The sequence below is a fragment of the Ascaphus truei genome, chromosome 15, assembly GCF_040206685.1.
Source record: "Ascaphus truei isolate aAscTru1 chromosome 15, aAscTru1.hap1, whole genome shotgun sequence".
NCBI lineage: Eukaryota > Metazoa > Chordata > Amphibia > Anura > Ascaphidae > Ascaphus > Ascaphus truei.
Genome location: NC_134497.1, coordinates 4,388,820 through 4,507,472, shown reverse-complemented (window position 1 = coordinate 4,507,472; position 118,653 = coordinate 4,388,820). Strand labels below are relative to the sequence as shown.

General features: G+C 50.0%; 2 protein-coding genes across 2 annotated transcripts; one reads left to right on the top strand and one right to left on the bottom strand.

Moving 5' to 3' along the window:
- Window positions 1–5,049: 5,049 nt before the first annotated feature.
- Window positions 5,050–67,433, top strand: LOC142466424 (adenosine deaminase-like). Its single transcript, XM_075571320.1, has 11 exons — window positions 5,050–5,174; window positions 31,199–31,260; window positions 31,653–31,775; window positions 34,845–34,988; window positions 44,505–44,620; window positions 49,587–49,711; window positions 53,590–53,661; window positions 56,136–56,237; window positions 57,564–57,631; window positions 61,584–61,713; window positions 63,485–67,433. Exons 1-11 carry the CDS (start codon window positions 5,139–5,141, stop codon window positions 63,587–63,589), a joined length of 1,083 nt encoding a protein of 360 aa, XP_075427435.1. The 5' UTR covers window positions 5,050–5,138; the 3' UTR covers window positions 63,590–67,433.
- Window positions 67,434–82,541: 15,108 nt separating this feature from the next.
- Window positions 82,542–90,851, bottom strand: PKIG (cAMP-dependent protein kinase inhibitor gamma). The gene is made up of 3 exons (XM_075571319.1): window positions 90,721–90,851; window positions 85,594–85,773; window positions 82,542–84,240 (listed from the first exon to the last, which is right to left on the bottom strand). Exons 2-3 carry the CDS (start codon window positions 85,754–85,756, stop codon window positions 84,161–84,163), a joined length of 243 nt encoding a protein of 80 aa, XP_075427434.1. The 5' UTR covers window positions 85,757–85,773; window positions 90,721–90,851; the 3' UTR covers window positions 82,542–84,160.
- Window positions 90,852–118,653: the final 27,802 nt, after the last annotated feature.

The window sequence follows — 118,653 nt, the reverse complement described above, 5'->3', positions numbered from 1 at the left end:
CTTATCTTGCAAAAGCTTGTTTTTCTAAGTGAAGCAAGAGAGGGGGTCTCGTACAAAGGTGGGGGCTGTTCTGCCAGAAGCGAATGCATATTCATTCTTATGGCACACTGTAGAGGGAGAAAGGGGGTGGCCCGGTATTAAAGGGGTTGCACCCCATTTGGCCATCCCCTGACCTCACCAGGGAGACAAGGGGTTAACTGGGCTGCGGTCCAGAAAGGTGATTTAACCCTTGTTATAACATGAAAATGTATATTCCCCTGTCCCCATGCTTTATTGTGATATCTGGTTATATCAGTGTCTGCATCACACATACACTGGGATCCATCCGGGAGTGCAAGGGTTAAAAGTTCTTTAGTGATTATAGCCCTTTGTGTAATTTTCCCGCCTTTTCAGGCACCATTTTGCAGGGTCCCATAGGCCGCCATTAGAGCTCAATGCATTTCAATGGCGGATCTTGCTGTTTTGGACCTGTTTCCCGTGAAGACCAGCAGGTGGCGTCCGAGAGGAAGAGCGGCAGTTTCCCATTGTAAGTCAATGGGCCCATTGACTTCAATGGAGATTCCTCGACGGCGCTTTCCAGGAACGAGTTGGCTGCCGTCCAAACCGCAAAACCGCAAAGCGGATACTTTTTCTGAAAGAGAGCTTTGATCACTGTTAGTCAAGTTCAACGTTAAGTGGCGTGGGAATAAACAGTTCTAGGACACCCAGGAATAAAATTCTTTTTGCCCCTAGTTCCTAGACCTCCCTCCACTCGACCACCACCGGGTCCCCGAATCCTGGACCCCCGAGAAGGGTCGTGCCGAGAGAGCGGGTCGCGCCATAGGTTCCAATGGCGGCGGCAGAAACAGCTCAGGAAATTGACCAAGTGTAAAAAGCTGAAAACCATGAATCCATATCTCCGGTTCCAGAGGGTCCAGAGGGCCAGGGTTTGGGGTACCTGCAGTCACTGCTTCGGCATGGCTGCAGAACCATCCTTGACCCTCTCGGACCAACCCCACGGAGTATGGGCCCCCTTGAAGGTACGGGACTTTTCCCATAGACTCCAATGGCGGCCAATTTTCATTGACCGGCTATGGCGGAAAAACCCCATAGACTTCAACGGCGGCGCTGCCCCATTAAAAGTCTATGGTGGCGGATTCCCATAGACGCCAACGGCGGCGGTTTGCCATTGAAAGTCTATGGCGGCGGAGCCTGTTGTTTTCAATGGGGATTTTGTGAAAAAACGTGATTTAATTTACAGCGGAGATTTTTGTATTAAAATAGGAAATGGTTTAAGTTGTTTTTGTGTAACTCCGGTTCCGAAGGTCGTAGCGGGCTGAATGTTGGACCACATGGTGTCCCAGTTCCGGCATTGAGAACTGGGAAGTTTGGACCCGCTAGACCCAACGGAACCGGACATTCTAATATGTTTGTAGTTTATCTTTAATACTGTGTCCCAAGGCACGGACAGAAACCAGAGGAAATTCCTTTGGACAAAGGGCAGCAGATGGCCGGAGAAGCGTCCCAATGTCTAGAATTTAAGTGCTGTTCAAAGGATTTTATCACCCCCACTGTTTACCTGAGGGTGGAGACGACTCAAACCAGAGCCGTCTGTGAGTGTCACATTTGACACCTTCCAACAAAGAGTATCCTGCCAGAACTCCCATCTGGTAGACTGGCTGGCATTCCTGATGCAAATCTGGGGCTACAGAAATGAGACCCCAGAGTCCTAGTGCGCATGAGCCAACTAGCTGGGGGGCTTGGATTAAAATGTGTTCCCACGTTAAAGATTGGCTATAGGTAATTGCTATCCAATCACCTGTACTTAATGTTAAGGATAGGGTTACAAAAGGTATATAAACTGTGGTAACCCCTATGCCCATTGTCTTCTGTACCATCTTGATTGTACCTGATTGCTGGAGAATTGCTATTCGATATACTTCTCATTCCCCACCCCCAAGTAAGTGTTACCTCTTGTCTGTTACTGTACTATATTGCTGTGTTCACCTATTTAAGGAATACATATACTTTATTATATCTAAGCCTCGTTCAGTTCAACCCAGTTATTTGGTGTATTATTATAGCCTGTCACAAAGCTCCCGTCACACACACAGACATTCATACAGAATGGAGACAGCAGTCAAATGGAGTGTCACCCTGCCAGGGTAACCCTTCTCCACAGGTGCCTCAAATCCATTCTTCACAGTCCAAATGTATATTAGTAATATATTGATGATATGTATTGAGATGTTTGGTATATTCCGTGTCTTAATCCGAACTTCTTTCTTTTTTTCATTTTAATATTCTTTTCATTTGGAAGCTTTATTCATTCTGCATCGTCTGTTAAAGTACATGACAGATTCTTTAAGCTTTAAATTACATATTATGATGGAATGTATCTATATATATAAAACTGAAAGTGTTGTGTGTGCGTCCCTGTAGACAATTTGTTTGGTCTGTCGGTCCGCCCGCCCTCCCATGGCTCTCATTGGCCGGTGTGTCTCGCCCCTCCGTGTGTGGGGGGACCTTTCCTGTTTTGTATACCACCCTGCAATGTTCTAACGAAGCCTTTTTCAGGTTCTCACTCTCTGGGCACCCTGCTTTATAGTTCTTGATTTTTTTGGATTTCTTCGCGAGCGCCCTAAAACATTGCCACCGTGCTATCTGCTGCCCCTCTCCAACAAGTCAGGTTTTCAGGACATCCCAGCTTCAGCACAGGTGGCCCAATCAGTCCCTGCTTCAGCACAGGTGGCTCAGTATTCGAATGAGCCACAGACTGAGCTACCTGTATAGGAGCTGGGATATTCTTAAAACCTGACCTGTTTGTGGTTGGGGGGATGAGGGGGGTGTGTTTTGAGGACTGGAGTTGTGGAACCCCTGACTTACACCATCACCCCGCAGCTGTGGCAGTTTTGAGTTTACAAACATGTGTTCAAACCCCCCCCCCCCCCCCCCGCTCCTCCCCCGGCCAATCCCCACTCCCCACTGATTCAAATAATCCCCCTTTCCTTAAAGGTCTTTTTTTTAGGTCTGTTCTCCCAAACGTAACCTCCAGAGGTTCTGTGTCTTGTCTGGTGAATCGCATGGTTTTTTTGGGCAGGAGATTTATGTCAGAGAGAAGGTATCCCCCTAATCTCCGCTTGGGTTTGACAAAGCTTGCGGCTACGCCTTTCCACATGTTCCCCCAGAGACTAAGGCACGTTGTATAGTGCCGGGCGCGTGCTTCGCCGTGCGCGCGCGCGGATTTTTAGATGGCTGCCGTTAGTCAGCCTTTCTATAGATGTGCCGGACGCGCGCGCGCGGCAGGGAGAGGGGAGCCGACAGACTGCGGCGAAGATGAGGAAATTCATCTTTTCGCGCCGCTGCCTGCGCTCAAATGTATGTATTGGTGTGTATGTGTGTATGCGTGTATGCGTGTTTGTATGGATGTGTGTGTATGTATGTATGCGTGTATGTGTGTTTGTATGGATGTGTGTGTATGCATGTATGCGTGTATGTGTGTTTGTATGGATGTGTGTGTGTATGCATGTATGCGTGTATGCGTGTTTGTATGGATGTGTGTGTGTGTATGCATGTATGCGTGTATGCGTGTTTGTATGGATGTGTGTGTGTATGTATGTATGCGTGTATGCGTGTTTGTATGGATGTGTGTGTGTGTATGTATGTATGCGTGTATGCGTGTTTGTATGGATGTGTGTGTGTGTATGTATGTATGCGTGTATGCGTGTTTGTATGGATGTGTGTGTGTGTGTGGGGGGGGGGTAAATAAATGCACACACACAAAAAAAATTATTAAACATTTTTTTAATTTAAAAAAATCTTACTTACACTCACACTCACACAACATATACGCGCACATACGCGCACATACTTACCTGCAGCTCCCGGCTCTATATACACGGAAAGCCTGCGGCATAGGAACGCGTGTCCGCACGCTCTATAGAACGGCCCTTATTGACCGGCAGTGTATGTGCTTGAAATAAAGCTTCTCTGCAGCTCTTCACCACTTGATGAATATCTTCCTTTGTTAAGCAGTTGATAAGGGGGGAGGGAGGGTTTCTCTGCTTCAGCGGCTTCTACCAGGGACGCTGGGCTCGCTGCCCCTTTGATGAATTGGGTCATTCTTTTGGGTTCCCCGTGGGCTCCCTGTACGGGGGGCTGAGTGAGTTCAGGAAATAGCTTCCATCTTTAGAGTTTCCAGGAATTCAAAGGAAAAGGGCAATGTGCAGGAAAAGGAAATAAGGGTGCGGAAATGAGGCCCGCGTCGCCTCGTAGGCGCGCACTTTCTCCACTGGCGCCAGAGCTGAACGCCCAGGTTTTCTTTCTTATGGATGAAGATAGCCGCGACCTGGCTGCACCGTTCTGCGGGTTCTCTCATTCTCCCGCAGCTCCCCATGGATGTTAGCAGTTATTCCATATTTTGGGGATTTTTGCTCACTTTTGCTTATTCTATTGGGAGGGTGTGAGGTTCATCGCGGCGGCGGCTTCTTCTCGCTCCCCAGCTGCTTGCTTTGTGCAGAGACGCAATGTACAGCACTTATTCCCTCACCTGCTGTCTCTGTAAGTCTCCCAATTTACCTGTTAGAGTGTAAGCTCTCCAGGGCAGGGATTTCCGTTCCTATTGTCTGATCTGGTACGTTGCACTGATTGCATTATAATTCCCTGCACCGTATTGCATCTTTTTGTAAAGCAGTGACTACACTGGATGCTATATAAATAAAGAAATATATATATATATTTCTTGCACTATACATTCCTCACCACCCCACCCAAAAAAAGACCTTCTGCACTCCTGTGTATATTGCATAAGATATATGTATATATCCATACCCACATTCTTTCCCCCCTTCATATACCAGAGCCTGGTATTTTTAATTGTGAGAGAATTGCTGTTAGAAATCCCTTCCCATTAGTAATTAGGGGGGTGGGCAGAGGGGGCCTTCATACCCTCCATACTTATTGCTGAGCACAATGAGTGTGAGCTCATGCTATGACCTCAGAGCAGGGTGAGTCTCCCCTGCGTGACGTAGCCAGGGCAGGGGGTGTGCCTAATGCAGGGGGAGGCGGGGCTGGCCGGGGCAGGGTGCAACATGAGCTGGGTATAAAGAGCCACGCAGGCTGGCATCTAAAAGCACAAGGGGAAGGCTGCAAACTGCAACATGGACAGCAAGTGTTGTGCTTTTAACAAGCCAAAGGTAACCCTCTTTCCATGAATATTCCAACAGGCAGAGGAGCAGGGAGCTAGGGGGGGGGGGGTCTGTTCTGCATGGGATCAAGCAAGCTTAAATAATGTAGGATTTGGGTATGGGATGATAGCATTGGGGTTTCTTACCGTTAGGAACTGGGTCATTGTGGTAACATGAAAAGATGCAGAATAATGTATGCATGCATGTATGTGTGTATGTATGCATGCATGTATGTGTGTATGCATGTATGTATGAATGTATGTGTGTATGCATGCATGTATGTGTGTATGAATGTATGTGTGTATGTGTGTATGCATGTATGTATGTATGTATGCATGCATGTATGTGTGTCTTTATACATGCAGTGAGAAGTTGCAGGGATGCACAGAGAAGAGAGCAGTTAGTCTGTTCACTTTGCAGCTGTGTGATATTCTGCAACTGTATGATATTCTGCAGCTGTGTGATATTCTGCAGCTGTGTGATATCCTGCAGCGGTGTGGTATTCTGCAACTGTATGATATTCTGCAGCGGTGTGATATTCTGCAGCGGTGTGATATTCTGCAGCGGTGTGATATTCTGCAGCGGTGTGATATTCTGCAGCGGTGTGATATCCTGCAGCGGTGTGATATTCTGCAGCGGTGTGATATCCTGCAGCGGTGTGATATTCTGCAGCGGTGTGATATTCTGCAGCGGTGTGATATTCTGCAGCTGTGTGATATCCTGCAGCGGTGTGATATTCTGCAGCTGTGTGATATCCTGCAGCGGTGTGATATTCTGCAGCGGTGTGATATTCTGCAGCTGTGTGATATCCTGCAGCGGTGTGATATTCTGCAGCTGTGTGATATCCTGCAGCGGTGTGATATTCTGCAGCGGTGTGATATCCTGCAGCGGTGTGATATTCTGCAGCGGTGTGAGTACACTGGAGATCTCCCTTTTATTCAGTGATACTGTAATTATCTGCAGATGATAACAGAAGTTCTTCATACTGACCTGAGTGTACATGGGAAGCTGCTGTTTAGATTTGGACTATAATATTTTATTAAGATATTATTAGAATGTTATTTCCACATCTAAATGACAGTGTTTATCCCACACAAAGCTTTGTGCAGGAAATGAAATTGCTCTATAGTATATGTCCTAACATTAACTGCTGCACGGATGGCTTTTCATGTTCATATTAAAGCTGCAGTTCAGTCTTTTTTTTTTTTTTTTTTTTTTATTTTTATTTTTACTTCAATAGTTTCATGTGGGCAATCTCTAATTACCTAAAGAACTGCATAGCTGCCGGTCAATTCGTTCTCCGTCTATTGATCGGCAAAGTTTGGCGACATCTTTAAATATGGGGAATGTAAATCGTTGCTATAGGAACAAGCATGCTTGTTACAATAGAATACAAGAAAATTGGTCTTTCAAAGTTGTTTTTTTAAAAACAGAAAATGCTAAAAGTATTTTTTCTTACTACAGAACTGATTTATTAAAAAAAACACACATGCAGGATATTGCCTGAACTGCAGCTTTAAAGGGCTGAGATGCATATTGCTGCAGAATATCACACAGCTAGAAGTTGTATGGAATTATTGCAGGGCAGGTTTTTTTTAATCTAATTTTTCAGCAATATTATAACAGCTACAGTATTGAGATCACAATAAGCCTGCTTTGTACAGGCATACCCCGGTTTAAGGACACTCACTTTAAGTACACTCGCGAGTAAGTACATATCGCCCAATAGGCAAACGGCAGCTCGCGCATGCGCCTGTCAGCACGTCCTGAACAGCAATACCGGCCCCCTAACTGTACCGAAGCTGTGCGCAAGCGGGGAGACTATAGAGCCTGTTACAAATGCGTTATTTACATCAGTTATGCACGTATGTGACGATTGCAGTACAGTACGTGCATCAATACGTGGGAAAAAGGGAGTGCTTCACTTTAAGTACATTTTCGCTTTACATACATGCTCCGGTCCCATTGCGTACGTTAAAGCGGGGTGTGTATGTATATATGCGTACGTTAATGCGGGTATGTATGTATATATGCGTACGTTAACGCGGGGTATGTATGTATATATGCGTACGTTAATGCGGGTATGTATGTATATATGCGTACGTTAATGCGGGGTATGTATGTATATATGTGTACGTTAACGCGGGGTATGTATATATATATGCGTACGTTAATGCGGGGTCTGTATGTATATATGCGTACGTTAATGCGGGGTATGTATATATATATGCGTACGTTAATGCGGGGTCTGTATGTATATATGTGTACGTTAACGCGGGGTATGTATATATATATATGCGTACGTTAATGCGGGGTCTGTATGTATATATGCGTACGTTAATGCGGGGTGTGCCTGTACACATGCGGACTATTCATTTAGTAACATTTCCAGAGATTGATGATGATGTTGGCAGATATTATAGCAGCATCTGTTCCCCACCCAAAGCTTTCCCAGGAAATAATGCAAATGACCAAAAGTATGAGACACAATGTCTGATACTCTCCTGGCAGCACAATGTGACATTATTATTACATCACAGCTGTGCTGCAGTAATTAATAGTGCTTTATAGCACACATTTAAAAGTGATCTTGGCTAAGAAAGGTTAATTACCGTCTCACATTATTATTAAATATTACATAGTCCATTAATATGGTAAATATGAAAATGTTAATTAAATGTGTGTGTGTGTACACACTACACACACACACACACACACACACACACACACACACACACACACACACACACACACACACACACACACACACACACACACACACACACACACACACACACAATCATGCAAGTAAAAGTGCACATGCTTTTATAATTTCTGATCATTAATGTTGTCGGTTGAACTGCACCAGTGTGTATGTGTGTGTACCTGTGTGTCTCTGTATGTGCACCCGTGTGTCTGTGTGTACCTGTGTGTCTCTGTCTGTGTGTATACTTGTGTGTATGTGTGTGTCTCTCTGTATGTGCACCATGTGTCTGTGTGTGTTTCTGTATGTGCACCCGTGTGTCAGTGTGTCTTTGTATGTGCACCCGTGTGTCTGTGTGTCTGTATGTGCACCCGTGTATATGTGTGTGTGTCTGTATGTGCACCCGTGTATATGTATGTGTGTCTGTGTGTGTCTGTATGTGCACCCGTGTATATGTATTTGTGTCTGTATGTGCACCCGTGTATATGTATTTGTGTCTGTATGTGCACCCGTGTATATGTGGGTGTGTCTGTGTGTGTCTGTATGTGCACCCGTGTATATGTATGTGTGTCTGTGTGTGTCTCTGTATGTGCACCCATGTATCTGTGTGTGTGTCTCTGTATGTGCACCCATGTATCTGTGTGTGTGTCTCTGTATGTGCACCCATGTATCTGTGTGTGTGTCTCTGTATGTGCACCCGTGTATATGTGTGTGTGTGTGTACCTGCGTGTGTCTGTATGTGCACCCGTGTATATGTGTGTGTACCTGCGTGTGATAGTACATTTGTGCAGCAGTTTCAGAGAGCATCAGATGCTGGCGTGAGCAGAGTCCGCAGGTATACACGGCAGTGGGCGGTATCAAAATATATACTACAGAATACTTACTCTATCTGACCCCCCCTGTATCATAAATATTGCAGATTGTTATGAACGGATTGGCACCCGTGTGTCTGTGTGTATGCGTGTGTGTGGCGGTAGGGAGGGTTTGGCCCGGGATTAACGGGGTTACCCCCCAAGGGCCCCCCCCTCTAACCTCGCCAGGGAGACAAGGGGTTAACTGGGCTGAGGCCCAGAACTGTGACTTAACCCTTGCAAAATAACATGAAAATGCTTATTCCCCTGTGTAAATGATGTTGTTGCTGGATCAGGGTCTGCATAACCCACCCACTGGGACTTAAGGGGTTAATGAGCTACAGTTTAAGGAAATCCCACTGTATTATGTCCTTTAAGGAAATCTGGACTTCAAAGGGTTAATTGAAGTTGAATGTGAACAGAGAAGGTTTTAGAACCCCACATGATAGATGCAGATGGGGGAATGCAAGCTTTTGCCTAAATATTGGTTCTCTGTGTTTTAAAACTGCCCTGCAGTTGATTTTGTCCTGGGATTTAAACCCAGGTTGGTGACAAAAGGCAGAATGCCTGTCTTTGTAATGCATGAGGAGCCAAATGGTGCCTCATATGAGTATTCACTGGAAGTGTATATCAACAGAGAGGTGTGATACATCGCCCTGATCAATAGGTAACTGACCTAATTGGTTATGCGAAAAGCAAAAGCCCACTTCAAAAGGTTTATTGACGTGGCCAGTAGGATGCTAAATAGGATATTCTGCTAGATTTGAGCCTGGCTTCCCAGGGGAATTGTTTATGCGGGAAGCAGGCAAAAGGAAGGGAAGGGTTTGTTATTCACACCTTCCAGCAAAAGGTATTCCCCAACAGGATATCGAAAGTGAGTAACTTTATTAAATATAAGGATACTATGAGATGTCCTTGGCTGAACCGGCTAAGAATTACATAAGTGTAATGGCGAGAGTAAGCCAATCTTGGGAAGTCTAAACATTGAATATGTAACTGCTGCTAAATGCCAGATATTAATATCTCTATTAATGTTCATATTACAATGTAATTTTTGGTCTTCCTACGAGCGTCAGGTGTCCCAGAATGCAGTAATATATCTCACCTGACTGTATGTATTACGGAGCGGAAGTTATGCAATGATTTGCAGTAAATATGAACTTTTGGTTAAGTCTGAGACCCCCCAGAGTTCTACTGCAGATGTGCCAGCTAGCAGGGGGGCCTGTCCTAAAATGTGTTCCCCCACCAAAGATTGGCTGGAGATAATTGCAAACCAATCCCAGGGTCTTAATGTTACAGATAGAGGGACAAAGGGTTTTTAACCTGCTGTTTCCCATCTATCCTTTGTCTTCATTTTTGGTCGCCATGCAATGTCTTGGGCTGATTGCTGGATGAAACTGCCAGTTCAGATGGGACTGTTTTCATTATTTTCATCTTTTACGTAAGTGTCTATATTTTGCCTGTTATTGTATAAACTGTTGTGTTCACCTTTATCAAGGAATAAATTCTATTTATCATATCTAAGTCTCGTCCCAGTTCAAACCCAGGTATATATATATATATATTTATATATATAGTTTTTGGTGTACAATTACAGCCTGTCGCAAGCTCTCGTGACAGGCTTGTAATTAACTGGTGGCAGCTGGCGGGACCGAACAGGACCTGGATTACAGTATTCTGCGGGGTACTGTGATCCAGTGGGAACTTGATGGTAATTGCAAGTTCCTGGGACTAAAGATATTGAACACACAGTGTACAACATATAACACAAGATATGGCACCTCCTCACTGTTCCCCTACTTGTGAGAAGCATTTCCTCCAGAACCAAAGTGCCGGCCATCCGTCTGACTGGAGCCGGGCACTGAGACCGGAGGAGTGCATCAAGTCGGCGCGGGGAGCAGCAGCCAGCAAGGCTGAGAGAGAGACAGCAATGGGTGAGCATGAAACCCGGCAGGCTGAGCAAAGATCCACAGCTGCAGCTGCTGTAACCATCACACCGCCCGGAGAGCAGGGAAGGGACCCAGCTCCGGGACGGCAGAGACTTGTGGAGGGAGCGGGTGGTCTTGCACCAGGAGAGGTATTGGCCGTTGCGGCGGCCAGTCCATTTTACCCAGAATTGCTGGCCCTGATGTTTGCGCAGGGAGAGATGTCCCCGGCTGAGCGGCTCGAGCAGCTGAAGCTGGCGATGATCCGACCCACTTATCCCCTCTCAGAGCCCGGCGCTCAAGCCTCTCCGCTCTGGACTCCGTTGCCCCTTGCTGGGGTTAGTCCACCGGCGGCGGAGAAGCTCTGGAATGAGCCCGGCGCTCAGGCAACTCCGCTCTGGACTCCGTTGCCCCTTGCTGGGGTTAGTCCACCGGTGGCGGAGAAGCACCGGCAGCTGCTGCGGCACTGCCAACAAATGGGCCACAATAATGCCCAGTGCCCTGACCGTGCGCGGTCAGGCGAAGAAGCCCCTCAGGGCCAACGCTCACGAGCTGCGGAAAAGATGACCCAGTTAGCGGCATCCTCTGATGGCTCCCGCCCAGCCGGGGCGACAACCCTCCTCGGGACGTCTCCTGGAGAACCTGGAAGGGCTGCATCAGCAACAGTGGCGGAGAGCAGCGGCCATCCACCTGATCCCGGTGGAGAACCAGCGGCGGCGGCAGAGAAGACGCCGCCACTCCGGCATCCTGCCGGCGGCAGTTTTATTCGGGGGGAGGGACAGGGGTTGCGGGAGGGGGTTATTTTACCAAGTTTGCATGGAGCTGAGTTCCTCCACAAAGACCTGGGACCCTTGTCCTGCACCGTTTTACCTGTACCCAACCCGGGTGCTGTTGCGGCAGCGGCCCGGCGCTGCCCAGCCCAGATGGGGCCGGCGGCGGCCGCTCCAGTCCCCCTGCAATTGGGACCAACGAAGGCGGCGGTCTCTGCGGGGACCAGCAAGGTAAGCCAGACCAAGTCGCAGACTGACTCTGACTTATGTTTCCCTATGACTGTACCCGGTTGTTTCACTCTAGGGGTGACTGGGGGGTGGCAGGAGATAGGGGTACCAGGGGAGGGGAAGGAAGGGCAGCAAGTGAGCCAGCCAGATTTCCCCATTACCTTGGCGGAGCGGCAAGGGGACCCTCAGTTAAGAGTCCCACTGTTGCAGCCTTGCTCTGGGCTGGAGGTATCAGGGGTTGTGGCAAAGTTAGACCACCCCCAGATTACCTGCCAGCCAGGAGCTAAGGTGGGTGCATCTGCACCAGCAACCCTGAGCTCACCTCCGGTAATGGGGGCACAGCTTCAGGGAGAGGGGCTCGCCCCGTTAGCACCCAGCTCTAGGGTAGGATTGCCTGGGAGAGGGTTGGGTGGGCCAGTGGGAACCGGGGAGGGAAGGCAGCAAGTGAGCCAGCCAGATTTCCCCATTACCTTGGCGGAGCAGCAAGGGGACTCTCAGTTAAGAGCCCCACTGTTGCAGCCTTGCTATGGGCTGGAGGTACCAGGGGTTGTGGCACAGTTAGACCACCCCCAGATTACCTTCCAGCCAAGAGCTAAGGCGGTTGCATCTGGAGAGATGCCCCTGGGCTCATCCCCGGTAATGGGGAGACAGTGTCAGGGAGATGGCCTCACTCAGGTGTCCCTAGGGTCCAGGCTAGGATTAGCTAGGGAGAAGCGGAGTGAGGGGAGGCTGCAGGTAGGTAGCCAGCAGCAGATCTCAGTGAGAGAAGGAGGGCTAGTGGTAGCCAGGGAGGGAAAGCATCAGGTATTGCAGCTAGAGTTTCCCGTTACCCTGGCAGAGCCCCAGGGGGTTTCTCAGATCAGCAACCCCCTGTTGCAGCCTAGCTATGGGCTGGGGGTATCCGGGGCAGTGGCAGGCTTGTGCCACCCCAGGGATACCTGCCAGCCAAGCGCTAAGGCGGTTGCATCTGGGGAGATGCCCCTGAGCTCATCCCTGGTAAGGGGGAGACAAGGTCAGGGAGGTAGGTGCACTCAGGTAGTTCCAGGGTCTGGGTTAGGATTGCCCAGGGAGGAGAGGAGTGCAGGTGGGCTGCAGGGAGGTAAGCAGCAGGCTGAGGTGCTGGGCCTAGGGGAGGCTAGGCAGGGAGGCACCGTGGAGCAGGGGGAGATAGGAGATCAGTGGGGTGTGAGGCAGCTGGCAGAAGCTAGGGATGGGCTAGGTAGGCAGAAGGTCCCTTGTTCTGACTGGCCAGGAGTGACCCCTCTGACAGAAACCCCTGGGTTCCCAAAGGAGAGGCTGTGGGTAGATAGGCAGCCAGGGAGGAGAGTCATGAGTATCGCGGAGCAGCTACAGGGTGGCACAGAGCCAGGGCAGGTAGAGTCCCTACAGAATAGTGACATAACCCTGTCCCAGACTTGGTTGACAGGAAAGCGACGGTCTGTGCTGGATAGCTGGTCTACTGCAGATGCAGAGACATGCCAGTCTCTGGGCAGTGTGCAGCCTGGACTGCACCGGGGCCCCTTCACCACGGACTTGGTTCCCAAGGCACTGGGTGGGGGGCAGAGGGAGGCAAAGGAGAATGCCCGGCTTTGCAGGAACTGGACTTTACAATCCACTGTGTACTGGTCAATGCCGGAGGACAATTTTGCCAGGCCAATCCCTCAGGACGTATTGAGTGCGTCAAGAGCGCCAGTGGTATCCCAGGGCCATGGGGAGGCCGCTGGGGTACCAGGGGCCCTTGAGCAGGGGAGGTGTGGCGGTAGGGAGGGTTTGGCCCGGGATTAACGGGGTTACCCCCCAAGGGCCCCCCCCTCTAACCTCGCCAGGGAGACAAGGGGTTAACTGGGCTGAGGCCCAGAACTGTGACTTAACCCTTGCAAAATAACATGAAAATGCTTATTCCCCTGTGTAAATGATGTTGTTGCTGGATCAGGGTCTGCATAACCCACCCACTGGGACTTAAGGGGTTAATGAGCTACAGTTTAAGGAAATCCCACTGTATTATGTCCTTTAAGGAAATCTGGACTTCAAAGGGTTAATTGAAGTTGAATGTGAACAGAGAAGGTTTTAGAACCCCACATGATAGATGCAGATGGGGGAATGCAAGCTTTTGCCTAAATATTGGTTCTCTGTGTTTTAAAACTGCCCTGCAGTTGATTTTGTCCTGGGATTTAAACCCAGGTTGGTGACAAAAGGCAGAATGCCTGTCTTTGTAATGCATGAGGAGCCAAATGGTGCCTCATATGAGTATTCACTGGAAGTGTATATCAACAGAGAGGTGTGATACATCGCCCTGATCAATAGGTAACTGACCTAATTGGTTATGCGAAAAGCAAAAGCCCACTTCAAAAGGTTTATTGACGTGGCCAGTAGGATGCTAAATAGGATATTCTGCTAGATTTGAGCCTGGCTTCCCAGGGGAATTGTTTATGCGGGAAGCAGGCAAAAGGAAGGGAAGGGTTTGTTATTCACACCTTCCAGCAAAAGGTATTCCCCAACAGGATATCGAAAGTGAGTAACTTTATTAAATATAAGGATACTATGAGATGTCCTTGGCTGAACCGGCTAAGAATTACATAAGTGTAATGGCGAGAGTAAGCCAATCTTGGGAAGTCTAAACATTGAATATGTAACTGCTGCTAAATGCCAGATATTAATATCTCTATTAATGTTCATATTACAATGTAATTTTTGGTCTTCCTACGAGCGTCAGGTGTCCCAGAATGCAGTAATATATCTCACCTGACTGTATGTATTACGGAGCGGAAGTTATGCAATGATTTGCAGTAAATATGAACTTTTGGTTAAGTCTGAGACCCCCCAGAGTTCTACTGCAGATGTGCCAGCTAGCAGGGGGGCCTGTCCTAAAATGTGTTCCCCCACCAAAGATTGGCTGGAGATAATTGCAAACCAATCCCAGGGTCTTAATGTTACAGATAGAGGGACAAAGGGTTTTTAACCTGCTGTTTCCCATCTATCCTTTGTCTTCATTTTTGGTCGCCATGCAATGTCTTGGGCTGATTGCTGGATGAAACTGCCAGTTCAGATGGGACTGTTTTCATTATTTTCATCTTTTACGTAAGTGTCTATATTTTGCCTGTTATTGTATAAACTGTTGTGTTCACCTTTATCAAGGAATAAATTCTATTTATCATATCTAAGTCTCGTCCCAGTTCAAACCCAGGTATATATATATATATATTTATATATATAGTTTTTGGTGTACAATTACAGCCTGTCGCAAGCTCTCGTGACAGTGTGTACCTGTGTGCGCTTGGCACCCGTGTGTCTGTGTGTATGCGTGTGTACCTGTGTGCGCTTGGCACCCGTGTGTCTGTGTGTATGCGTGTGTACCTGTGTGCGCTTGGCACCCGTGTGTCTGTGTGTATGCGTGTGTACCTGTGTGCGCTTGGCACCCGTGTGTCTGTGTGTATGCGTGTGTACCTGTGTGCGCTTGGCACCCGTGTGTCTGTGTGTATGCATGTGTACCTGTGTGTACTTGGTAGCCGTTAATAGAAGCAGAACAGGAGTGGATACCAACATTCACAAGTAAATGGCATGTACATGTGGGCTCTTATACACGGCAGGGATACCCCCCAGCTACTAAGGGGTGAGGGGTGGGGTGAGGATGTGTCAACTTTAGGACCTTCCCTACCCGGGCCGCCGCCATCTTTCCTGCGGCCCAGGACGCTAATGCCCGCCCCCTCCCAGGGGCGGATTTCCCGTAGGGCTGAGAACGCTGTAGCCTAGAACCTCAGTATTTTTGGGAGGCAATTTGTGCGTGTGTGTCTCACCTTTTCCGTAGCAGGCCCCCTCCTGTAGTAACGCCAAGTCACATGATGCCGTACAACGTATGTTGCCATGACAACGCGACATCGTACACCGAGGAACAGGGCCGCTCCCGCAGCCGGCAAAAATCCTAAATCCGCCACTGTACCCCACACCCCCCCCGTGTTGGCGCTCCTTATCCCCACTTATAACATGTTAGTGTTGTCGCTGCTTTAGAAACTCTTAGAGTCTGAGGTACTCAGGCCGCGTCCAGGGTGGGCGCGTGCAACCGTGCTCGTGACGTCACGCGCGCACCTGCAGCTGGAGAGATTTGTGGCCTGGGGTTAGATGCGACCGGGAGGCGTGGCCGTGACATCACGGAGCTGGTTCGCCCTCATTGGGCGACGTCACACGACAGAAACAAATTTATTTGTCTGCTCACGGATTGCGAGCACCGGCGCTTCTCATTGTGCGCTCACAGAGGCGCGGCATTTTAATCGCGCCGCGCGTTCCGTTGCGCTCGCCATGGACCCGGCCTCAGGAAGTCATTCCATGAGACCCGCAGTATAACAGGCGCTATCAATTTTTTTTCACGTGCATCTTCTTATTTCTTCCCCGCTGCATCGTCTGAGTAATGGGTCTGCGTTAGATTGCAGATACTTGATTCATACGTATATTAAAGCTCTTGGTATTATACCATCGTACATTTTTCCCACCATTTCTTTTGACGTAATTCGGATCAGCGGGCTCTCCGGAGTTGAAACTGACTATTTTGTTAGTTGAGGGGATTCCCCGGTTTTTGTCTCGGCCTTGATCTGGGAGGTAAAAATGGCCGTCAAATCCCGCGGGCCAATAGGGAAGCCGCCACATCGTTGTGAGGATGACGTCGCGGCTTCCATGATTGACGTGTCGGGCAGCGCAATGCCGCATAATCTTGTGTGTGGGGGAGTAAGAGGGGGGAGCGGAGCATGTGTAGGAGCGAGGAGAGGGGGAGGGGAGTAGGACTGTGCGGTGGGGAGAGGGGGAGGGGAAGGGAGTAGGACTGTGTGGTGGGGGGAGGATAGGAGGAGGGGAAGGGAGTAGGACTGTGTGGTGGGGGGAGGAGAGGAGGAGGGGAAGGGAGTAGGACTGTGTGGTGGGGGGAGGAGAGGAGGACGGGAAGGGAGTAGGACTGTGTGGTGGGGGGAGGAGAGGAGGACGGGAAGGGAGTAGGACTGTGTGGTGGGGGGGAGGTAGAGGAGGAGAGTGTGTAGGAGAGGGGGAGGGGAAGGGAGTAGGACTGTGTGGTGGGGGGAAGGAGAGGAGGAGAGTGTGTAGGAGCGAGGAGAGGGGGAGGGGAAGGGAGTAGGACTGTGTGGTGGGGGGAAGGAGAGGAGGAGAGTGTGTAGGAGTGGGGAGGGGGAGGGTAAGGGAGTAGGACTGTGTGGTGGGGGGAAGGAGAGGAGGAGAGTGTGTAGGAGTGAGGAGGGGGAGGGGAAGGGAGTAGGACTGTGTCGTGGGGGGAAGGAGAGGAGGAGAGTGTGTAGGAGCGGGGGAGGGGGAGGGGAAGGGAGTAGGACTGTGTGGTGGGGGGGGAAGGAGAGGAGGAGAGTGTGTAGGAGAGGGGGAGGGGAAGGGAGTAGGACTGTGTGGTGGGGGGGAAGGAGAGGAGGAGAGTGTGTAGGAGAGGGGGAGGGGAAGGGAGTAGGACTGTGTGGTGGGGGGGGAGGAGAGTGTGTAGGAGAGGGGGAGGGGAAGGGAGTAGGACTGTGTGGTGGGGGGGAAGGAGAGGAGGAGAGTGTGTAGGAGCGAGGAGGGGGGGAGGGGAAGGGAGTAGGGCTGTGTGGTGGGGGGGAAGGAGAGGGGGAGGGGAGGCAGTTGTTTGAAATCGGCTGATCAGTAGAAAGTTGCCATCGTGTCCAATATTGGGACTGCCAATTGATGCACTGTATATGAACACACGGCATTTAAGGCGGAGTCCCCGCTGGCGCTGAGCGCGCTCATGCTAGGAGAGCGCTCCAAGCATGAGCGCCGGGTGTCCAGTCGTTTACGCGCAGGGGGGGGGGGGCATTGAGCACGCTGGAAAGTTAGATTTGTTTTGTTTACATGAGCGCCGTGAGCGTGTGTGAGCGCGCACCGCGTGAGCGGGGACTTACATATATCTATATATGTAAGTGACCGCAGCAAGCGCCGCCCGCTCAGCGCTAGCGGGAAGCAGCCTAAGGAGCGGCTCAGTGAGTAAAGACGATACTGAGTGTGGTTCAATTCCCGGTGTCGGCTCCTTGCGACCTTTGACACGTCACTTGATCTCCCTGTGCCTCATGCACCAAACACCTAGATTGTAAGCTCTGCGGGGCAGTGTCTGTAACATTCCTAGGCTCTGCGTACCGCGCGCTATGCTGCAATTGTGACGCGCTTTGTGTCCGTTTTGGAGAGAAGCGCTACATGAAATAAAGTTATTATTCTTCACGCTGCGACGTTTGGAATGGTATAGCAGCATTATCATTGTTTATTTGTATAGTAACACACAGAAAGGAGCAGGGATTATAACAGGAACAATACGGCCTATTGACTATCAAACATTAAGCGGGATGCTCTGCCAATACCTTTCCCGAACTCGGGCAGGCTCACTCCTGTAAAACAGATTGTCAGCCCAGGGAACGGGGGTCACAGAGTTGCTAACTCACCTGCAGTCGCTCCTCTTCACTCACAATTTGTGTTACGATGCGCTAAAAAAAAGTGTGTGTCTGCAGAGCCATTTCATGTTCTGACCGTCAGACCCCACAACACTTTGTATATTGATCTAGCGCCCGCGTAAGTGTTAATGAGCCCCCCGAATATACCCGGTAAAGTTAAAATACACAAAAAAAAGCTTGTTAACGGGATTGTGTTGCTTGAAATGTTTGTTTTTCTCGCCCTTGTCTGCTGGCATCAGCCCCGAGGAGGCAGAATCAATTAGGCGTTTAGTGTAAGGTCACTGTAACCCTGACTGGACCTTTATGTCCAGTGAACCATCCAAGTGAGAAATGACCAACAGGTGTACAGGAAATTAGGCCACACACGGTGTTCCTGACACACTTATGCATACTGTACATAGTGTGTAGAAAGGGGAAACACTGATCCTTGATGATGATGACGGTGATGATGATGGTGATGATAGTGATGAGTTACCACTAATGTTGTTTCTTTTACCCTATATTAAGGTCTTGAATTGTGAGGTCGTCAAAGGTTACCGAGGCAAGGAGACATAGTTAAGACATAGTTAATGATGTGTTAGATTTCATTTACTTCAACGGAATCCATGTTAAAATGGATTTGAAGTAAATTAAAGGTGACACTGTGTGCTCGTTTGCATGCTATTACCCAGAATCCCTTGCTGTAGTGGAAGCACTGTATGCTAAGGCTGCGCTTATAGTGCCTGGCGACGCGACGTCGCGCCAAAACAAATGAATTGACTCCGTCGCAAGCGCTTACAGTAAGCGCGATGGAGCGTCTAAAAATTTTGAAGCCGGGTAAATTTGATTTTTTTTTTAGAGACAGTCGCCACATGTGACTATCTAAACCAATGAAATTGCGCGGCCCGCCCCTTTTAGTGACGTCACTGGCCTTGTCGCCCCTGCCATGGCGGATAACGGGATAAGCGGAAAGGAAACGCGTGACGGACACAAACGTCCCCAATCAGGAGGTCCCTGAGACATTCGGCTGTGTGGGGTGGCGCGTTTAAACCCCGATCACCTTCCTGATACCGCGGCTTTGTTCACCGGACAATGCGGAGGAAGTTACAAGCGTTTCCTCTGATACAAGGGCCGTTACCTGAGGGGATTCAGGTGTCTACATCGGGTGTTTTTCATCTAGTAATAGATGAGACCAGGGGGGCTCAAATCCAGTCCTCAAGCCCCCCCCCCTTCCAACAGGTCAGGTTTTCAGGATATCCCTGCTTCAGCACAGATGGCCCAATCAGTCCCAGCTTCAGCACTGGTGGCTCAATCAGTCCTTGCTTCAGCACAGCTGGCTCATTCAGTGGCTCAGCCTTTGACAATTAGATTGTAAGCTCCTCGGAGCAGGGACTCCTCTTCCTAAATGTTACTTATTCCCATGATCTGTTATTTATGTGATTGTTGCGTATTACCGCTGTGAAGCGCTGTGTACACTAATGGCGCTATATAAATAAAGCCATACAATACATTGAGCCACCTGTGCTGAAGCAGCGATATCCTTAAAACTTGACAATGTTGGGGGGTGGTCTTGAGGAGCGGAATTGAGCCCCCCTGTTCTAAAATACCTTTAATTTTATTTTCTCTTAACCGCGCGCGTACATCTATTTCCGGATGGAAAATCTTTACGCGCGGCGGTTCTTAGGGGATCCCGTCCCACAGATACACCGCACCGTGAGATATATACCTTTGAAAATCCAAAGACATTGTAATGGGCGTGCGAGGCTGGGATATAACGTCCCACGTCACGCGCGCCTAATAATGCGCGTAATCAACGTTCCTTTAACGCCCTTCTTCTGCAATCCGCTGTCTATTTTAGAATAGGTTCGGCATTTTTTCTGTCCTAATCCGAGTTAAATCCCACGTACGTCACAACTTTTTGTAAACAATTGAGCAATCCAGTTGGCTTCCTTAAACTAAGGTAACCATGCTAAAAACAAAAACTCAAGTGTTACTGGAAATGATTTACAAATTCTTAAGAGCCATTGTATGGTGGAAAAAGTTTGTCAATCAGGTATTTTTCTTGATTGTCCCACCATGTCAAGATAATAAAGATAGGGGGGGAGAGAGAGGAGAGCTTTGCCTGTGCAAGCTCTTGTTGACCCACAGTGACAGCTCTTACAGCTGCTGTCCCACCCCCCCCGCCCCCTTTAATATGTGCATCAATACAATCTGCACAAGCTGTTCTCCTGTGACCGATCGGCGAAGATTCGGCTCTGGGGGTTCACTAAATGGCTGTCAGTGCAGCAGAAGAGGACCAAAGATGCAAAGTTATGTGGGGAAGATCATGTGACCAGGCAGTCACTAGATACAATTGGTTAGAGAGGGGGCAGGGCTCAAAAAGGGGTGTGCCAGAGGAAGGGGATGTGACTTTGTAAATGGTTGCTATAGAAACAGAAAATGCTTGTTACATTATAATACATTAAAAATGTAATTCAGAGTTGGTTTAAAAAAGCAAAAAATGCTACAAGTATTTTCTCATAGTACAGAACTGATTTATTTAAAAAAAAAAACACATGTAGGATATTGCTTGGCCTGCTGCTTTAAAAAGGGAGCAGCCAGAGGTATGCAGACCCCCTCAAGTCTCATCTCACCCTACTTACATAATACCGTAAACGCAAACCAGTGACCCACGTGTGGTCCCTCGCGCGTCACTGCTATTAGTACACTGTGGTCTTGGAAGGGATTGCCCTTAAACATTGTTCGTTGATGCAAACAGGAAAGAACCAGCCCAGTGACAGCGTCCTGTTATTGTGCGCAGGTAATACACAGCATCAACCCCCGCCCCTCCTAACGTATGTCGGCGCCCGGCTGCGCACGCGTGTAACACTGGCGTCGCATAATGTTATTGTTTTTCTTGTCTGTAGCCTGCACGGACATATCATTTTTGCAGTCACTGTCCCAAAGAACTTACAATCTAATGCTGCTGCCCGAGGCACAGGGTCATACGCTGACCTGCTCAAGCTCCACAGGAGATCCGACACTGGTTTCACCCACGTCAAAGGCAGTGTTCCCTGCCGCTAAGCTAGCGCATGGTATATTGTGTATAAGTTTGCATTGTACTGCGCTGCAGCACATGTCAGCAATATAAATACATGGTCATAATCGGCACATGGTATATAGTAGCTGCGCATGTTGGGCCATTGGTGTATAGTGCGTGCTCGGCGTGATCACTTATTCACTATTAGGACGCCTGCGTCCCGTCCTGCAGGGACCGCTCCTCTGAACACACGGATTTATCCTTTTATATAAAACGTCACTTTGGATTCTTTGGCATTAAGAACGTTATTTAATCTGCGAGGAACCTGAGCAGCAGAACGTATCATCGCGCTGTTTCAGTAAGGCCGGTGGCGCTGAAACATGGCCATTTATTTTATTTTTTAACTATGGACCCTGTGAAATTTACTTGTACTAGAGAGTTTTGCCCGGATCCACAGAAGGGTGATATGATCGGTTTTAGTGCGGGGTGTGCAAACTGGGGGACGAAGATTTTCTGGGGGGAGGGGGTCCTCGGGAGTTTATCCCTGGCTATCCTGGAGGTGTCCGAGTGTCTTCCGGAAGCCAAAGGGTTAAACCGGTCACTCCGTATCAGCTCACTTTCTTCCAAACAGGGAGTACACGTTTAAGGTTTGAAGGGCACTGGAAACATAGCTCGGGCATATCCCTTACCTGGCCTCACTGTGCCAATGGATTACCTCCAAGTGGGGAGATCGAGATTTCAGGCTGGGTTAGGGAAGCTCACGTAATGTTTGGAGTCTCCCCCTGGCATGAAATGACCCATTGCTTGACCGGTGAGCACATGCCCTGGACACTGGTCACTTTTAAGGCTTTCCCTATTTCCTTAACGCTGCTGTCTGGCAAGAGCCCGCAGAGACCGTGCGCTAAAAATATCGGTGGCAGGAAATGCAGCTGTGCAGATCACAGGACCCAATTCTGCAGAACTCCGCAGCTGGCCGCGTCACCCACTTTGCTGCATGTCGGTTACCTTAAGGAGCCAGTCCTAGCTGCACTTAAAAAAATTATATATATATATTTAATATATTTAGGCTTTGGTTACCTTTTATTGAAAACTAATTATCTAAGCTGCCGAAAGATTGGTTCTCCCGTGATCGATCAGCAACGATCCTGCTTCCCCGGGTTCACTAAATGGCCGCCTTTCAGTTTCAATCAATCCTTCAGTCTGTGTAACTCAGCAGCTACAATGTATTCTTATATTACTAATGTAACATCATCTATTGCTACCGTTTGCAGCTCAAACTGCTGGGAACAATGGCAGCAAATGATCACAAACAGGAAAGTGTTACAAAAATCTTGCACTGCTGGGGAGGTGATCAAAGGATGCTCAGTATATTAAACTCATTAATAATGGCATTAACAGTTGAATTTAAAAATAAAGGTAATAAGTATTATCTAATACTGCAGAGCTAATTTATTTGGAAAAACAAGCGTAGGATTTTGCACAGTTTGCTCCTTTAAAGTGGCGATCCAAGCTAGCAATTAATTTTTTTACAGAGGATTAAAGCCGGGGGGTCTCCAACCTTGAACCCCATGAATCTCAGCTCTGGGAACCCCCTGCTTCCCCGAGATACCTCCTCCGTAGGGGGTGTTGTTAGCCGCTCCCGCTGGGCAGCAGGGATCACACAATGGCCGCTTTCCAAACCGCCCACGCCCTGCGGGGCAACAGGAAGCTGTGACATCACCCGGTGCGCTTCCTAGGCTTCCTATTGGCCCATGCGACGCAGAGCTTTTAAAAGCAGAGAAATACCGGTACCCACTACGAAGGCCAGTATCTCTGGAAGCAGGGGTCCTCGGAGCTGGAATGAATCGATCTTCTGTAAAAAAAAAAAAGGAAATAAATAAACTTTGCAAAAATAAATCCCTGGCTTGGAACGCTGCTCTAAATCTTATTAGTTTTCCGGGAGTCTCGCTCATATTGATGCGACCATTTGGTGGATTATTTGTTAAGCTGTGATAGTGCTGGTCGGGGCACTACCGCTCGGAAATTCCCATTGGAGGTCATCTCTGTCCCATGAAAGGGGGCGCAGACTCATCAGTGTGGTCAACCAGGAGCTTGGCGTTCCAGTTCTGGTTTTCCAAATGTCCACTTTCCATATATATACACCAGGCTATATCCAACCGCAGGAACCGGACTGGCGTTGGATTACAAACTGTGGACCCAACTCTCGATGATGTCGGACTGAAATATTATTAACGGGGCAGGTTTAATAGGCTAAATATGGGCAATTGGGACCTTTTAAATAATCAAACCGGTTTTTTTTTTAATTAAAAGAGATTCATTTTCACAAAGTTGGCTTAAAGTTAGTTGGAAGATGTAGCTTTTAATAAGATGTGTAATCTTAATAAAGCCTTTTGCTGTTTTTTGCAACTGGAAGATGTCAATACATGGTTCCCAGGACACCGCTTTGTGTGCAGAGTTTGTTGACTTTAAGACCATCTGTTTTCTACCCAAAGCCATAATTGATGTGTAATCTTTACTTTTTCTCTGACTGACCTCTGTTTCTAGTAATATGAGCCGGGTAAGCGAAAGTGGTTGGATATTATAGATCCGATAATTAAAATGCTGAGATATGCATGTCCTAACGGCAGCTTATCACGTGTACTGATACCAAAAGTATTACCTCTTTTACCCTGCTCTGAAAGAGGAACCCAGATGTACAGATTCAGCACGACTTCAGCTTCCCAGCGCTTTGATTACAGAAAACAGCCGCCCCTAACCAAAACCGCGGCTACTTCAGGGACGGGGAAAAGCCACGGCAGGAAGATTTCCACACTGTTTCTAGATGTACCCTTATGTCTATTCTCAGATCTCGATACAGGGTCACCTGCTCCAACGGATACCTTCTCCCCAAAGACCATATCCAATTGGTTCATGATTACATTGTTTTTAGAGCATCAACCAATAAGGACTTTGACTCTCGAGCACAGATGTCAAGGTTGGAAAATCTATCATCATTTTTTTTTATCAAGAACCAGTGCAGGTGTCTCCGTGGTACATAGCGGTGACAGGGGCGTAGGAAGGGGCCTCAGGTATAAATAACTTGAGCCCTTCTACCAAGTATCTTATCTGCAGACTGAAAGATTGTGGTGAGACATTCCAGAGCTGTGTACACATGTTCTTCGCCGATTCTAATCATGTTGAGTGGACTAAAGAGATTTCTTAGTAATTGCAGCTTATACACTAGCTTCCAAAGCGTCAATGTTGATTATGTAGTCGTGATCTTCCACAAGACATCTTCTAACCACGTATGGTCCATCCACTTGAATTCACACAGAAAAAAATGGGGGCACAAATTTCAATGTGGACACACCTGTGTGTGTGTCGCAAACACAACAAGTAAATAAACAATAGTAAACAGGAATCCCCCCTCCACAAGTGCAACGTACAGTAGAGGTCTACGTACAAAAGTCTTTTGCAGTCATTTCCATTTATTTAGGATTGGGGAGAGTGCAACGTTTCAGGATCGACACTGATGAAAGGTCCGTGTTGGACCTTAAACGTTGCGCTCCCCACTGATCCATTCACTTGGATGGAATGGGCCGTGAGGGGTCTTCTGGTGTTGAAAGGTGTCTTGTAGAATACCAACACTTATTACAATCTTATAGGACATCGCATGATGTCAACCTTTACACGATTTATCTCTAAGGCAACACATCACGTCCTCGCCTTAGCTACAGATGTTTTATACGTCTTCAGATATTCTTGATTGAGAATATAATAGTTATTTAGTCCTGGCCTTATCTGTGCTTTGGTGTCTGAGGTCTACTTCTTGTTGGTTGATATCTGAGGAAGAGCTGGTGACGTCTCAAAAACTCATGTACAACTATGAGGAATTCTCATGTTAATCCATTAACGGTTATCACCACACAACAACAAAAAGATTAAGGTCTTTCGTTCATTCGATTTGCAGTATTGAAAGTGTTAAATGAACTATTTAAGCTTGGGAGGAGTGGTCCGCCATCCAGACCCTCTCAGGTGACGTCACTCCATCAATAAGATTAGACTGTAATATCCTTATCCTGTATATATACTATACTGTCCCTGTAATATCCTTATCCTGTATATATACTATACTGCCCCTGTAATATCTTTATCCTGTATATATACTATACCGTCCCTGTAATATCCTTATCCTGTATATATACTATACTGTCCCTGTAATATCCTTATCCTGTATATATATACTATACTGTCCCTGTAATATCCTTATCCTCTATATATATACTATACTGTCCCTGTAATATCCTTATCCTGTGTATATATACTATACTGTCCCTGTAATATCCTTATCCTGTGTATATATACTATACTGTCCCTGTAATATCCTTATCCTGTATATATACTATACTGTCCCTGTAATATCCTTATCCTGTATATATACTATACTGTCCCTGTAATATCCTTATCCTGTATATATATACTATACTGTCCCTGTAATATCCTTATCCTCTATATATATATATATATACTATACTGTCCCTGTAATATCCTTATCCTGTGTATATGCTATACTGTCCCTGTAATATCCTTATCCTGTATATATACTATACTGTCCCTGTAATATCCTTATCCTGTATATATACTGTCCCTGTAATATCTTTATCCTGTATATATACTGTCCCTGTAATATCCTTATCCTGTATATATACTGTCCCTGTAATATCTTTATCCTGTATATATACTGTCCCTGTAATATCCTTATCCTGTATATATACTGTCCCTGTAATATCCTTATCCTGTATATATACTGTCCCTGTAATATCCTTATCCTGTATATATACTGTCCCTGTAATATCCTTATCCTGTATATATACTGTCCCTGTAATATCTTTATCCTGTATATATACTATACTGTCCCTGTAATATCCTTATCCTGTATATAAGACGGAAAGAGTGACACACAGTGCTCATTTGCATGTCATTACCCAGACTCCCCGGCTGGAGTGGAAGCGTTGTACGCTAAGGTTGCGCCCCGGTACCTGCGCAGCCAAATTCTCCGGTCTGCAGAGAGCTGCAAGGGGAAAGACAGGGGGGGAGGGGCGTGACGGGGCGTGACCATGACCTCACCCGGCAGGTTCGCCCTCATTGGCTGAACAGCCAGGGGGCTTGTGGCCTAGCGCTCCGCCGCGACTCCTGATCTCAAGAAAATTGAGATAAGTAGAAACTGTCGGCGCAGCGCGGCGCCCTCCCCCCCGCCCCCTCGCAGCAGCCCCGGCCCCATTGTGCCATTGTGGGGCGGTTCTTGTCCCTGTGCGGATGCTGCAGTAGCCAGCGGGGACCTGGCCTTAGCCAGCGGGGACCTGGCCTTAGCCAGCGGGGACCTGGCCTTAGCCAGGGGAGCTCAACTCCACTCCTCAAGCCCATCCCCCACAGGTCAGATTTTTAGGATATCCCTGCTTCAGCAGTGGTGGCTCACTCAGTCACTGCTTCAGCATATGTGGCTTACTCAGAGGCTCAGTCTTTGACTTAGCCACCTTTGCTGAAGCTGGGATATCCTGAAAACCTGACCTGTTGGGGGTTCTTGAGGAGAGAAGTTGAGCCCTCCCTGCATTAGGGGCCTGTAAATGGGGTGCCTGTTTCGCGGTGACCCGCCCTGTCCTTATCACACGGCCGGTGAAGATAAAGGGAGAGCAAAGGTTTATTTTGCCGATCCAAATACATCCGTAGGGGGCGCCAGTATCTCCTTCCGGATTAAATGTCCAGGTCATGCGGGCCAATAGGAAGCGGCAAGGGATGACATCACAGCTTCCTATTGGCCGGCATGACGCAGGACATTTATACACCGCCATTTCATTAGGCACACGGTAACCTGGCCGCAGGTATACCGGCCGAGGCATGGAGGTGAGTATCTGGAAGCGGGGGGTCCCCGGGGCTGCATGTTCTGATCGCTCAGCGTGCGGACGCGTCTGCGCGGTCTGCCCCTGTACGGACGCAGCCTTAGGCAGAAATACCTCCTTTAGTTCAGTGAAAAATCCCAGAAGCGAAACTTATCAGTAAAGTGGAGTGACACGGCAGTAACACATCGATGGACGCCTTCATTTCGTCACGGGGTTATCGCGGTTACCCTAACCACTAATATCTTCTGCATCCATGTTCTCCTGAGTCAAAGCGATAAGAATAAGCTGAGCTAAGTTCTCCCGTCCCGCAGCTGTGTACTCTGCCCCGGAGAACGGGCTATGAAAAGCACGGGTGTGCAAAAAACTGTGTGTCTGTGTGTGTGTGTCTCTGTGTGTGTTTGTCTCTGTGTGTGTGTGTCTGTCTGTGTCTTTGTGTGTGTCTCTGTGTGTGTGTGTGTGTGTCTCTGTGTGTGTGTGTGTCTGTCTGTGTCTTTGTGTGTGTCTCTGTGTGTGTGTGTCTTTGTGTGTATCTCTGTGTGTGTGTGTGTGTGTGTCTCTGTGTGTGTGTGTGTGTCTGTCTGTGTGTGTGTGTGTGTCTCTGTGTGTGTGTCTTTGTGTGTGTCTCTGTGTGTGTGTCTCTGTGTGTGTGTGTGTCTGTTTGTCTGTGTGTCTGTCTGTGTCTTTGTGTGTGTGCGTGTGTCTGTGTCTTTGTGTGTGTCTCTGTGTGTGTGTGTCTGTGTCTCTGTGTGTGTATGTGTGTGTCTCTGTGTGTGTGTGTGTGTCTGTCTGTGTGTCTGTGTCTTTGTGTGTGTCTCTGTGTGTGTGTGTGTCTGTCTGTCTGTCTGTGTCCCTGTGTGTGTGTCTCTGTGCACTTTCTGACTTAAAGCCGCAATCTGCTTGTTTTTTTTATTTGAGAGAGAGAGACACTGAGACTGAGAGAGAGAGACACTGAGACTGAGAGAGAGAGACACTGAGACTGAGAGAGAGAGACACTGAGACTGAGAGAGAGAGACACTGAGACTGAGAGAGAGAGAGACACAGAGAGAGAGAGAGAGAGAGAGTCCGAGACAGAGAGAGAGAGAGTCTGAGACATTGAGACTGAGAGAGAGAGTCTGAGAGACTGAGAGAGAGAGTCCGAGACAGAGAGAGAGAGAGTCTGAGACATTGAGACTGAGAGAGAGAGAGTCTGAGACACTGAGACTGAGAGAGAGAGTCTGAGACATTGAGACTGAGAGAGAGACACTGAGACTGAGAGAGAGAGTCTGAGACACTGAGACTGAGAGAGAGACACTGAGACTGAGAGAGAGAGTCTGAGACACTGAGACTGAGAGAGAGACACTGAGACTGAGAGAGAGACACTGAGACTGAGAGAGAGACACTGAGACTGAGAGAGAGAGTCTGAGACACTGAGACTGAGAGAGAGACACTGAGACTGAGAGAGAGAGTCTGAGACACTGAGACTGAGAGAGAGAGTCTGAGACACTGAGACTGAGAGATAGACTCTGAGACACTGAGACTGAGAGAGAGAGTCTGAGACTGAGAGAGAGAGTCTGAGACACTGAGACTGAGAGAGAGACACTGAGACTGAGAGAGAGAGTCTGAGACTGAGAGAGAGAGTCTGAGACACTGAGACTGAGAGAGAGAGTCTGAGACACTGAGACTGAGAGAGAGAGTCTGAGACACTGAGACTGAGAGAGAGAGAGAGTCTGAGACACTGAGACTGAGAGAGAGAGTCTGAGACACTGAGACTGAGAGAGTCTGAGATGGAGAGAGAGAGAGACTGAGAGAGAGAAAGTCTGAAACTGAGAGTGTCTGAGACTGAGAGTGTCTGAGACTGAGAGTGTCTGAGACTGAGAGTGTCTGAGACTGAGAGTGTCTGAGAGTGACTGAGACTGAGAGAGAGAGAGTCTGAGACTGAGAGAGTGTCTGAGACTGAGAGAGTCTGAGACTGAGAGAGAGAGAGTCTGAGACTGAGAGAGAGAGAGTCTGAGACTGAGAGAGTGTCTGAGACTGAGAGAGAGAGTCTGAGAGAGAGAGAGTCTGAGACTGAGAGAGAGTCTGAGACTGAGAGTCTCAGGATCCGTAGAGATCCAATATACCGGCACCATACAAGTGAAAATCACAAAAAATGGTTTATTGGGTCCAAAATGCCCACACACGGCGGGATACATACACACTTTGCCCTCCAACCCTCAATGCCTATTTGTCATCTTTACCTCCCTTCTCTGCCCAGCTGCCCGTCTGTCCCCCTCCGCCCTCACGGCCCGAGACCTCCCTACCTACTTCACAGACAAGATTAAGTCTATCAGATATGACATCTCTCCCTCCTATCTCCCCCCCCCTCACACCTAAATCTCCTTCTCCTATCTTCCCTTCTCTCTCACGGAACGCCCTCCGTGGGGCTCACACTGTGGCCCCCGTGGCCGGCCCCCATTGAAGTCACGCGTACGAAAGCGCCACACTCGCTGGCGTTCTTGCCTTTCGTTCTTGCCTGCCCGAGATGTCCGAACATAGCACTGGAATTTGAAACGGCCCCAGCAGCACCTCTGGAAGAGCCACACTTCTGTACATGTGGCCTAGCATTTTCCCCGAGGTCACGAGGGTCAGTGCGCTGGTGACCTGTGTGACATCCAGTGGACATTATGGCATTTTAGTGTCTGGGGCAGACCTCATCCATGGGCAGTGGACAGTTGGAATGGAAGAGGGGGCTCAGCTCTCTCACATCAGGGGACTATCCAACCCTCCCTATTCCTGTCCCCCCCACTCCTCTCCCCACAACAGGTCAGGTTTTAAGGATATCTTTGCTTCAGCACAGGTGGCTGTCAAAGACTGAGCCACTAATTGAGCCACCTGTGCTGAAGCAGGGACTGATTGAGCCACCTGTGTTGAAGCAGGGATATCCTGAAAACCTGCCCTGTTGAGGGGGGCTTGAGGACCGGAGCCGAGCCCCGTTACTTTGTTTCTCGCTGTTTCGTTAAGGGCGTGGGAAACACGCATAACACGCCTGCTCGCGTTATCCTTTCTCTCCTTCTATACTGTAACTGCGTAAAGAGATCTGCCTGGCAGTGTGGAGACAATGAAACTATCCGTCATCTTCATCCCGCACGGCAGGGTACCCCGAACCCTCTCCGGGAAACCGCAGGGGGTGCTCATTGGCATGTCATTACCCAGAATCCCTAGCTGCAGGGGAAGCACTGAATGCTAAGGCTGGGGCCATGGTGGCGTTACCCGCGCGGAGGCGAGCGGACGGCTGGGAGGTAAGCGGGTGCTTTCCCTGGACATGGTGGGCGGGCCGTGGGGGCGTTCGTAGGGGCGTCACGGAGCTGGTCCGCCCTCATTGGGTGATCCGCTCACGTGACCGGCCTGTCGCGCCAAGAAATCAGTTTGAACTGATGGACGCGAACACTGCCTTAAGGCAGTCTGTTCGCTCAGCGTACGGACGCGTCAGCGCGGTCTGCAATACCATGGCCCCAGCCTAAGAGATAATGGGGAAGGGCAGCTTGCAGACCTGGCTGAGACGTGTGAATGGGCGCACAATGTGGGATTATTATTTGCTGTACGGTGGAGGGTTTTTGCGACTTTTTTTACCCGCCACCACTTAATGTCGGGTTATGTCCCTATAAGAAGCCCTGGCTGGGGGTCCTGAGTACAGGACTGCGCTGAAGGAAATACAGTCGGAATAATACCAGTCTGATTAATTACCTGTTTATTGTTAAATAATTAATGACACGGTGTAATATGTCATGTGTACACACACACACACACACACACACACACACACACGGTGTAATATGTCATGTGTACACACACACACACACGCACACACACACACACGGTGTAATATGTCATGTGTACACACACACACACACACGGGGGGGGGTAATATGTCATGTGTACACACACACACACACACACGGTGTAATATGTCATGTGTTGTGGTTCATCTGAGGTTGTATTTACCTAATTTTGAGACCTGCTAAGGAACAGATGATTGTTATTATGTCCTGATATGTAAAACCATAGAATTCAAAGAGGGTGTACTTTCTTTTTCACACAATTGTATGTGTATGTATATATATATAGCAAATGGAAATATTACTGTGTGTATATATATATATATATATAGTGAATGAGGATAACATGTGAAGATATCCATTTCTTCATTATTTCACAGTGGAGATTTTGTGCAAAATGGTAGATTTAAAATAAATAAATAAAAATCATATTTTTTCTTGTAGGTTGAACTTCACGTCCATTTGGATGGAAGCATCAAGCCGGAAACAATTCTATATTTCGCTAAGTAAGTACAGAATTAGTTTTTCATGAAAGCTTCAGGCCCATGTTTTCTAAGCGGTGCTATACCATCGGATCCTTTCCATGAGCCAAGAAGTTGTCCCGTGTAGAGATGCTCAACTTTTGTCCTCATCCCCCCCCCCCCCAAACAGATTATGTTTTCAGGATATCCCAGCTTCAGTACGGGTGGCTCAATGACTCCCTGCTTCAGCACAGGTGAGCCACCTGTGCTGAAGCAGGGATATCCTGCAAACATGACCATGTCTAACGGAATTGCACCGCTTAGAAAACATGGGCTGCCGTCCCCACTACCCTTTATTAGCGCTCTGACCTTTTGGAAGAGTTTATTTCTATCGCAGGCTTCTCCTAAACTGCATTTTTTTTGGGGTGGGGATCTAGGAAAAGACAAATTAAGCTCCCCGCGGACACCGTTGAAGGACTTCTAAAGTATATTTCTTACCACGAACCTCTCAGTCTCACGGAATTCCTCGCCAAATTCGATCACTATATGCCGGCAATCGCGTAAGTAACACCGAGGGTCTTTGCCACGGCGCAATCCCTTCTATTACTGCATTCATTGGGTCTCCTTGGGACAGACGCCCCCCCCCCCCCCCCAAGTTCAATCCCCGCGGTCAGCCGTCCAGGTTAGGTTTTCAGAGCAGCACTTACCTAGCCAAGTGGTCCAAGCGATACTTACATCTGGGGGGTCAGTGGTTAATTAGAGACATGTTGAAAGCCTGGCCTGGGTGGGATGTTCTTAAGGGCTGAACTTGGGAGCTTGGGGGCAGAGGTCAGTTCAGTTAAAAAGTAGTGGTACTGCACGGGAACGCTGGAGAGCTCATCTCTTTCATTTGTTGCATTCAAACTGCGGGGAGGGGGACCTCCAGGGCTGAAACACGCTATTCTTAGCTCCAGGTACCCTTCCTCCTCCCTCCTCGGTTCCCCTTCCTCCCCCCTCCTCAGTTCTCCTTCTCTCCCCCCCCCCTCAGTTCCCCTTCCTCCCCCCCCTCAGTTCCCCTTCCTCCCCTCTCCCCGGTTCCCCTTCCTCCCCCCTCCTCAGTTCTCCTTCTCTCCCCCCCCTCAGTTCCCCTTCCTCTCCCCCCCTCAGTTCCCCTTCGTCCCCTCTCCTCAGTTCCCCTTCCTCCCCCCTCCTCAGTTCCCTTCCTCCCCCCTCCTCAGTTCTCCTTCTCTCCCCCCCCCCCTCTGTTCCCCTTCCTCCCCCCCCCCCTCAGTTCCCCTTCCTCCTCTCTCCTCGGTTCCCCTTCCTCCCCCCTCCTCAGTTCTCCTTCTCTCCCCCCCCTCAGTTCCCCTTCCTCTCCCCCCCCCTCAGTTCCCCTTCCTCTCCCCCCCTCAGTTCCCCTTCCTCCCCTCTCCTCAGTTCCCCTTCCTCCCCCCTCCTCAGTTCTCCTTCTCTCCCCCCCCCCTCGCTTCCCCTTCCCCCCCCCCAAGTTCCCCTTCCTCCCCTCTCTTCGGTTCTCCTTCCCCCCCCTCCTCCTCAGTTCCCCTTCCTCCCCTCTCCTCGGTTCCCCTTCCCCCCCTCCTCAGTTCTCCTTCTCTCCCCCCCCCCCTCTGTTCCCCTTCCTCCCCCCCCCCCTCAGTTCCCCTTCCTCCTCTCTCCTCGGTTCCCCTTCCTCCCCCCTCCTCAGTTCTCCTTCTCTCCCCCCCCTCAGTTCCCCTTCCTCTCCCCCCCCCTCAGTTCCCCTTCCTCTCCCCCCCTCAGTTCCCCTTCCTCCCCTCTCCTCAGTTCCCCTTCCTCCCCCCTCCTCAGTTCTCCTTCTCTCCCCCCCCCCTCGCTTCCCCTTCCCCCCCCCCCAAGTTCCCCTTCCTCCCCTCTCTTCGGTTCTCCTTCCCCCTCCTCCTCCTCAGTTCCCCTTCCTCCCCTCTCCTCGGTTCCCCTTCCCCCCCTCCTCAGTTCTCCTTCTCTCCCCCCCCCTCTGTTCCCCTTCCTCCCCCCCCCCCTCAGTTCCCCTTCCTCCTCTCTCCTCGGTTCCCCTTCCTCCCCCCTCCTCAGTTCTCCTTCTCTCCCCCCCCTCAGTTCCCCTTCCTCTCCCCCCCCCTCAGTTCCCCTTCCTCTCCCCCCCTCAGTTCCCCTTCCTCCTCTCTCCTCGGTTCCCCTTCCTCCCCCCTCCTCAGTTCTCCTTCTCTCCCCCCCCTCAGTTCCCCTTCCTCTCCCCCCCCCTCAGTTCCCCTTCCTCTCCCCCCCTCAGTTCCCCTTCCTCCCCTCTCCTCAGTTCCCCTTCCTCCCCCCTCCTCAGTTCTCCTTCTCTCCCCCCCCCTCGCTTCCCCTTCCCCCCCCCCAAGTTCCCCTTCCTCCCCTCTCTTCGGTTCTCCTTCCCCCCCCTCCTCCTCAGTTCCCCTTCCTCCCCTCTCCTCGGTTCCCCTTCCCCCCCTCCTCAGTTCTCCTTCTCTCCCCCCCCCTCTGTTCCCCTTCCTCCCCCCCCCCCTCAGTTCCCCTTCCTCCTCTCTCCTCGGTTCCCCTTCCTCCCCCCTCCTCAGTTCTCCTTCTCTCCCCCCCCTCAGTTCCCCTTCCTCTCCCCCCCCTCAGTTCCCCTTCCTCTCCCCCCCTCAGTTCCCCTTCCTCCCCTCTCCTCAGTTCCCCTTCCTCCCCCCTCCTCAGTTCTCCTTCTCTCCCCCCCCCTCGCTTCCCCTTCCCCCCCCCCCCAAGTTCCCCTTCCTCCCCTCTCTTCGGTTCTCCTTCCCCCCCCCTCCTCCTCAGTTCCCCTTCCTCCCCTCTCCTCGGTTCCCCTTCCCCCCCTCCTCCTCACTTCCCCTCCCCCCCCTCCTCCTCAGTTCCCCTTCCCCCCCCCCCTCCTCCTCAGATCCCCTTCCCCCCCCCATCTCAGTTCCCCTTCCTCCCCCCTCCTCAGTTCTCCTTCTCTTTCCCCCCCCCCTCAGTGGGCGATATTTACACCCTAACAGGGGCGGCCAACTCCAGTCCTCAAAGGTCACCAACAGGCCAGGTATAGGGATAGCCCTGCTTCAGCACAGGTGGCTCAATCAGTCCCAGCTTCAGGAGAGGCGGCTCAATCAGTCCCTGCTTCAGCACAGGTGGCTAAGTCTTTGACTGAGCCTCTGATTGAGCCACCTGCGCTGAAGCTGGGGTATCCCGAAAACCTGACCTGTTGGGGGGGCTTAAGGCCTGGAGTTGCCCCCCTGTGATAGGGTCTTGATCAGCCCATTTGGATGAATTCCCCCTAATAGCCACGATATATTATAACTATTAGAAAAATGTACAGAAACATTTTGTTTTAATGCATTGAATCATTTTTGTGGGGGGGGCTTGGGTGTCCCCTCCCCCCCCCCCTGTTGGCGTTCTTGGCTAAAGAGGTCATGCTCTAAAGCTGGAGCGTGCACCTCACTTAAAGGGTGGTGAATTCATGGAAGAGCCAACCAGCGGAGGTGGTAGGGGCTAATACAATACTTCACCCACGCTTGGGACAGGCATACGGGGCAAACGCCTAAATATGAAAGTAAGCCCCAAGGACCCGATAGGGCGTGTGGTTTTCCCGCAGGCGGGGGGATATGGGGTAACTGGGGCGGCTGAGCGCTTCTTATTCTGTGTTGTATATAAACGATGTTCTTTCTGTTTAGCGGCGACAGAGAAGCCGTGAAAAGAATCGCCTACGAGTTTGTTGAGATGAAGGCCAAGGAAGGGGTGATTTACGTGGAGGTCCGGTACAGCCCCCACTTCTTGGCCAACTCCAAAGTGGACCCTATCCCCTGGGGGCAGGAAGAGTAAGTGATGTGTACGCGCCTTGTTCTGACGCGCGGTAAATACAGCGGCAGCCAACTTTACTGCCCCCCGGCTTACGTGGCGTAATATTTCCATGTTTGACGCGGGTCCCATTGAAATAAAAGGTAACGCGAGTTATTGAAATGACGCGGCCGCTTCATTTAGCGCGGCCTTTGCGCCCTGGAACAGGATTGTTTATGTTTCTGTTCCCCCTTGCAGCTCTCCTTAATTTCCCTGCTCTGTGACTCTCGGTGCCGGTGGAAACTGCCACATTATTGACACATTCCCCTCTCCACAAAGCCAGTAGTTGGTATCCACTGATGGGACGTGGGGGGACATTTTTGCCGATATTCCCCATTAGGGTCAGAGTCCAACCCCAAGAATAAAGTCCGGGTCCTCTCTCTCCCCCCCCCACCCCCGGTCGGGGTCCTCTCTCCCCCCCACCCCACCCCCGGTCCTCTCTCTCCCCCCCCACCCCCGGTCGGGGTCGTCTCTCCCCCCCCCACCCCCGGTCCGGGTCCTCTCTCTCCCCCCCCCACCCCCGGTCCGGGTCCTCTCTCCCCCCCACCACCCCCGGTCGGGTCCTCTCTCCCCCCACCCCCGGTCGGGGTCCTCTCTCTCTCTCCCCCCACCCCCGGTCGGGTCCTCTCTCCCCCCACCCCCGATCCGGGTCCTCTCTCCCCCCCCCACCCCCGATCCGGGTCCTCTCTCCCCCCCCCCACCCCCGATCCGGGTCCTCTCTCCCCTCCACCCCCGATCCGGGTCCTCTCTCCCCCCACCCCCGATCCGGTTCCTCTCTCTCCCCCCACCCCCGATCCGGGTCCTCTCTCCCCCCACCCCCGGTCGGGTCCTCTCTCCCCCCACCCCCGATCCGGGTCCTCTCTCTCCCCCCCCACCCCCGGTCGGGTCCTCTCTCCCCCCCACCCCCGATCCGGGTCCTCTCTCTCTCCCCCCACATCTATACCAGGGGGGCCCACTGCAGTCCTCAAGGGCTACCAACAGGCCAGGTGTTCAGCATATCCCTGCTTCAGCACAGGTGACTCAATCAGTGGCTCAGTGTCGTTGTTTTCAGAGTCCGCGCCTTTACTCACCGAGCCGCTGCTTCAGCACAGAAAAGGATTCTGCTGCACAGATACACTGATATATGCAATGCAACCAGCAGGGGGCGCTCAACGCCAGTCCTCAATCCCCCCCACCCTCCCCACCCCCCAACAGGTCAGTTTTTCAGGATATCCCTGCTTCAGCACAGGTGGCTCAATCAGAGGCTCAGTCAAAGACTGCACCACCTGTGCTGAAGCAGGGACTGAGCCTACTGTGCTGAAGCAGGGATATCCTCAAAACTGTCATAAATCGCCTTCACTTTCCCTTTTGATCCATATCTCACAGCAAACTCCTTCAGTAACTGAATCAAAGCTGATTCAAAAAAATGTTTTGCCTGGACTTTTAAAAATGGCCACCGCAAGTTCTCATCATTGCAGGATTCTTTGCGGCCTTTTAAATAATGACCTCTCGAAAAATAGACGTGTATATTTTTTGAGCCTAAATAGGTAACGATATTAAACATAAATGATGAAATTACTATGATAATTAATCTTATTAATAATTAGTTATTAATATTATAATCAATGTGAGCACGCCCCTGTAAAGTCCCCTATATATTACAATTTGGGATCAGCACGCCCCTTTAATATCCCCTATACATTACAATGTGGGATCAGTACTGCCCCTGTAAAGTCCCCTATACATTACAATGTGGGATCAGTACTGCCCCTGTAAAGTCCCCTATACATTACAATGTGGGATCAGTACTGCCCCTGTAAAGTCCCCTATACATTACAATGTGGGATCAGTACGCCCCTGTAAAGTCCCCTATACATTACAATGTGGGATCAGTACTGCCCCTGTAAAGTCCCCTATACATTACAATGTGGGATCAGTACTGCCCCTGTAAAGTCCCCTATATATTACAATGTGGGATCAGCACGCCCCTTTAATATCCCCTATACATTACAATGTGGGATCAGTACTGCCCCTTTAATGTCCCCTATACATTACAATGTGGGATCAGCACGCCCCTGTAAAGTCCCCTATACATTACAATGTGGGATCAGCACGCCCCTTTAATGTCCCCTATACATTACAATGTGGGATCAGCATGCCCCTTTAATATCCCCTATACATTACAATGTGGGATCAGTACTGCCCCTGTAAAGTCCCCTATACATTACAATGTGGGATCAGTACGCCCCTTTAATATCCCCTATGTATAATTACAAAGTGGGATCAGTACGCCCCTGTAAAGTCCCCTATACATTACAATGTGGGATCAGTACTGCCCCTGTAAAGTCCCCTATACATTACAATGTGAGATCAGTACTGCCCCTGTAAAGTCCCCTATACATTACAATGTGGGATCAGTACTGCCCCTGTAAAGTCCCCTATACATTACAATGTGGGATCAGTACTGCCCCTGTAAAGTCCCCTATACATTACAATGTGGGATCAGCACGCCCCTTTAATGTCCCCTATACATTACAATGTGAGCACGCCCCTTTAACATCCCCTATACATTACAATGTGGGATCAGCACGCCCCTTTAATGTCCCCTATACATTACAATGTGAGCATGCCCCTTTAATATCCCCTATACATTACAATGTGGGATCAGTACGCCCCTTTAATATCCCCTATACATTACAATGTGAGCACGCCCCTTTAATATCCCCTATACATTACAATGTGGGATCAGTACTGCCCCTGTAAAGTCCCCTATACATTACAATGTGGGATCAGTACGCCCTTGTAAAGTCCCCTATACATTACAATGTGGGATCAGTACTGCCCCTGTAAAGTCCCCTATACATTACAATGTGGGATCAGTACTGCCCCTGTAAAGTCCCCTATATATTACAATGTGGGATCAGCACGCCCCTTTAATATCCCCTATACATTACAATGTGGGATCAGTACTGCCCCTTTAATGTCCCCTATACATTACAATGTGGGATCAGCACGCCCCTGTAAAGTCCCCTATACATTACAATGTGGGATCAGCACGCCCCTTTAATGTCCCCTATACATTACAATGTGGGATCAGCATGCCCCTTTAATATCCCCTATACATTACAATGTGGGATCAGTACTGCCCCTGTAAAGTCCCCTATACATTACAATGTGGGATCAGTACGCCCCTTTAATATCCCCTATGTATAATTACAAAGTGGGATCAGTACGCCCCTGTAAAGTCCCCTATACATTACAATGTGGGATCAGTACTGTCCCTGTAAAGTCCCCTATACATTACAATGTGAGATCAGTACTGCCCCTGTAAAGTCCCCTATACATTACAATGTGGGATCAGTACTGCCCCTGTAAAGTCCCCTATACATTACAATGTGGGATCAGTACTGCCCCTGTAAAGTCCCCTATACATTACAATGTGGGATCAGCACGCCCCTTTAATGTCCCCTATACATTACAATGTGAGCACGCCCCTTTAACATCCCCTATACATTACAATGTGGGATCAGCACGCCCCTTTAATGTCCCCTATACATTACAATGTGAGCATGCCCCTTTAATATCCCCTATACATTACAATGTGGGATCAGTACGCCCCTTTAATATCCCCTATACATTACAATGTGAGCACGCCCCTTTAATATCCCCTATACATTACAATGTGGGATCAGTACTGCCCCTGTAAAGTCCCCTATACATTACAATGTGGGATCAGTAATGCCCCTGTAAAGTCCCCTATGTATAATTACAAAGTGGGATCAGTACGCCCCTGTAAAGTCCCCTATACATTACAATGTGGGATCAGTACTGCCCCTGTAAAGTCCCCTATACATTACAATGTGGGATCAGTACTGCCCCTGTAAAGTCCCCTATACATTACAATGTGAGATCAGTACTGCCCCTGTAAAGTCCCCTATACATTACAATGTGGGATCAGTACTGCCCCTGTAAAGTCCCCTATACATTACAATGTGGGATCAGTACTGCCCCTGTAAAGTCCCCTATACATTACAATGTGGGATCAGCACGCCCCTTTAATGTCCCCTATACATTACAATGTGAGCACGCCCCTTTAACATCCCCTATACATTACAATGTGGGATCAGCACGCCCCTTTAATGTCCCCTATACATTACAATGTGAGCATGCCCCTTTAATATCCCCTATACATTACAATGTGGGATCAGTACGCCCCTTTAATATCCCCTATACATTACAATGTGAGCACGCCCCTTTAATATCCCCTATACATTACAATGTGGGATCAGTACTGCCCCTGTAAAGTCCCCTATACATTACAATGTGGGATCAGTAATGCCCCTGTAAAGTCCCCTATGTATAATTACAAAGTGGGATCAGTACGCCCCTGTAAAGTCCCCTATACATTACAATGTGGGATCAGTACTGCCCCTGTAAAGTCCCCTATACATTACAATGTGGGATCAGTACTGCCCCTGTAAAGTCCCCTATACATTACAATGTGGGATCAGTACTGCCCCTGTAAAGTCCCCTATACATTACAATGTGGGATCAGTACTGCCCCTGTAAAGTCCCCTATACATTACAATGTGGGATCAGTACTGCCCCTGTAAAGTCCCCTATACATTACAATGTGGGATCAGTACTGCCCCTGTAAAGTCCCCTATACATTACAATGTGGGGTCAGTACTGCCCCTGTAAAGTCCCCTATACATTACAATGTGGGATCAGTACTGCCCCTGTAAAGTCCCCTATACATTACAATGTGGGATCAGTACTGCCCCTGTAAAGTCCCCTATACATTACAATGTGGGATCAGTACTGCCCCTGTAAAGTCCCCTATACATTACAATGTGGGATCAGTACTGCCCCTGTAAAGTCCCCTATACATTACAATGTGGGATCAGTACTGCCCCTGTAAAGTCCCCTATACATTACAATGTGGGGTCAGTACTGCCCCTGTAAAGTCCCCTATACATTACAATGTGGGGTCAGTACGCCCCTGTAAAGTCCCCTATACATTACAATGTGGGATCAGTACTGCCCCTGTAAAGTCCCCTATACATTACAATGTGGGATCAGCACTGCCCCTGTATAGTCCCCTATACATTACAATGTGGGATCAGTACTGCCCCTGTAAAGTCCCCTATACATTACAATGTGGGTCAGTACTGCCCCTGTAAAGTCCCCTATACATTACAATGTGGGATCAGTACTGCCCCTGTAAAGTCCCCTATACATTACAATGTGGGATCAGTACGCCCCTGTAAAGTCCCCTGTATATTACAATGTGGGATCAGTACTGCCCCTGTAAAGTCCCCTATACATTACAATGTGGGATCAGTACTGCCCCTGTAAAATCCCCTATACATTACAATGTGGGATCAGTACGCCCCTGTAAAGTCCCCTATACATTACAATGTGGGATCAGTACTGCCCCTGTAAAGTCCCCTATACATTACAATGTTTGGTCAGTACTGCCCCTGTAAAGTCCCCTATACATTACAATGTGGGGTCAGCACTGCCCCTGTAAAGTCCCCTATACATTACAATGTGGGATCAGTACTGCCCCTGTAAAATCCCCTATACATTACAATGTGGGATCAGTACTGCCCCTGTAAAGTCCCCTATACATTACAATGTGGGATCAGTACGCCCCTTTAATATCCCCTATGTATAATTACAAAGTGGGATCAGTACGCCCCTGTAAAGTCCCCTATACATTACAATGTGGGATCAGTACTGCCCCTGTAAAGTCCCCTATACATTACAATGTGAGATCAGTACTGCCCCTGTAAAGTCCCCTATACATTACAATGTGGGATCAGTACTGCCCCTGTAAAGTCCCCTATACATTACAATGTGGGATCAGTACTGCCCCTGTAAAGTCCCCTATACATTACAATGTGGGATCAGCACGCCCCTTTAATGTCCCCTATACATTACAATGTGAGCACGCCCCTTTAACATCCCCTATACATTACAATGTGGGATCAGCACGCCCCTTTAATGTCCCCTATACATTACAATGTGAGCATGCCCCTTTAATATCCCCTATACATTACAATGTGGGATCAGTACGCCCCTTTAATATCCCCTATACATTACAATGTGAGCACGCCCCTTTAATATCCCCTATACATTACAATGTGGGATCAGTACTGCCCCTGTAAAGTCCCCTATACATTACAATGTGGGATCAGTAATGCCCCTGTAAAGTCCCCTATGTATAATTACAAAGTGGGATCAGTACGCCCCTGTAAAGTCCCCTATACATTACAATGTGGGATCAGTACTGCCCCTGTAAAGTCCCCTATACATTACAATGTGGGATCAGTACTGCCCCTGTAAAGTCCCCTATACATTACAATGTGAGATCAGTACTGCCCCTGTAAAGTCCCCTATACATTACAATGTGGGATCAGTACTGCCCCTGTAAAGTCCCCTATACATTACAATGTGGGATCAGTACTGCCCCTGTAAAGTCCCCTATACATTACAATGTGGGATCAGCACGCCCCTTTAATGTCCCCTATACATTACAATGTGAGCACGCCCCTTTAACATCCCCTATACATTACAATGTGGGATCAGCACGCCCCTTTAATGTCCCCTATACATTACAATGTGAGCATGCCCCTTTAATATCCCCTATACATTACAATGTGGGATCAGTACGCCCCTTTAATATCCCCTATACATTACAATGTGAGCACGCCCCTTTAATATCCCCTATACATTACAATGTGGGATCAGTACTGCCCCTGTAAAGTCCCCTATACATTACAATGTGGGATCAGTAATGCCCCTGTAAAGTCCCCTATGTATAATTACAAAGTGGGATCAGTACGCCCCTGTAAAGTCCCCTATACATTACAATGTGGGATCAGTACTGCCCCTGTAAAGTCCCCTATACATTACAATGTGGGATCAGTACTGCCCCTGTAAAGTCCCCTATACATTACAATGTGGGATCAGTACTGCCCCTGTAAAGTCCCCTATACATTACAATGTGGGATCAGTACTGCCCCTGTAAAGTCCCCTATACATTACAATGCGGGATCAGTACTGCCCCTGTAAAGTCCCCTATACATTACAATGTGGGATCAGTACTGCCCCTGTAAAGTCCCCTATACATTACAATGTGGGGTCAGTACTGCCCCTGTAAAGTCCCCTATACATTACAATGTGGGATCAGTACTGCCCCTGTAAAGTCCCCTATACATTACAATGTGGGATCAGTACTGCCCCTGTAAAGTCCCCTATACATTACAATGTGGGATCAGTACTGCCCCTGTAAAGTCCCCTATACATTACAATGTGGGATCAGTACTGCCCCTGTAAAGTCCCCTATACATTACAATGTGGGATCAGTACTGCCCCTGTAAAGTCCCCTATACATTACAATGTGGGGTCAGTACTGCCCCTGTAAAGTCCCCTATACATTACAATGTGGGGTCAGTACGCCCCTGTAAAGTCCCCTATACATTACAATGTGGGGTCAGTACTGCCCCTGTAAAGTCCCCTATACATTACAATGTGGGATCAGTACTGCCCCTGTAAAGTCCCCTATACATTACAATGTGGGATCAGCACTGCCCCTGTAAAGTCCCCTATACATTACAATGTGGGATCAGTACTGCCCCTGTAAAGTCCCCTATACATTACAATGTGGGTCAGTACTGCCCCTGTAAAGTCCCCTATACATTACAATGTGGGATCAGTACTGCCCCTGTAAAGTCCCCTATACATTACAATGTGGGATCAGTACGCCCCTGTAAAGTCCCCTGTATATTACAATGTGGGATCAGTACTGCCCCTGTAAAGTCCCCTATACATTACAATGTGGGATCAGTACTGCCCCTGTAAAATCCCCTATACATTACAATGTGGGATCAGTACGCCCCTGTAAAGTCCCCTATACATTACAATGTGGGATCAGTACTGCCCCTGTAAAGTCCCCTATACATTACAATGTTTGGTCAGTACTGCCCCTGTAAAGTCCCCTATACATTACAATGTGGGGTCAGCACTGCCCCTGTAAAGTCCCCTATACATTACAATGTGGGATCAGTACTGCCCCTGTAAAATCCCCTATACATTACAATGTGGGATCAGTACGCCCCTGTAAAGTCCCCTATACATTACAATGTGGGATCAGTACTGCCCCTGTAAAGTCCCCTATACATTACAATGTTTGGTCAGTACTGCCCCTGTAAAGTCCCCTATACATTACAATGTGGGGTCAGCACTGCCCCTGTAAAGTCCCCTATACATTACAATGTGGGATCAGTACTGCCCCTGTAAAATCCCCTATACATTACAATGTGGGATCAGTACGCCCCTGTAAAGTCCCCTATACATTACAATGTGGGATCAGTACTGCCCCTGTAAAGTCCCCTATACATTACAATGTGGGGTCAGTACGCCCCTGTAAAGTCCCCTATACATTACAATGTGGGGTCAGTACTGCCCCTGTAAAGTCCCCTATACATTACAATGTGGGGTCAGTACTGCCCCTGTAAAGTCCCCTATACATTACAATGTGGGGTCAGTACTGCCCCTGTAAAGTCCCCTATACATTACAATGTGGGGTCAGTACTGCCCCTGTAAAGTCCCCTATACATTACAATGTGGGATCAGTACTGCCCCTGTAAAGTCCCCTATACATTACAATGTGGGGTCAGTACTGCCCCTGTAAAGTCCCCTATACATTACAATGTGGGGTCAGCACTGCCCCTGTAAAGTCCCCTATACATTACAATGTGGGATCAGTACTGCCCCTGTAAAGTCCCCTATACATTACAATGTGGGATCAGTACTGCCCCTGTAAAGTCCCCTATACATTACAATGTGGGGTCAGTACTGCCCCTGTAAAGTCCCCTATACATTACAATGTGGGGTCAGTACTGCCCCTGTAAAGTCCCCTATACATTACAATGTGGGATCAGCACTGCCCCTGTAAAGTCCCCTATACATTACAATGTGGGGTCAGTACTGCCCATGTAAAGTCCCCTATACATTACATTGTGGGATCAGCACTGCCCCTGTAAAGTCCCCTATACATTACATTGTGGGATCAGCACGCCCCTTTAATATCCCCTATACATTACAATGTGGGATCAGCACGCCCCTTTAATATCCCCTATACATTACAATGTGGGATCAGCACGCCCCTTTAATATCCCCTATACATTACAATGTGGGGTCAGTACTGCCCCTGTAAAGTCCCCTATACATTACAATGTGGGGTCAGTACTGCCCCTGTAAAGTCCCCTATACATTACAATGTGGGGTCAGTACTGCCCCTGTAAAGTCCCCTATACATTACAATGTGGGGTCAGTACTGCCCCTGTAAAGTCCCCTATACATTACAATGTGGGGTCAGCACTGCCCCTGTAAAATCCCCTATACATTACAATGTGGGGTCAGTACTGCCCATGAGTTAATGGTTCTCAGTATAGAGGTTTTATTTCTGGATATTAACCCGATCACTTTCTGCCGGTGTCTCCGCACAGGGGCGACCTCACGCCGGACGAGGTGGTTAATCTGGTTAACCAGGGATTACGCGAAGGAGAGAGAGATTTCTGCATCAAAGCCAGGTCTATTCTATGCTGCATGCGTCACATGCCAAGTAATGTATTACAGCACTCCAGCAGTTACGCTACCTCTTATGCCCAATTGTACCTGCACACTTGGTCTGATGATGAAAAGCTATGACACAAATGAAGGGTGATGCTCCTTATACATGCTAACATTATAATTATATATATATGTGTATGTATGTATGTACTGTATGTATGTGTATATATATATATCAGTGCTGAGACGAAAGGTGGGGATACTGTGCTCCTCCAACAATCTTTTTGTGAGACGCGATTAAGGCCTCCATTATACCAGATGCGGCTGAGCGGCACCGCGATCCGGTGACGTCACCCTCACCCTGCCGCCCCCCTCACCCTGCCGCCCCCCTCACCCTGCCGCCCCCCTCACCCTGCCGCCCCCCTCACCCTGCCGCCCCCCTCACCCTGCCGCCCCCCTCACCCTGCCGCCCAGCGGCATCGTCATTATACCAGGGAGCCGGTGGGGAAGACAGGAAAGGAGGCGTGGCGGGGGCGTGGCCGTGAGCGGTTCTCCCTCATTGGCTGGAACCGCTCACGTGACGCGGCCGTCGCCAGCCAAGAACAAATCTGAGGATCGCCCTAGGAGACATCGCCCTGCAGTTCCAACGCGGCGCGCACGCTGCAATAGGTGTGAGCGCTGCTACTGGTATTTTTAATGTTGTTTTTCAGGCGTGCGGTGCCGCACGCAAACTTTGGTATAATCACGGCCACTTCGACTGAGCCACTGATTGAGCCACCTGTGCTGAAGCAGGGATATATCCCTAATACCTGGCCTGTTGGTGACTGCAGTTGGCCTCCCCTGGTATAATGGAATATAACGGGATGATGGAACAGAAGCTACACAAATAGCCATAATATAATGACCGGTGGGATGTATGAATGTCACTCAGAGGTCGCAGAGATACGAGTCCCAAGGAAAGGCAGGACGCACAGATAAGCCACATGGTCCGGCATATCCCATAGCTACAGGCATCTCGCGCATCACGGCTCTGCCTCCGCGTCTCACGCCATATGACGTCCGTCTCGCGCTGACTGGAGAACCCTGAGTCCTAAATCTCAATCTTTCCATAATGAGCGGTCGTTATCGTTTATTTGTAAAGGGACAACATATTCCGGAGCGCAGTACAAAGGGGGTCACAGAGGCAAACATGCACAGATACAGAGGGGTAATGAGCGCCCTGGTCCTGGGAGCTTACACTCTAGAGGGACAAAGTTGAAACAAAAAGGTAAAGTGACTGCCCATTGTGGGACGGAGTATACATCGGGACGGAGTATGGTCCAGCCGCACAGCTGACCCCTTTAAGGTTTGGGGGTGTTAGCGTGGAGATTGGCCCAGCCATGCAACTGATCACAGTGGGGTTGCAGCAGGACGAGGGGCTGTGATGGGTCAGACGGTACCTTTCTCATCAGCCATGCCGGCTACATGAACATAACCCCGAGAAATGATTTCCTTCTTCTCTCGGTCTCCTTTCAAGAATAGCAAACTCTGCCAGGCAGCGTTTCTGCATCAATAGCGCATGAAACGCAGCCGCGGCTCCGGTCAATGTGAGATGCAATTTCCTGGTTCTTATAGCGAAGTCCGATTAGCGCCGGGTCTCATCATTAAGAACGGGTCTTAAATGAAGATTATTTATTTATGCAATGTTTTACCAGGAAAATATTTGTTACCTCTGGTCTTTAAGTATGTCCTGGGCACCGCGTTACAATAACAATACTCGGGGCAATACGTTATATTTACAGGCATTGCAGGGACAGTTAGAGATAATATATGTTATAGGCGGATTAGGCATTATTCCCACGCCAACTTTCAGCGCTAAAACAAAACAGGCGCTATTTAATGTGCTGAGCTCATTTTCATACATTAGGAATAGACGCCTTTGCTCCGCCCACCGCGTGTCGGCTGAACACTTAAATTTGGGTCGCAGAACCGACTATTTGCATACGTGCAATTAATTTGCGTTATCCCGACTCCACTGATAGCGAACGCCAACCCGCCCTCGCATGTTGGTGTTGTGGAGAAAACACAACAGTTCCACGTATTCATCCCTTGGCCGACCCGCGTCTGTTTATGGAAAGTGTGTGACGTGCCAGGATTTCACTCCGGAGCTCTCGCCGGGACGGGCTTTGTGCGGTTACGTAGAAAGGTCGTGTTTGGAGTGAATGAATAACTGCGCAGCACACGATGTGCCGGAATATTTAGGGGTGGGAACCTGGATTCGTGCTTTTGTGTGAAAGATAAGTTCACATGAAGCATCGTGGATTCTGTATGTGCAGTGCTGTATTTTGTTACGTTCCGGGAGCAGACGCCCCGAAACCTACACAAGTATCGCTGTATTCACCCCACTGCTATAGTCAGGTTCCTTGTATTGTCTTGTTCTGTGTCGATGTTCAACGCAATACTATAGCAGTTCAGTATCTCTTAACTGGACTCCAAGGTAGGCCTGCTCAACTCCAGTCCTCAAGCCCCCCCAACAGGCCAGGTTTTCAAGATATCCCTGCTTCAGCACAGGTGAATCAATCAGTGACTCACTGAGCCACACCTGTGTTGAAGCAGGAATATCCTGAAAACCTTTCCTGTTGGGGGGGGGGGCTTGCAGACTGGAGTTGAGCCCCCCTGCTCTAAGGGGTGTTCCGCTGTAATAAATCCCGGCCTAAGACCCCCGTGAGTACCCCGGGACGCCATGCTCCATTTATTTGCATGGTGTGTAAACGTTGCAGTGAAAATGGCTTAATATCACAATTATTCAGGGGCCGTGAGGGTTATTTATAAAAGTCTCCCGGATAAAAAAAAAAAAAACACAGCACGAGATTGATAACCTCCGACCCCGTCCCCAGTCAGAACAGGGTTTGGCGGATCAGAACCGCGCGATTCTCAGCTTTCTCGTTTCCTGTCAAATCTACCTGTTCATTTGCTGGGAAGATCAAAATGTCTGTGGGGGGTCAGCCTTATTCTGGTGAACCCGTAGGAAGGCGTAACATAATTGGCACATGACCCTGGCGGCCATCTTGCTTTTTTTGTTTTGCCGGTAAATTCAAAGGTGATTTTTTTTCTCTCTCTCTCTGGAACAGGGAGGTTACCGGATTTGAGAACAGCACAGTTCCCCTCCGAACGTTCTCCCCTCAGTTCAAAAGTGTGGGGGGGGGGCGGGGAGAATTGCTGTTTTAATGCAGTGACTTTGGTTTGTGCTATTTGCAGAAAACGCAGAAGTCAGACGCTTCAGTGATGTATTGCAACGCACAGCAGCCTCTGATACACCCGGGGCCATCGATGATATTGCAAATCAAAGTTTGGCCAGAATCCGCAATCCCCCCCTCCCCCCCCCCCCGATATAAAGTATTTATTTTTTAGCACACAAAGATGGCTGCAGGAACTTCAATCGGAAGCTGCAATGTCATCTCACAATGATGTCACTGAATGCCGCCAGAATGAGGCTGACCCCGGGGCGGCCATATTGGTTTCTCTCCAGAAGAATTCTTGTAATTTAATTTCATAATGAAATATCCCTGGAACCCATTGCTTGCATATCTGCACCACCTTGTTTCAAATAAAAAATAAATATATATATATATATATATATTAACAGTACAGATTGCTGCTTTGAGAAAATCGACGACATATACTGTGTAATTATAGATTATTTTTTTTTTGCAAGATCATTTAGCAGACGCGCCTTTCAATGTTTTGGAAAGGGTGTAAGCTTGCCTTTAAAATGATGTACTGTATTCAATGGCACGCTGTCCCGACACCAGCACTATGTCCCTTACCTGTGTTCTGTGTACTATGTACCTTACCTGTGTACTATGTACCTTACCTGTGTATGGCGTACTGTGTCCCTTACCTGTGTTCTGTGTACTGTGTCCCTTACCTGTGTTCTGTGTACTATGTACCTTACCTGTGTATGACGTTCTGTGTCCCTTACCTGTGTATGGCGTACTGTGTCCCTTACCTGTGTATGGCGTACTGTGTCCCTTACCTGTGTATGGCGTATTGTGTCCCTTACCTGTGTATGGCGTACTGTGTCCCTTACCTGTGTACTATGTACCTTACCTGTGTATGGCGTACTGTGTCCCTTACCTGTGTACTATGTACCTTACCTGTGTACTATGTACGGCGTACTGTGTCCCTTACCTGTGTACTATGTACCTTACCTGTGTATGACGTTCTGTGTCCCTTACCTGTGTACTATGTACCTTACCTGTGTATGACGTTCTGTGTCCCTTACCTGTGTACTATGTACCTTACCTGTGTATGGCGTACTGTGTCCCTTACCTGTGTACTATGTACCTTACCTGTGTATGGCGTATTGTGTCCCTTACCTGTGTTCTTTGTACTGTGTCCCTTACCTGTGTATGACGTACTGTGTCCCTTACCTGTGTTCTGTGTACTATGTACCTTACCTGTGTATGACGTTCTGTGCCCCTTACCTGTGTACTATGTACCTTACCTGTGTATGGCGTACTGTGTCCCTTAACTGTGTACTATGTACCTTACCTGTGTATGGCGTACTGTGTCCCTTACCTGTGTACTATGTACCTTACATGTGTATGGCGTACTGTGTCCCTTACCTGTGTACTATGTACCTTACCTGTGTATGGCGTACTGTGTCCCTTACCTGTGTAGTATGTACCTTACCTGTGTATGGTGTACGGTGTCCCTTACCTATGTAAATGTACCTTATTTATGTACTCTGTATTGTGTACGTTACCTATGTACTCTGTACTGTGTACGGTCTTACCTGTGTACTCTGTACTGCGTAGCTTACCTGTGTACTCTGTACTGCGTAGCTTACCTGTGTACTGTGTACGGTCTTACCTGTGTACTCTGTACTGCGTAGCTTACCTGTGTACTCTGTACTGCGTAGCTTACCTGTGTACTCTGTACTGCGTAGCTTACCTGTGTACTCTGTACTGCATAGCTTACCTGTGTACCTGCCCTGCTTGTGTTTACGATATGCGGCTGGATCTTTTCCTGCACAGATTGGTCGGCGGAGGTCGTGCAGCTCTGTAAGAAGTACAAAAACGACACCGTTGTCGCCATAGATTTGGCTGGAGATGAGTCGCTGAACTCTGAAGCTTACCCAGAACATAGGAAGGCGTATCAGGTTTGTAACCCGCCGTTACGTCCGCTCTTCCAGCGGCGCGATACCGCGGCTCCGTACGTGGCGAAGCTGCTTCCTAGAGATGGCGGTGAGCTGCATTCAGATGAATGGAACTGAACCTCATCTCACTGGGAAGGAAGATGTCTTCACTACGCACATATCTAGCGAGATTTACTGTCCCCGGCGCCCAGGATGGACAAGGGAGGTCGGTAGTGTCTGCCGCTATGGAGCTGCGCGGTTTGGCAGTGACCTAATGGCATACAGTACATGGCTGGCACAGAACCCTAATGGCATACATGGCTGGCACAGTCCCCTAATGGCATACATGGCTGGCACAGTCCCCTAATGGCATACATGGCTGGCACAGTCCCCTAATGGCATACATGGCTGGCACAGTCCCCTAATGGCATACATGGCTGGCACAGTGCTCTAATGGCATACATGGCTGGCACAGTGCCCTAATGGCATACATGGCTGGCACAGTGCCCTAATGGCATACATGGCTGGCGCAGTCCCCTAATGGCATACATGGCTGGTGCAGTCCCCTAATGGCATACATGGCTGGCACAGTGCTCTAATGGCATGTGAAAAGAAAATAAAGTGCGCAGCTAACTAATTAAGTGACGTGATAATAGATGTTAAAAAACATAACCTTAAACGGAGCGTCTGCAGCTGCGATGGAGGGGGGGCTCAGAAACCCCCTAGACTAGCAGATAAAGACAAAAAAGACACAGCGCACAACGCTCATAGTGCATAAAACAATATAATAAAGGTACAATTAATTAGGGTAAGTAATGTGCGTACATCAATAAAGATAAATAAATGCAGTTAGGGATAATGTTACCCAACGCCTCAGGAAACCGGAAGGAGTATCCTCTCAAGGGTTATGGCGCTGGTGTCTCGGATACAGGATCCTATTGGTAAGTAGGTAAGTAGATCGCCTCTAAAAAAGTTCTTTTTCCCCAAGAGCACGAGTCCAAAGCTGCTGCTGCCACTTGCAGTCCTTTGCCAGAGCACAGCTCCACACCGGCCGGGTCCTCTCACTCCCCTCTGTGCAGAAGCACTTCCGGGTCGATGACGTCACCACGGGGGGGAGCGCTGGTAATCGCGCTGTTCACACTCGATCAGCTCAGATGGTGGGGTAATAAATTAGAGGTTGAGCTCTTGTCCAGTCATCCAACGCGTTTCGAAACGAAAACGTTTCTTCATCAGGGATATCCCTGATGAAGAAACGTTTTCGTTTCGAAACGCGTTGGATGACTGGACAAGAGCTCAACCTCTAATTTATTACCCCACCATCTGAGCTGATCGAGTGTGAACAGCGCGATTACCAGCGCTCCCCCCCGTGGTGACGTCATCGACCCGGAAGTGCTTCTGCACAGAGGGGAGTGAGAGGACCCGGCCGGTGTGGAGCTGTGCTCTGGCAAAGGACTGCAAGTGGCAGCAGCAGCTTTGGACTCGTGCTCTTGGGGAAAAAGAACTTTTTTAGAGGCGATCTACTTACCTACTTACCAATAGGATCCTGTATCCGAGACACCAGCGCCATAACCCTTGAGAGGATACTCCTTCCGGTTTCCTGAGGCGTTGGGTAACATTATCCCTAACTGCATTTATTTATCTTTATTGATGTACGCACATTACTTACCCTAATTAATTGTACCTTTATTATATTGTTTTATGCACTATGAGCGTTGTGCGCTGTGTCTTTTTTGTCTTTATCTGCTCTAATGGCATACATGGCTGGCACAGTGCCCTAATGGCATACATGGCTGGCACAGTCCCCTAATGGCATACATGGCTGGCACAGTCCCCTAATGGCATACATGGCTGGCACAGTGCTCTAATGGCATACATGGCTGGCACAGTGCCCTAATGGCATACATGGCTGGCACAGTGCCCTAATGGCATACATGGCTGGCACAGTCCCCTAATGGCATATATGGCTGGCGCAGTGCTCTAATGGCATACATGGCTGGCACAGTGCTCTAATGGCATACATGGCTGGCACAGTGCCCTAATGGCATACATGGCTGGCACAGTGCCCTAATGGCATACATGGCTGGCACAGTGCCCTAATGGCATACATGGCTGGCGCAGCACCCTAATGGCATACATGGCTGGCACAGCGCCCTAATGGCATACATGGCTGGCACAGTGCCCTAATGGCATACATGGCTGGCACAGTCCACTAATGGCATACATGGCTGGCACAGTGCCCTAATGGCATACATGGCTGGCACAGTGCCCTAATGGCATACATGGCTGGCACAGTCCCCTAATGGCATACATGGCTGGCACAGTCCCCTAATGGCATACATGGCTGGCACAGTGCTCTAATGACATACATGGCTGGCACAGTGCTCTAATGACATACATGGCTGGCACAGTGCTCTAATGGCATACATGGCTGGCACAGTGCTCTAATGGCATACATGGCTGGCACAGTGCCCTAATGGCATACATGGCGAGCACAGTGCTCTAATGGCATACATGGCTGGCACAGTGCCCTAATGGCATATATGGCTGGCACAGTGCTCTAATGGCATACATGGCTGGCACAGTGCCCTAATGGCATATATGGCTGGCACAGTGCTCTAATGGCATACATGGCTGGCACAGTGCCCTAATGGCATACATGGCTGGCACAGCCCCCTAATGGCATACATGGCTGGCACAGTGCTCTAATGGCATACATGGCTGGCACAGTGCCCTAATGGCATACATGGCGAGCACAGTGCCCTAATGGCATATATGGCTGGCACAGTCCACTAATGGCATACATGGCTGGCACAGTGCCCTAGTGGCATACATGGCTGGGGCACTGCCCTAGTGGTATACATGGTTGGCACACCAGATGATCTGATAATGTGCCAGGCCCAAACCACGTCCATCTTTAGCATCGGGGTTCTGGTTACATCATGTGATAGTTTATGACCCGGACGTGATGGTAGTCTTTTGGCACACTTTTGACACCAGTCCCCCCGGCACCGTAAAAGTTATTTATTTATATAGATATATATATATATATATCTATATATATATCATCATTGTCTGATGAGAGCAAATGCAGTTATCAATCACGTAATGCCTCTTTAATGTAATACAAGTGACAGTTTAATTCCCCAAATAGTAGTGTGCATAGTTGACATTCTTGTGTGTTTTTGTAAGTACGTTTTATAAGGGTGCAGTAAATTCCACATTTATCTGAAACGACTACGCTAGGTGTTTTGCTAGATTTATAGCCACGGCAAATAGTGCATATTATGAAAGCCAACTCTCTTTTATGGCACTGCAAGTGGTTAAGGGGTCATGGATCATTTTTGTGCAATGTCGTATATACAGTAATACAAGGTCATGCTGCGTAAGGGAACACAATGCTGATTTTACTATTATTGGCTGATGCATATATGATCAATGACTGATCATACATAGAATGAAAATGGCTAATAAGTACAGCATCGCCTGAAGCCGGGCATCTGGAGGACGTTACAATAACAGGTTTTTCTTTGACAAAGTCAATAGCTTATCTTGGTCTATACACGTCAACAAATGTTTGTGTATTATTTATATATATTTACACACACACACACGTGTGTGTAATTCACGGCATGTAACAAGCTTTTAATCTATAAATAAGTTTCATGTCCGTGCATATACCGCTGTTTCAACTAGCAGATGTTTCAAATTCCATCCAAAACAGCAACTTACTGTCTGAGGAGCGCAGTCCGTACTCGGACAAACTGATTGTAATATTCGAACACACATTACTTCCATTATTATAATGTTCCTCTTGTTTTTTGCAATGTTGACTCCTTTTGGTGTATTTATTTATGTGCTATATTGTGTGTGTATATATATATATATATATATATATATTGTAGAAAGCCGTGAAATGGGACATCCATCGAACTGTCCACGCGGGAGAAGTGGGATCAGCCGGTGTGGTTAAGGAGGTAAGATTAACGATAACATAATACAGTGTTTGATGTAATAACTAATCTCATGGTGTCTGAAATTGTAAACCTCTTAAACAATGGCGCAAAGGAATTTATTTTCCCCACAAAATCTTTATTGGTATTTGGGGGGAGTTGGGTGCAGTAAATATAAAGGGGGGTTAGTAAGAGGCGGTAATACGCCACCTCGTGTGCGGAGAATAATACAACGCTTGTCCGAAATCTCAGGACACTGAATAAGCCACAGTACGGGCGGCACCAGCGAACCCGCTCCCTGGGGTCCTGCCTTAGTATTTCCACCGGAACCTTCCAGGGTGTTCTCCTACCCTTCTCTGGGATATTAATTTGGGGGGAGGGGGGCTTGTTGGGATTATGCATCTAATTTATGTTACCGGTGAAGGCCAGGTGGGCTGTCTGCCCCAGCATGGGGCTTTCCCCTATAAAAGTGATCTCTGTCCAGGGGTCCCCAAACTTTAGAGCAAAGCTCTTTTGATCTCTTTTTAACTCAGCACTCAATGGACTCTGTCACGTGTAGGGTACGCCATGCTAGAACCGCGTGTTTTCTAGGCATTCCGTGCTCCCATGGAGTGGTGAATGCGACGGCAACGGGTATTGTGTCCTGTAGAGCTTGCCCATAACCACAGTATCGCTTGGCGCAGTTAAGGTGCCACCAGTCCTCCGGGACTCAAAGGGTTATTAGAATGCTGATACAGGCACACCCCGCATTAACGTACGCATATAATATACACACCCCGCATTAACGTACGCATATATACATACCCCGCATTAACGTACGCATATATACATACCCCGCATTCACATACGCATATATATACATACCCTGCATTCACATACGCATATATATACATACCCCGCATTCACATACGCATATATATACATACCCCGCATTCACATACGCATATATATACATACCCTGCATTCACATACGCATATATACATACACACCTCGCATTCACGTACGCATATATACATACACACCCCGCATTCACGTACGCATATATACATACATACCCCGCATTCACGTACGCAATGGGACCAGAGCTTGTATGTAAAGCGAAAATGTACTTAAAGTGAAGCACTACCTTTTCCCCACTTATAGATGCATGTACTGTACTGCAATCGTCATATACGTGCATAACTGATATAAATAACGCATTTGTAACAGGCTCTATAGTCTCCCGCTTGTGCACAGCTTCGGTACAGGTAGGGAGCCGGTATTGCTGTTCAGGACATGATGACAGGCGCATGCGCGAGCTGCCGTTTGCCTATTGGGCGATATGTCCTTACTCGCGAGTGTACTTAAAGTGAGTGTCCTTAAAGCGGGGTATGCCTGTGTAATATTTATGCTCTGGGCATCATAAGCGGTAATCTGTAAAACCCCAGTAACCCACAGCACCAGCACACAGTGACCACTAAACATGGGTGTAATGGGAAGAATATCAACGGGCACGAAAGAGAGGGGGGCCAACGTCGATGACTCTTTATCCCTGCAAGTCCCGCTGGTCACACAAGTCATTTATTCATTCTAGAAGAAAGAATATATATATATATACATACACATATATATACATACACACACACACACACACACCTACACTAATGTAGGGTAGGGGCACCCCGAATTTGAACTCGACAACTGCCAATACCTTAACTAATAACGGGGTGTGCATTGGTCGGTCTGGGTTCCCCTTACCGGACCAAAGATTCACAAACAGGACCAGGAAGTCCAAAGTAGAAAAATCTAAAAAATCTAGTTATTTGATCCATCACATAAACAGTAAAACAGGCAACGTGTGAGGCGTACGTGGCCCATTGTCCAGCGTGACGTGCTCATAACGCATGAACTCCCTGTTCCAATAAGTGGTAAGGTTACCTGATGAAGGAGCTTGTAACAGATCAACTACTTGATGGCCCAATAAAAGGCATCATACCCGCTCCTCCCTCTCCCTCCTGTGTTACTGTATGGAAGGACCAACAGGGCAACCCCCCCCCCCCCGCCCCCTTCTCTGTCTACTATACAGAATCAGCATTGTAAATTCAACTGCAGCCCCTGCTTGTATAAAACAAACACACGTCACATCTAAAAGCTTACCCGGGCACACCTCTCCGACGCTCACTTTGCACTCATTGCGGTTGGTAATTAGCAGTTAGCGGTTCCCCATCACCAGCCTCCCAGTATTCTCTATTCTTTCATACTGGGCCCGCTGGAACCTTCACCCATTTCTCACCAGATAACTGATTCTTCCCCCAGCAATACGGGACTCTCACACCAACAATTGCCCTTTTGTATGAACTTGTTTACATCTTCGAGACAAACGCACCCGCGCGCGTTTCGCCTCCCACAATCTTTTATATCACTAAGTAACTTAGAAATCACACATTTTCTGTAGCATTCAGATATGTCAGCCAATAGCAGGAATTCCCTTGGTACATGTCACCTTTGTGTGTTCCAGGCAGTTGAGGTGCTGAAGGCGGAGAGAATTGGACATGGCTACCATGTCATCGATGACACCGTCCTGTATAAGGGGCTGCTGGAGAAGAAGATGCATTTTGAGGTATGTTCCGAGTACTGTGACATTGCAGGGGTTACAGCGGCTGCTTCCCAATGCCCTGCGCTTCCCTGCAGCACTGCAGGGGTTATACATATTATATACATGAGTTCAACTTGGTCCTGGGAAAGTCAAAACATTTAAAGGTAAAATCCCTGTTGCTTTGCAAAAACAAAAACCATGTTAAATAACTTAAAGCAGTCGTTTAATCCACCCCCCCCCCTTTAATCTGTGCATCAATACAATCCGCACAATGATAAGTAAATATCTAATTTGCCGATCGTTCCGTTCTCCTGTGATCGATCGGCGACGATTTGGCTCAGGGGCTCACTAAATGGCTATCAGTGCTGCAGAAGAGGACCAAAGATGCAAAGTTCTGTGGGGAAGATCATGTGACCAGGCAGTCACTAGATACAATTGGTGCACTGCTAGAGAGAGGGCGGGGCTCAAAAAGGGGTGTGCCAGAGCCTGTTTCAGGAGAGGAAGGGGATGTGACTTTGTAAATGGTTGCTATAGAAACAAAAAATGCTTGTTACATTATAATAATTTAAAAATGTCATTCAGAGTTGTTAAAAAAAAATGCTACAAATATTTTTTCCTAGTACAGAACTGATTAAAACACACATGTAGGATATTGCTGGGTCTGCAGCTTTAATGTAAATCTCTTTAAAATATAATCAGGCTTCGATTTTATTTATTTTTTAAATGGCTATTTTTGTTTCTTTGGAAATTAAATGAATCAGGATCTCCGAATGAGAAGTACTTGTGTCAATCAAGTGTTACCGCTATCCCTCCCGGATAGAGACCAATAAGGAATGTGGCGGAAGGGGGCTTTGCCTGTGCAAACTCCCATTCAGAATTTAAGGAGAATAGCGAAAGCAAATCAGACCCCACCCACATCGCCGCTTACCGCGTTTACAAAACGTTACGTCAATATTTAAAATGGCGGCGTCTCATTTATGTAAAAGGGGCGTTGTTACTCCTCTAGATTGAACCAATTGAATCAAGGGGCAGTACCTTTAAATCAGGGGCGGCCAACTCCAGTTCCCAAGAGCTACCAACAGGCTAGGTTTTCAGGATATCCCTGCTTCAGCACCGGTGGCTCAGTCAAAGATTGAGCCACCTGTGCTGAAGCAGGCTCTTCGAGTGACCCACCTATGCTTAAGCAGGGACCTTGACTGAACCACTGTGAGCCACCTGTGCTGAAGCAGGGATATCCTGGAAACCTGACCTGTTGGTAGCCCTTGAGGACAAACAAACCAGCAAATCGGCAGAAACACGTCAAAAAAGTTCAATCCGTGTAATGAGAATTCCGTGTTTTCTGTGTTGCAGACGTGTCCGTGGTCCAGTTATCTCACCAGCGCGTGCGAGCCGGATTTCACTAAACACCCCGTCATACAGTAAGTCCATCAAACAAAGTGTCCTGAATGTTACGTCCCGCGCGTTTCGAAGGTGGTCACTGGAGCCTTCCATAGAGGAGGCAACAGGGATCCCTAACCCTCCCCCCTACACACCCAGTCCCCTACACCCACTGCCCCCCTAATCCCCTAACCCCCCCTCCACCCCCCCCCCCCCATACAGCCCATTGGTCAAGAAATTTTTTCTTATGGCAGAAGATAGCTTAGTAGATATGGGCCTAAACCTCTTGTGCCAACTAACTTCGGCTCACCGGTATGACAATGACCCCGGCTTGGATTTCTATTCCCATGTGCCCGGTAACCACAGTTTTATAACAGAAGGATTGCAGAGAACTGCTCGCCTATTAAACAGGAGGTCCTAAAATGGTAGGTGCAGAGGAGGTATTATACATATGTTATAAAGAGTGAACAAAGAAGTTGAAAGGTAGCCCCTATATATGCACTCTAAAGCAAGCGTGTATGTGTTTCTTAGGCCATAAGGTAAAGAATCCCTATTCCAGAAACTATAAGCGAAAACGGCGCAGAAAACAAAAAAGTTTTAATACATATATATATATATATATATATATATAATTACACTCAAAAGGATAAAATATGGGTATGAACTTAACTCCTTGGGGGAGCAATATAGAGTCAAGATGGGGATATTATTGGAATAGGATATCTCATAGGTAACTGATATCAGAGATTAACCCCATCAGCTCCTGCGTATAATTTAAACATGTGATGCCCATAAACTAAACACATAACCTATGTATATTCAGTGGCCTTCACCAGGCAATAGAATGATAGCAGTGTCAGACATAATAGTATACAGTGTGGTCAGCAGTTCACAAAAATACTCCAACAAGGTGATCAAAAAAGCCTATTATAGAGCACTTACATCCGTGAGAACAGAACTACCTGTACACGAAAAAGAGACACAAGAAGATAATACCATACACTTTATTGGCAAATTCAGCAGCCAATGGCAGGAAGTTAGACGTATCCTAAACCAGTATAGGCATATCCTCCTGGAGGATACTGACTTAAAGATAATACTTCCAGAGACACCAAGCATGTGTTGCAGACGTAGCAGGAATGTTAAGGATCGACTCGTACGCAGTCACTTCCAGTCCGAGCCCCAAGAAGACCTGGTTGGGAGATAAACCAAAAGGTTTTTTTTAAATGTATGAGATGCAAAGCTTGTCCTTTTATGCAGACCATTAAATCATTTATGAATCCTAATTGTACAACTAGAAAAAAAGGTGAACCGGCGCCACAGTGAATAATGAAAACCAAACCAATAAAATGTAATGTCCAAATGGAGTCCTATTAAAGTTGGTATTCAAGGATTCTCACGTCAACGATGTAATATGTGAAAAGAAGAAGAAAAACAAATTATGGTGCAGTAAATCAAACAAGGGGGTGAAAAGATGGGACTGAACACACAAGACAAACAGGACATGCAAAACAAGACAAACACACGTGAAACGTAACACTAGCACAGGCCTATTAATAAAGAAAAGCTGATTTAATAAGGTGGAGGGTGAATGGGACACGCATCCGGAGGGGCAAAATTACAACCCTACTCACAAGATGCCAGATAAAACAAGCAGCGAACTGGGGACATGCAGCTGGGCTTCCAAGATGGCGACCGGGATCCTCTCACTGGCGTCCTCACGTGACAGGGGTGAAAGGCTGAATCCCTCAAGTGATACGACTTCCGGACGGATGTGACGTCACGTCCGCTGGAGATCCACACCGGACGTTCTTAGAGCACTAGTCCTCCACTGGTGAGCCGCAAGGTCCTCATAAATCAGCCGCTTGACTTAAAATCGCCAGCTACACACTTCTCCAAACCTGGAACAGCACTAAAAACACTGGGAACTTCCCGACGCGTTTCGTACGCATGCGCGTACTTCTTCAAGGGACGTCCGGTGTGGATCTCCAGCGGACGTGACGTCACATCCGTCCGGAAGTCATATCACTTGAGGGATTCAGCCTTTCACCCCTGTCACGTGAGGACGCCAGTGAGAGGATCCCGGTCGCCATCTTGGAAGCCCAGCTGCATGTCCCCAGTTCGCTGCTTGTTTTATCTGGCATCTTGTGAGTAGGGTTGTAATTTTGCCCCTCCGGATGCGTGTCCCATTCACCCTCCACCTTATTAAATCAGCTTTTCTTTATTAATAGGCCTGTGCTAGTGTTACGTTTCACGTGTGTTTGTCTTGTTTTGCATGTCCTGTTTGTCTTGTGTGTTCAGTCCCATCTTTTCACCCCCTTGTTTGATTTACTGCACCATAATTTGTTTTTCTTCTTCTTTTCACATATTACATCGTTGACGTGAGAATCCTTGAATACCAACTTTAATAGGACTCCATTTGGACATTACATTTTATTGGTTTGGTTTTCATTATTCACTGTGGCGCCGGTTCACCTTTTTTTCTATTTGTGCCTCGACTGACTGTACTGTCAGTTTTTACCTGGCTGCCAGTTTTTTTAACACATAAGTGTTTTAATCTATATATTAGCGCTGTTTTACACCATTCTTTTTTCTGTTACTAATTGTACAACTACATACAAAATAAGTGATTTCATTAACTGTCAGACATGCGGAGTCATATACCTGATGACATGTATATGCGGAATGAGGTACGTGGGTAAGACCCACAGACCCTTTAAAACACGTGTTTTAGAACACCTGGGCAATGTGAGAAATCTAGTGGCTACACCTATTGCTAGACATATTGCTGAATGCCATCAGGGCAATCAACAAGTTATGAATTTCTCAGCGATTGAACATGTACCTCCCAGTCCTCGAGGGGGTGAGTGGGATAAAATCCTATTCCAACGGGAATGTCGGTGGATATATCTCCTTCAGACCCAGTCACCCTCAGGACTGAATGAGGGGTTCATGTACTCTGCATTTCTACGGTAATCAATAACTAATGACTCACTATCAGCTTTGATGTACACAGTGCAGAGAATAAATATATATCTCGTCATACCTATTTGGTATTATATGTATCTGCAGCAAGCTATTGTGCTACATTTGGCCAATCTCCACACACCTTTTGGGTTAATGGTATACAGTGTACTAAATGAGATAAGATCCGTATTGACCTTAGGGGCGGATCACTGCAAGTGGGCTATACACTCCTACATATATACATCTTCGTATGTTTTGGGCTTTTCCTAAAATATAACAAACAGCAGCAAATGGCGCACAGCCAGGGAGCCAGGTGGAGTAAAAGTAAATGTCCTTTATTTCAGTGCATGACTGCTAACAAAAATACCCCCCATGGGGACAAAAGCGCTCCTCCTCCTTTTCCTAAAATATACCAGAAACCATTTCATGTTCAATGTGCACCAACTTGGGAACGTATTTACATGTACTAGGAATCCTTACTTACCTTAAATAAATATTAACTGTCCTTAACTACTAGTTCCTAGACATAAACCCGGTCTGATAGGGTTAACTCTGCTATTAGCAGCATATAGGCAGATCCCATAAGGACTCACGGACCAATAGGAGTCCATGTCTCCCTATATATACCACACACGAAATCGTAAGGGCAGACTCCTCCCCCTGAAGAAGCGCGTCACACGCGCGAAACACGTGTCGGGTGTTGCTGACGTCACCGACGTCACCGGAGGAGCGACTGCGTGAACTGTACCAGATGCTCGGACGGGTCGTATGCCTCTCTATTTGCTAAGGGTTCGCCGTAGCCCGCTCTCTCTCCCTTCCCCTCTCCTGCCTCGTGCCAACACGCCGTGCTGTTTGCTGCTAATTCTGCAGCTGCTTGAATAGCGTTTAGCTGCCTGCGTGTACATTGGCGGCCTCTGGGATGCTGTTACTATACAGCAACATTTATAACAGTTTTATAACAGAGTAAGACACCGGTGAATATCACTATAACACCGCTGACGTGTGCATGGTGATTACTTTCCACAGATTTAAGAAAGACAACGCCAATTACTCCGTGAGCACGGACGACCCCCTGATATTTGCATCCACGCTGGACACGGACTATTCCATCGCCACTAAATACATGGGTTTTACAGACGCGGAGTTTATGAGAGTGGTAAGTCCTCGCCTTGTGTAGGGTGGGCATAGCAGGGACGTGTCTATCACCCCCCCTCTTCCCGGGAACTCCTGGATATTCGGGATAGCCAAACGTTTTGCAGCCGGGCGTGGCGGATACACAGTAACTGGATCTCACTCCGATGCCACGAAGTCCGGCGTTCGGATGGGAACGCGGCGGTTAGTTCCTTGTACGTCTCTGGGAACGTTTTAGGGGCTGACCTCTAAGATGAAGTTTAGGCAAGTGTGAATAAGATAAGAGCGAAGATAAGAGCGAAGATAAGAGCGTGCCGTCATACAATGCAGCGGATTGGAAACATGTCACAAATCGTCAAACAAAAACACGTTGGCCTTTTATTGTCTTATAACGAGGGGTCAGTAAGTATGTGATGCAGAAAAAAAGCCGCGGACTCCGGGCGACAATTAGTATGGGGTGGCAACGCCAATCTTACCGCCCATTCATGTGACCCCAATCTCACCCCTTCCACCCCCCCCCCAATTCATGTGACCCCAATCTTACCGCCTATTCATGTGACCCCAATCTCACCCCTTCCCCCCCCCCAATTCATGTGACCCCAATCTTACCGCCCATTCAAGTGACCCCAATCTCACCCCTTCCCCTCCCCCAATTCATGTGACCCCAATCTTACCGCCCATTCATGTGACCCCAATCTCACCCCTTCCCCCCCCCAATTCATGTGACCCCAATTTTACCGCCTATTCATGTGATGCCAATCTCACCCCTTCCCCCCCCCAATTCATGTGACCCCAATCTTACCGCCCATTCAAGTGACCCCAATCTCGCCCCTTCCCCCCCAATTCATGTGACCCCAATCTTACCGCCCACTCATGTGACCCCAATCTCACCCCTTCCCCCCCCAATTCATGTGACCCCAATCTTACCGCCTATTCATGTGACCCCAATCTTACCGCCTATTCATTTGAAGGGCTTATAAGGTGCATTACAGCTTAGCAGTGCTTGGGAAACCTTTGCCCTAGGGCCAGGCTATACACCAATTAAGAAAGAACGTTTTGTATTTAATAGGTCAGGAGAGGTTTACGTATTACTAAAAGAATCAAACCAAAGCGCAGCGAGCAGCGGGAGTCCCAGCGTGCCGCCATGTTCAGTGTTCTGCGTCTCCCTGCTGTCCAACAGTCACTTCTTGTGATGTCATTTATGGCTTTGCCTTATGACAGGAACTGTTGAGTATGACATCACCAGGGGCGCAGCCGGATGCTCTACTCTAAAAACAAAAAATGTAATCGGAACTTTAAAAATCTATAAAAAAAAACGGAGAACATCCAAATGTTTTGGGGTGCAGCCTGATCTCCGTGAGGTCTGAGGGTTCAGAAAAATGGGCACAATGCATAGGCCAAGTAATCCCCGTCTGATCACAGCTTTTCTGCTGCTGCCATAAAAAGAATTGCATTTAAATGTACATTTGTTTAGTTTTTTATATACTGGCCACATGTCTTCTAAGACACATTATATTCCATTCCCCTGAATAGGCTGTGTGCGGTGCCTTATAGCAGAATCATGCTTAGAAAAACATGGGCCTTTCCCCTGAATAGGCTGTGCGGTGCCATATAGCGGAATCATGCTTAGTAAACATGGGCCTTTCCCCTGAATAAGCTGTGCGGTGCCATATAGCGGAATCATGCTTAGTAAACATGGGCTGTTATTATTTCTCATCTCCTCCGTTTCTAGAGGAGAGTAATCGGATTAGTAACGTGACCTTGAATTATATCACCCTTTCTCTTGCTATTTTTAGAACATTAATGCTGCGAAATCGAGCTTCCTACCGGAGAAGGAGAAGAAAGAACTTCTGAATAAACTGCACGAAGCTTACGGAATGGTTCTATCCACCGCATTCTGAATAAACCAACGGAATAAGGCGTGTCAGACCGGCTTGGGCACTGACGGTATCCGGTATTAGCGCGCCAACCCTTAGAATAAGACAGTCAGACCGGCTCGGGCACTGACGGTATCCGGTATTAGCGCGCAAACCCTTAGAATAAGACAGTCAGAACACAAGCTTGTCTAATCCCTTTGCAAGCATTATTCCAGTATATTCCGTCTAACTCCATGATATCAGGAGATTACCATTCTGTCTGGCGCTCTAACGCAGCAGTTCCCAACCTTTCACATCTTACATCCCATCAGCCATTTTGTAAAAAAAAAACTAAAAAAACATGACCCTGTTTTTCGGAGTTTATTTGTATGTTCCCCCCCCCCCTCTTTACATTCAATACACCACACACACACTCCTGTCTCTCTCTCTCTCTCACACACTCTCTCCTGTCTCTCTCTAACACTCTTTCCTGCCTCTGTCTCTCTCCTGCCTCTGTCTCTCTCCTGCCTCTGCCTCTCTCTCCTGCCTCTGCCTCTATCTCTCCTGCCTCCGCCCCCCTCTCTCTCGCCTCTGACTCTCTGTCTCTCTCCTGCCTCTGCCTCTCTCTCTCCTCTCTGTCTCTCTCCTGCCTCTGCCTCTCTCTCTCTCCTGCCTCCCTCTCTCCTGCCTCTGCCTCTCTCTCGCCTCTCTGTCTCTCTCCTGCCTCTGCCTCTCTCTCTCTCTCTCCTGCCTCTGCCTCTCTCTCGCCTCTCTGTCTCTCTCCTGCCTCTCTGTCTCTCTCTCGCCTCTGTCTCACTCCTGCCTCTGCCTCTGCCTCTCTCTCGCCTCTGTGTCTCTCTCCTGCCTCTGCCTCTCTGTCTCTCTCTCGCCTCTCTGCCTCTCTCTCGCCTCTCTGTCTCACTCCTGCCTCTGCCTCTCTCTCGCCTCTGTCTCTCTCCCGCGAGTCCCGGGGATGCAGGTTCTTGACCGATCGATCATGGCAGCTTAGATAATTACATTGCCTTAAAGCTGAGAAAATGCTGCAGCTATTAAAGCAAAGCACATTATTTACTTTATTGCCACTTTAATCTGAGCTTGATACCACCCAAGTTTAGCAGATTATTTGAAGCAGAAGATGGGGAGAAAAAGTGACACATTGGGCATTTTGTTTAAAATGCAAGAATGTACTTTCCAGCCGTAAATAACAGCGTCGCTTGGAAAAAAAACATATTGCATTTATTTAAAAATACTTGTGAGTTCGAACGGTGCGAAAAGTGTTATTCAGGTAATAAGTTTGGGAGAGAGAGCGAGAGCCCGCACTTGTGGTAATTCTCTCCATAGCGACACTGCGTTACTATTCTGCTTCCGGTGAGAACGCATCGGAAAGTGGCACGCAAATTATTGTAATTATTGTAAGTAAAGTCGTGGCACTAATTAGTGGAGACTTCGCCAAAGCCTTACGGAGGGAGCGAGAGAGACTCGTTTAGTAGACGACTCATTGACGGAGACCGCTGAGATACCTGGAAAATAAGTATATTCATATCCAAATTAGCTTATTTTCCAGGTATCGGTATCTTTGGGTCTAAAACAAAAAAAAATATATATATATTTTATTAAAACAAAAAATATTTAATCTATTCATTACTTGGCTATTAATATCTGGGGCTGGCTTTATCTATCAATATAGGCAATTTAATGTGCTAGACCCGCTCTCCCGGCTAAAAAAGGACAAATTGCACATGGTTTGCACATCTGCTGAGAACCAGAACAAAGGTTTTACGCGTACACGCACGCACGCGAACTCTCGATTTGCATCACTTCCGTCTTCATTTTCCATGCACTCTTGAACTAAATTTCTTGCAGTTCAATAAATAGACCCAATAAAAGGTTTGCAATTGAATGGAACCTCTCCCACGCATATCACCGTCCCGCGCATATCACCGTCCCGCGCATATCACCGTCCCGCACATATCACCGTCCCGCGCATATCACCGTCCCGCGCATATCACCGACCCGCGCATATCACCGTCCCGCGCATATCACCGTCTCGCGCATATCACCGTCCCGCGCATATCACCGTCTCGCGCATATCACCGTCCCGCGCATATCACCGTCTCGCGCATATCACCGTCTCGCGCATATCACCGTCCCGCGCATATCACCGTCTCGCGCATATCACCGTCCCGCGCATATCACCGTCCCGCGCATATCACCGTCTCGCGCATATCACCGTCCCGCGCATATCACCGTCCCGCGCATATCACCGTCTCGCGCATATCACCGTCCCGCGCATATCACCGTCCCGCGCATATCACCGTCCCGCGCATATCACCGTCTCGCGCACAAGGGTCAAAATTGGACGTGTAGACGCCAGTAATAACACACGGAAAATGAGACTTTTGCAACACGTTGGCGTTTATACATCTCCAAATCGGCCTTTTCCATCACAATGCCGGATTCTTGTGAATCTGTTAGAAAATACAAGCTGGGTCCACGCTGGAATCTCGTGGTGACATGGAGTTAGCGCGGTAAGAATGTATTGTAATGATTCAGCGAGGAGAGGACACACAGCACGTGGTGGCCGGCTCCGGTCCTCAGCGGGCCACCAACAGGCCAAGTTTTTAGGGACATTGGTTGAGCCACCTGTGCTGAAGCAGGGACATCCCCAATACCTTACCTAATAAGCTTAGCATGCGCACACTCAGGAAGACTTTAGGTATCTGCCTAAACTCAGTCATTATTCCTATGGAATGGGACATCACTGTTTACAAAGCTTGAGACTTGAGTCTGCCGTCAGCCCTCCTACATTCCCCCACTCACATGCAACACGCTTAGGTGCTGGGAACCATGCATGAGCGTTCTAGGCTACAAGGCGATACCCACTCCACGCGTATTCGCTGTACAGGTGACAGAGAGCATTGTCGTACCAACACGTTAGAACCCGTTGTGGGCACCTCCTGCCACATGCTGGGAAGCTACTTCCCCGCGTTGGTGAAGAGGGTAGCTCCATCCAGATGAATGAGACTTGGAGGCTTATTCTAGATCTGCCCAAGCTGCCGATGGGAAAGTTTGGGCCGGAAACGGGCCTATCGAAGTCTAGATCGGTCGCTTCAGGCTGATCTAGAACAAGCACCCAAGTCTTCAGCTCAGGGAAGCAGCTGCACAGCTAACTGAACGGGGTCCTCGGAGAACGGACTGCCCCCAGCATTAATAGAGACTCCCTCTGTAACGGGGGGCAAACTCAGTCCTCAAGGGCCACCAGCAGGCCAGGTTTCATGGATATCCCTGCTTCAGCACAGCTGGCTGAGCCACCTGAGCTGAAGCAGGGATATTCATAAAACCTAGCGTGCTGGTTGCCCTTGAGGACGGAGTTTGCCACCACTGCTCTATAAGGGAGGACTCCTTATTACTGGGAGTTAGAGGGCAGTGTGATACAGTCAATGCTAAATATTGGAAGCATAATTCCAGTGTGTTTACTGTGTCCTAAAGTCCATAGAACGGTGTTTGGGTGCAACTTCTAATAAACACAGTGTATAACTTTTAGTCTTGCGTGAATGTCCATATTAAAAGCTTACATGCCATTTCCATATTCAATATTTTATGGGAACATTATTGTATATTGCCAGTATATGGATTACACTTTTATGCATGACTGTCATTTTCATGGAGGGAAAATCTGTCACCTCAATCGCTCCCAATGCTGCTTTTAATTGCTAAAAAAAATAGTTTTTAATTGATAAAAATGTCAGCCAGTCCCCACATTGCACATCGCTCTGTGAAAGTTAGCCAATATGTTAAGAGCCTATTTATTGCGCTAGACCTTATGTATAAATAAATAACATTTTGTCACACTCCTTACCACCCATGAATAAAGCAAGTCTTCGCTTCATTTGACTCCGTGATGTTCTTGGCTCTTTGGATTACTAGCAGCATGATAAAGCCTTTCATTCCTCCCCAATGTATTTTAGGGAGTCAATGGGAAGCAAAATACAGTTTTTTCTGTCCTTGATATTTGTATTTTATTGTTAGTGTCTGTATATACACATGGGGCACAGGCATCGAGCCAAACTGGTACAATTCTGTGGGGCAATACTGGTACAATTCTGGGGGGCAAAACTGGTACAATTCTGGGGGGCAAAACTGGTACAATTCTGGGGGGCAAAACTGGAACAATTCTGGGGGGCAAAACTGATACAATTCTGGGGGGCAAAACTGGTACAATTCTGGGGGGCAAAACTGGTACAATTCTGGGGGGCAAGACTGATACAATTCTGGGGGCAAACAACATCAGAGACATCAAAAGGAAAAGTTCTTAGGCCACAAAGGTCTTTCTGTGGCCTTTGGACTGTCTGCTTCTTCTAATCTTATTGAAGTTGTCCAGGCAGCAAAGTGCAATTATTTCCCCCATACTAAAGTCTCTTGGGAGGTAATATCTATATAAAGGGGCGGATTGGGGGCAAAATGGGGCCCGGATCATTCCACTTACCTGCCGACCCTCCTCCAGCGGCGGCATGCGACGGTGTGTAGCCATGACAACGCGGCATCATGATGTCAACGGAGGAGTGCCGCTCATTGACAAACGCTGCAGTGACAGCCGAAATGTTGGGCACTTTATTTGGCTTCAATAAATAATTGCATTTATAAAATCCGTGGAGCCTCTACTCTTCCTTCCCTGTGTCTCCTGTACCTGGGATTGCAGCGGGGCCTTTCTGTGTATCCTGTACCTGGGGTAGCAGCGGGCCTTCCCTGTGTCTCCTGTACCTGGGATAGCAGCGGGCCTTCCCTGTGTCTCCTGTACCTGGGGTAGCAGCGGGCCTTCCCTGTGTATCCTGTACCTGGGATTGCAGCGGGCCTTCCCTGTGTATCCTGTACCTGGGATAGCAGCGGGCCTTCCCTGTGTCTCCTGTACCTGGGATTGCAGCGGGCCTTCCCTGTGTCTCCTGTACCTGGGATAGCAGCGGGCCTTCCCTGTGTATCCTGTACCTGGGATAGCAGCGGGCCTTCCCTGTGTCTCCTGTACCTGGGATAGCAGCGGGGCCTTCCCTGTGTATCCTGTACCTGGGATAGCAGCGGGCCTTCCCTGTGTATCCTGTACCTGGGATTGCAGCGGGCCTTCCCTGTGTCTCCTGTACCTGGGATTGCAGCGGGCCTTCCCTGTGTATCCTGTACCTGGGATTGCAGCGGGCCTTCCCTGTGTCTCCTGTACCTGGGATAGCAGCGGGCCTTCCTGTGTCTCATGTACCTGGGATAGCAGCGGGCCTTCCCTGTGTCTCCTGTACCTGGGATTGCAGCGGGGCCTTCCTGTGTCTCCTGTACCTGGGATAGCAGCGGGCCTTCCCTGTGTATCCTGTACCTGGGATTGCAGCGGGCCTTCCCTGTGTCTCCTGTACCTGGGGTAGCAGCGGGCCTTCCCTGTGTCTCCTGTACCTGGGATAGCAGCGGCCTTCCCTGTGTATCCTGTACCTGGGATTGCAGCGGGCCATCCCTGTGTCTCCTGTACCTGGGGTAGCAGCGGGCCTTCCCTGTGTATCCTGTACCTGGGGTAGCAGCGGGCCTTCCCTGTGTCTCCTGTACCTGGGGTAGCAGCGGGCCTTCCCTGTGTATCCTGTACCTGGGATAGCAGCGGGCCTTCCCTGTGTCTCCTGTACCTGGGGTAGCAGCGGGCCTTCCCTGTGTATCCTGTACCTGGGATAGCAGCGGCCTTCCCTGTGTATCCTGTACCTGGGATTGCAGCGGGCCTTCCCTGTGTATCCTGTACCTGGGATAGCAGCGGGCCTTCCCTGTGTATCCTGTACCTGGGATAGCAGCGGGCCTTCACTGTGTATCCTGTACCTGGGATTGCAGCGGGGCCTTTCTGTGTCTCCTGTACCTGGGATAGCAGCGGGCCTTCCCTGTGTATCCTGTACCTGGGATAGCAGCGGGCCTTCCCTGTGTCTCCTGTACCTGGGATAGCAGCGGGCCTTCCCTGTGTATCCTGTACCTGGGATAGCAGCGGGCCTTCCCTGTGTCTCCTGTACCTGGGTTAGCAGCGGGCCTTCCCTGTGTATCCTGTACCTGGGATAGCAGCGGGCCTTCCCTGTGTCTCCTGTACCTGGGATAGCAGCGGGCCTTCCCTGTGTATCCTGTACCTGGGATTGCAGCGGGCCTTCCCTGTGCCTCCTGTACCTGGGATAGCAGCGGGCCTTCCCTGTGTATCCTGTACCTGGGATAGCAGCGGGCCTTCCCTGTGTATCCTGTACCTGGGATAGCAGCGGGGCCTTCCCTGTGTATCCTGTACCTGGGATTGCAGCGGGGCCTTCCCTGTGTCTCCTGTACCTGGGATAGCAGCGGGCCTTCCCTGTGTCTCCTGTACCTGGGGTAGCAGCGGGCCTTCCCTGTGTATCCTGTACCTGGGATAGCAGCGGGCCTTCCCTGTGTCTCCTGTACCTGGGATTGCAGCGGGCCTTCCCTGTGTATCCTGTACCTGGGATAGCAGCGGGCCTTCCCTGTGTCTCCTGTACCTGGGATAGCAGCGGGCCTTCCCTGTGTCTCCTGTACCTGGGATAGCAGCGGGCCTTCCCTGTGTCTCCTGTACCTGGGATTGCAGCGGGCCTTTCCTGTGTATCCTGTACCTGGGATAGCAGCGGGCCTTCCCTGTGTATCCTGTACCTCAGATAGCAGCGGGCCTTCCCTGTGTATCCTGTACCTGGGATAGCAGCGGGGCCTTCCCTGTGTCTCCTGTACCTTGGGATTGCAGCGGGCCTTCCCTGTGTATCCTGTACCTGGGATTGCAGCGGGCCTTCCCTGTGTATCCTGTACCTGGGATAGCAGCGGGCCTTCCCTGTGTCTCCTGTACCTGGGATTGCAGCGGGCCTTCCCTGTGTATCCTGTACCTGGGATAGCAGCGGGCCTTCCCTGTGTATCCTGTACCTGGGATAGCAGCGGGCCTTCCCTGTATCTCCTGTACCTGGGATAGCAGCGGGCCTTTCCTGTGTATCCTGTACTTGGGATTGCAGCGGGCCTTCCCTGTGTCTCCTGTACCTGGGATTGCAGCGGGCCTTCCCTGTGTCTCCTGTACCTGGGATTGCAGCGGGCCTTCCCTGTGTCTCCTGTACCTGGGATTGCAGCGGGCCTTCCCTGTGTCTCCTGTACCTGGGATTGCAGCGGGCCTTCCCTGTGTCTCCTGTACCTGGGATTGCAGCGGGCCTTCCCTGTGTCTCCTGTACCTGGGATTGCAGCGGGCCTTCCCTGTGTCTCCTGTACCTGGGATAGCAGCGGGCCTTCCCTGTATCTCCTGTACCTGGGATTGCAGCGGGCCTTCCCTGTGTATCCTGTACCTGGGATAGCAGCGGGCCTTCCCTGTGTATCCTGTACCTGGGATAGCAGCGGGCCTTCCCTGTATCTCCTGTACCTGGGATAGCAGCGGGCCTTCCCTGTGTATCCTGTACCTGGGATTGCAGCGGGCCTTCCCTGTGTCTCCTGTACCTGGGATAGCAGCGGGCCTTCCCTGTGTATCCTGTACCTGGGATTGCAGCGGGCCTTCCCTGTGTATCCTGTACCTGGGATAGCAGCGGGCCTTCCCTGTGTCTCCTGTACCTGGGATAGCAGCGGGGCCTTCCCTGTGTCTCCTGTACCTGGGATAGCAGCGGGCCTTCCCTGTGTATCCTGTACCTGGGATAGCAGCGGGCCTTCCCTGTGTGTCCTGTACCTGGGATTGCAGCGGGCCTTCCCTGTGTCTCCTGTACCTGGGATAGCAGCGGGGCCTTCCCTGTGTCTCCTGTACCTGGGATAGCAGCGGGCCTTCCCTGTGTATCCTGTACCTGGGATAGCAGCGGGCCTTCCCTGTGTGTCCTGTACCTGGGATTGCAGCGGGCCTTCCCTGTGTCTCCTGTACCTGGGATAGCAGCGGGGCCTTCCCTGTGTCTCCTGTACCTGGGATAGCAGCGGGCCTTCCCCTGTGTATCCTGTACCTGGGATAGCAGCGGGCCTTCCCTGTGTATCCTGTACCTGGGATAGCAGCGGGCCTTCCCTCTGTATCCTGTACCTGGGATTGCAGCGGGCCTCCCCTGTGTATCCTGTACCTGGGATAGCAGCGGGCCTTCCCCTGTGTATCCTGTACCTGGGATAGCAGCGGGCCTCCCCTGTGTATCCTGTACCTGGGATTGCAGCGGGCCTTCCCTGTGTATCCTGTACCTGGGATAGCAGTGGAGCCTTCCCCTGTGTATCCTGTACCTGGGATAGCAGCGGGCCTTCCCTGTGTATCCTGTACCTGGGATAGCAGCAGGCCTTCCCTGTGTATCCTGGTCCTGGGATTGCAGTGGGCCTTCCCTGTGTCTCCTGTACCTGGGATTGCAGCGGGGCCTTTCCTGTGTCTCCTGTACCTGGGATTGCAGCGTGGCCTTTCCTGTGTATCCTGTACCTGGGATAGCAGCGGGCCTTCCCTGTGTCTCCTGTACCTGGGATAGCAGCGGGCCTTCCCTGTGTATCCTGTACCTGGGATAGCAGCGGGGCCTTCCCTGTGTATCCTGTACCTGGGTATAGCAGCGGGCCTCCCCTGTGTCTCCTGTACCTGGGATTGCAGCGGGCCTTCCCTGTGTATCCTGTACCTGGGATTGCAGCGGGCCTTCCCTGTGTATCCTGTACCTGGGATAGCAGCGGGCCTTCCCTGTGTATCCTGTACCTGGGATAGCAGCGGGCCTTCCCTGTGTATCCTGTACCTGGGATAGCAGCGGGCCTTCCCTGTGTCTCCTGTACCTGGGATAGCAGCGGGCCTTCCCTGTGTATCCTGTACCTGGGATTGCAGCGGGCCTTCCCTGTGCCTCCTGTACCTGGGATAGCAGCGGGCCTTCCCTGTGTATCCTGTACCTGGGATAGCAGCGGGCCTTCCCTGTGTATCCTGTACCTGGGATAGCAGCGGGGCCTTCCCTGTGTATCCTGTACCTGGGATAGCAGCGGGCCTTCCCTGTGTATCCTGTACCTGGGATAGCAGCGGGCCTTCCCTGTGTATCCTGTACCTGGGATAGCAGCGGGCCTTCCCTGTGTATCCTGTACCTGGGATAGCAGCGGGCCTTCCCTGTGTCTCCTGTACCTGGGTTAGCAGCGGGCCTTCCCTGTGTATCCTGTACCTGGGATTGCAGCGGGCCTTCCCTGTGTGTCCTGTACCTGGGATAGCAGCGGGCCTTCCCTGTGTCTCCTGTACCTGAGATAGCAGCGGGCCTGCCCTGTGTATCCTGTACCTGGGATAGCAGCGGGCCTTCCCTGTGTATCCTGTACCTGGGATTGCAGCGGGCCTTCCCTGTGTATCCTGTACCTGGGATAGCAGCGGGGCCTTCCCTGTGTCTCCTGTACCTGGGATAGCAGCGGGCCTTCCCTGTGTATCCTGTACCTGGGATAGCAGCGGGCCTTCCCTGTGTGTCCTGTACCTGGGATTGCAGCCGGCCTTCCCTGTGTCTCCTGTACCTGGGATAGCAGCGGGCCTTCCCTGTGTATCCTGTACCTGGGATAGCAGCGGGCCTGCCCTGTGTATCCTGTACCTGGGATAGCAGCGGGCCTTCCCTGTGTATCCTGTACCTGGGATAGCAGCGGGGCCTTCCCTGTGTATCCTGTACCTGGGATAGCAGCGGGGCCTTCCCTGTGTCTCCTGTACCTGGGATAGCAGCGGGCCTTCCCTGTGTATCCTGTACCTGGGATAGCAGCGGGCCTTCCCTGTGTATCCTGTACCTGGGATAGCAGCGGGCCTTTCCTGTGTATCCTGTACCTGGGATAGCAGCGGGGCCTTCCCTGTGTATCCTGTACCTCAGATAGCAGCGGGCCTTCCTTGTGTCTCCTGTACCTCAGATAGCAGCGGCCTTTCCTGTGTATCCTGTACCTGGGATAGCAGCGGGCCTTCCCTGTGTATCCTGTACCTCAGATAGCAGCGGGCCTTCCCTGTGTATCCTGTACCTGGGATAGGAGCGGGGCCTTCCCTGTGTATCCTGTACCTGGGATAGCAGCGGGCCTTCCCTGTGTATCCTGTACCTGGGATAGCAGCGGACCTTCCCTGTGTATCCTGTACCTGGGATAGCAGCGGGCCTTCCCTGTGTATCCTGTACCTGGGATTGCAGCGGGCCTTCCCTGTGTATCCTGTACCTGGGATAGCAGCGGGCCTTCCCTGTGTATCCTGTACCTGGGATTGCAGCGGGCCTTCCCTGTGTCTCCTGTACCTGGGATTGCAGCGGGCCTTCCCTGTGTCTCCTGTACCTGGGATTGCAGCGGGGCCTTCCCTGTATCTCCTGTACCGGGGATAGCAGCGGGCCTTCCCTGTGTATCCTGTACCTGGGATAGCAGCGGGCCTTCCCTGTGTATCCTGTACCTAGGATAGCAGCGGGCCTTCCCTGTGTCTCCTGTACCTGAGATAGCAGCGGGCCTTCCCTGTGTATCCTGTACCTGGGATAGCAGCGGGCCTTCCCTGTGTATCCTGTACCTGGGATAGCAGCGGGCCTTCCCTGTGTATCCTGTACCTGGGATAGCAGCGGGCCTTCCCTGTGTATCCTGTACCTGGGATAGCAGCGGGCCTTCCCTGTGTATCCTGTACCTGGGATAGCAGCGGGCCTTCCCTGTGTATCCTGTACCTGGGATAGCAGCGAGGCCTTCCCTGTGTATCCTGTACCTGGGATAGCAGCGGGCCTTCCCTGTGTATCCTGTACCTGAGATTGCAGCGGGCCTTCCCTGTGTCTCCTGTACCTGGAATAGCAGCGGGCCTTCCCTGTGTCTCCTGTTTATTATTTTATTTATAAAATATTTTACCAGGAAGTAATACATTGAGAGTTACCTCTCGTTTTCAAGTATGTCCTGGGCACAGAGTAAAACAAATAATACATGGTTACAAATACAGTTACATAAATGAACAAGGTATACATTTATATACAAGACATTGCATGCACAGTTAAAGAAAATATATATTATGAGCGTATGAAACAGTTACAGACCAGATTAAAGTGTGAGACAGCCTTAGATTTGAAAGAACTTAAGCTGGTGGTGGATATGAGAGTCTCTGGTAGGTTGTTCCAGTTTTGGGGTGCACGGAAGGAGAGGGAGGAACGTCCGGATACTTTGTTGAGTCTTGGGACCATGAATAGTCTTTTGGAGTCTGATCTCAGGTGATAGGTACTGCATGTGGTAGGGGTGAGGAGCTTGTTCAGATAGCTGGGTAGCTTGCCCAGAAAGTATTTGAGGGTGAGACAGGAAAGGTGAACTTTGCGCCTAGACTCTAGTGATGACCAATCTAGTTCTTTGAGCATTTCGCAGTGATGTGTGTTGTAGTTGCATTGGAGAACAAAACGACAAATTGAATTGTAGAGGGTGTCAAGTTTGCTAAGGTGGGTTTGAGGAGCCGAGCCATATACTATGTCTCCATAGTCAATAATTGGCATTAGCATCTGCTGTGCAATACGCTTTCTGACCAGGAGACTTAGGGAGGATTTGTTCCTGTAAAGTACCCCTAGTTTGGCATAGGTCTTGGTTGTCAGGGTATCAATGTGCATCCCGAATGTTAAGTGGGAGTCAAACCATAAGCCCAGGTATTTAAAACTAGTGACAGGTGTTAGGGTGGTTTTAGCGTTGGTTCTAATCAGGAGCTCAGTCACTGGAAGCTTTACAAATTTAGTCTTGGTCCCAAATACCATTGTTACAGTCTTGTCAGTGTTTAAAAACAGTTTGTTTTGGGAAATCCAGTTTTCGAGTCTCAAAAAGTCAGACTGAAGTATGTGTTGAAGGTCAGAAAGGCTATGGCTGTGTGCATACAGGATTGTGTCATCTGCATACATGTGTATTGAGGCTTCCTTACAAGCTGTGGGAAGATCATTAATGAACACTGTGAAGAGTAGGGGCCCCAGAACAGAGCCTTGCGGGACACCACAGGTGATATCCAGGGGGTTGGAGTTAGAGCCTGAGATGGACACATGTTGGGATCTTCCTGATAGGTAGGACTGAAACCAGTTTAAAGCATGTTTCCCTATTCCAGAGCTCTGGAGTTTGTTAAGCAGGATAGCATGATCAACTGTGTCAAAAGCCTTTGCAAAATCTAGGAATACTGCACCAGTGAGTTGTCCCCGTTCCATTCCACACTGGATTTCATTGCAAACTTTTAGCAGGGTAGTTACGGTGGAGTGTTTGGGACGAAACCCAGACTGGAATTGGCTAGGGAAATTTGTCTTGGTGTAGAACTCGCTTAATTGGGAGTGGACACATTTTTCCATGACTTTGGATAGAATTGGGAGAAGTGAGATTGGCCTGTAGTTTGAGACAGTGTTTTTGTCCCCACTTTTGAAGATTGGGACAACTCTGGCAGTTTTCCAGGTCTTAGGGATATGGCCTGCAGACAGGATAGAGTTGACTATGGACGCAATTGGTTTGGCAATGGCTGGGGCACCAAGTCGTAGGAACCTAGATTGTAGTAAGTCGGGTCCACATTGGCTGCTTAGTTTTAGTTTGAGGAGCGCTTGTGTAATCTCCTCTTCAGATACTGGGCTAAATTGAAAATTGTGGGCAGTGTTGGGAGGGGGTGGGACTATAGGGGTACTCCCAGGATGAGATTCAGGTTTGGGGTTTGTGCTGCGTTTCGCTAATAAGTTAGTGGCACACCCCACAAAGTAATCATTGAATGCATTTGCAATGTCAGTGGGGTTTGTCAGAGTAATATCCCCCTTAGTGATATTACTTGGTTGTTGATGGTTAGGAGGCTGGAATATATTGTTGATAACCTTCCAGAAATTAGCTGGGTTTGATGTATTCTGGAGGAGATTGTCAGAGTAATATTGTGCTTTTGCATGCCTTGTTTGCCTTGTGCACACGTTCCGCAGGCATCTGTAGTGATTGAGATCCTTGGTAGTGCCAGTTACTTTGTAGCTTTTCCACAAGGCATCCCTGAACTGGTAGAGTGCTATAAGGTCAGGTGTAACCCATGGAAGGTGGGCCCCCCGTACCCTTATTTTGCGTAGTGGAGCATGGGTATCGCAGAGTTTTAAGAACTCGGATTGGAAATAGTCGAGCGCAGAATCAGGGTCGGGAATTAAATCGATTCTGTGCCATGGGCAGTTGGTAAGGTCATCCAGAAACTGTTGTGGGTTAAAGTTTTTAAATGTTCTAGTGAGGAGAACTTTGGGGCTTGAATGGGGCGGTTTAATTTTCCTTACACAGTACACTATTGCATGGTCACTGAAAATGTCAGGAAGGATGCCAGAGGATTGGATTCTGCTGGGGTTTGAGGAGAGAATCCAGTCTAGCAAGGAATGGTTATGCGACTTCAGGTTTATTCGTGTGGGTTGGGAAATGAGTTGCGATAGGTTAAGTGACTTGAGTTGTATCTGGATTTTGTGGTTTTTAGTGTCAAGCCAATTGAAGTTGAAATCCCCAAGAACTAGCAGCTCACTCTTCTCATTCAGAGAGGAAATGGAGGCAAGAAATTGGGTGATATCAGTCAGGGATTGTAGAAGGGCTTTAGGGGGGCGGTAGATGCCAGCAAGCAAGATGGGCTTAGAAAAGGGGAGGCAGATTTTGCCAACTAGAGTTTCAAAAGAGGGTGGACTTGGTGGGCAATGTAGCAGTGTAAATTGTAAGGTGTCTGCAATATAAAATAACACCCCTCCTCCTCTCTTTGACCTATCTCTCCTAAAAATGGAGTATCCCTGAATGGCGATATTTGCATCAGGGGTTTTAGAGGATAGCCATGTTTCTGTAAGAACGATGGCTTTGGGTTTATGCATAAGGCACCATGCCCTTAGTTCGTCTAGTTTGGGCAGCAGGCTCCGGATGTTTATATGGGCGACAGATAGCCCTTTTTGGAATTTAAAGGTGGAATTCTCAGGGGCATGGGACAGAGCTGAAATGGGAGGACCTGGGTTAGTTTCAATATCACCTGCTAGAGAGAGTAATAGTATGAGAAGAAATTTGGGTAGTTGTTTACAAGTTGTAGATTTGTGGTGTTTTCCATTAGAGTGAGCAGTGGTTGGTGTGCTGGTTTTTAGAGTTCTCCACCAACATTCAGTAGATAGTGCAAGGCTTTTGAGTAGTCCAGGGTGTATGGTGATGTTGGGTGTGGGCCAGGATGGAGGAGTTTGTAGTGGATAGAGGGAGTAACATCTCCATGAGGCCAGGAGAAAGAAAAAAGTTAGAAGACATAGCAGGTTCATGATGCCAGAGGTAGGCAGTGTTGCATGGAGCTGTTATGAGCAGAGTGAGTGTGTGCAGACTAAACAGCAGGGGTGAACCTGTACCTTGTCATGTGTTTTGCTGCATTGCAATGCTAGGGTCAATTCAGGGTTTCAGTGTTTTGTGCAGTCAGTTTTGGGAGAGGCTGCAGTGAAAGAAGTTGTAAAGGGGTGGGGGGTTAAACTATGCAGGCTAACAAGCATGGGATCATAGTGTGATCTGAATAGCTTACCGTTTGTTGTCTTGAGTTAAAGAGTTTGCAGAAAGAAGCAGTCCCCAGTCACCTCTAGTCAAACTGTAGTCTAACTGTATCACTTAAAAACCTCACTTTAAATGCCTCACTGCCTAATGCCTGGGATTGCAGCGGGGCCTTCCCTGTGTATCCTGTACCTGGGATAGCAGCGGGCCTTCCCTGTGTATCCTGTACCTAGGATAGCAGCGGGCCTTCCCTGTGTATACTGTACCTGGGATAGCAGCGAGGCCTTCCCTGTGTCTCCTGTACCTGGGATAGCAGCGGCCTTCCCTGTGTATCCTGTACCTGGGATAGCAGCGGCCTTCCCTGTGTATCCTGTACCTGGGATTGCAGCGGGCCTTCCCTGTGTATCCTGTACCTGGGATTGCAGCGGGCCTTCCCTGTGTATCCTGTACCTGGGATAGCAGCGGGCCTTCCCTGTGTATCCAGTACCTGGGATTGCAGCGGGCCTTCCCTGTATCTCCTGTACCTCGGATTGTAGCGGGCCTTCGCTGTGCCTCCTGTACCTCGGATTGTAGCGGGCCTTCCCTGTGTATCCTGTACCTGGGATAGCAGCGTGCCTTCCCTGTGTATCCTGTACCTGGGATAGCAGCGGGCCTTCCCTGTGTGTCCTGTACTTGGGATTGCAGCGGCCTTCCCTGTGTATCCTGTACCTGGGATAGCAGCGGGCCTTCCCTGTGTGTGCTGTACTTGGGATTGCAGCGGGCCTTCCCTGTGTGTCCTGTACTTGGGATTGCAGCGGGCCTTCCCTGTGTCTCCTGTACCTGGGATAGCAGCGGGCCTTCCCTGTGTGTCCTGTACTTGGGATTGCAGCGGGCCTTCCCTGTGTCTCCTGTACCTGGGATAGCAGCGGGCCTTCCCTGTGTCTCCTGTACCTGGGATTGCAGCGGGGCCTTCCTGTGTCTCCTGTACCTGGGATAGCAGCGGGCCTTCCCTGTGTCTCCTGTACCTGGGATAGCAGCGGGCCTTCCCTGTGTCTCCTGTACCTCGGATAGCCGTGGGCCTTCCCTGTGTCTCCTGTACCTGGGATTGCAGCGGGCATTCCCTGTGTATCCTGTACCTGAGATAGCAGCGGGCCTTCCCTGTGTATCCTGTACCTGGGATAGCAGCGTGCCTTCCCTGTGTCTCCTGTACCTGGGATTGCAGCGGGCCTTCCCTGTGTCTCCTGTACCTGGGATTGCAGCGGGCCTTCGCTGTGCCTCCTGTACCTCGGATTGCAGCGGGCCTTCCCTGTGTATCCTGTACCTGGGATAGCAGCGGGCCTTCCCTGTGTATCCTGTACCTGGGATAGCAGCGGGCCTTCCTTGTGTCTCCTGTACCTGGGATAGCAGCGGGCCTTCCCTGTGTGTCCTGTACTTGGGATTGCAGCGGCCTTCCCTGTGTATCCTGTACCTGGGATAGCAGCGGGCCTTCCCTGTGTGTCCTGTACTTGGGATTGCAGCGGCCTTCCCTGTGTCTCCTGTACCTGGGATAGCAGCGGCCTTCCCTGTGTCTCCTGTACCTGGGATAGCAGCGGGGCCTTCCCTGTGTCTCCTGTACCTGGGATAGCAGCGGGCCTTCCCTGTGTCTCCTGTACCTGGGATTGCAGCGGGCCTTCCCTGTGTATCCTGTACCTGGGATTGCAGCGGGCCTTCCCTGTGTGTCCTGTACTTGGGATTGCAGCGGGCCTTCCCTGTGTCTCCTGTACCTGGGATTGCAGCGGGCCTTCCCTGTGTGTCCTGTACTTGGGATTGCAGCGGGCCTTCCCTGTGTCTCCTGTACCTGGGATAGCAGCGGGGCCTTCCCTGTGTCTCCTGTACCTGGGATAGCAGCGGGCCTTCCCTGTGTCTCCTGTACCTGGGATAGCAGCGGCCTTCCCCTGTGTATCCTGTACCTGGGATAGCAGCGGGCCTTCCCTGTGTCTCCTGTACCTGGGATAGCAGCGGCCTTCCCTGTGTCTCCTGTACCTGGGATAGCAGCGGCCTTCCCTGTGTCTCCTGTACCTGGGATTGCAGCGGACCTTCCCTGTGTATCCAGTACCTGGGATAGCAGCGGGCCTTCCCTGTGTCTCCTGTACCTGGGATTGCAGCGGGCCTTCCCTGTGTCTCCTGTACCTGGGATAGCAGCGGGCCTTCCCTGTGTCTCCTGTACCTGGGATAGCAGCGGGCCTTCCCTGTGTCTCCTGTACCTGGGATTGCAGCGGGCCTTCCCTGTGTCTCCTGTACCTGGGATAGCAGCGGGCCTTCCCTGTGTCTCCTGTACCTGGGATAGCAGCGGGCCTTCCCTGTGTATCTTGTACCTGGGATTGCAGCGGGGCCTTCCCTGTGTCTCCTGTACCTGGGATAGCAGCGGCCTTCCCTGTGTCTCCTGTACCTGGGATAGCAGCGGGGCGTCCCTGTGTCTCCTGTACCTGGGATAGCAGCGGGCCTTCCCTGTGTCTCCTGTACCTCGGATAGCAGCGGGCCTTCCCTGTGTATCCTGTACCTGGGATTGCAGCGGGCCTTCCCTGTGTCTCCTGTACCTGGGATTGCAGCGGGCCTTCCCTGTGTATCCTGTACCTGGGATAGCAGTGGGCCTTCCCTGTGTCTCCTGTACCTGGGATTGCAGCGGGCCTTCCCTGTGTCTCCTGTACCTGGGATTGCAGCGGGCATTCCCTGTGTATCCTGTACCTGGGATAGCAGCGGGCCTTCCCTGTGTATCCTGTACCTGGGATTGCAGCGGGCCTTCCCTGTGTATCCTGTACCTGGGATTGCAGCGGGCCTTCCCTGTGTATCCTGTACCTGGGATTGCAGCGGGCCTTCCCTGTGTCTCCTGTACCTGGGATAGCAGCGGGGCCTTCCCTGTGTATCCTGTACCTGGGATTGCAGCGGGCCTTCCCTGTGTATCCTGTACCTGGGATTGCAGCGGGCCTTCCCTGTGTATCCTGTACCTGGGATAGCAGCGGGCCTTCCCTGTGTATCCTGTACCTGGGATTGCAGCGGGCCTTCCCTGTGTCTCCTGTACCTGGGATAGCAGCGGGCCTTCCCTGTGTCTCCTGTACCTGGGATAGCAGCGGGGCCTTCCCTGTGTATCTTGTACCTGGGATTGCAGCGGGGCCTTCCCTGTGTCTCCTGTACCTGGGATAGCAGCGGGCCTTCCCTGTGTCTCCTGTACCTGGGATAGCAGCGGGGCCTTCCCTGTGTATCCTGTACCTGGGATAGCAGCGGGGCGTCCCTGTGTCTCCTGTACCTGGGATAGCAGCGGGCCTTCCCTGTGTCTCCTGTACCTCGGATAGCAGCGGGCCTTCCCTGTGTCTCCTGTACCTGGGATTGCAGCGGGCCTTCCCTGTGTCTCCTGTACCTGGGATTGCAGCGGGCATTCCCTGTGTATCCTGTACCTGGGATAGCAGCGGGCCTTCCCTGTGTCTCCTGTACCTGGGATAGCAGCGGGCCTTCCCTGTGTGTCCTGTACCTGGGATAGCAGCGGGCCTTCCCTGTGTATCCTGTACCTGGGATAGCAGCGGGCCTTCCCTGTGTCTCCTGTACCTGGGATAGCAGCGGGCCTTCCCTGTGTCTCCTGTACCTGGGATTGCAGCGGGCCTTCCCTGTGTCTCCTGTACCTGGGATTGCAGCGGGCATTCCCTGTGTATCCTGTACCTGGGATTGCAGCGGGCCTTCCCTGTGTATCCTGTACCTGGGATAGCAGCGGGCCTTCCCTGTGTCTCCTGTACCTGGGATAGCAGCGGGCCTTCCCTGTGTCTCCTGTACCTGGGATTGCAGCGGGCCTTTCCTGTGTATCCTGTACCTGGGATTGCAGCGGGCCTTCCCTGTGTCTCCTGTACCTGGGATTGCAGCGGGCCTTTCCTGTGTATCCTGTACCTGGGATTGCAGCGGGCCTTTCCTGTGTATCCTGTACCTGGAATAGCAGCGGGCCGTCCCTCAGAGTTAAAGATCACCAGTATTAGTATCTCAGATTTATTTTCTGATTATTGATGTGCAGCATTTTGCCACATTACATTGTTGGGAGCACATGACATGACTATCAGTTATACCAATCATTAAATATTAATTGGTCATGGTGGGTGACAAGTGACAGAAACCCTCCCACCGCACAGCAAATAAAAATTCCCCTTGTGAGCACATTCATGTCTCAGACAGGTCTGCAACCCTGCCCTTCCCCATTATCCCTTAGCATGCAATGCTCCACTGCAGCCAAGGATTCTGGGAATTGACATGGAAATGAGCACACGGTGTCACCTTATAATGATGACACCTGGATAAACATGGGTGATTAAATACCTTCCTCAGTAGCATTCATTTGAACGGTGCCGGAATCTTCCCCAGTCATGGGTAACTGGCTTCAGTGCGTTTTATTACATCAACATTTTGAAAGTGTGCACCAAACGTACATATAAATAACACGCTTGGATTTCCCCAAATTATTCTCTCCCCTACGATCTCACTACTATTGATGGGTAATGGTTTCCCTGATGCCAAGCAAAATGGTAAATTATTCAGGTTGTGGGCACAGTATATATTAGGATCACAAAAAACACAAAACAAAGAACACCCAATATTTAAACACATCAAATTATTTGAGTAACAAAGAAAAAGTCTGCAGTTTGGCAGTTTTAGAAAGCGAACCTCGTCCTTTTAATGACATGTACAAAAAGCAGTCAATTGTATAACAATAGTTCATTTGCCGATTAATTAGACATAAGAGGTAGCTGGCAATATTGTTAGCTCCTGTAAGTGAATCTGGTGCAAAGAATGATTGCACACGAATTGTAATCTTCTGAGCTTCAGATCTGGTCGCTAGCTTTGGTTGCAAACAGTTCCCAGCTCCTTCACTACCCAGGGGCCAGGTGAACTTAAATAATAATCGTCACCCGCGGTATTCCTTATATCCCTATATAAAACACAGGCTAGGCTTTCAGATCTCAATTAGTGGTGTTTATTAAATGACTCATCCACACACAAAAAAAACAAACAAGTTTTTAGGCCAACTAACAAATTATTTTTCATAATATAAAAATAATAATTAATAATAATAAAAATAAACACGCAATCCCTTTTTCTGCATCAAATATCTATTGTATGTAGAATTAAATGTATATTTTACATAACAGATAGTACTTAAAAATGTGGATGCTTAAAAAGAAAAAACTAAATGTGTAGTTGGCAGTTTGTTGTATATAGAAGCGACCGAGGCTTGGAGGATCATATACGAGAGGTTTGGGGAGGGGAAGCATATATGAGAGGCTTGGAGGATCATATACGAGAGGTTTGGGGAGGGGAAGCATATATGAGAGGTTTGGGGGGGGGAAAGCATATATGAGAGGCTTGGGGGGGATCATATGAGAGGTTTGGGGGGGGGAAGCATATATGAGAGGCTTGGGGGGGATCATATATGAGATGTTTGGGGGGGGGATCATATATGAGAGGTTGGGGGGGGATCATATATGAGAGGTTGGGGGGGGGGGGATCATATATGAGGTTTTTGGTCCTTCCAGATTCCATAAGGCAGTGCTTAAAGCTGATAATGTTCTGCAGAAGTCGGATTATTCCAGGGGGGCTCAACTCCAGTTCTCAAGCGCCCCCCAACAGGTCAGGTTTTCAGGATATCCCTGCTTTAGCACAGGTGACTCAGTCGCTGCTTCAGCCCAGGTGGCTCCATCAGTCTGCTTCAGCACAGGTGGCTCAATCAGAGGCTCAGTTTTTGACTGAACCTCTGATTGAGCCACCTGTGCTGAAGCGGGGATATCCCTAAAACCCTGACCTTTTGGGGGGGGCTTGGGGGCTGGAGTTGAGCCCGGGTTATTCCTCTCCTCCATGACTATATGTTACGTTATTATACGTATCCTCAATAAATAAATCACAGCTAAATGCTTATAGGAAACAGAAAGCGCGTTCTGAATAAATAATAGCTTACATTTACAAAATAGTAGCAAGTACCTTTCTCCACATCCCCCACCCCTGGAATTGCATATTATTCTCCTATAAAGGAATTGCTAAGGCAACGGGAGATCAGCTTGGCTTCTGAAAGATGCGTTGAATATGTTAACCACAAGGTGGCGCTCAGAGTCCTGCATCGTGCGCCATTCTGTAGGCACCTGTGAGCTGGCTGCCAATCCAGCGTCCTGTTCTTGGGACGCGGAAACGTCTCGCCGTTTGTTTGCGCACGTTAGTCTCTTTCTGCAAATAGTCAATCCGTGCGGCTGTGCGCACGACGCGCCCAGCTCACGGGGGCGAGCTGCCGTCCTCTGCGTCTGCCCTTTGTTCTTGTTCACTGTCCAAAGAAGCTGCGTCTCCTTGACCCTCTGGAACAAAAAACAATGACCATTACTGGCAAGCTCCCGGAAGCATGTCCAGCAGAGGGGCGCCGGCCCAATTATTGGCAACTAATATTTCCCATCGTCTAGCACCAAATACCCCAATGGGGGTTATAAATCCGGGGGCTCAACCCCAGTCCTCAAGCCACCTGCCCCCCCACCTCCTCAACAGGCCTGGTTTACAGATATCCCAGCTTCAGCACAGGTGGCTCAATCAGAGGCTTCCTATTACATGCTTACATGCTCCTGGCAGCCATCTTTGATTTTGCCGGCACATATTAACCTTTTTTTATCTCCAGGACAGGGGAGGAGTATCGTTACTTTAAAGAACCCTTTTGAACAGGTCTGAGCATCAATCCAACTTTTTGCCCAATGTCTGCCTGCAATCTGCATCCCTGTAATAATTTCCCCCCTTTTTATAGCTATAAAACACAGCACTAAGCTCGGCCTGGGGTAAATACCTCTCGCTGAGGATCTGCGTCGTATTTAAGATACAAGTTTACCAAACTTCTTACAATTCACACAGTGTTAGGACCGAGAGATAGACGGGCCGCACCGTGACGCGTTTACAACCTTAAAATACTTCGGCCAAAGAATTGAACGAAATGACCCTTGATTATGAGAAATAAGCAGATAAATATTTAACTATATAATATGTCACGTTAGATGTAGCACTTGGCTTCTTTGTCTTTAATTCACACAAGACGCGAGTACAAAATACAAGATTCCTGCTTTGTTTGGAAGATCCTCACATTCTTCTTGCCTATATTACCCTGGCTAATAAACAGAATTGCCACTGGACTCCAGTACAAATGAGGTTGGGATATTTTAAACCATGAATTGACGAAGTGTTTCTTATTATTATTATGGGTGTTGGCTCCATGGGGATTATTAGTCAGGTCTGGCTTACACCTTGAATCTCACAACCCTAAGCTGCATTTTATTACTCTTGGATGCGTTTTATAAGCCAAGTTTCCTACATCTGGTGGCGCACAGGAGAGGGGAAAGAAACCCCCCAATGATGCAGAATGTAATACAACTTATAACCTGGGTAACTCCCAAACAACACTAGGGTTCACACATTTTCATCTTGTATGGCTTTCCCACCCATTTCATCTTGTATGGCTTTCCCACCCATTTCATCTTGTATGGCTTTGTATGGTACCTGCGTACCTTGGTACACTGCTACAAAGCTGTACTAGATGAAAATGCCGCTCTTTGCCCCAGTTTTGCTCCACAATTGCCCTGCTCCATGTCACACAGTCTTCTTGTGAATAGAAACCCAGCATGATGAGTGACACCATCTATAATGCGTTGCTTATTTCCCATTTAGTGACTCACCTGCTCCTTCAATGGCTAAGTCTCCCAGGTCTCCAGACAGATCCTTCATGCTGGTCGTGCTGCATTCCCCTTTGATGTCCGGAACCGCGTTCCTCCTGCCAGTCCGATCGCAGGATATGAAATCCGAATATGCAGACTCGGTATCCATGGCTTCCAGTTTCATGTCAAATGTGATTCGATCTGAGAGCGGGAAGAAAAGCAGCACATTGAGTGATAATGCAGGTTTCCACTTTAAGGTGCATGGGAGGCAAAGCAGCAAAATAAATGCTCCCGGCGACAGCACGGATACGCCCTCAGTGACACAGGGATGCCCTAAAGCACATCCTCAGCGCCCCATTATACAAGAGGGAGCAGGGGACCCTGTAACAGGCTGGGTGTAATCTCCCTTTACTCCCCACTTGAAAACTCAGAGGTGAGCTATATGGGAGGTTCAGAGCAGTGCAACGAGAGGTCAGAGGTGAGCTATAAGGGAGGTTCAGAGCAGTGCAACGTGAGGTCAGAGCTGAGCTATATGGGAGCTTCAGAGCAGTGCAACGAGAGGTCAGAGGTGAGCTATAAGGGAGGTTCAGAGCAGTGTAACGTGAGGTCAGAGGTGAGCTATATGGGAGCTTCAGAGCAGTGCAACGAGAGGTCAGAGGTGAGCTATAAGGGAGGTTCAGAGCAGTGTAACGAGAGGTCAGAGGTGAGCTATAAAAGAGGTTCAGAGCAGTGCAACGAGAGATCAGAGGTGAGCTATAAGGGAGGTTCAGAGCAGTGCAACGAGAGGTCAGAGGTGAGCTATAAGGGAGGTTCAGAGCAGTGTAACGAGAGGTCAGAGGCGTAGTCCTGCAGAATGTTTTTTTCTTTAGCCTTCCGTTTGAAAGAGGTTGAATATTATTATGTAACCTGAAGCAATCTACTGTGTTCATATATATGGATAGAAGTTTTAATAGAATAAGGATTATTTCTGGCTGTTACCAGGTTTTGAAGACATTAGAATACCTCAGGAAACAATTTAATATCACGACGTCTGTGAAATCTTAACATACTTTTTAAGGATATTTCAGATGAAGTAAATGTAACAGAGCCTGGAGGAGAATGAGTGGCAGAGATCCCACACCGGTACGGGCTTCTTGCTATTTAACCATACATGGCAATGTCATTTCACCAAGAGCTATGGTGTCCCAGCCTCAGATCACCATCTGCCATAGTGATTACGCACAAGTATCTTAATTAAATAAGCCAATAAGCTTAGAATGACTTCAGTTCTGGGGCGCGTAGCCTCAACAATGATAATATTAGGGAAGATTACATTTCCCCCTATATCACAGTTAATTTAACCCTTTAAGCGGTCACGGTGCCCACAGACTTTCTGGCACCAAACTCTCGTGATCGCATGTGTAGTGATCACGTGGCCCGAATCGACCCCTTGGAATATGGGAGATATATAGATGATTATATATATATATATATATATGTAATTTATCAAAGGTTCAAACTTTATGTAATTTATCAAAGGTTCAAACTATGGTACTGTATATAGAACATTCATGATCACCAAGAACTTCAGTATAAACGCTACGACTCTCCTCACTTCTCCTGACAATCCATAGTTTGTGACAGTATATCTGTGCTACCGGGGGCTTCCGTAACCAAGATACAGTCATTAATACATTGTACTATACACACGCGGTTTGCAAATATGTCCGGAAAGCGCCGGAAGAGGAGGTCTTATGACCACTCAGCAAATATGGGCCAAAAAAGAATTAGGTCTGCTGCTTGTGAAGTTTAAAGCGACAAAAAATAACAGTAGCAGAACGACGTAAATGACACTGAAAAGCATCCATGGCAGAAAAGACACCCGCAGCGAATTCTGGGGAGGAACTTAAAACCGGCACAGGGGCGCGTTACTAATCTATCTATTCTTGTGTCATTGAGCACCAATTATATTCCCCGTCCTTCTGCTTCAGTGTCACGCTGAAGGAATTTGGTAAACATGTGGCGGGTGTACGTCAGTGTCTGGATGCCGGACGTTACAGCGATATCAGAAGTGGCAGATTGCCAGTATGTCCAAAACAACAGAGACACGCTGCATGATGAACATGATGCAGATACATGCCAGCGAATCCCTCCCCATCCCCCCTCCTGACTCTCCCAGCTTGCTGATGGAAGCAATCACTACATGCACTCTTGAAACGTTGACCCTAAGATGTGTAACTGACAAACGCTGCTCTTAGTGTTGATTTAATGACAAAATGGTATTTTGCGATCGTTGGCAAACAGACTATGACTTTGCATTCCGGGCCCTCTGCGCTGACTCAACTACGATGGATCGCTGTGCAGGGTTACTATGGATCACGTGGAAATACCCCTTTAAAATCCCATGCAGACACGTTAATGCCTTTAACCTGTTCAGTTGTGTTAACAATACAGCAACCAAGGGGTTAACTTTCAGTTTAAAAATACCTATTTTTCTCTGCCTCCTGTGGGGTCACCTGGGTTAACCCCCCCTCCCTGGCTAGCAGAAAAGGTGACAGAAAGATCCTTGCAGGTTTTAAAAAGTGTATGATAATTAAAATCTGTTGCAGTTCACAAGGATAAAAAATAGTGATTTGTGTTGGGCGAAGTTGGACGTGTGAAACAATACCAAATATGATAGATTGTCTGTGTCATGTCAGATGTGTTCCCTCCCTCAAGACTAAAAGTTGCGTTAGCAAAAATGATATCTACACCTTCGGCAACATCATACGAATGCAACGGTGAGGGTAGTATTATTGTAGGGCAGGGGTGGCCAACTCCAGTCGTCAAAAGCCACCAACCGGCCAGGTAATTAAGGATATCCCTGCTTCAGCACAGGTGGCTCAATCAGTGGCTCAGTCCTTTTGACTGGGCCACCTGTGCTGAAGCAGGGATATCCTTAAAACCTGGCCTGTTGATGGCCCATGAGGACTGGAGTTCGCCGCCCCTGTTGTAGGGGGTACAGGGAGAGAGTTATAGGGTATACTATACTCTCACATTCATTTGAATAAAATCATTCTCTCTCCCAGCCCTAAATTGATAAGTGGGCGATAAGACACATCCCGAAAAGGTTTGCACGCCTTTGTAACATATCTAATATGCAATAAGTACCGTCTTTGGGCTCTAAGTGAAACTAGTGCTTCTTTGAAAAGATGCATTTGGACACATTGGTTATTTTGTGTTGATTACATCTTTTTTCACTTAACAGGGAGGCAGGAACTCCTGAGGGTAAGTACTTCAATTATGCTTGGTGGTGGCAGCCTATTGAGGTGTAGTGTGACGGGTTTTGGGGAGTTATTGTTCACTTTGAGAGCCCTGCGTTGAGGTGAGTCAGCTGGAAAGCTGAAGGTTTTTGACACCCTTCACATGCACACGTCACAAGCTCACAGGTGTGCTGTTTGTGACAAGACACCAACAATGTTTACTTGGTTCAGAATGCCTCTGAATTTCTAAACTCTGCTTTATATCTCCGCCTGGATAACAACCAGCTCCTATATTCTGAGGTACGTACAAAGCCCCGACCGACCTCTACAGAAAACAAGAAAGGATTTTTACCTGGAGGCCAGCAAGAATGAACAGGGAGGAGGGGGAAGCAGAGGAGGAAAAGGAGAGACCGACCTGGGTGGTAAGGAGATAATTATAGCAACAGCGTCTTATTAATGAGCTACAATATTCAACGCCTGAAGAAAAAAAATATCTGACAATGATAAACAATTGTTAAGTAGGTTAGAGAAGGTATTACAGGATGGAGCGCTCACCTGAGATCGCAGTACATACAGCCAGTGACACTGCACCGTTACATAAGAACAGCTGGATATTTGGAAGAGCTTATCAAAGTGATATTTAACTGAGGTTTCAAAGAGCAGATGCACCTTTAAATACAAATATACTGTATACCATATGCCAGTGATGTCATTCCAAAACAAAAATACATGCCTATTGGAATCTTTTTGTCCTATTCATTCAGAACATAAATTCATCTTTCCTGTCCTACGCTTAGTCAATAGTTAAATAAATAGTCAATATTTCACTGCGGTCCCGTCCTCCCCAGTTTCTCAGAGAATTTCAGGCTTTGCCGGTTTCTGGCAACTAAAAAAGTACGACCGTTACCAAAGTGCCGCCACGAGAAAGCCTGAATATCCTCTTCCAATGACATGGCAGCTGAAGTCTGACCCCCCAGCCATACGGCGCCCACCGGATTCTTGTCCGGGGATGAAAATTACCAATCTCTCTGGAGAACCCGGGTGTTGGGGTATGAAAAGGCTGAAGGAGACGTTCAGTGGGAATGTCACTGCTGTTAAACTGGGTGACCCTGGTTCAGATCCAAGTGACCTTGTGCAATTAACCATCTCCCTGTGCCTTCAGCCATCAAATTTAGATCATAAACGCGCTCTAGTACCGAGTTTCTTGGCACTTTAGGAAACATTTGAACTAAATAAATACGGGGCTGGATTTCTGCCTGCAAAATGCTTTGTATAGAGATATATCTAGTCAAGGAGTCAGGGCACACAATAACAGTAATAATCTAAAATATTGGAGGGGTGCTACTTCTAACGTACTAAACTGTACTATGTAGAAAACTTTTAAAAAGCCGGTACCCCAAATGGTGCAATAAACGTCTTTCCTAGCTCAACGTTTCGGCTTCCCAGCTCTTGAAAACGGCTCCATTGGGAAAGCCGAAACGTTGCGCTAGTAAAGACACGGTTATTGCACCATTTGGTGTGCCGGCTTTTTTGACACATACATATAATCTCCTGAATATTATCACTAGTATATTAAGAACGCCACAGCCATTACACAACCACAGTGATCAGGCGTTCCAAAGTGTGCTTTCAAAGATCATAAAAGGTGGCAGTAAAAGCCAATAAGTAATATTCCTTCAGGAAAGAAAATGATTGCAGAGTTACACAGTGACGCCCAATGCAGGGTTACCACCCCTGCCAGATTCAGCGCGACTGTCCCAGAGTTCTAGGAGGCATCCCATGTCAGGCAAAAATAACAGGGCTTGAGAGACAAATATTGATTACGTTTAGTAACGGAAGGAGTAGTGAGACGAGAAAGGAAGGCAGGTCTCCCCCCGGTCTCTGAGGAGGATGCCGAGGTTTCAGGATAAAAAAAAGAGTCACTCACCAACGCTGTATCACAACTGTCAGTTACACTCTGTCTTGCAGTCAGTATCTACAGGAATGACATGTGTCCACAGTGAGCGTCTTTAAGTACGCGGCCAGGATGAATGATTGACGTGAAAGCAATTAGTGAAGTACGTCAGTCTCACACATTTGAATATAGATGCTGCTGGGACGTCAACCCAGAAGGGAGAATTATTTTTTATTTTGCTTCCTGCTGAGTGCTAAAAAGTGAAACTTCCAACGCACAGGTTACTCCCAACCAAAAACACGTCAACAAAACCGTTCAGAATCATTCGCTACACCACCGCATTCTCTGCAGCAGGAGTGGTCAGCGACAGTCCTCAAGAGCCACCAACAGGTCAGCTTTCAAAGGATATCCCTGCTTCAGCACAGGCGGCTCAATCGTTGACTAAGCCCCCTGTGCTGAAGCACAGTGGCCCTTGAGGACTGGAGTTGGCCAAACCTGCCCTAGAGAAGGCACAAAGCTTGTAAAACTTGAACACAGACTGAATAATCTGGGCAAGATGTTCAGGGATAAAATAATGTCCAGGACAGCTGATCTTGTTACTGTACCGATATATATATACAGGCGGTCCTCGGTTATCCGACGCAATGCGTTACTCAAAATGGCGTCGGATAGCGAAGCGTCGTAAAGCGAAACCCGTTTTCCCATAGGAACACTGTTTAAATCAAACGTTCCGTTCCTGAAGTCATTTTTAATGCTAAAATACACAGAAAATGTTACTCAAGCAATAAGACATGCAGCACACACATAGATTATGATGGAAACATTATATTTATTGATTCCAGTACTGTAAAATAAAACTATAAAAATAAAACTATGCTGTATTCTGTACAGAAATGTACATGAGCAAAAAAAACCACATCAATTATTGGAGGAAGATGATTGGGGGGGGGGGGGAATATTCAACAGACAACGGACTTTTTGGAGGTGATGTAGGTGCAGTTGAAGGTTTCGTCCTCTTGAAGAACCTCTTCCTTGAAGTCTGGACAGATCCTTTCCTTTTCTGCGTGTAGATCTCTCTATAGCAGCTGATTTGGTTAGACACCCCACGACTGACTGTTGAATTCCGTTCAATGTTAGGGTCATTGTCCTCAAATATGGCCAGTGCGCTATCAATGTGCTTGAATGCCGCAGCCAACATTTTGCTTGACAATGATTTACGTGGCTGTGGCTGTGCCACATCAGCAGATTGGTGGGCCTCCTCTTCAGCATTTTTTTGCTCTTCTAATTGCATGAGGTCTTCATTGCTCAACTCGTTAGAATGTGAGGCGAGCAACTCCTCAATATCCTCGGTTTCCACCTCCAAGTTGAGATCTCTGGCCATTTGCACAACAGTTTCTGTAACCTCTGCAACAGTCTCTGTAAGGCCTTGGACATCAGACACAAAATCAGGGCACAAATTACGCCAAACTCCATTTAAATTGGATTGTTTCACCTCATTCCATGCCTCTCCGATGTTTCTCACTGCATGGAGAATCTTGTAACCCTTCCAAAATTCTTTTAAGGTTGGACCACCTCCACATCGGTTGCTCTGATGGCCTGGGCAAATGTTCGCCTAAGATAGTAGGCCTTGAAGGAAGCGATAACCCCCTGGTCCATCGGCTGTATCAATGAGGTGGTGTTGGGGGGCATGAACACCACCATGACATTTGGATGATGGTCATCCAGGTACACGGGATGGCCAGGAGCATTGTCCAGGAGCAGCAATGCTTTGAAATCGAGGTTCTGGTTCATGCAATATAATTGCACAGCTGGAATAAATTGATGCTGGAACCAGTCCTCAAAAAGGCTCCCTGTTACCCATGCCTTACGGTTGGACTTCCAAATCACTGGAAGTGTGTTCTTTGCATAACCCTTGAATGCCCTAGGGTTTTCTGCATGATAAACAAGCAAAGGTTTTAGCTTGAAATCACCTGCAGCATTTGATCCAAGCAGAAGAGTCAGCCTGTACTTTGCAACTTTAAACCCGGGCATAGATTTTTCCTCTCTTGCAATGTAGCTTCTACTGGGCATTTTCTTCCAGTAGAGCCCAATCTCATCAACATTGAACACTTGACGTGCGCAATAGCCACCGTCCTCTATAATTTTGGCCAATGTAACAGGGAAGGTTTTAACTGCCTCCTCATCCGCACTAGCAGCTTCCCCGGTCACTTTAATGTTATACAAGTATACCCTCTCTTTAAACCGCATAAACCAGCCCTTACTTGCAGTGAACGTTTCCTCAGTGGTCCCTTCTCCATGCTGTTGCTTAATGTCCTCATACAGACTCAAAGCCTTGGCCTGAATTAAGGCTAAACTAATGGGCACATGACGCTGGGATTGATATTCCAGCCATATGATGAGGAGTTTTTCTACCTCAGCAATATGCCCAGCACGTTGCCTTATTGTCGTACCTTGCATAGGTGCTGAGCCCTTGATCTGTTCCAAGATTCTTGCCTTGTCTTTGATTATAGTCACAATAGTTGTGCGAGGTATATCCAAGGACCGTCCAATTTCTGTGTTCGTCTCTCCTTTCTCAGAGCGCTTTATTATGTTATGCTTGGTCTCCAAAGTTATAGATTTTCTATTCCTTTTTGGAGGAACAGTACTTTGCTTTGATCAGCCATGGTTTAGGGCCTAAAATACACCACCAAACCTTCACACAGACTGTTCAGAATGATCTCCCTAGCCTGCAGCCGTCTGGTTGTTCATTTGTAGCAATTTTTTAAAGCGTCGTAAGAGCGTCGGATAAGCCGTTCGGGCGTCGTAAAACGGGCCATAGGGATGCATTGACTAGCGTCGGATAAGCCGTTCGTCGTAAAACAAAATGTCGTAAAACGAGGACCGCCTGTATAAAGTTATTTAAAGGTTGAAAGTCTTTATCTCTCATGGGGACGGAACGGACTGGAACAACGTTTTATTGCAATTGAAGGATTATTAATTGCGCTGAAAGGAGCGGTCCAGTGAGGAAAGGAACCAACTGAAAACAATGCCACGGACTTTGAAACAGGCCACTATCTCCTTGTGTCGCAGGCACAGATTGTAACCGGGGCAGAACTGAACTGTGCCTGAGCTGCGTACATACAAACTGGCGGTGCTACTGTATATAAGGAAAACAATGATTAAATAGGGGGCCTGACCAAGGGCCAGATTAGGAAAATAGTAAGAGAAATGTGTCTGAAGAACCTATAAAATCCCATTAAATCCTACTTTTAAATAAATCACTGAACATGGTCAAATTACACACACCATACACAGCTGGCACCGCAAATCCCAAAGAGCTCCCCAAAGACTTCAGTGGAGAATACAAGAAGATGCTACATTTTTAGTCCAAATAATTTCCTATCCATTTACAAAAACAACCGATCCCAAAGCATCTTCTCTTATTGCCGGAACCTGCTACATTGTACCCTAGGATCCTATACAGCCAGATATCTCAGGGTTTGGATCAGTTTGCCCACAGAGAATACAGGACATGTTTACGCCCACTCTATTCCACGGCTGATGGTAGCACCCAACCTCACCCAGAATATCACAGACAACCCGAGAGAACAGGATACATGCAACACGGTAATCCCGTGGATATCACAAGGACGATGCAGATTCCTATTGGATGTGGCGGCCATTGTGATTGCCTGAAAGGGGGAAGGGGGGGGGGCACTGTCATCTATACTCGCATCTTGGGAACTAGGGGTCTCTGCAACTACTAGTTGTACTTTTCAGCTTCAGACGGACCCTGGTTCCAATGCGGGAAAATAAAACATAATAATAAACGGGGCTTGAACCATTTCACAAGGAATTTCCTAACTTGCGCCCCCCTATGCAACTCAACACCCAATGGTCCACCTCGGAAATGAACTTCCATTGTACAGACGGATACACTGAAACAGTGGCTTATAAAACACAACAGAGCATCACAAATCTGTACAATACTGTACTAGCTTTCACCCCCAATCACACAACAAGGTACATATGTTTCCAGATAAGCCATTACAAAGAGCTTGCACAGGAAAGACAGGCATCACATGTCATTGGAAGAGCTGGATAACCCCCTCTATATATTTGGTGCAATACATTTAGGAGAATATTTACAACGGGGAAACGTACTGCTCTAATAAAGCATAATATGACCCATTTCCTAAAGATTAAGGAACCCATTCTAGAATATAATGCCAATAATACCTATTTTATGTTTCATACTAGATATTACATATATCTATACTGGATATGATTTAGATATAGATATATAATAGGAAGGCTGCTTTCTAATTTAATTATTCAACCTCTTAATACATGTATTATTTAGCGTGGCCATTGATTTTATCCTAATCTCGTCACACACACACACACACACACACACACACACACACACACACACACACACACACACACACACACACACACACACACACACACACACACACAGACACACACACACACACACACAGACACACAGACACACACAGACACACACACCTGCAAGGACCTTTATCAAGTCGTGGTATCAAGTGAGTATTAGATCAGGGGGGCTCAACTCCAGTCCTTAGGCCCCCCCCCCCCCCCAACAGATCAGGTTTTCAGGATATCCCTGCTTCAGCAAAGGTGGCTCAATCAGTGGCTTAGTCATCGACTACACCACCTGTGCTGCAGTAGGGACATCCTTAACCTGACCTGTTGGGGGCGCAGTGGGGGGGGGGGGGGGGCTTGAGGACTGCAGCAGAGCAGCCCTGTATTAGATTCTCCCTGTGGCCCCCCACGCTGCCACAGGGCCGAGATCGGAGGGGGACGGAAGTGGGGCCGGCCATCTCTTTCTCTTCTACCCCAGGTCACTTATAGTGACCAGGAAGTGCAGATTACATGCCCCAGCTGGCAGTGGCGGATTAGTGACCAGGAAGTGCAGATTACATGCCCCAGCTGGCAGTGGCGGATTAGTGACCAGGAAGTGCAGATTACATGCCCCAGCTGGCAGTGGCGGATTAGTGACCAGGAAGTGCAGATTACATGCCCCAGCTGGCAGTGGCGGATTAGTGACCAGGAAGTGCAGATTAAATGCCCCAGCTGGCAGTGGCGGATTAGTGACCAGGAAGTGCAGATTAAATGCCCCAGCTGGCAGTGGCGGATTAGTGACCAGGAAGTGCAGATTAAATGCCCCAGCTGGCAGTGGCGGATTAGTGACCAGGAAGTGCAGATTAAATGCCCCAGCTGGCAGTGGCGGAGTTAAAGCCCGGCAGGCTTGAGCAGGAAGTACAACGTAGGTCAGAAGCGCCTCCAGCACATTACTGAAGAGCTTAAATATGTAGGTGACGTAGGAGGTCACAAAGTATTTTGCGTTAACAATTTGTCAGTGTAATTGGCTTCCTTAAAAAGTGTCAAAATCTCCCTTAAACCAACTTCCTATTTGTATCTTGTGGAATATCTCTATTTCATCGCTTTTTGTCGGGAACACTGGACTCAAGCACATACGCGGTTTAAAAGACACTGTTAAGAAAGTGTCTGGGGCCTCGTGGACCGAGACTTATCCCCTCTAGATAAAGATTGTAAAAACAAAGCATTTGTTAACAATAAAAATGTTAAGTGTAAAAAAGTTGTCATTTATTGTATTGTAGCCAAGGGGCAATCGTTAGAAAGGTCCCTGATATTCTCTCACCCCGCAGAGGCTGGCTGGGTGTATAAGGGGCACCGTTAGAAAGGTCCCTGATATTCTCTCACCCCGCAGAGGCTGGCTGCGTGTATAAGGGGCACCGTTAGAAAGGTTCCTGATATTCTCTCACCCCGCAGAGGCTGGCTGGGTGTATAAGGGGCACCGTTAGAAAGGTTCCTGATATTCTCTCACCCCGCAGAGGCTGGCTGCGTGTATAAGGGACACCGTTAGAAAGGTTCCTGATATTCTCTCACCCCGCAGAGGCTGGCTGCGTGTATAAGGGACACCGTTAGAAAGGTCCCTGATATTCTCTCACCCCGCAGAGGCTGGCTGGGTGTATAAGGGGCACCGTTAGAAAGGTCCCTGATATTCTCACCCCGCAGAGGCTGGCTGGGTGTATAAGGGGCACCGTTAGAAAGGTCCCTGATATTCTCTCACCCCGCAGAGGCTGGCTGTGTGTATAAGGGGCACCGTTAGAAAGGTTCCTGATATTCTCTCACCCCGCAGAGGCTGGCTGTGTGTATAAGGGGCACCGTTAGAAAGGTCCCTGATATTCTCTCACCCCGCAGAGGCTGGCTGGGTGTATAAGGGGCACCGTTAGAAAGGTTCCTGATATTCTCTCACCCCGCAGAGGCTGGCTGTGTGTATAAGGGACACCGTTAGAAAGGTTCCTGATATTCTCTCACCCCGCAGAGGCTGGCTGTGTGTATAAGGGGCACCGTTAGAAAGGTCCCTGATATTCTCTCACCCCGCAGAGGCTGGCTGGGTGTATAAGGGGCACCGTTAGAAAGGTTCCTGATATTCTCTCACCCCGCAGAGGCTGGCTGTGTGTATAAGGGGCACCGTTAGAAAGGTTCCTGATATTCTCTCACCCCGCAGAGGCTGGCTGCGTGTATAAGGGGCACCGTTAGAAAGGTTCCTGATATTCTCTCACCCCGCAGAGGCTGGCTGCGTGTATAAGGGGCACCGTTAGAAAGGTTCCTGATATTCTCTCACCCCGCAGAGGCTGGCTGCGTGTATAAGGGGCACCGTTAGAAAGGTCCCTGATATTCTCACCCCGCAGAGGCTGGCTGCGTGTATAAGGGGCACCGTTAGAAAGGTCCCTGATATTCTCTCACCCCGCAGAGGCTGGCTGGGTGTATAAGGGGCACCGTTAGAAAGGTCCCTGATATTCTCTCACCCCGCAGAGGCTGGCTGCGTGTATAAGGGGCACCGTTAGAAAGGTTCCTGATATTCTCTCACCCCGCAGAGGCTGGCTGGGTGTATAAGGGGCACCGTTAGAAAGGTCCCTGATATTCTCTCACCCCGCAGAGGCTGGCTGCGTGTATAAGGGGCACCGTTAGAAAGGTTCCTGATATTCTCTCACCCCGCAGAGGCTGGCTGCGTGTATAAGGGGCACCGTTAGAAAGGTTCCTGATATTCTCTCACCCCGCAGAGGCTGGCTGCGTGTATAAGGGGCACCGTTAGAAAGGTCCCTGATATTCTCTCACCCCGCAGAGGCTGGCTGGGTGTATAAGGGGCACCGTTAGAAAGGTTCCTGATATTCTCTCACCCCGCAGAGGCTGGCTGCGTGTATAAGGGGCACCGTTAGAAAGGTCCCTGATATTCTCACCCCGCAGAGGCTGGCTGTGTGTATAAGGGGCACCGTTAGAAAGGTCCCTGATATTCTCTCACCCCGCAGAGGCTGGCTGTGTGTATAAGGGGCACCGTTAGAAAGGTTCCTGATATTCTCTCACCCCGCAGAGGCTGGCTGGGTGTATAAGGGGCACCGTTAGAAAGGTCCCTGATATTCTCTCACCCCGCAGAGGCTGGCTGGGTGTATAAGGGGCACCGTTAGAAAGGTCCCTGATATTCTCTCACCCCGCAGAGGCTGGCTGTGTGTATAAGGGGCACCGTTAGAAAGGTTCCTGATATTCTCTCACCCCGCAGAGGCTGGCTGGGTGTATAAGGGGCACCGTTAGAAAGGTCCCTGATATTCTCTCACCCCGCAGAGGCTGGCTGTGTGTATAAGGGGCACCGTTAGAAAGGTTCCTGATATTCTCTCACCCCGCAGAGGCTGGCTGTGTGTATAAGGGGCACCGTTAGAAAGGTTCCTGATATTCTCTCACCCCGCAGAGGCTGGCTGGGTGTATAAGGGGCACCGTTAGAAAGGTCCCTGATATTCTCACCCCGCAGAGGCTGGCTGGGTGTATAAGGGGCACCGTTAGAAAGGTCCCTGATATTCTCTCACCCCGCAGAGGCTGGCTGGGTGTATAAGGGGCACCGTTAGAAAGGTTCCTGATATTCTCTCACCCCGCAGAGGCTGGCTGGGTGTATAAGGGGCACCGTTAGAAAGGTTCCTGATATTCTCTCACCCCGCAGAGGCTGGCTGGGTGTATAAGGGGCACCGTTAGAAAGGTCCCTGATATTCTCACCCCGCAGAGGCTGGCTGGGTGTATAAGGGGCACCGTTAGAAAGGTCCCTGATATTCTCTCACCCCGCAGAGGCTGGCTGTGTGTATAAGGGGCACCGTTAGAAAGGTTCCTGATATTCTCTCACCCCGCAGAGGCTGGCTGCGTGTATAAGGGACACCGTTAGAAAGGTTCCTGATATTCTCTCACCCCGCAGAGGCTGGCTGGGTGTATAAGGGGCACCGTTAGAAAGGTCCCTGATATTCTCTCACCCCGCAGAGGCTGGCTGTGTGTATAAGGGGCACCGTTAGAAAGGTCCCTGATATTCTCTCACCCCGCAGAGGCTGGCTGGGTGTATAAGGGGCACCGTTAGAAAGGTCCCTGATATTCTCTCACCCCGCAGAGGCTGGCTGGGTGTATAAGGGGCACCGTTAGAAAGGTCCCTGATATTCTCTCACCCCGCAGAGGCTGGCTGGGTGTATAAGGGGCACCGTTAGAAAGGTCCCTGATATTCTCTCACCCCGCAGAGGCTGGCTGGGTGTATAAGGGGCACCGTTAGAAAGGTCCCTGATATTCTCTCACCCCGCAGAGGCTGGCTGGGTGTATAAGGGGCACCGTTAGAAAGGTTCCTGATATTCTCTCGCCCCGCAGAGGCTGGCTGCGTGTATAAGGGGCACCGTTAGAAAGGTTCCTGATATTCTCTCACCCCGCAGAGGCTGGCTGGGTGTATAAGGGGCACCGTTAGAAAGGTTCCTGATATTCTCTCACCCCGCAGAGGCTGGCTGCGTGTATAAGGGGCACCGTTAGAAAGGTTCCTGATATTCTCACCCCGCAGAGGCTGGCTGGGTGTATAAGGGGCACCGTTAGAAAGGTTCCTGATATTCTCACCCCGCAGAGGCTGGCTGTGTGTATAAGGGGCACCGTTAGAAAGGTTCCTGATATTCTCACCCCGCAGAGGCTGGCTGCGTGTATAAGGGGCACCGTTAGAAAGGTCCCTGATATTCTCTCACCCCGCAGAGGCTGGCTGGGTGTATAAGGGGCACCGTTAGAAAGGTCCCTGATATTCTCACCCCGCAGAGGCTGGCTGCGTGTATAAGGGGCACCGTTAGAAAGGTTCCTGATATTCTCTCACCCCGCAGAGGCTGGCTGCGTGTATAAGGGGCACCGTTAGAAAGGTCCCTGATATTCTCTCACCCCGCAGAGGCTGGCTGGGTGTATAAGGGGCACCGTTAGAAAGGTTCCTGATATTCTCTCACCCCGCAGAGGCTGGCTGGGTGTATAAGGGGCACCGTTAGAAAGGTTCCTGATATTCTCTCACCCCGCAGAGGCTGGCTGGGTGTATAAGGGGCACCGTTAGAAAGGTTCCTGATATTCTCTCACCCCGCAGAGGCTGGCTGGGTGTATAAGGGGCACCGTTAGAAAGGTTCCTGATATTCTCACCCCGCAGAGGCTGGCTGCGTGTATAAGGGGCACCGTTAGAAAGGTCCCTGATATTCTCTCACCCCGCAGAGGCTGGCTGTGTGTATAAGGGGCACCGTTAGAAAGGTCCCTGATATTCTCTCACCCCGCAGAGGCTGGCTGCGTGTATAAGGGGCACCGTTAGAAAGGTCCCTGATATTCTCTCACCCCGCAGAGGCTGGCTGCGTGTATAAGGGGCACCGTTAGAAAGGTTCCTGATATTCTCACCCCGCAGAGGCTGGCTGGGTGTATAAGGGGCACCGTTAGAAAGGTCCCTGATATTCTCTCACCCCGCAGAGGCTGGCTGCGTGTATAAGGGGCACCGTTAGAAAGGTTCCTGATATTCTCTCACCCCGCAGAGGCTGGCTGCGTGTATAAGGGGCACCGTTAGAAAGGTTCCTGATATTCTCTCACCCCGCAGAGGCTGGCTGCGTGTATAAGGGGCACCGTTAGAAAGGTTCCTGATATTCTCTCACCCCGCAGAGGCTGGCTGGGTGTATAAGGGGCACCGTTAGAAAGGTTCCTGATATTCTCTCACCCCGCAGAGGCTGGCTGGGTGTATAAGGGGCACCGTTAGAAAGGTTCCTGATATTCTCACACCCCGCAGAGGCTGGCTGGGTGTATAAGGGGCACCGTTAGAAAGGTTCCTGATATTCTCACCCCGCAGAGGCTGGCTGGGTGTATAAGGGGCACCGTTAGAAAGGTCCCTGATATTCTCTCACCCCGCAGAGGCTGGCTGGGTGTATAAGGGGCACCGTTAGAAAGGTTCCTGATATTCTCACCCCGCAGAGGCTGGCTGCGTGTATAAGGGGCACCGTTAGAAAGGTCCCTGATATTCTCTCACCCCGCAGAGGCTGGCTGCGTGTATAAGGGGCACCGTTAGAAAGGTTCCTGATATTCTCTCACCCCGCAGAGGCTGGCTGGGTGTATAAGGGGCACCGTTAGAAAGGTTCCTGATATTCTCTCACCCCGCAGAGGCTGGCTGCGTGTATAAGGGGCACCGTTAGAAAGGTCCCTGATATTCTCTCACCCCGCAGAGGCTGGCTGGGTGTATAAGGGGCACCGTTAGAAAGGTCCCTGATATTCTCACCCCGCAGAGGCTGGCTGGGTGTATAAGGGGCACCGTTAGAAAGGTTCCTGATATTCTCTCACCCCGCAGAGGCTGGCTGGGTGTATAAGGGGCACCGTTAGAAAGGTTCCTGATATTCTCTCACCCCGCAGAGGCTGGCTGGGTGTATAAGGGGCACCGTTAGAAAGGTTCCTGATATTCTCTCACCCCGCAGAGGCTGGCTGGGTGTATAAGGGGCACCGTTAGAAAGGTTCCTGATATTCTCTCACCCCGCAGAGGCTGGCTGGGTGTATAAGGGGCACCGTTAGAAAGGTCCCTGATATTCTCACCCCGCAGAGGCTGGCTGGGTGTATAAGGGGCACCGTTAGAAAGGTTCCTGATATTCTCACCCCGCAGAGGCTGGCTGGGTGTATAAGGGGCACCGTTAGAAAGGTTCCTGATATTCTCTCACCCCGCAGAGGCTGGCTGCGTGTATAAGGGGCACCGTTAGAAAGGTTCCTGATATTCTCTCACCCCGCAGAGGCTGGCTGGGTGTATAAGGGGCACCGTTAGAAAGGTTCCTGATATTCTCTCACCCCGCAGAGGCTGGCTGGGTGTATAAGGGGCACCGTTAGAAAGGTCCCTGATATTCTCTCACCCCGCAGAGGCTGGCTGCGTGTATAAGGGGCACCGTTAGAAAGGTTCCTGATATTCTCTCACCCCGCAGAGGCTGGCTGGGTGTATAAGGGGCACCGTTAGAAAGGTTCCTGATATTCTCACCCCGCAGAGGCTGGCTGGGTGTATAAGGGGCACCGTTAGAAAGGTCCCTGATATTCTCTCACCCCGCAGAGGCTGGCTGCGTGTATAAGGGGCACCGTTAGAAAGGTCCCTGATATTCTCTCACCCCGCAGAGGCTGGCTGGGTGTATAAGGGGCACCGTTAGAAAGGTTCCTGATATTCTCTCACCCCGCAGAGGCTGGCTGGGTGTATAAGGGGCACCGTTAGAAAGGTTCCTGATATTCTCACCCCGCAGAGGCTGGCTGCGTGTATAAGGGACACCGTTAGAAAGGTTCCTGATATTCTCTCACCCCGCAGAGGCTGGCTGCGTGTATAAGGGGCACCGTTAGAAAGGTCCCTGATATTCTCTCACCCCGCAGAGGCTGGCTGCGTGTATAAGGGGCACCGTTAGAAAGGTTCCTGATATTCTCTCACCCCGCAGAGGCTGGCTGTGTGTATAAGGGGCACCGTTAGAAAGGTTCCTGATATTCTCTCACCCCGCAGAGGCTGGCTGCGTGTATAAGGGGCACCGTTAGAAAGGTCCCTGATATTCTCTCACCCCGCAGAGGCTGGCTGTGTGTATAAGGGGCACCGTTAGAAAGGTTCCTGATATTCTCTCACCCCGCAGAGGCTGGCTGGGTGTATAAGGGGCACCGTTAGAAAGGTTCCTGATATTCTCTCACCCCGCAGAGGCTGGCTGGGTGTATAAGGGGCACCGTTAGAAAGGTTCCTGATATTCTCTCACCCCGCAGAGGCTGGCTGCGTGTATAAGGGGCACCGTTAGAAAGGTCCCTGATATTCTCACCCCGCAGAGGCTGGCTGGGTGTATAAGGGGCACCGTTAGAAAGGTTCCTGATATTCTCACCCCGCAGAGGCTGGCTGTGTGTATAAGGGGCACCGTTAGAAAGGTTCCTGATATTCTCTCACCCCGCAGAGGCTGGCTGGGTGTATAAGGGGCACCGTTAGAAAGGTTCCTGATATTCTCTCACCCCGCACAGGCTGGCTGCGTGTATAAGGGGCACCGTTAGAAAGGTCCCTGATATTCTCTCACCCCGCAGAGGCTGGCTGGGTGTATAAGGGGCACCGTTAGAAAGGTCCCTGATATTCTCTCACCCCGCAGAGGCTGGCTGTGTGTATAAGGGGCACCGTTAGAAAGGTCCCTGATATTCTCTCACCCCGCAGAGGCTGGCTGCGTGTATAAGGGGCACCGTTAGAAAGGTTCCTGATATTCTCTCACCCCGCAGAGGCTGGCTGGGTGTATAAGGGGCACCGTTAGAAAGGTCCCTGATATTCTCACCCCGCAGAGGCTGGCTGGGTGTATAAGGGGCACCGTTAGAAAGGTCCCTGATATTCTCTCACCCCGCAGAGGCTGGCTGCGTGTATAAGGGGCACCGTTAGAAAGGTCCCTGATATTCTCTCACCCCGCAGAGGCTGGCTGGGTGTATAAGGGACACCGTTAGAAAGGTCCCTGATATTCTCTCACCCCGCAGAGGCTGGCTGGGTGTATAAGGGGCACCGTTAGAAAGGTTCCTGATATTCTCTCACCCCGCAGAGGCTGGCTGGGTGTATAAGGGGCACCGTTAGAAAGGTTCCTGATATTCTCTCACCCCGCAGAGGCTGGCTGCGTGTATAAGGGGCACCGTTAGAAAGGTCCCTGATATTCTCTCACCCCGCAGAGGCTGGCTGGGTGTATAAGGGGCACCGTTAGAAAGGTTCCTGATATTCTCTCACCCCGCAGAGGCTGGCTGTGTGTATAAGGGGCACCGTTAGAAAGGTTCCTGATATTCTCTCACCCCGCAGAGGCTGGCTGTGTGTATAAGGGGCACCGTTAGAAAGGTCCCTGATATTCTCTCACCCCGCAGAGGCTGGCTGGGTGTATAAGGGGCACCGTTAGAAAGGTTCCTGATATTCTCTCACCCCGCAGAGGCTGGCTGCGTGTATAAGGGGAACCGTTAGAAAGGTCCCTGATATTCTCTCACCCCGCAGAGGCTGGCTGCGTGTATAAGGGGCACCGTTAGAAAGGTTCCTGATATTCTCTCACCCCGCAGAGGCTGGCTGTGTGTATAAGGGGCACCGTTAGAAAGGTCCCTGATATTCTCTCACCCCGCAGAGGCTGGCTGGGTGTATAAGGGGCACCGTTAGAAAGGTCCCTGATATTCTCTCACCCCGCAGAGGCTGGCTGTGTGTATAAGGGGCACCGTTAGAAAGGTTCCTGATATTCTCTCACCCCGCAGAGGCTGGCTGCGTGTATAAGGGGCACCGTTAGAAAGGTTCCTGATATTCTCTCACCCCGCAGAGGCTGGCTGTGTGTATAAGGGGCACCGTTAGAAAGGTTCCTGATATTCTCTCACCCCGCAGAGGCTGGCTGGGTGTATAAGGGGCACCGTTAGAAAGGTCCCTGAGATTCTCTCACCCCGCAGAGGCTGGCTGGGTGTATAAGGGGCACCGTTAGAAAGGTTCCTGATATTCTCTCACCCCGCAGAGGCTGGCTGGGTGTATAAGGGACACCGTTAGAAAGGTTCCTGATATTCTCTCACCCCGCAGAGGCTGGCTGCGTGTATAAGGGGCACCGTTAGAAAGGTTCCTGATATTCTCTCACCCCTGCAGAGGCTGGCTGGGTGTATAAGGGGCACCGTTAGAAAGGTTCCTGATATTCTCTCACCCCGCAGAGGCTGGCTGGGTGTATAAGGGGCACCGTTAGAAAGGTTCCTGATATTCTCTCACCCCGCAGAGGCTGGCTGCGTGTATAAGGGGCACCGTTAGAAAGGTCCCTGATATTCTCTCACCCCGCAGAGGCTGGCTGGGTGTATAAGGGGCACCGTTAGAAAGGCTCCTGATATTCTCTCACCCCGCAGAGGCTGGCTGGGTGTATAAGGGGCACCGTTAGAAAGGTCCCTGATATTCTCTCACCCCGCAGAGGCTGGCTGGGTGTATAAGGGGCACCGTTAGAAAGGTTCCTGATATTCTCTCACCCCGCAGAGGCTGGCTGGGTGTATAAGGGGCACCGTTAGAAAGGTCCCTGATATTCTCTCACCCCGCAGAGGCTGGCTGGGTGTATAAGGGGCACCGTTAGAAAGGTTCCTGATATTCTCTCACCCCGCAGAGGCTGGCTGGGTGTATAAGGGGCACCGTTAGAAAGGTTCCTGATATTCTCTCACCCCGCAGAGGCTGGCTGCGTGTATAAGGGGCACCGTTAGAAAGGTCCCTGATATTCTCTCACCCCGCAGAGGCTGGCTGGGTGTATAAGGGGCACCGTTAGAAAGGTTCCTGATATTCTCTCACCCCGCAGAGGCTGGCTGCGTGTATAAGGGGCACCGTTAGAAAGGTTCCTGATATTCTCTCACCCCGCAGAGGCTGGCTGCGTGTATAAGGGGCACCGTTAGAAAGGTTCCTGATATTCTCTCACCCCGCAGAGGCTGGCTGGGTGTATAAGGGGCACCGTTAGAAAGGTTCCTGATATTCTCTCACCCCGCAGAGGCTGGCTGGGTGTATAAGGGGCACCGTTAGAAAGGTTCCTGATATTCTCTCACCCCGCAGAGGCTGGCTGGGTGTATAAGGGGCACCGTTAGAAAGGTCCCTGATATTCTCTCACCCCGCAGAGGCTGGCTGGGTGTATAAGGGGCACCGTTAGAAAGGTCCCTGATATTCTCTCACCCCGCAGAGGCTGGCTGGGTGTATAAGGGGCACCGTTAGAAAGGTCCCTGATATTCTCTCACCCCGCAGAGGCTGGCTGTGTGTATAAGGGGCACCGTTAGAAAGGTCCCTGATATTCTCTCACCCCGCAGAGGCTGGCTGGGTGTATAAGGGGCACCGTTAGAAAGGTTCCTGATATTCTCTCACCCCGCAGAGGCTGGCTGTGTGTATAAGGGGCACCGTTAGAAAGGTCCCTGATATTCTCTCACCCCGCAGAGGCTGGCTGCGTGTATAAGGGGCACCGTTAGAAAGGTTCCTGATATTCTCTCACCCCGCAGAGGCTGGCTGCGTGTATAAGGGGCACCGTTAGAAAGGTTCCTGATATTCTCTCACCCCGCAGAGGCTGGCTGTGTGTATAAGGGGCACCGTTAGAAAGGTTCCTGATATTCTCTCACCCCGCAGAGGCTGGCTGTGTGTATAAGGGGCACCGTTAGAAAGGTCCCTGATATTCTCACCCCGCAGAGGCTGGCTGGGTGTATAAGGGGCACCGTTAGAAAGGTTCCTGATATTCTCTCACCCCGCAGAGGCTGGCTGCGTGTATAAGGGGCACCGTTAGAAAGGTCCCTGATATTCTCACCCCTGCAGAGGCTGGCTGGGTGTATAAGGGGCACCGTTAGAAAGGTCCCTGATATTCTCTCACCCCGCAGAGGCTGGCTGGGTGTATAAGGGGCACCGTTAGAAAGGTCCCTGATATTCTCACCCCGCAGAGGCTGGCTGGGTGTATAAGGGGCACCGTTAGAAAGGTTCCTGATATTCTCTCACCCCGCAGAGGCTGGCTGGGTGTATAAGGGGCACCGTTAGAAAGGTCCCTGATATTCTCTCACCCCGCAGAGGCTGGCTGCGTGTATAAGGGGCACCGTTAGAAAGGTTCCTGATATTCTCTCACCCCGCAGAGGCTGGCTGCGTGTATAAGGGGCACCGTTAGAAAGGTCCCTGATATTCTCTCACCCCGCAGAGGCTGGCTGCGTGTATAAGGGGCACCGTTAGAAAGGTTCCTGATATTCTCTCACCCCGCAGAGGCTGGCTGGGTGTATAAGGGGCACCGTTAGAAAGGTTCCTGATATTCTCTCACCCCGCAGAGGCTGGCTGCGTGTATAAGGGGCACCGTTAGAAAGGTTCCTGATATTCTCTCACCCCGCAGAGGCTGGCTGGGTGTATAAGGGGCACCGTTAGAAAGGTCCCTGATATTCTCTCACCCCGCAGAGGCTGGCTGGGTGTATAAGGGGCACCGTTAGAAAGGTTCCTGATATTCTCTCACCCCGCAGAGGCTGGCTGGGTGTATAAGGGGCACCGTTAGAAAGGTCCCTGATATTCTCTCACCCCGCAGAGGCTGGCTGTGTGTATAAGGGGCACCGTTAGAAAGGTTCCTGATATTCTCACCCCGCAGAGGCTGGCTGGGTGTATAAGGGGCACCGTTAGAAAGGTTCCTGATATTCTCACCCCGCAGAGGCTGGCTGCGTGTATAAGGGGCACCGTTAGAAAGGTTCCTGATATTCTCTCACCCCGCAGAGGCTGGCTGTGTGTATAAGGGGCACCGTTAGAAAGGTTCCTGATATTCTCTCACCCCGCAGAGGCTGGCTGCGTGTATAAGGGGCACCGTTAGAAAGGTCCCTGATATTCTCACCCCGCAGAGGCTGGCTGGGTGTATAAGGGGCACCGTTAGAAAGGTCCCTGATATTCTCTCACCCCGCAGAGGCTGGCTGGGTGTATAAGGGGCACCGTTAGAAAGGTTCCTGATATTCTCTCACCCCGCAGAGGCTGGCTGGGTGTATAAGGGGCACCGTTAGAAAGGTTCCTGATATTCTCTCACCCCGCAGAGGCTGGCTGCGTGTATAAGGGGCACCGTTAGAAAGGTCCCTGATATTCTCTCACCCCGCAGAGGCTGGCTGTGTGTATAAGGGGCACCGTTAGAAAGGTCCCTGATATTCTCTCACCCCGCAGAGGCTGGCTGGGTGTATAAGGGGCACCGTTAGAAAGGTTCCTGATATTCTCTCACCCCGCAGAGGCTGGCTGGGTGTATAAGGGGCACCGTTAGAAAGGTTCCTGATATTCTCTCACCCCGCAGAGGCTGGCTGGGTGTATAAGGGGCACCGTTAGAAAGGTTCCTGATATTCTCACCCCGCAGAGGCTGGCTGGGTGTATAAGGGGCACCGTTAGAAAGGTTCCTGATATTCTCACCCCGCAGAGGCTGGCTGGGTGTATAAGGGGCACCGTTAGAAAGGTTCCTGATATTCTCTCACCCCGCAGAGGCTGGCTGCGTGTATAAGGGGCACCGTTAGAAAGGTCCCTGATATTCTCTCACCCCGCAGAGGCTGGCTGTGTGTATAAGGGGCACCGTTAGAAAGGTCCCTGATATTCTCTCACCCCGCAGAGGCTGGCTGGGTGTATAAGGGGCACCGTTAGAAAGGTTCCTGATATTCTCTCACCCCGCAGAGGCTGGCTGGGTGTATAAGGGGCACCGTTAGAAAGGTTCCTGATATTCTCTCACCCCGCAGAGGCTGGCTGTGTGTATAAGGGGCACCGTTAGAAAGGTTCCTGATATTCTCTCACCCCGCAGAGGCTGGCTGCGTGTATAAGGGGCACCGTTAGAAAGGTCCCTGATATTCTCTCACCCCGCAGAGGCTGGCTGGGTGTATAAGGGGCACCGTTAGAAAGGTTCGGGATATTCTCTCACCCCGCAGAGGCTGGCTGGGTGTATAAGGGGCACCGTTAGAAAGGTTCCTGATATTCTCTCACCCCGCAGAGGCTGGCTGGGTGTATAAGGGGCACCGTTAGAAAGGTCCCTGATATTCTCTCACCCCGCAGAGGCTGGCTGCGTGTATAAGGGGCACCGTTAGAAAGGTTCCTGATATTCTCACCCCGCAGAGGCTGGCTGTGTGTATAAGGGGCACCGTTAGAAAGGTTCCTGATATTCTCTCACCCCGCAGAGGCTGGCTGCGTGTATAAGGGGCACCGTTAGAAAGGTCCCTGATATTCTCTCACCCCGCAGAGGCTGGCTGTGTGTATAAGGGGCACCGTTAGAAAGGTTCCTGATATTCTCTCACCCCGCAGAGGCTGGCTGGGTGTATAAGGGGCACCGTTAGAAAGGTTCCTGATATTCTCTCACCCCGCAGAGGCTGGCTGGGTGTATAAGGGGCACCGTTAGAAAGGTCCCTGATATTCTCTCACCCCGCAGAGGCTGGCTGGGTGTATAAGGGGCACCGTTAGAAAGGTTCCTGATATTCTCTCACCCCGCAGAGGCTGGCTGCGTGTATAAGGGGCACCGTTAGAAAGGTTCCTGATATTCTCTCACCCCGCAGAGGCTGGCTGGGTGTATAAGGGGCACCGTTAGAAAGGTTCCTGATATTCTCTCACCCCGCAGAGGCTGGCTGGGTGTATAAGGGGCACCGTTAGAAAGGTTCCTGATATTCTCTCACCCCGCAGAGGCTGGCTGGGTGTATAAGGGGCACCGTTAGAAAGGTTCCTGATATTCTCTCACCCCGCAGAGGCTGGCTGCGTGTATAAGGGGCACCGTTAGAAAGGTTCCTGATATTCTCTCACCCCGCAGAGGCTGGCTGCGTGTATAAGGGGCACCGTTAGAAAGGTTCCTGATATTCTCTCACCCCGCAGAGGCTGGCTGCGTGTATAAGGGGCACCGTTAGAAAGGTTCCTGATATTCTCTCACCCCGCAGAGGCTGGCTGGGTGTATAAGGGGCACCGTTAGAAAGGTTCCTGATATTCTCACCCCGCAGAGGCTGGCTGGGTGTATAAGGGGCACCGTTAGAAAGGTTCCTGATATTCTCTCACCCCGCAGAGGCTGGCTGGGTGTATAAGGGGCACCGTTAGAAAGGTTCCTGATATTCTCTCACCCCGCAGAGGCTGGCTGCGTGTATAAGGGGCACCGTTAGAAAGGTTCCTGATATTCTCTCACCCCGCAGAGGCTGGCTGCGTGTATAAGGGGCACCGTTAGAAAGGTTCCTGATATTCTCTCACCCCGCAGAGGCTGGCTGGGTGTATAAGGGGCACCGTTAGAAAGGTTCCTGATATTCTCTCACCCCGCAGAGGCTGGCTGCGTGTATAAGGGGCACCGTTAGAAAGGTTCCTGATATTCTCTCACCCCGCAGAGGCTGGCTGCGTGTATAAGGGGCACCGTTAGAAAGGTTCCTGATATTCTCTCACCCGCAGAGGCTGGCTGGGTGTATAAGGGGCACCGTTAGAAAGGTCCCTGATATTCTCTCACCCCGCAGAGGCTGGCTGGGTGTATAAGGGGCACCGTTAGAAAGGTTCCTGATATTCTCTCACCCCGCAGAGGCTGGCTGCGTGTATAAGGGGCACCGTTAGAAAGGTTCCTGATATTCTCACCCCGCAGAGGCTGGCTGCGTGTATAAGGGGCACCGTTAGAAAGGTCCCTGATATTCTCTCACCCCGCAGAGGCTGGCTGGGTGTATAAGGGGCACCGTTAGAAAGGTTCCTGATATTCTCTCACCCCGCAGAGGCTGGCTGCGTGTATAAGGGGCACCGTTAGAAAGGTTCCTGATATTCTCTCACCCCGCAGAGGCTGGCTGCGTGTATAAGGGGCACCGTTAGAAAGGTTCCTGATATTCTCTCACCCCGCAGAGGCTGGCTGGGTGTATAAGGGGCACCGTTAGAAAGGTTCCTGATATTCTCACCCCGCAGAGGCTGGCTGCGTGTATAAGGGGCACCGTTAGAAAGGTTCCTGATATTCTCTCACCCCGCAGAGGCTGGCTGGGTGTATAAGGGGCACCGTTAGAAAGGTTCCTGATATTCTCTCACCCCGCAGAGGCTGGCTGGGTGTATAAGGGGCACCGTTAGAAAGGTCCTGATATTCTCTCACCCCGCAGAGGCTGGCTGGGTGTATAAGGGGCACCGTTAGAAAGGTCCCTGATATTCTCTCACCCCGCAGAGGCTGGCTGCGTGTATAAGGGGCACCGTTAGAAAGGTTCCTGATATTCTCACCCCGCAGAGGCTGGCTGGGTGTATAAGGGGCACCGTTAGAAAGGTTCCTGATATTCTCACCCCGCAGAGGCTGGCTGGGTGTATAAGGGGCACCGTTAGAAAGGTTCCTGATATTCTCTCACCCCGCAGAGGCTGGCTGCGTGTATAAGGGGCACCGTTAGAAAGGTCCCTGATATTCTCTCACCCCGCAGAGGCTGGCTGGGTGTATAAGGGGCACCGTTAGAAAGGTTCCTGATATTCTCTCACCCCGCAGAGGCTGGCTGGGTGTATAAGGGGCACCGTTAGAAAGGTTCCTGATATTCTCTCACCCCGCAGAGGCTGGCTGCGTGTATAAGGGGCACCGTTAGAAAGGTTCCTGATATTCTCTCACCCCGCAGAGGCTGGCTGGGTGTATAAGGGGCACGTTAGAAAGGTCCCTGATATTCTCTCACCCCGCAGAGGCTGGCTGCGTGTATAAGGGGCACCGTTAGAAAGGTTCCTGATATTCTCTCACCCCGCAGAGGCTGGCTGGGTGTATAAGGGGCACCGTTAGAAAGGTTCCTGATATTCTCTCACCCCGCAGAGGCTGGCTGCGTGTATAAGGGGCACCGTTAGAAAGGTCCCTGATATTCTCTCACCCCGCAGAGGCTGGCTGGGTGTATAAGGGGCACCGTTAGAAAGGTTCCTGATATTCTCTCACCCCGCAGAGGCTGGCTGGGTGTATAAGGGGCACCGTTAGAAAGGTTCCTGATATTCTCTCACCCCGCAGAGGCTGGCTGTGTGTATAAGGGGCACCGTTAGAAAGGTTCCTGATATTCTCTCACCCCGCAGAGGCTGGCTGCGTGTATAAGGGGCACCGTTAGAAAGGTTCCTGATATTCTCACCCCGCAGAGGCTGGCTGGGTGTATAAGGGGCACCGTTAGAAAGGTCCCTGATATTCTCTCACCCCGCAGAGGCTGGCTGGGTGTATAAGGGGCACCGTTAGAAAGGTTCCTGATATTCTCTCACCCCGCAGAGGCTGGCTGGGTGTATAAGGGGCACCGTTAGAAAGGTTCCTGATATTCTCTCACCCCGCAGAGGCTGGCTGCGTGTATAAGGGGCACCGTTAGAAAGGTTCCTGATATTCTCTCACCCCGCAGAGGCTGGCTGCGTGTATAAGGGGCACCGTTAGAAAGGTCCTGATATTCTCTCACCCCGCAGAGGCTGGCTGGGTGTATAAGGGGCACCGTTAGAAAGGTTCCTGATATTCTCTCACCCCGCAGAGGCTGGCTGGGTGTATAAGGGGCACCGTTAGAAAGGTTCCTGATATTCTCTCACCCCGCAGAGGCTGGCTGTGTGTATAAGGGGCACCGTTAGAAAGGTCCCTGATATTCTCTCACCCCGCAGAGGCTGGCTGGGTGTATAAGGGGCACCGTTAGAAAGGTCCCTGATATTCTCTCACCCCGCAGAGGCTGGCTGCGTGTATAAGGGGCACCGTTAGAAAGGTCCTGATATTCTCTCACCCCGCAGAGGCTGGCTGCGTGTATAAGGGGCACCGTTAGAAAGGTTCCTGATATTCTCACCCCGCAGAGGCTGGCTGGGTGTATAAGGGGCACCGTTAGAAAGGTTCCTGATATTCTCTCACCCCGCAGAGGCTGGCTGGGTGTATAAGGGGCACCGTTAGAAAGGTCCCTGATATTCTCTCACCCCGCAGAGGCTGGCTGGGTGTATAAGGGGCACCGTTAGAAAGGTTCCTGATATTCTCTCACCCCGCAGAGGCTGGCTGGGTGTATAAGGGGCACCGTTAGAAAGGTCCCTGATATTCTCACCCCGCAGAGGCTGGCTGGGTGTATAAGGGGCACCGTTAGAAAGGTTCCTGATATTCTCACCCCGCAGAGGCTGGCTGGGTGTATAAGGGGCACCGTTAGAAAGGTCCCTGATATTCTCACCCCGCAGAGGCTGGCTGGGTGTATAAGGGGCACCGTTAGAAAGGTTCCTGATATTCTCTCACCCCGCAGAGGCTGGCTGGGTGTATAAGGGGCACCGTTAGAAAGGTCCCTGATATTCTCTCACCCCGCAGAGGCTGGCTGGGTGTATAAGGGGCACCGTTAGAAAGGTCCCTGATATTCTCTCACCCCGCAGAGGCTGGCTGGGTGTATAAGGGGCACCGTTAGAAAGGTCCCTGATATTCTCACCCCGCAGAGGCTGGCTGGTGTATAAGGGGCACCGTTAGAAAGGTCCTGATATTCTCACCCCGCAGAGGCTGGCTGGGTGTATAAGGGGCACCGTTAGAAAGGTTCCTGATATTCTCTCACCCCGCAGAGGCTGGCTGCGTGTATAAGGGGCACCGTTAGAAAGGTCCCTGATATTCTCTCACCCCGCAGAGGCTGGCTGGGTGTATAAGGGGCACCGTTAGAAAGGTCCTGATATTCTCTCACCCCGCAGAGGCTGGCTGCGTGTATAAGGGGCACCGTTAGAAAGGTCCCTGATATTCTCTCACCCCGCAGAGGCTGGCTGCGTGTATAAGGGGCACCGTTAGAAAGGTCCCTGATATTCTCTCACCCCGCAGAGGCTGGCTGGGTGTATAAGGGGCACCGTTAGAAAGGTCCTGATATTCTCTCACCCCGCAGAGGCTGGCTGCGTGTATAAGGGGCACCGTTAGAAAGGTTCCTGATATTCTCTCACCCCGCAGAGGCTGGCTGGCGTGTATAAGGGGCACCGTTAGAAAGGTTCCTGATATTCTCTCACCCCGCAGAGGCTGGCTGCGTGTATAAGGGGCACCGTTAGAAAGGTCCTGATATTCTCTCACCCCGCAGAGGCTGGCTGGTGTATAAGGGGCACCGTTAGAAAGGTTCCTGATATTCTCTCACCCCGCAGAGGCTGGCTGGGTGTATAAGGGGCACCGTTAGAAAGGTCCCTGATATTCCTCTCACCCCGCAGAGGCTGGCTGGGTGTATAAGGGGCACCGTTAGAAAGGTCCCTGATATTCTCACCCCGCAGAGGCTGGCTGCGTGTATAAGGGGCACCGTTAGAAAGGTTCCTGATATTCTCTCACCCCGCAGAGGCTGGCTGGGTGTATAAGGGGCACCGTTAGAAAGGTTCCTGATATTCTCACCCCGCAGAGGCTGGCTGGGTGTATAAGGGGCACCGTTAGAAAGGTCCCTGATATTCTCTCACCCCGCAGAGGCTGGCTGGGTGTATAAGGGGCACCGTTAGAAAGGTCCCTGATATTCTCTCACCCGCAGAGGCTGGCTGGGTGTATAAGGGGCACCGTTAGAAAGGTCCTGATATTCTCTCACCCCGCAGAGGCTGGCTGCGTGTATCAGGGGCACCGTTAGAAAGGTTCCTGATATTCTCTCACCCCGCAGAGGCTGGCTGGTGTATAAGGGGCACCGTTAGAAAGGTTCCTGATATTCTCTCACCCCGCAGAGGCTGGCTGGGTGTATAAGGGGCACCGTTAGAAAGGTTCCTGATATTCTCACCCCGCAGAGGCTGGCTGCGTGTATAAGGGGCACCGTTAGAAAGGGTCCTGATATTCTCACCCCGCAGAGGCTGGCTGGTGTATAAGGGGCACCGTTAGAAAGGTTCCTGATATTCTCTCACCCCGCAGAGGCTGGCTGGGTGTATAAGGGGCACCGTTAGAAAGGTCCCTGATATTCTCTCACCCCGCAGAGGCTGGCTGCGTGTATAAGGGGCACCGTTAGAAAGGTTCCTGATATTCTCTCACCCCGCAGAGGCTGGCTGGGTGTATAAGGGGCACCGTTAGAAAGGTCCTGATATTCTCTCACCCCGCAGAGGCTGGCTGCGTGTATAAGGGGCACCGTTAGAAAGGTTCCTGATATTCTCTCACCCCGCAGAGGCTGGCTGCGTGTATAAGGGGCACCGTTAGAAAGGTTCCTGATATTCTCTCACCCCGCAGAGGCTGGCTGCGTGTATAAGGGGCACCGTTAGAAAGGTCCCTGATATTCTCTCACCCCGCAGAGGCTGGCTGTGTGTATAAGGGGCACCGTTAGAAAGGTTCCTGATATTCTCTCACCCCGCAGAGGCTGGCTGCGTGTATAAGGGGCACCGTTAGAAAGGTCCCTGATATTCTTCACCCCGCAGAGGCTGGCTGTGTGTATAAGGGGCACCGTTAGAAAGGTTCCCTGATATTCTCTCACCCGCAGAGGCTGGCTGCGTGTATAAGGGGCACCGTTAGAAAGGTTCCTGATATTCTCTCACCCCGCAGAGGCTGGCTGTGTGTATAAGGGGCACCGTTAGAAAGGTCCCTGATATTCTCTCACCCCGCAGAGGCTGGCTGGGTGTATAAGGGGCACCGTTAGAAAGGTTCCTGATATTCTCTCACCCCGCAGAGGCTGGCTGCGTGTATAAGGGGCACCGTTAGAAAGGTTCCTGATATTCTCTCACCCCGCAGAGGCTGGCTGCGTGTATAAGGGGCACCGTTAGAAAGGTCCCTGATATTCTCTCACCCCGCAGAGGCTGGCTGGGTGTATAAGGGGCACCGTTAGAAAGGTTCCTGATATTCTCTCACCCCGCAGAGGCTGGCTGCGTGTATAAGGGGCACCGTTAGAAAGGTCCCTGATATTCTCTCACCCCGCAGAGGCTGGCTGCGTGTATAAGGGGCACCGTTAGAAAGGTTCCTGATATTCTCTCACCCCGCAGAGGCTGGCTGCGTGTATAAGGGGCACCGTTAGAAAGGTCCCTGATATTCTCTCACCCCGCAGAGGCTGGCTGCGTGTATAAGGGGCACCGTTAGAAAGGTTCCTGATATTCTCTCACCCCGCAGAGGCTGGCTGTGTGTATAAGGGGCACCGTTAGAAAGGTTCCTGATATTCTCTCACCCCGCAGAGGCTGGCTGGGTGTATAAGGGGCACCGTTAGAAAGGTCCCTGATATTCTCTCACCCGCAGAGGCTGGCTGGGTGTATAAGGGGCACCGTTAGAAAGGTCCCTGATATTCTCTCACCCCGCAGAGGCTGGCTGCGTGTATAAGGGACACCGTTAGAAAGGTCCCTGATATTCTCTCACCCCGCAGAGGCTGGCTGGGTGTATAAGGGGCACCGTTAGAAAGGTCCTGATATTCTCACCCCGCAGAGGCTGGCTGTGTGTATAAGGGGCACCGTTAGAAAGGTTCCTGATATTCTCTCACCCCGCAGAGGCTGGCTGGGTGTATAAGGGGCACCGTTAGAAAGGTTCCTGATATTCTCTCACCCCGCAGAGGCTGGCTGCGTGTATAAGGGGCACCGTTAGAAAGGTTCCTGATATTCTCTCACCCCGCAGAGGCTGGCTGGGTGTATAAGGGGCACCGTTAGAAAGGTTCCTGATATTCTCACCCCGCAGAGGCTGGCTGGTGTATAAGGGGCACCGTTAGAAAGGTTCCTGATATCTCTCACCCCGCAGAGGCTGGCTGGGTGTATAAGGGGCACCGTTAGAAAGGTCCCTGATATTCTCTCACCCCGCAGAGGCTGGCTGGGTGTATAAGGGGCACCGTTAGAAAGGTTCCTGATATTCTCTCACCCCGCAGAGGCTGCTGGGTGTATAAGGGGCACCGTTAGAAAGGTTCCTGATATTCTCTCACCCCGCAGAGGCTGGCTGGTGTATAAGGGGCACCGTTAGAAAGGTTCCTGATATTCTCTCACCCCGCAGAGGCTGGCTGGGTGTATAAGGGGCACCGTTAGAAAGGTTCCTGATATCTCTCACCCCGCAGAGGCTGGCTGGGTGTATAAGGGGCACCGTTAGAAAGGTTCCTGATATTCTCTCACCCCGCAGAGGCTGGCTGGTGTATAAGGGGCACCGTTAGAAAGGTCCTGATATTCTCACCCCGCAGAGGCTGGCTGGGTGTATAAGGGGCACCGTTAGAAAGGTCCCTGATATCTCTCACCCCGCAGAGGCTGGCTGCGTGTATAAGGGGCACCGTTAGAAAGGTTCCTGATATTCTCTCACCCCGCAGAGGCTGGCTGTGTGTATAAGGGGCACCGTTAGAAAGGTCCTGATATTCTCTCACCCCGCAGAGGCTGGCTGGGTGTATAAGGGCACCGTTAGAAAGGTTCCTGATATTCTCTCACCCCGCAGAGGCTGGCTGGGTGTATAAGGGGCACCGTTAGAAAGGTTCCTGATATTCTCTCACCCCGCAGAGGCTGGCTGGTGTATAAGGGGCACCGTTAGAAAGGTTCCTGATATTCTCTCACCCCGCAGAGGCTGGCTGCGTGTATAAGGGGCACCGTTAGAAAGGTTCCTGATATTCTCTCACCCCGCAGAGGCTGGCTGTGTGTATAAGGGGCACCGTTAGAAAGGTTCCTGATATTCTCTCACCCCGCAGAGGCTGGCTGGGTGTATAAGGGGCACCGTTAGAAAGGTTCCTGATATTCTCTCACCCCGCAGAGGCTGGCTGCGTGTATAAGGGGCACCGTTAGAAAGGTTCCTGATATTCTCTCACCCCGCAGAGGCTGGCTGCGTGTATAAGGGGCACCGTTAGAAAGGTTCCTGATATTCTCTCACCCCGCAGAGGCTGGCTGCGTGTATAAGGGGCACCGTTAGAAAGGTTCCTGATATTCTCTCACCCCGCAGAGGCTGGCTGCGTGTATAAGGGGCACCGTTAGAAAGGTCCCTGATATTCTCTCACCCCGCAGAGGCTGGCTGGGTGTATAAGGGGCACCGTTAGAAAGGTCCTGATATTCTCTCACCCGCAGAGGCTGGCTGCGTGTATAAGGGGCACCGTTAGAAAGGTTCCTGATATTCTCTCACCCCGCAGAGGCTGGCTGCGTGTATAAGGGCACCGTTAGAAAGGTCCCTGATATTCTCTCACCCCGCAGAGGCTGGCTGCGTGTATAAGGGGCACCGTTAGAAAGGTCCCTGATATTCTCTCACCCCGCAGAGGCTGGCTGGGTGTATAAGGGGCACCGTTAGAAAGGTCCCTGATATTCTCTCACCCCGCAGAGGCTGGCTGGGTGTATAAGGGGCACCGTTAGAAAGGTTCCTGATATTCTCTCACCCCGCAGAGGCTGGCTGGGTGTATAAGGGGCACCGTTAGAAAGGTTCCCTGATATTCTCACCCCGCAGAGGCTGGCTGGTGTATAAGGGGCACCGTTAGAAAGGTCCTGATATTCTCTCACCCGCAGAGGCTGGCTGGGTGTATAAGGGGCACCGTTAGAAAGGTCCCTGATATTCTCTCACCCCGCAGAGGCTGGCTGGGTGTATAAGGGCACGTAGAAAGGTCCCTGATATTCTCTCACCCGCAGAGGCTGGCTGTGTATAAGGGGCACCGTTAGAAGGTCCCTGATATTCTCTCACCCCGCAGAGGCTGGCTGCGTGTATAAGGGCACCGTTAGAAAGGTTCCTGATATTCTCTCACCCGCAGAGGCTGGCTGCGTGTATAAGGGGCACCGTTAGAAAGGTTCCTGATATTCTCTCACCCCGCAGAGGCTGGCCTGGCGTGTATAAGGGGCACCGTTAGAAAGGTCCCTGATATTCTCTCACCCCGCAGAGGCTGGCTGGGTGTATAAGGGGCACCGTTAGAAAGGTTCCTGATATTCTCACCCCGCAGAGGCTGGCTGGTGTATAAGGGGCACCGTTAGAAAGGTCCCTGATATTCTCTCACCCCGCAGAGGCTGGCTGGTGTATAAGGGGCACCGTAGAAAGGTTCCTGATATTCTCTCACCCCGCAGAGGCTGGCTGGGTGTATAAGGGGCACCGTTAGAAAGGTCCCTGATATTCTCTCACCCCGCAGAGGCTGGCTGGGTGTATAAGGGGCACCGTTAGAAAGGTTCCTGATATTCTCTCACCCCGCAGAGGCTGGCTGGGTGTATAAGGGGCACCGTTAGAAAGGTCCTGATATTCTCTCACCCGCAGAGGCTGGCTGGGTGTATAAGGGGCACCGTTAGAAAGGTCCCTGATATTCTCTCACCCGCAGAGGCTGCTGGGTGTATAAGGGGCACCGTTAGAAAGGTTCCTGATATTCTCTCACCCCGCAGAGGCTGGCTGCGTGTATAAGGGGCACCGTTAGAAAGGTTCC

Bases quoted from the DNA above. Each gene is read 5' to 3' on its own strand.
- LOC142466424 (XM_075571320.1), top strand. From the start codon at position 5,139: ATGGACAGCAAGTGTTGTGCTTTTAACAAGCCAAAG. The intron at 31,776-34,844 runs GTAAGTAACACC...CTTTCTGTTTAG, and splicing joins CACTATATGCCGGCAATCGC to CGGCGACAGAGAAGCCGTGA. The intron at 61,714-63,484 runs GTAAGTCCTCGC...TGCTATTTTTAG, and splicing joins ACGCGGAGTTTATGAGAGTG to AACATTAATGCTGCGAAATC.
- PKIG (XM_075571319.1), bottom strand. From the start codon at position 85,756: ATGAAACTGGAAGCCATGGATACCGAGTCTGCATATTCGGATTTCATA. The intron at 84,241-85,593 runs GTGAGTCACTAA...TTTTTGTTCCAG, and splicing joins CTTAGCCATTGAAGGAGCAG to AGGGTCAAGGAGACGCAGCT.